At 41.1% G+C, this 143,307-nt stretch overlaps 7 protein-coding genes across 25 annotated transcripts; 5 read left to right on the top strand and 2 right to left on the bottom strand.

Annotated features, from left to right (window-relative positions):
• Positions 1-9,183: 9,183 nt before the first annotated feature.
• Positions 9,184-23,733, bottom strand: LOC128609170 (NACHT, LRR and PYD domains-containing protein 12-like). Of its 2 annotated transcripts, none has more exons than XM_053627609.1 (13): positions 23,504-23,733; positions 22,683-22,734; positions 22,234-22,350; positions 22,015-22,072; positions 21,336-21,540; positions 19,359-21,123; positions 18,710-18,883; positions 16,461-16,634; positions 14,473-14,646; positions 12,467-12,640; positions 10,498-10,671; positions 10,153-10,329; positions 9,184-9,274 (listed from the first exon to the last, which is right to left on the bottom strand). In XM_053627609.1, the coding sequence occupies exons 2-13, from the start codon at positions 22,724-22,726 to the stop codon at positions 9,253-9,255; spliced, it is 3,258 nt and encodes a 1,085-aa protein (XP_053483584.1). In that variant the 5' UTR covers positions 22,727-22,734; positions 23,504-23,733; the 3' UTR covers positions 9,184-9,252. The 2 variants fall into 2 exon arrangements, with proteins under 2 accessions (XP_053483584.1, XP_053483583.1); XM_053627608.1 differs by having other exon boundaries at positions 22,683-22,755.
• A 5,478-nt stretch (positions 23,734-29,211) lies between these two features.
• On the top strand, positions 29,212-30,814 carry mid1ip1a (MID1 interacting protein 1a). The gene has a single exon (XM_053627625.1). It carries the CDS (start codon positions 29,845-29,847, stop codon positions 30,274-30,276), a length of 432 nt encoding a protein of 143 aa, XP_053483600.1. The 5' UTR covers positions 29,212-29,844; the 3' UTR covers positions 30,277-30,814.
• A 1,072-nt stretch (positions 30,815-31,886) lies between these two features.
• Positions 31,887-43,572, top strand: si:dkey-100n23.5 (cyclic AMP receptor-like protein A). 6 transcript variants are annotated; one of them, XM_053627624.1, is made up of 16 exons: positions 31,887-31,924; positions 33,759-33,936; positions 34,577-34,629; positions 34,730-34,784; positions 35,951-36,007; positions 36,365-36,425; positions 36,583-36,670; positions 36,782-36,871; positions 37,117-37,155; positions 37,806-37,884; positions 38,297-38,344; positions 39,007-39,089; positions 39,175-39,316; positions 39,399-41,626; positions 42,064-42,156; positions 42,825-43,572. In XM_053627624.1, the coding sequence occupies exons 4-14, from the start codon at positions 34,737-34,739 to the stop codon at positions 39,555-39,557; spliced, it is 894 nt and encodes a 297-aa protein (XP_053483599.1). In that variant the 5' UTR covers positions 31,887-31,924; positions 33,759-33,936; positions 34,577-34,629; positions 34,730-34,736; the 3' UTR covers positions 39,558-41,626; positions 42,064-42,156; positions 42,825-43,572. The 6 variants fall into 6 exon arrangements, with proteins under 6 accessions (XP_053483599.1, XP_053483595.1, XP_053483593.1 ...); XM_053627619.1 differs by lacking the exon at positions 31,887-31,924 and adding an exon at positions 34,369-34,458 and having other exon boundaries at positions 32,714-33,936; XM_053627621.1 differs by lacking the exon at positions 31,887-31,924 and adding an exon at positions 32,719-32,805.
• Positions 43,573-46,637: 3,065 nt separating this feature from the next.
• Positions 46,638-57,386, top strand: senp7 (SUMO specific peptidase 7). Of its 8 annotated transcripts, XM_053627613.1 has the most exons (22): positions 46,725-46,739; positions 46,817-46,832; positions 47,293-47,444; positions 48,256-48,357; positions 48,837-48,952; positions 50,716-51,262; positions 51,432-51,732; positions 51,830-51,984; positions 52,454-52,561; positions 52,672-52,705; positions 52,827-53,033; positions 53,178-53,455; positions 54,183-54,316; positions 54,755-54,871; positions 55,087-55,206; positions 55,596-55,688; positions 55,828-55,985; positions 56,089-56,129; positions 56,233-56,276; positions 56,411-56,479; positions 56,804-56,954; positions 57,060-57,386. In XM_053627613.1, the coding sequence occupies exons 3-22, from the start codon at positions 47,328-47,330 to the stop codon at positions 57,234-57,236; spliced, it is 3,069 nt and encodes a 1,022-aa protein (XP_053483588.1). In that variant the 5' UTR covers positions 46,725-46,739; positions 46,817-46,832; positions 47,293-47,327; the 3' UTR covers positions 57,237-57,386. The 8 variants fall into 8 exon arrangements, with proteins under 8 accessions (XP_053483586.1, XP_053483587.1, XP_053483585.1 ...); XM_053627611.1 differs by having other exon boundaries at positions 46,638-47,095; XM_053627612.1 differs by having other exon boundaries at positions 46,638-46,900.
• Positions 57,387-58,909: 1,523 nt separating this feature from the next.
• impg2a (interphotoreceptor matrix proteoglycan 2a) lies at positions 58,910-75,742 on the top strand. The gene is made up of 13 exons (XM_053626063.1): positions 58,910-58,942; positions 59,943-60,222; positions 63,651-63,817; positions 65,812-66,003; positions 66,107-66,165; positions 67,154-67,174; positions 67,863-68,050; positions 69,454-70,415; positions 70,670-70,889; positions 71,437-71,647; positions 71,797-71,976; positions 74,715-74,916; positions 75,022-75,742. The coding sequence occupies exons 1-13, from the start codon at positions 58,910-58,912 to the stop codon at positions 75,103-75,105; spliced, it is 2,799 nt and encodes a 932-aa protein (XP_053482038.1). The 3' UTR covers positions 75,106-75,742.
• A 16,274-nt stretch (positions 75,743-92,016) lies between these two features.
• On the top strand, positions 92,017-127,768 carry LOC128609175 (target of Nesh-SH3). 4 transcript variants are annotated; one of them, XM_053627628.1, is made up of 29 exons: positions 92,018-92,725; positions 96,076-96,255; positions 96,357-96,425; positions 96,518-96,650; positions 97,252-97,433; positions 98,582-98,634; positions 98,742-98,787; positions 98,880-98,960; positions 102,253-102,308; positions 102,429-102,474; positions 102,570-102,650; positions 104,107-104,150; positions 104,273-104,318; positions 104,409-104,489; positions 106,684-106,733; positions 106,840-106,885; positions 106,977-107,057; positions 111,961-112,101; positions 112,820-112,888; positions 114,248-114,313; positions 114,443-114,565; positions 114,807-114,896; positions 115,155-115,364; positions 116,160-116,265; positions 116,358-116,437; positions 118,071-118,100; positions 124,424-124,582; positions 126,393-126,515; positions 126,693-127,767. In XM_053627628.1, exons 1-29 carry the CDS (start codon positions 92,656-92,658, stop codon positions 126,806-126,808), a joined length of 2,658 nt encoding a protein of 885 aa, XP_053483603.1. In that variant the 5' UTR covers positions 92,018-92,655; the 3' UTR covers positions 126,809-127,767. The 4 variants fall into 4 exon arrangements, with proteins under 4 accessions (XP_053483601.1, XP_053483602.1, XP_053483603.1 ...); XM_053627629.1 differs by having other exon boundaries at positions 102,256-102,308; XM_053627626.1 differs by having other exon boundaries at positions 92,017-92,725; positions 102,253-102,474; positions 126,693-127,768.
• Positions 127,769-127,776: 8 nt separating this feature from the next.
• On the bottom strand, positions 127,777-141,626 carry tfg (trafficking from ER to golgi regulator). Of its 3 annotated transcripts, none has more exons than XM_053627630.1 (8): positions 141,494-141,626; positions 138,716-138,903; positions 138,380-138,463; positions 132,599-132,745; positions 132,023-132,169; positions 130,239-130,382; positions 128,925-129,014; positions 127,777-128,669 (listed from the first exon to the last, which is right to left on the bottom strand). In XM_053627630.1, the coding sequence occupies exons 2-8, from the start codon at positions 138,897-138,899 to the stop codon at positions 128,278-128,280; spliced, it is 1,188 nt and encodes a 395-aa protein (XP_053483605.1). In that variant the 5' UTR covers positions 138,900-138,903; positions 141,494-141,626; the 3' UTR covers positions 127,777-128,277. The 3 variants fall into 3 exon arrangements, with proteins under 3 accessions (XP_053483605.1, XP_053483606.1, XP_053483608.1); XM_053627631.1 differs by having other exon boundaries at positions 138,716-138,900; positions 141,494-141,612; XM_053627633.1 differs by lacking the exon at positions 130,239-130,382.
• Positions 141,627-143,307: the final 1,681 nt, after the last annotated feature.

Raw genomic sequence — 143,307 nt, forward strand, 5'->3', positions numbered from 1 at the left:
ATAAGGAGCCTCCAAAAAAGGCCGGGACCTTCAAGAGAAAGGATGGGCAAAGGATCGCCGACCTGCCAACAGATACATCAGAGAATAATCCAACACTTTGAGAAGAACATTCCCCAAAGACAAATCGGTATGATTTTGGGCGTTTCACCTTCTACAATGCACAATATAATTAAAAGATTCAAGGAATCCGGTCAAATCTTGGTGCGTAAAAGGCGAGGCCGAAAACCACTTTTGAATGCGCGTGATCTCCGATCCCTCAGACATCACTTCTCTTAAAAACCGTTATGAGTCTGTAATGGATTTCCTGACATAGGCTCGGGAATACTTTAGTAAACCTTTGACAGTCGACACCATTCGCCGCTGCATCCACAGATACAAGTTAAGGCTTTACTATGCAAAGCAAAAGCCCTATATCAACACTGTCCAGAAGCTTTGCCCACTTCTCTGGCTCGGTCTCATCTGAGATGGACAGTAGCACAGTAGAATTTTGTTTTGTGGTCTGACGAGTCGACATTTCAAATAGTTTTTGGACAAAACAGCCGTTGTGTTCTCCGGGCCAAAGAGGAAAAGGACCGTCCAAGCTGTTATCAGCGTCAGGTCCAAAAGCCAGTGTCTGTCATGGTATGTGGGCGTATCAGTGCCCATGATATGGATAACTTACACATCTGTGAGGGCAGCATTAATGCGGAAAGATATGTACACATTTTGGAGAAACATATGCTGCCATCCAGAGCAGGACAACGCCAAACCACATTCTGCAAAGATTACAAGCGCATAGTTGAGTAAGCAGAGAGTTTGGGTGCTAGCATGGCCTGTTGCAGTCCTGACCCGTCTCCCATTGAGAACGTGTGGTGCATTATGAAGCGCAAAACAAGGCGACGAAGGAACCGTACAATCACTACATAAGAAATGCATAATGGAGGAATGGAGGAAAATTCTGCTCGCTAAACTTAACCAACTGGAGTCTTCATTCAGCGTCCAAACGCTGAATAAGTGTTATTAAAAGAAAAGCTGATGTTACACAGCGGTAAACAGTCGACTGTCCCAACTTTTTTGGAGTGTGTTGCAGTCATTAGATTTGAAATGAGTGTATATTTTCAAAAATAATTCAATCCACAAAGTTAAACTTCAAATAATGTGTTAATAATGTATTTTCAATATAGTACAGCGTGAACTGATTTTTCAAACGGCTCTTTTTTTTTGTATTTTCCATACTGTCCCAACTTTTTCGGAACTGGGGTTGTAAGACTAGACTGGACGTAAAATGCACCTTAAGTCCTATGTAGCATTAATACTTGCATGCACATGGACCCCCGCCCGATTCCCATGCTTCTACGTCCCCTCCCCCGGCCACCAGCATCAGGCGACGTCGAGGACTGGAGGCCTGGTCTCCGCATCAGGCCGAGATCACGTAGCTTCTCCAGCATATCATCATGCAGGTCGGTTGTTGCATGATTTCTGTATTTTAGCAGTGTCTGGTAAACATGAACACCGGTTTCTCTGATGTCCATGTGCTGTAAAAAGACGGGCTGCAAGACAAAAATAGAAAAAATAGCACCATTTGGATCTGGAGAGGCCGCTGCATGCTACTGCCACGCCGCCATCTTGATTCAGCACTGTTGAGATTGTATAGATTCAACATATGTAGAGATATTCATGCCCTACATCCAGAGTGTCCAGGACCACAACCCCCGGGCAGACCCAGAAAGAACTCTGCTCCCGGAGTGAGCCCTTTGGGAGAGGGGCTCGGTCATATCACAGCAATCCAGTGACTCCATTTCCCAGAATACACCACCAAATACAAACATGGCTAAAGAGGACTACAATTCTCACACACACACTTTCATCTTCTCCGGAGTTCTAACTAGACACCTGTTCCCATTTACACTCGCAATCACACCACGAATAAGAGACTGTTTGAACACATTGTCTTTGCGAAGTATATGCTCAGTTGCTGTTGTCTCTGTCGTTACCAAGCCTTTCTAACTGTGGATATTCTGGTTTTGGATTACGTCATTTACTTCGATTCTCTGCCTTGCCTGTTTTGACCTGTTTGCCTGATCGTATGACCCTTGACTGTTTAACGTTGTGTTTTTGGAGTTAGACTTCTTGTTTTTTGGATTAAACTACATAACCTGCACTTGCTTCTGTCCGTGCCTCCTTCATGTGACTGGTACTGTATAGCGCTATTTTTGCTTGTGACTGGAAATATTTTGTTTAAACTGATATATACTTTTTCAATCTTCTCTTTGGTGGTCAGGAAACTATGAAAGAAAGTTCAACATAGGTATTTGCCTTTACTAAATCTTTTGAGCAGTTGTTAGTAATTGTAATTAAATTTTAAGGAGGAATTTTGCAAAAGAAGCAACATAAAGTGATAATACAAATTAATTCCAGATCTGGAATCATTATGAGTTCAGGATGAGATAATAACTGATTCTTAGATCCAGTGTGATTGTTTGTAGAAAGTACTTAATCTGAATTAATGCTGCTAGATTACTCATGATACTCATGTCTATTAGGATAGCTACATGTTTGTAGGCTACAATGGAGAAGTTATAGTTTATAAGTGGTGGGGATACAAATTATCAGGATGGTATACAGTTGCAACTGTACAGTTTCATGGCGTCCCTGCACATTAATAGAGTTACAGGCTAGGTTCAGTCTCCATGACGAATTAATACTTAACTCCAAATAGAAGGCTAATTGTATTTTTAAGTACAGTCCAGACATAAGACCTCAGTTATCTGGTCAGTTCCATAGGTTCTGTGCTTTAGCACATTCCTTTTGACATTAAATAATGGAGATTATATTAAAGGTTCTATATGTAAGAATGTGAAGGAATTCAAATGTATTAAATGCTTTGAAAGATGTCACCAGGTGACAGAAGAAAGAAACCATGACTGGTTTGCCTGTCATGGCAAATCAGCAACTCCATTTCCCAGAATTCACCATGAACTACAAACATGGCCGACAACTACAACTCCCAATGGAGCACACAGACACGCACCTTCTCCTGAGGACTAATCACACACACCTGTTCCCGTTCACACCACACTTCTTAAGAGACTCTCACACATGCAGCCATGGTGAGGTATATGTTCAGTTGCCTTGTGTCTCTGTTTACACCAAGCCTTAGACCGTGTGTTTATTCTGGTTTTTGACTTTGTTCATGTTCTTGATCTTGTCTCTTTGCCCTGCCTTATTTGTACTGTTTGCCTGATCGCCTGACCTCTGCCTGTTAATGATTATTGACTTCTGTGTTATCCAGTGGACTTGTTGTTTTATTAAACTGCCATACCTGCACTTACTTTTGTCTGTGCCTTCATTACGTGATACCAGGAGCCAACTGCTCCATAACTGCAGTATGTTTTACACAGCCATAGTGTACTTGTTAAGCTAATAAGAACTGTTGCAAACAAGCTAAAATAAAAGCTGTCTGCATGTAGCCTAATTGATAGCTTAGTTCCCTTTCAAAGGGAACTCCACGGTGCGTTTAGCATAACACTATGGGAGCTGTGATCAAGTGACGTGGCAATTAAGCGCGTCGGTGATATATGGTACGTGTGAACCGCGCCATCAGCCTTTATTATCTTCAGCGAGACTGCATGTCGGTTGTTTGTGTAAAGAAGCAAAAAGATGCTTAATTTCCTCTCTATCTTTTCTCAAAATCTCTGGACTTTTCTATCCCTTTTAAAAAAGAGAAGGAAAAAAAAAGGAATGAGTGAGAGAATTCAGGAAGTGCGTTACAACTTGCTCCCATTTCATCACGGGGAGTAGTGCACATTTTCTGTGTGAAGTGTCTAGGGGTGAAACATGCGACGGCAACCCTCAAGAGGTCTGACTGCACATTATAATGCCTACATTAAGCAGCTCCGCTCGGGACTCACTCTCTTCTCGGAAGCCGAAGCGAATTGGGTTTCAGAGCCTCGCGGATCTGGGCTGGCTGCTACCTAGGCAGCTAGCCGTCTCAGGTCCGGAGGATCTCTTATGGATTTGGTAGAGGAGTCAGAGAAGAGCGCTGCTCTAGCTCTTGCTCTGTCTTCCGGGTTGGATTTTGGAGCTCTCATCGTGACGACTCCTTCCGCTACGGAAAGCCAAAAAAAAAACCACACAGAAATAATAGTAATAATTCCTCTCTGACACCGAGGAGCCAGAAGGGTGTACTAAAAACTGAGAGCAGCATATAAAGGGCTGCTTGAAGTGATTACTAAGGCTGGATGAGCTTTTTCTCCCCAGTGAAAGTAAATCCCTCACACTGCAGAAAACCCCTTTCTTCCAGAAGTGCATGACAGAATATCAGGCTTCTGGGGGAAAACCACGCATAAGCCGTATTTATAACCCCATGATGTTGGATTATTCGGCCATTGTGGGGAATGAACGACATGGCTATTTAGCTATGCTGAAGGTGGAGGAGGCGCTTGCGAGCTATCTCTCTCCATCAACAGCAGGTAATTTAGGGGGGCCAGCTTTGCCATCCAAGCCACCGTGTAAGGCCAATGTGGCATTGGTGGGCAAGGCCTATGCAGTAGTAGTCTTGACTGTGGGTCACTGCAGGCAATGACAGTGTTGAAGGCCTACCAAGCAGACCTGCTGAGTGAGCTCGACATATGGTGGCATTCAGCCAGTTCCTTCCCTGTTGTGTCGAGTTCACCCGGGCATCCACAAGTGGTGCCCGGGCCAACACTAGTGCGAGGGAGACACAGAAGGTGAGTATGGCAGCCCGCCAACCCCTGCAGACAGCCAGGGGAACCGGGCGGCCACAGTCGTGGCCTGCAACTAGGCCTGATCTGAAAATGGTCATAAAGGCCAAGGAGGCAAAGAATAGTGGTCCTGAGGGGCCATGGAGGGACGTATCAGGGGACATGAGGTTGTTAGGGTAGTTAGCCAAGGCTGTCCCAAGTTTTCAGTGTTCTCTGGTTAGCGAGCTGTCACAGGGCAACGAAAATCTGATGCTTTCCCTCCAATACAATGTGGAATAGTTAACGTCACTAAAAGACCATCTGGCAGCATGGAAACTACTGCCAAATGTGTCTCCATGGGTTCTGTCTACCATAGAAAAGGGTTACCGGGTCCAGTTTAGAGTTCGACCCTCCCCCGGTTAAGAGGTGTGCTCAACACAGTAGTCAGCACAGACCAGAGCCCGACGTTAGCGCAGGAAGTAAGATCTCTCTTGCACAAAGGGGCCATAGAACATGTACCCTGTTCCCTGAGGGAGGGAGGTTTTTACAGCCGTTATTTCCTGGTCCGCAAAAAATAAGAGTATGCGGCCAATTTTAGATCTGCGTCATCTGAACTGTACTCTTCGGACATACAGTTTCAAGATGCTGACGACCAAACTTATCGTTCCACAGATTCAGACTGAGGACTGGTTTGTGACGATAGATCTAAAAGGTGCATATTTCCACATAGGGTCTGCCTTTCGGGCTAGCTTTCTCGCTTCGCACCTTCACACAGTGCATGGATGTCATTCTGGCTCCATTGTGACTCCAGGGCATCTGTGGACTAAACTATCTGGACAACTGGTTAATTCCAACATGATCCAGGGAACTGGCGGTTCAACATGTTGTTAATACCCACATGAAGAGCTTGGGGCTCAGGTTGAACCTCAGAAAAGTATGCTTTCTCCAGTGCAGTGGACAACTTTTCTAGGGGTTATAAGGATTCTACTATGATGAGGGCGTTTCTATCCCCAACATGTGTGGGGTCAATCCTATCAACATTGAGCAAGATAAAGCTGGATCTTGGCAACCCCTCCAGCCTCTATGGGAGACTATTGGAACTTATGGCAGCAGCAGCCAATGTCGATTGAGAGGTCACCATGTGTTTACAGACAACACAGCGGTGGTCTCATATATTGACCACCAGGGAGGATTATCTCCGCACCCCCTGTTCAGGCAGGCGCAACTAATTCTTCTCTGGGCAGAGGGAAAGTTTTGGCAGTGAGTGCAATGTATGTTCTCGGCAACTGGAATGTGGGGGCAGACATCCTGTTGAGGCAGGGGCTGAGGCCCAGGGATTGGTGGCCCCATCCACAAGTGGTGGAGTCCATATGGCGCAGGTTTGGCTAAGCAGGACTGCATGTGTTCGCCTCCAAGGAGACAACACACTGCCCGCTGTGGTTTGCCCTCACTCCTCCCGCACAATTAGGGCTGGACACCATGGTGCACATGTGGCCGAAGTCACATCTGAATGCTTTTCCCCGATTGCTCTGCTCCCACAAGTTCTAGCAAGAGTTCGCCAAGACAGCCTATGTCTGCTGCTAGTAGTACCTTATTGGCCAGCTCGAATATAGTTCTCAGAGATAATATCCCTGCTAGATGGCACTCCTTGGGAGATTCTCATCCACAGGGATCTACTATCTCAAGCCGGAGGGTTGATTTATCACCCTCGGCAGGAACTATGGAAACTGTGGGTTTCCATAGCCGGTTAGACCCCGTGAAATGCGCAATAGCTACAGTCCTGGAGTTCTTACAAGGACGTTTCTCAGCGGGGTGAGCTCCTTTCTACAATCTGGGTTTACGTGGCTGCCATTTCCGCCAGCCACACCCCTTTTGATGGAGCATCTGTGGGGCAACATCCTCTAACTTCAAGGTTTGTGCATGGTGTCAGGTGGCTGAGGCCCATCTGCAGGCCATGCATACCTTCCTGGGACCTTTCTGTGGTCCTGGAAGGTCTGTCAGGGGCCCCATTTGAGCCCTTAGAGTCAGCCTCTGAGAAGCTTCTGACTCTAAATGTAGCTCTTCTGCTGGCCCTGATATCTCTCAAGTGAGTAGGAGATCTACAAGCTCTCTCTGTTGCCCCTTCCTGCCTTGACTTTACCCCTGGATTAGCCAAGACCTTCCTGTATCTTAGGCCGGAGTATATTCCTAAGGTGCCTACATCTGCTGCTCAGCCTGTGGTGTTGCAGGCTTTCTGCCCTCCACCTTTCCTCACACCGGAACAAGAGAGAATGCACCTGCTGTGTCCAGTAAGGGCTCTCTGTACTTATGTCCACCACTCCGGCCAGTGGCGTAAGTCGGAGCAGCTGCTGGTCTGCTTGGCGGTGACAGTAGAGGTGATGCTGGGTCAATTGGATAGTGGAAGCAATCTCTATCGCTTATAAGGTGCGCGGTCTTGCTATGCCTCTGGGCATAAGGGCTCATTCCACTAGGGGGGGTCGCCTCCTCAAAGGCTTTGTCCAACGGCATATCCTTACAGGATGTGTGTGCTGCTGCAGGGTGGTCTACGCCACACAAAATCATTTGATATTACAGCCTGCATATTCATTCTGCCCCGGGCTTGAGTGTCTTGCAGTGACCGTCGGGCTTGGGTCTTTTTGACCAGGCCATACCCTCGGTATGAAGGAATGGGTATTCTTGTTCCCATAGTGTTATGCTAAACGCAACGTGGAGTTCCCTTTGAAAGGGAACGTCTGGGTTACGCATGTAACCCTGTTTCCTGAGAAGGGAACGAGACGTAGCTTTGTCATAACAGGGTAGGCCTGTGAATTGTATCTTCGCTTCAGATAATAGAGGCTGACGGTGCGGTTCACGGGTGCCATATATATATATATATATATATATATATATATATATATATATATATATATATATGCGCTCTACATTTTTTTCCAATCTTCCCAAAGTAGAGTGAACTTTTTGCATTAGCGCAAGCAGCAGCCATGTTGAAAGCTCATACACGTTGTTCTACATACAGAGTATTTAAAATCAAGAGGGTGGGTGTGGTCTTCTTCTTCTTCTAAAAATTTATGGTGTATATACTGCCACCTACTGGATGGAGCATTTCAATTTCTTTGTTCTGATTGGTCAGGGAGTATCTTCTGTGTGTGTGTGTGTGTCATACCCATTATCATTATCCTTTTAAAATAGTAATAGTCACATCCACTCACCGTACACTTTAATAGGAACACCTGCACACCTGCTCATTTATGCAATTATCCAATGAGCCAAATACACACAACAGTCTCTATACAGAATGGTGCAAAAAAAAAAAAAAAACATCCCGTGAGTAGGTGTTCAGTGTAAAAATCCCAGGAGATCAGCAGTTTCTGAAATACTCAAACCAACCCATCTGGTACCAACAACCATGCCATGGTTAAAGTCACAGAGATCAGACCTTTCCTCCATTCTGATGTTTGATGTGAACATTAACTGAAGCTCTTGACCTGCATCTGCATGGGTTTATGCTTTGTGCTGCTGCCACATGATTGGCTGATTGGATAACTGCATGAATGTGCATTTATTTATTTATTTATATAATATTCATTTATTCATTTAGCAGACGCTTTTATTCAAAGCAACTTACATATGAGAAAATACAAGCAAAACGATATATCAAGAAGAGAACAATACAAGTAGTGTTACCATACAAGATCCATTAATTCAGTTCCAGAAGAAGCAAAGTGTGCAGAGTAGAGGTGTAAGTGCCAGAGTAAATGATTTGTTTTTTGTTTTTTTGTTTTTTAAACGGGTTGGTTAGGTGTTCATGGAAGAGGTGGGTCTTTAGCTGTTTTTTGAAGATGGTGAGAGATTCTGCGGTCCGGATTGAGGTTGGAAGTTCATTCCACCACTGAGGAACAGTTAGTTTGAAGGTTCTTGAAAGGGACCTTGAGCCACGCTGAGTAGGTACTACTAAGTGTCGGTCGTTGATTGATCGCAGATTGCGTGAGGGAACGTAAGCCTTCAGGAGAGAGTTGAGGTAGGAGGGTGCTGTTCCAGACAAGGTCTTGTAGGTGAGCATCAAGGCCTTGAATTTGATGCGGGCAGCTCCAGGAAGCCAGTGGAGGGAGATGAAGAGGGGTGTGACATGGGTTCTCTTGGGCTGGTTGAAGACGAGGCGTGCTGCTGCATTCTGAATCATCTGAAGGGGTTTGATGGAGCTGCCTGGGAGACCCGAGAGTAGTGAGTTGCAGTAGTCCAGCTTTGAGATAACAAGAGCCTGGACTAGTATCTGTGTAGCCTGTTCAGTGAGGTAGGGTCTGATTTTATTGATCTTGTACAGGAGGAACCTACAGGACCGTGCAGTTGTTGAGATGAGGTCTGTAAAGGTCAAACTGTCATTGAGAATCATCCCAAGGTTCCTGGCCATCCTGGTTGGCTTGAGTGTGGTTGAGCTGAACTGTACAGTGATGGTACAGCTGTACAGTGAGTAATAAAGTGGACGGTGAGTGTATGTTCTTCAAAACACTTTGTAATGTTTATTTGAACAGGTTCATGTAATCCATAATCATCTGAGGTTGAGAATTGGAGATCAGAGTAAAAATGGCCAGAACCTGTAAAGTAGTGGAAAAGAGTAAAATGATCAGACATTCATCTGATTTATCAGAATCAATTGTCAGACTCCTCACAAGAAAAATCAGTGTAAACACAGAGTGTGTGTGTGTGTGTGCGCGTGTGTGTAGAACCAAGGCAAGCTGATTTGAATGATTTGAACTATGCAAACAGTTCCAGTAAAAAGTTCCAGTAAAAGTAAATAACAATAAAAATCCTGATGGAAAATATTTTAGAAAGGATATTAAACTGATTCCTTCAGCTGAGAATCACTTGCTGCTGTTGAGGATGGCCCACATGACTAGCCCAAAGTTTGGCGTGAGATTGCTATGGGCGGTGCCACATGGACAACCTAAAGCTGACTGTGGATGTCTTCACTTGGACATCCAAATGATTAGACTTACTAAAGACAGTTTACACTCAGCTCTCATTCATCATACAGTGGAGAACTTCACTTTGATACTATAGACTTTAAGCTAAAACTCTACTGAAATCAGAACTGCTTGACTCTAGAACTACAGAAGAGGAATGATTTATAATCACACTATCTGGTGTCACCCAGAAGAGGAAAAGTTCCCTTCTGAGTCTGGTTCCTCTCAAGGTTTCTTTTCCTCATATGGTCTCAGGAAGTTTTTCCTCTCCACTGTCATCTCTGACTTGCTCGTTAGGGATTTAAATCTAAAGCTGTATCCGGATTCCTGTAAAGCTGCTTTGTGACAGTGTCCCTGTTAAAAGTTCTATACAAATAAAATGTAAAAAGTCTGTCTCTATCTGTCTAAACACACTACGTCACATTACATAACTAGTGTGTGTGCGTGTGTGTGTGTGTGTGTGTGTGTGTGTGTGTGTGTGTGTGTGTGTGTTTCTGTCAGTAACTCACTGTAGTTTCTCCAGTTTACAGTGTGGATCCTTCAGTAGATCAGAGAGCAGCTTCTTTCCTGATTCTCCTGGTTTATTGTGTTTCAGATTCAGTTCTCTCAGGTGTGATGAGGTGTTTGACCTCAGAGCTGAAGCCAGAGCAACACAACCTTCACCTGTAATACTGCAGAGTTCCAGCCTGTAGAGAGATCAACAATTATAGATCAACCTACACACACACACACACACACACACACACGATCATCTGACCTCTGAGCGTGATATTTTTGCTTAAGGTTATCATACCGTCAAAATCTCATGCCTAAGTGACAATACACTAAACAAAACATGAAAGTGATGATCTGACCTCAGTATCTCCAGTGTACAGTGTGGATTCTCCAGTCCAGCAGAGAGCAGCTTCACTCCTGAACCCTGCAGTTTATTGCTACTCAGGTCCAGTTCTCTCAGTCTGGAGGAGTTTGATCTGAGAACTGAGGACAGAAGTCTACAGCTTTCCTCTGTGAGATAACACTCACACAGCCTGGGAGAGAAATGATGATATATCAGAACACTGACATCTGAATATGTGTGTGTGTGTGTGTGTGTTCTCTCTCTCTCCTTATTTGTATGTGCATCAACACTGAAATAACAATAATTTATTGTATAGCATTATTTGATATTATTTCATAATCATTTTAGAATTATTTAACCTGACATACAGTTGCAATCAAAATTATTCAGCCCCCAGTGCAAATCAGGTTTTTTGTCAAAATTTACAGACTTTCAGCTGTTTGCAACAAACAAATGGAACAAAAGCAATTCAAATAATTCGACACAACGAATGCTTCAAGTGGTTTCCCCAAATTCAACTGAAAATGCAAATTATACTGATTTCTCCAGTTTCAATATTATTCAAGCCGCTGAATAGAATCTCTTACAACAGCACAAATATGCAGAACAGGTGTTGTGTCAAGCTGATCAAGGGCTTCATTAGCTGCACCAGGTGTGCTTGAGCTGGAACACATGAAATACCTGGACTGGCTAGGGGTGGAAAAAATACATGAAATACCTGGACGGGGCAGAAAAAGGAAGCTATCGACGGCTGCAAGCAGATTTCTGAGAAGGCAGGTTGTGAAAAACCCTCGAGTGACTGCAAAAGACCTGCAGCAAGACTTGGTGTAACAGGCACTGAGGTTTCAGTGAGCACAGTAAGGTGTGTACTAAACACTGAAGGTGAAGACGTTCACCACTACTGACCCAAAAGCACAAGAAAATTCCACTCAAAAACATATAAATAATCCACAGAAGTTTTGGGATTCTGTTCTGTGGAGCGAGGAAACAAAACTGGAACTTTTCAGCATGATGGATCAGCGGTATGTCTGGAGGAAGAAGAATGAAGAAAGAACGCTCTGTCCACAGTCGAGCATGGTGGAGGCTCGGTGATGCTCTGCGGCTGCTTTGCATCCTCTGGCACTGGAAACCTGCAGAGTGTGGAAGGTGAGATGGATTCACTGAAGTATCAGGAAATCCTAGGAGAAAACATCATGCCGTCTGTGAGGAAGCTGAAGCTTGGGCGTCATCGGACCTTCCAACAGGACAATGATCCCAAGCGTACCTCAAATTCCACCAAGGCTTGGTTGCAGAAGAAGTCCTGGAAGATTCTACAGGTCCATCACAGTCACCTGACTTGAACCCCATAGAAAATCTCTGGTGGGATTTGAAGGCGGTTGCAGCACGCAAACCCAAGAATATTACTGAACTGGAGGACATTGCTCATGAGGAACGGGAGAAGATTCCTCAGGAACGCTGACAGAAGCTCTGCATCTCATTTGCAGCAGGTCATAACAGTAAAAGGAGCTCTACTGTGTACTAAAGATGCTCGCCATGAAGGGGTTGAATAATTTCTGGAGATGTCATTATAAGTCGCATTTTCAGTTGAATTTGGGGAAACCACTTGAAGCGTTCATTGTGTTGAACTATTTCAATTGCTTTTGTTTGATTTGTTCATTGCACACAGCTGAAAGTCTGTACATTTTGACAATAAACCTGATTTGTAAAGGGGGTTGAATCATTTTCATTGCAACTGTACATGTTTACTACTGTTCCAAATATTCTGTATATTGCTTAAAAATAAAATATATTGTGTGTCAGTGGAAAAAGGTTGTTGTTTTATACCCAGTCATTTAAAAATAATACATTTAAGCGCTGTAATCGCAATACCACGATACCATGAAACTGTGATATTTTTGCTTAAGTTTATCTTACCGTCAAAATCTCATTGTGGCCCATGCACAAGTGACAATACATTAAACAAAACATGAAAGTGATGATCTGACCTCAGTATCTCCAGTGTACAGTGTGGATTCTCCAGTCCAGCAGAGAGCAGATTCACTCCTGAATCCTGCAGGTTATTGCTACTCAGGTCCAGTTCTCTCAGTCTGGAGGAGTTTGATCTGAGAACTGAGGACAGAAGTCTACAGCTTTCCTCTGTGAGGTCACACCGACACAACCTGGGAGAGAAATGATGATATATCAGAACACTGATATCTGAATATGTGTGTGTGTGTGTGTGTGTGTGTGTGTGTGTTCTCTCTCTCTCCTTATTTGTATGTGTATCAACACTGAAATAACAATAATTGATTTTATAGCATTATTTTATATTATTTTACAATCATTTTAGAATTATTTAACCTTACATACAGTTGCAATCAAAATGATTCAGCCCCCATTGCAAATCAGGTTTATTGTCAAAATTTACAGACTTTCAGCTGTTTGCAATGAACAAATCAAACAAAAGCAGTTGAAATAGTTCGACACAACAAACACTTCAAGTGGTTTCACCAAATTCAACTGAAAATGCAACTTATGATTTCTCCAGTTTCAAAATTATTCAACCCCCTGAATAGAATCCCTCACAACAGCACAAATATGCAAAACAGGTGTTGTGTCAAGCACATCTGATGAAAATAATCAAGGGCTTCGTTAGTTGCAGCAGGTGTGCTTGAGCTGGAACACATGAAACACCTGAACTGGCTAGGGGTAGAAAACATATGAAATACCAGGACAGGGCAGAAAAAGGAAGCTATCAACGGCTGCAAGCAGATTCTGAGAAGGCAGGTTGTGAAAAACCCTCGAGGGACTGCAAAAGACCTGCAGCAAGACTTGGTGTAACAGGCACTGAGGCTTCAGTGAATACAGTAAGGCACGTACTAAACACGCAGAAGGTTTCCGTGCCAGAACTCCAAGAGGTTCACCACTACTGACCCAAAAGCACAAGAAAAGTCGCTCAAAATCATATAAATAAGCCACAGAAGTTTTGGGATTCTGTTCTGTGGAGCGATGAAACAAAACTGGAACTTTTCAGCATGATGGATCAGCGGTATGTCTGGAGGAAGAAGAATGAAGAAAGAACACTCTGTCCACAGTCGAGCATGGTGGAGGCTCGGTGATGCTCTGCGGCTGCTTTGCATCCTCTGGCACTGGAAACCTGCAGCGTGTGGAAGGCGAGATGGATTCACTGAAGTTTCAGGAAATCCTAGGAGAAAACGTCATGCCGTCTGTGAGGAAGCTGAAGCTTGGGCGTCATCGGACCTTCCAACAGGACAATGATCCCAAGCGTACCTCAGATTCCACCAAGGCTTGGTTACAGAAGAAGTCCTGGAAGATTCTACAGGTCCATCACAGTCACCTGACTTGAACCCCATAGAAAATCTCTGGTGGGATTTGAAGGCGGTTGCAGCACACAAACCCAAGAATATTACTGAACTGGAGGACATTGCTCATGAGGAACGGGAGAAGATTCCTCAGGAACGCTGACAGAAGCTCTGCATCTCATTTGCAGCAGGTCATAACAGTAAAAGGAGCTCTACTGTGTACTAAAGATGCTAGCCATGAAGGGGTTGAATAATTTCTGGAGATGTCATTATAAGTCGCATTTTCAGTTGAATTTGGGGAAACCACTTGAAGCGTTCATTGTGTTGAACTATTTCAACTGCTTTTGTTTGATTTGTTCATTGCACACAGCTGAAAGTCTGTACATTTTGACAATAAACCTGATTTGTAAAGGGGGTTGAATCATTTTCATTGCAACTGTACATGTTTACTACTGTTCCAAATATTCTGTATATTGCTTAAAAATAAAATATATTGTGTGTCAGTGGAAAAAAGTTGTTGTTTTATACCCAGTCATTTAAAAATAATACATTTAAGCGCTGTAATCGCAATACCACGATACCATGAAACTGTGATATTTTTGCTTAAGTTTATCTTACTGTCAAAATCTCATTGTGGCCCATGCACAAGTGACAATACATTAAACAAAACATGAAAGTGATGATCTGACCTCAGTATCTCCAGTGTACAGTGTGGATTCTCCAGTCCAGCAGAGAGCAGATTCACTCCTGAATCCTGCAGTTTATTGTTACTCAGGTCCAGTTCTCTCAGTCTGGAGGAGTTTGATCTGAGAACTGAGGACAGAAGTCTACAGCTTTCCTCTGTGAGATCACACTCACACAGCCTGGGAGAGAAATGATGATATATCAGAACACTGATATCTGATGTGAGTGTCCGTGTCTGTGAGTGTGTGTGTGTGTGTGTGTGTACGCCTTACTCACACATACAGATACCTATCACATGTCTACATTTTCCTAAAAAAGATAACAGGAAGATGGTAATAATCCAGTCTGAACCAGCATGTATCTTTATTTATAGCACAGACTTTTATTCAGTGTGTTTTAGCAGCTTTTTAGGAGAAAGTGATTTTAGAGAACATTTACACTCGGGACCCAGAGTTCAATATCTATTTTTCCCCCTATTACAATGTTACATTTTTAAAATGTTAAATGGTAAACAAAATGTTATATAATATTGTGTCTACGGGGCACAAATGTAAAAAGTTGATTATTCTTTTCTGTCTGAAGTTTTTTTTTTAACAATAGTTTTTTTTTTAAACAATGTTCTGCTACATTTAAGTTAATGATAAACCTAAATATTAAATGAAATGGTTAAATATAAACTTAGTGATAATTAATTATGGATGTGAAAAGCAGATTTTAAAACAGTCCTCAGCAGCCAAGATCTTTAAAAGCATATAATCAGAATGAAATCAAACCAGTTTCTACAAACGTATGCTATGGGAAAGGAAAAATTTCAACACAGAGTGTGTAGTCCTATCTACAATGTATAGAACCATTTCTGTTTTCAATGGAAATCCAGAAAGGATATCAGTTATTTATTTCTTCTAATCTTAAGATAACAAATGTTATTTTCTTGATATAACGACAGCTGCTTTCTTGAGGTCACAACTGATTTTTCTCATGATGTTGAAATGCATGGTCAGGTATACATGCTGCATGTTTTTACTTTAATCAGCATCTGTCCCAGGAGGAAATAGCTGGCACAGTGGTAGAGTTGCTGCCTCACACCTCCAAGTTTCAGGTCTGAGCTTGGGTTAAATTTTATTTGTTCCAAATTTCCCCTTGTGGATCAATAAATTCCATCTATCTATCTATTTATCTAGCTGTGCTAGTGCTACACACTTTTCAAACGATGTAAATCCCCATCACTTGAGAAGGTGACTCAGAGATCGACAACTATACTGTGGTGGACACTACAGTGATCCTGAACAGCTGCTCATTTCTGTTTTACTGCAACTATTGATTCAGGATGCTTATTTGGGACCGTGATGTCCTGACAAAACAGGAAATCCTAAAATTAGTCTCTGCTATGAAATTACAGACATACAAAAATACAGAAGTAGGTAAATGTAAAAGTAGCAGCTGTAGCACTAGCTAGTCAAGTAGGCAGTGTAGCTACCGCTAATGTGCTGTGGGACCTACTTTTCTACATCTGTACATCTGTAATTTCATAGCAGAGAGGATTTTCAGGTCCCAAACAAGTATCCTGAACCCAAACAAAAAACCTTGCCACCTGTGGACTTGCTCTTTACACCGACTGCCTTGTTCCAAACCCAACCAGTATAGTGTAAACCTGGCACCCCTACTGCACCATGTTCTCCCAATGAAGCGCACTCTGAGACGCGGGGGCAATTAGCATATGAATGAGAGATTTATTTCATTAACATTTAACATTTATACTTGCTATTTAGTTTTAATAGATTTAACAATTAGCTTTATATTTAACATTTACACTGAACGTATTTGATACGAGTCACTATCTAAAAGTAACAGAACAGCCTCAAATGTTCTGAAAAGTCAGAGAGAAAAGAATATTTTTAGATTCGGCTCCCCATATCGAAACAATAAACAAATATTATGTTTATACTAGAATAGTGACAATAAAATAAACAAAACATGAAAGTGATGATCTGACCTCAGTATCTCCAGTGTACAGTGTGCATTCTCCAGTCCAGCAAAGAGCAGATTCACTCCTGAATCCTGCAGGTTATTGTTACTCAGGTCCAGTTCTCTCAGTCTGGAGGAGTTTGATCTGAGAACTGAGGACAGAAGTCTACAGCTTTCCTCTGTGAGATCACACTCACACAGCCTGGGAGAGAAATGATGATATATATCAGAACACTGATATCTGATGTGAGTGTCCGTGTCTGTGAGTGTGTGTGTGTGTGTGTGTGTGTGTGTGTACGCCTTACTCATACATACAAATACCTATCACATGTCTACATTTTCCTAAAAAAGATAACAGGAAGATGGTAATAATCCAGTCTGAACCAGCATGTATCTTTATTTATAGCACAGACTTTTATTCAGTGTGTTTTAGCAGCTTTTTAGGAGAAAGTGTTTTTAGAGAACATTTACACTCGGGACCCAGAGTTCAATATCTATTTTTCCCCCAATTACAATGTTACACTTTTTAGATTCAAGACTCAAGATTCAAGATCTTCACTGTCATATGTACTTGGTACAGTGAAATTCTAATTTTGTCCATTCCTCTCAAGACGGGGGGGTGGGGGGGCGGTGTCGATTGCTCTTATCCTGATGGCCCCGGTGGAAGTGGTAGTGGGTGACAACTGGTGATCAGTCTGATGGCCTGAGGATATAAACTGTCCCTGAGCCTGGATGTTCTGGCTGCAGTACACCAGTACTGCTTGCCAGACTTCATGAGGGTGAAGAAATTATGGGTGGGATGGGTAGGGTCGCTGATGATGTTGCAAGCCCATTTGTAGGTTCTCTTATTATAGATGTCCTGCAGTAAGGGGAACTCTGTTCCTGTGATATTCTGGGCCAGCCTTATCACCCTCTGTAGTACCTTCCCATCAAGTGCTGTGCTGTTTCCAACAACACAGCTATACAGCAGGTAAACACACTCTCTACAGCGCATCTGTAAAAGTTGTGTAGTATTTGTGGTGACATGCCAAACTTCCTCATTCTCCGAAGGAAGTACATTCTCTGATTGGCCTTTCTTACCAGCTGCACCATGTTCCCTGTCCACCCGAGATCCTCACAAATGTGAACACCAAGGAACTTATGGCTGTCCACTCTTTCTGCCTCAGAGTCTCCAATCAGTAGTGGCTGTTAGAAATGCTCACCCCTCCTCATGTCCACAACCATCTCCCTGGTCTTATTGATGTTCAGCATGAGATTGTTAGCCTTGCACCATGTGACCAGTTCTGACCTCTCTCTAGTAGTTTGTTTCATCATTTCCCCTGATGAGACCAATGACTGGTGTCATCTGCGAACTTTATGATGACATTGTTGGGCTGGGCAGCGACATGGTCATGTGTGAAGAGAGTGTACAGCATAGGGCTGAGTACACAGCCTTGAGAAGTGCCTGTGTTCATTATAAGGGTACTGGGGGAGTGTTTTCTGAGGTGAACATTTTGAAGCTCAGTATCCAGTTACACAGTGCAGGAGGCAGCCCCAGGTTATGCAGCTTGTTTTATAGTATTAAATGTAAACTGTAATTAATAAAAAGTAATCTGGTGTAACTGTCCTTATCTTTCAGGTGTGTTAGAATTTTGTGAATGGCAAATGAATGCGCATCCTCTGTGGATCTATTAGTCCTGTATGCAAACTGTAGTAGGTCCAGGGTTGCACGTATGGTGAGAAGGCAGGTTGTGAAAGGATGTATTCCTTGACAAGACTCTCATTAAGCGGTAATGTAGTCATTAAGACAAGAGACTGTGGCTTTCTTTGGAACAGGTAAAATAGTGGTGGACTTGAAGCAGGAGGAAACTGTAGTCAGGATGAGGGAAAGATTGATGATGTCTGTGGCTACACTGGTCAGTACTGGAGCACAAAGCCTGCAGCCTTTATGCTCTTACAAACATCCTATCTTTCCTTTATGTAAGCTTGAGGTTCGCCAGACTTAAAAACCATAGAGCGAGCACGCACATTTAGATTCAACGTTTACATTTAATATTTAGATTTAACAATTAGCTTTATATTTAACATTTACACTGAAATGTGTTTGATACGAGCGACTATCTAAATGTAAAAGAACTGACTCAAATGTTCAAAAAAGTCAGAGAGAAAACAATATTTTTTACATATCTGTCAGACCCTTGTTATACATCAGGCTTGCTGAGTTACATTTTAATATTATTAGGTTTATACTATAATAGCGACAATAAAATAAACAAAACATGAAAGTGATGATCTGACCTCAGTATCTCCAGTATACAGTGTGGATTCTCCAGTCCAGCAAAGAGCAGATTCACTCCTGAATCCTGCAGTTTATTGCTACTCAGGTCCAGTTCTCTCAGTCTGGAGGAGTTTGATCTGAGAACTGAGGACAGAACTTTACAGCTTTCCTCTGTGAGATCACACCAACACAACCTGGGAGAGAAATGATGATATATGAGAACACTGACATTGAGGATTGGAACGATGAATGCTGTCAATACTTTCAATGTTGATATTTCCTTTAAAAACTTAAAAATGTCCATATTCAATGTGTTTATTTATATTTTATTAAAAAGAGTGTGACCCTTCTGCCATCTGCACACATGCAGTCAAAGATAGATGCACAAATGAGAGAGAGAGGAAGAGTAATTATCTAATTAGAGTAATTACTGACAAGCATTATTCAGTCAGTTCACTCTTAATCTGTATGTAAATAAAATATATTAAATATAAAACAAAAATAAAAATCCTGTATGTAATGATGCTCTCTTCAATAAGCTCCCTTATTCTCTTTACATATAGATTAATAGTGAACTGACTGAATAATGCTTGTCAGTAATTATTCTAATCAGTACCATTAGTGTTATATTACAACTGCACTAATGAATTAAGAATAAAAGATACCTACTCAGCTTTTCTGGAGGCTTTGACCACTGGCAGCAGTTTCACAAGACCTTCCGCTGATCTGTAATATTTCCTCAAATTAAACACATCCAGATCCTCTTCTGAGTTCAGCAACACAAACACCAGAGCTGACCACTGAGCAGGAGAGAGTGTGACTCCTCTGAGACACCAGGAGTCTCCTCTGTTCAGGTAATTTTGGACTTCCTGCACTAGAGAATGATCATTCAGTTCATTGAGACAGTGGAACAGATTGATGGATTTCTCTGGAGATGGATTCTTCCTGATCTTCTCCTTGATGTACTCAACTGTTTCTTGTTTGCTGTGAGAGCTGCTTCCTGTCTGGGGCAGTAGGTCTCGTAAAAGAGTCTGATTGGACTCCAGTGAGAGACCTAGAAGGAAGCGGAGGAACAGGTCCAGGTGTCCATTCTCACTCTGTAAGGCCTTGTCCACTGCACCCCTGAGGAAATCAGACATGGTTGACTTGGTGAAAAAACCAGACGAGGTTTGTTGTTTTGCAATCTTTTTGTTGATGAAGAAGAGAAATGCGTATAAAGCAGCCAGAAACTCCTGAACACTCAGATGGATAAAGCTGAACACCTTCCCCAGGTGAAGCCCAAACTCCTCTCTGAAGATATGAATACACACTCCTGAGTACACTGCTACTTCTCCAACATCAATGCCACACTCTCTCAGGTCTTCCTCATAGAAGATTAGGTTTCCTTTCTCCAGCTGTTGGAAAGCCAGTTTCCCCAGTGCCAGGATACTCTCTCTGGTCTGCTGAGGATCAGGGTCATATTTCTGATGATACTTTTGGTCCTTGTGTTTGATCTGAAAGATCAGGAAGTGTGTGAACATTTGAGTCAGAGTCTTGGGGACCTCTCCACTCTCTGCTTGACCCAACATTCTCTCTAGAACAGTGGCTGAGATCCAGCAGAAGACTGGGATGTGGCACATGATGTAGAGGCTTCTTGAAGACTTCATGTGTGAGATGATTTTATTGGCCAGGCTCTGATCACTGATCCTCTTCCTGAAGTACTCCTCTTTCTGAGGATCATTGAAGCCTCGTACCTCTGTTACCTGGTCTACATAGTCAGGAGGGATCTGATTGGCTGCTCCTGGTCGAGAGGTTATCCAGAGGAGAGCGGAGGGAAGCAGATTCCCCTTGATGAGATTTGTCAGCAGCACATCCACTGAGGCTGACTCTGTCACATCACACAATCTCGCATTGTTCTGGAAATTTAGAGGAAGTCGACACTCATCCAGACCATCAAAGATGAACAGGACTTTGTTGATCTCACTGTCTATTAATCGTAATTCTTTCATTTCTGGGAAAAAGTGATGAAGAAGATTCATCAAACTGAGATGTTCCTGCTTCATCAGATTCAGCTCTCTAAAGGGAAGTGGAAACATGAAGGTGATGTGCTGATTTGCTTTTCCTTCAGCCCAGTCCAGAATGAACTTCTGCACAGAGACTGTTTTTCCAATTCCAGCAATTCCTTTAGTCAGCACTCTTCTGATGGACTCGCCTTTAAAGACATCATTACATTTGATAGGTGTCTCTTGTATTGCTGGTCCTCTGGAAGCTGTCTCAATCTGTCTCACCTCATGTTCATTATTGATGTCTCCACTCCAACCCTCTGTGATGTAGAGATCTGTATAGATCTCATTCAAAAGTGCTGAGCTTCCATGCTGGGAGATTCCTTCATTAATTCTTTTACATTTCTCTCTCAGTCTGGATTTGAGTTCTCGCTGGTACACAGAGAAGAGTTCTGGTAAAAAGAAGAATAAAATGTAAACTCTATGATCATCTCTGTTGAATATTGATATTTTCATAGCTGTATATCATATGTAATGTCAGTACTGATCTGTTATTATGTTGTGTTGATAAAAGCACATCATTATGATGAGATGTGTTTAATAAATTTAGAGCAGTTTCCTTCCTCTAACGTTAAAGTGATGTTATAACCCCATGAGCTCTTACTGTTCTGAAGTGTGTTAGCGAGATCTGCGTGGTTCAAGATCTTCAAGAAGTGCAGTGTGATCTTCAGCACTCCCTCTCTGACACTGCTCTGATCCTCCTCATCCTCCACCTCCCTCTCAGAGCATGCTGGGTAATCTGGACTCAGGAGCTTCTTAAATCTCTTCAGCTCATTCTTTAACAGAGTGATGATTTTGTGCTCCAGCTCCTGATTAGAAACAGGAAGAAAAAAAAAATACAAAAACTCTATAATGTCACATGAGTGTGTGTTCATTACCGAATATAAAACTACATTTTGTCTGATTAATCATAAAGAGTCTACAAACAGATGTGATAAATAAAATGTTTTAAGTGTTTAAAAATAAATACAGCTTTGGGATTAGAATAGTGTATTCCAGGCCGATTCAGTAGGTGGCATCCAGACGAAGGAAGTAGACGAGTAAATAAATGAAGGTGAGTGATTGAACATTTCTGTGTGTTTGACACCAATGAGGAAAACACAATACGCTCGTGTTCTCTCTTAGTGTTGCTCAGTATTTTGTTCTGTCACATTGCAGTGAGAGTGGAATAGGTGTGATGATTACTCACATCTCTGCAGCACGCAGATAGAGATATTCATTAAAATGCTGGGATTAGTAAAAGCTGAAGAAACACACACACACACACACACACACACACACACCTTGAATGTGTCCTCTAAATGACTTTTCACAGTGACTTCTGATTTATTCTTCTGCGGTCTATGAACAAACAAAACACATGTTAAAAGTTTAACAAGGGCTATAAATCATATTCATAACTACAAACACAAACCAGTGAATACACAGATATTTGAGAGATGGTTGATTATGTGAGAGTGTGAGAGATAAAACACTGCACTCATACATTAAACTGTACTCACCTCAGTTCAGTAGCACAGTCTGTGTCTCTAAAGTTTCTTGGAAGCTCCATTGACCAGTCACTCTTCATGGACACACAGCTGGGTTCAGGTGAGTCTGATCTCTTACCATGAATCAGACTAAACACACACAACCACTGCATCATTATTACTGTTCTGTAGCAATACTGAATAATTAACCTGTAGTTAAAATCTGATGATATTCCTTATTAACACTGATACGATTCTTTAACCTTCATACTTTATCCAGCTACAGGGACTTGGGGTTAGACGTGTTGCTCCGTAGCTTAATGTCACTAATCATCAACTGGTTTTGAACATCTCGAGACAAAGCTGCTGAATTAAACTGTTCACTATTCACTTTTCACAGATACACATCAGTGTCTGATCTGTTTAGTGCTGGTGAATGTGCGAGCATTCATGTTTTTCACCGAGTCACACCGTTCACTCACCTCTCGTCTTTCTCTCTCTCCTGTTCACTCATTTTGGAGGTCATGTCTCCTCCTACAGGTTACACATGCAAACCTACGCACACACACAGTAACAGTAACAGTGATTTGGTGGTTTAGTGTTATTTCATTCCAACATGTGTGTGTTTAATCTAACTCTATCATCACACGGTTCACTTACAGCAGAGGTTCTCAACCTTTTGTAACTAAAGCCCCCCATGATTCCCCCCCCCCACACACACACATTATTGGAGGAGATCAGGTATAATGATTATCTATTCTATATAAAATCTACCTATCTATCTATCTATCTATCTATCTATCTATCTGCAGCGAGAAAGTAAGACCTCGCGCTTGCAGGACAGTACTGGTGATATTTGGAAAGTTAATAAGGTTTGTCCAAAAAGTCGCTAGGCGGTTGTTGTTGGGATTTTATTTTGGCAAAAAAAACAAAAAAAAAACCAGTCGCTAAGTTGGTAACATTGGTCACTAGATAAAAGTCAGGCTAAACTCCACCTCTCCCAGCAAAAAGAACATACAGAAGGAGAAGGAACACAAAGTTTTTCATTTATACACATTCTATTTGAAAAGCAATAAAATACACCGAGTACCCAAATGATGCCCTGTCTGTCTTTTATTTCTTGAAAACAATTTGCGCCCCCCCTTCCAATCTCATCCTGGTTGAGAACCACTGATTTACAGGGAAATCAAGTCCTACAGTAAACTTTGTAAATTAGAACTTCAGTAAAAATCAACTGAACTGTTCTTCATCTAGTGTAGATTCATAACATTCGCATATTATAGCTTTAGATTTAGATACGTACTGTGTTTTTCTCCTGTGAACCTTTTACGTCCTTTCTTCACAAAATGGAGTTTCACTTTTACTACAGCTGGAACCGGTTTAGTCTACAGAGGAGGATCTGCAGAAGTCACGGAACACATCCACACACACATGCACACACATACACATATACACACCCACAAACAGATAAAATCTATTCACGCATACCAACTGTTCACCTGTACAAAACATGATAGATCTTCTAGAAGGTTCTAGAAGGTTCTTCAGATCTGGCCCTCGAGGTCCACTGTCCTTAGAGCTTAGTTCCAACCCTAGTCACTGCTTCACTGTTGCTGATAGCAAATGTATTAACATTTTAGACCTCGTTGACAAGCATAAGCTACTGTATGTCAATCACAAACATAATTACTGTAAACTTCTGTTCACTTTTATTATTTGTTATGCTTGTATTACATCAGTTCATTTTTCAAAATGCATGAATAAAGTAGGCTTTTCCCCAGATTTCTACTAGCCCTAGGTTTTTTTTTATTTTTATTTTTTTTTACAGAATGCTACTATAGAGGAGGTATTTGTGTGAAAATTTCAGGTTCGTATCTGGTCCCCTACCAGAGATATATAACCCTGAAATTGGGGGCCATTTTTAAAAAATTGCACTTTCTTTCCCCCATAAAAAAGACAAGTCCCAAACCTGAAATGTTCTGCATGCACACTATACTTACCCAGGTACCCCCTAAAAATTTTAACTGAGACTCAAACCCTTCCCGTTATAAATTGATATATGGCATGGCAGAAGGCTGCTTACGTGTTACTGTCTTTCCTTTATGTTATATATCAACATTTAAATGAATAATCTCTCAACATTAAACATGATCCTCTTTTTACTTTATCTGACTCCAATTATGAATGATTCTAAGAGATATTCAAATTCCAATCTCTATCATTAAATTAATCTCGTCATTTGATTATCCTATTTAACCCTTTATTTAGATTGTGCTCGTTCATTCAATATTCCATGTCGCTCAGAGTCTCACGCCGGCTGTGTATGTGGACTTCACGTTCACAAACTTGCCAGTCTTGGTCATTAGACACAGGTAATTGACTAATACTATTTAGATGGCTGCCCATGCTTGCCCTTTTTTCTAAAAAGTACTTTCTTAAGTCCCGATAACTCTGTACACACTTAATTAAAATAACGTTATCTCTAATGAGAGGTCATGATCACTACTATCTGAACAAGTCGACCAATTTTACTTCTCTATAATAGTAGCTTTGTATAATCATGCCATGTTTTACCATGTACACTTAACTAGAATAATATTACAGTAATCAGAGTTTAAGGCTCACCCTATTTAGATTGGTCAATGAACACTATGTTGTTCTAAATGGAAATTACTTGTAGCCTTTTCAGTCTAGGTACACTTAACCAAAGCCAACTTGTTAGCCTGGACTCTAAAATCTCAGTTGGCGTGCCCCAGTGCTCCACCTAAACCTGGATTTTAGCCAGTACTAACTTGGTCGCAGATTTGCGGTAACATGGACTTAACATGATCTAATAGAGACAATAATTTCAGGGTAGATCAGAATAAATTCAAACTTAATTTATTAACCAGGTAATTTCAATAATAATTCTTAATCCAATTCAAAAGTTAACAAGCAGTAATCAATAATATATAAACATCACATAAAATACAAACAAGAGAATTAGAGATGTTTATCTGGAAATGAAACTACACATAATTGTGTGGGAGATCTGTCTACAGATTCCTGAATCTTTGGCCAGCTCTCCCTAAATAAACAGATACTCTGTAGTTCCACCAAATGGTGTTGTTTATGATTATATTTTGAATTTGGGCCCATTATTCAGGAGTCAGTTGGCATGATGTCTGTGGAAGGATGCACCGTATTTACATGCAGGAAGTGATTTGTGTGTGGGACCCGGGGAGGGTATGCCTTCAGCGGCATACAATTTATTTATTTATTCAATTTTTTTTACATTTCTAGATCTTATTGGTGATTTGGTGAACTGCTGCTGAGGGAATGAGACCATATTTCCAGATGCACAACTTTAAAATCATCTGAGGTTGAGAACTGGAGATCAGGATAAAAATGGCCAGAACCTGTAAAGTAGTGGAAAAGAGTAAAAATGATCAGATATTCATCAGATTTATCAGTGTGTGTGTGTGTGTGTTTCCGTCAGTAACTCACTGTAGTTTCTCCAGTTTACAGTGTGGATCCTTCAGTAGATCAGAGAGCAGCTTCTCTCCTGATTCTCCTGGTTTATTGTGTTTCAGATTCAGTTCTCTCAGGTGTGATGAGGTGTTTGACCTCAGAGCTGAAACCAGAGCAACACAACCTTCACCTGTAATACTGCAGAGTTCCAGCCTGTAGAGAGATCAACAATTATAGATCAACCTACACACACACACCCACACACACACACACGCGTGCACGCATGTACACACACACACACACACACAGGTATGATCATCTGATTTCTGAGCGTGATATTTTTGCTTAAGGTTATCATACTGTCAAAATCTCATGCCTAAGTGACAATACACTAAACAAAACATGAAAGTGATGATCTGACCTCAGTATCTCCAGTGTACAGTGTGGATTCTCCAGTCCAGCAGAGAGCAGCTTCACTCCTGAACCCTGCAGGTTATTGCTACTCAGGTCCAGTTCTCTCAGTCTGGAGGAGTTTGATCTGAGAACTGAGGACAGAAGTCTACAGCTTTCCTCTGTGAGATCACACTCACACAGCCTGGGAGAGAAATGATGATATATCAGAACACTGATATCTGAATATGTGTGTGTGTGTGTGTGTGTGTGTGTGTGTGTGTGTGTGTGTGTGTGTGTTCACTCACTTTTTCATCATACCCTACAGTATGCTCCGGAACGGATCAGATATGAGAGCACAGGGCTCTGGATTGTAATGATGTTCATCTTGTCATCTTGTAATAATCTGTCTTTATCGGTTGTAATATTGAAAGAAAAGGACAGAAAGAAAGACTAATATGGATTTATGGGGTCTTTTGACTTAAAATTACCACATCAACATTTTCTGTGTATGTGTGGTATGTGTGTGTATATGTTCTTCTATCTATGTTTGCAGGTATGCATGTGTGTGTGTGTGTGTGTGTGTGTCCAGGGTTCGCTCTGTTGGGAGGACATCCATGTTTCCTCACCCCTCAGGATATTCACCTGGGTGTAAATGAGAGCACAAAAGACACAGCCAGGTTTGAACACAAGTTTATGCACGTGTATTAGTGACATGTAAGTACATGTACTTCTGCATAAGACTGTGTGTGTGTGTGTGTGTGTGTGTGTGTGTGTGTGTGTGTGTTGCAGAGTGCTCTCGAACTTGACTGATATTGTGTTAGCCCGGGTGTACAGTCACTCCACTTTGGAGCAGCTGGATAAGGAAGCTTCTATACCAATTATCAACGGCCTCTTTGACCTTTACCATCCTATACAGATACTAGCTGATCTGCTCACACTGCAGGTACACACACACACACACTTTCATCTGGCGTTGATGGGCTCCTTATCCTTTACGCTGTTTTCTCTTCTAGGAGCATTACGGTTCTTTGAAGGGCCTGACAGTGTCTTGGATAGGTGATGGTAACAATGTCCTCCACTCCTTCATGATGTCATCGGCCAAATTGGGAATAAATCTGAGAATAGCTAGGCCAAAGGTTAGCCATGAATCAACAAACTGAACTGTGAAAAAATTGAAGAACTAGCTTTCTGGAAAACCAATACTGACTCACGGACACATGGATCTCAATATCTGCACCTTTATTATAATGGAGTATTACAGTAAATGTCTAATAGATACACTATTTGTATTATAAAATTGCATACGCGCATAAGCATACACAGCATGAGCACATGCTTAGTGCATATATGTTTTAAGACATCACTTCGCTGGATTGGTCTCCATTTATTTATTCTGAATAAACAATAAACAAAACAACTTTTTTTTAAAGTAGTGCAATATATATATATATATATATATATATATATATATATATATATATATATATATATATATATATAGTTATAAAAACAGATTATTAAAGCATATTACATTGTTTTCAATACAATTATTTCTAATTATTTTGCTGACTGATGATTGACATATGATGGACTTATGAATGCACTGGAAATACTTTATATTAATATAGTCATGCCTTTGAATAAAGTGACTTTGTATATAGATAAATCTGAGTGCTCTGGCCGCTGGGTGTGCAGTGTGGAACTGATGAATGCACGGGTACAGTAGTATGTGTTAAAACCATAATGAACTTTCTTTTACTCTCACACTATTCGTTGTGACCCAGATGAGGACGGGTTCCCTTCTGAGTCCGGTTCCTCTCAAGGTTTCTTCCTCATATCATCTTAGGGAGTTTTTCCTCAACACCGTCACCACCGGCTCGCTCAATAGGGATAAATCCACACACTTAAAATCTCTATCCTGTGTTTAGATGCTTCTGTAAAACTTTTTTGAGACAACGTCCGTTGTTAAAAGCGCTACACAAATAAAATTGAATTGAATTAACTAATTGAAAGTGTGTGTTTGGGGGTTGGGACGGTCTCAGCATTTCTTCCCTTCATTAATTTGCATCCCTGCTTTGAATTTGAGAAAAGGTCTAGCTATCAGCTGCACCTCTGTGTGTGAATGAAAGAGAACAAGAGAAAATGATCGAAAGGGAGTGGTACACAAAGAGAGAGAAAAAAAGGGTAAAGTAGTGGAGCAGGTTTTTGCCCAGTACAACATTCTCATAATACCAGAAACTTCTCACTGAGACAGAGTCTTTCATTGTGTGTTTAATTTCTGTTTAGACTGAAACCCCTGAACTTATCTCCATATCTCCATTAATCAGTGTTTATGTCGTGTGTCGTGTGTGTCGTGTGTGTGTGTGTTCACATGTTCAGAACTAACATTACACTAATATAAAATAACCGAATGAGAGAATATAACTTAAAAATACATTTTTATCAGTGCAAAAATTCAACTTAATGTCATATGATACTATTGGGTACAAAATAAAAAGTCTTGTGCACCTATTCACTTATATCCAAACATACGTATTCAAGCACTTGTATTTATTCATTTATTTTTACCTTGAATAATGCTTTCTAGTTTTAATTTTGCAAAAATAATGATGGGAATTGTAATGCAGTGTAAAGTCATGTTTTTTTTTTTTTGTTTTTTTTGGCCTAACCTTCTGTTATGTATAAGCTGAAGGGGCGCAGTTCTCCTGAGTTTACCTCGGGTCACGCATGTGATTGGAGAGAAAGAATTAAGTCCCGCCCTTTACTCGAGACCAAGGGATACGATAGGTTAGACAGGTCACGCCACATGTAACTGTAGAAATAGTCATGAATTCTTCTTCCAATCGATTATGACAGTGATAATGTCACTCCATGTCATGTAATCGATTCATTTGTTTAAAAAATTTAATTCATTTTTTTTAAAAAAAAGGAAAAGAAACCCAGAAAATAATTTGCTCTAAATACTTTAGCTGAAATATATAAAGAACACCTTAGATCAGGGGTTCCCAAACTTTTCCAGGGCAAGGCCCTCCAAATGGCATTAACATTTGACCGAGGCCCCCCTTTTACAAGATGTCTTTAAAACACAAAAAATACAGACTTCTGAATATATCCCCCCCTTTTTTTTATTAATAGTTACATCTTACATCTTTACATGACATTACATTAGGAATTGATTGTGAGTGTGTGTGTGTGGTTGTCTGAGATTGAGAAATAGAAAACATATTAGAGGGAGGGATGGGCACACCAAATTGTTGAGGCCCCCCTGGCGCCCCCTGGCGGCCCCCACTTTGAAAACCACTGCCCTAGATAATGAGCAACAGCCTGTAGTAAATAATCTGTTGTTGTAGAGAAAAACGTGGAGTTATTTTTATTTTTATTTTATTTTATTTTTTTTTTAAATAATGCCAGGTTTAACAGTTAGGATACTAATATTAGGATGTAGACGTCAAAGTCAGTGTGATATGCCATGCATTAAAAGGGCTAATGGTGCATCTGAAAGTAATTACAAAACACACTCCACCATGACTTATAAACCAGTTTCAGTCAATCTTGTGTATACTGGTGTGGATGTGTAGATTAGATGGAGTTTCTCATGCAGCGGGAATCCGGTTCTCTGTACCCGGATTAACAGGTTTGTGAGGTCACACCCTGTCCTCCCAAAAGGGATAAAAAATCATGATCAGAGGTGGAGCAAACCAGTCCGAGAAAACCAAGCTCAAGGAAGAGAAACTTTAATTCAATGCGTTTGTTCATTTATTTATTTATTTAACTTTTGCATTATCCAAAAGAGAAAAGAAAATGATGCGCATGCCCGAGCTCCAGTGCCAGAAGAACTCTCTGTTCACGGCCATGAACCGCTTCATCGGCGCCGTCAATAACATGGACGAGACGGTGATGGTGCCGAGTTTGCTGCGTGACGTGCCGCCGGCGAGCGCCGGAGATGCTGGAGAATACCTGCGCGCCGCCGAGGCCGACATGTACACCTACTACACCCAGCTGAAATCCATCCGCAACGAGATCGAGTGGGGAGCCGTGCTGCGAGGCGAGGAGCCGCAGAGACCCGCCGAGAAAGCAGCCGAGCCCGGGATGAGCGAGCAAGCGGAGCTGGAGAACCTGCTGCGTTTCCATCTGAAGGGCCTGTACGGTGTCCTGACCAAACTCACCAGCCACGCCAACGAGCTCACCGACCGCTACAAGCAGGAGATCGGTATATCTGGATGGGGACAGTGAGACAGAAAGACGGACCAAGACTCGAACCGTCCTGAGGAGAGAACTCTTCTGGATTGAAAGTATTTCCTTTTGGGACTAACATTATTTTCGGTATTGACCAAAACTGACGCCAAGTGTCAAGCCACCTATTTGCACAAGTTTGTCCTATAAGATATACTATGTATTTGGGAACTAAATGTTGCATTATATGTGTTACTATAATGTAGAGAGTGGGCAGAGGACTAATATGGTCTTATGAATGCAATCCCTCTCTAACATCACCTCTTCAGCTGTACTGAACAGCTGAATGTATTTATTGTTGTTTGTTTGTTTGTTTGTTTGTTTGTTTTGTTTTTAGTTTCACTGAAAGGAAAATGATCTGAAACTATACCTGTCCATCAATGATGTGGAATGCTCTGAAATAGTACAAGTCATGAAGAGCTCCTTGAGATGTTTGTTGTCGCTGTGCTATTGTTGTCCGAAACATTTTGTTCATTGTTAAACTTTTATATATATTGGAGATTATTTATAGTAAAATAAACCCGATGTGTTCAGTGTATGATTCCTGCTTGTCTGTGTGATCTTAAATTTTCAGTGGCCAGAGATGGGTGGATGGATGGTGGTTTGGATAAAGTAAGAAATATTGACTCTGAATCCTAAAAGTACCAGATGGGGCAGAAAAAGTTACAGGAACTACAACATGCTCGGAAAACAACACACCTTACCTTGACTGTGTGCAATACCTTATAGGAATCCATTGCTTAGTTATATACGTTGTTTTTCAGTTCATTACACCGAAACTACCTGTTCGCCCGCAGTCCATGCATACAATGCATACCTGTAAACTGATGTGGGTATCTAAAAATAGGATTAAGAAAATATGCAAGTATGACAGGCCATCATGAGGCAGTACAATCAAAGCACTGAGAGAAATGAACACAAAGATCTGTTAGAAATACAGATCTGCTATATAATTAGGAATTACAGAATAATCCGGCACCATATTTTCTGAATACTGAAGTTTTAATGGTTGGATAGGTTATTCCCATTATATACATAAACAAACACATGCTGACTTTTTTATTTATTTAATTTTTTATAAATACTGGGATTATATTTTTGAACATTTTCTGATGCAAAATAGAGTTGCAAATTTAATTTATTATTTTTTTAATGATTAGATTTGTTAAGATCTGTTTTATATTAAATAAATGTATGTTCAGCTCATTTGCATGAGATAAACTGCTCAGCAATTATGCTACTAGAAAAAAACAACAAAAAAAAACTAGGCCTATAATATTACAAATAAACCACAACGTTGGCGAACATCTGCAGAGAGTTCCAAAATCTTATGAGTTTAAAAGAGTAATAAAAATATTAAACATAAATAAATATACACTGCACTGAATACCAGTTGATTTCTTAAATATATACCATTTGTTTTAAAATATACCATATCCGTAACTGCTGAATTAAATTTCACAAATTCTAAATGTCCTGTGAATATCAGAACTGAATATAGATTGGCGCAGTGATGACATCATTTCGTAGCGCCAAAACCCGGAAACGATTTAGCATTTTAGCACTTCCGGTTCCATCGTTCCCAGAAATCTATGGGGTTTTTTTTTTTTTTTTTGGAATGGGATTTTTGTTAAAAGCCTGAAATAAGGTCTGTGGTGAAACACAAGCTCGAAATATTTTCATGTTTTATTCTACGATATAAAATACAACAGTAATACCCCACTCGTGATTTTATGTTTATTTATTTTTTTTAAGCTTTTACGTGTGTTGAAAAAGGCGGTTGCTAACAAGTTGCTAAATATGACTACAGACATTGTCGGGGACTTTAAACGTAATCACGTCGAACAGGAAAAAACTTTGCAGATAAACTGGTTCAGGTTTGCTGTACACAATTCCCCCCAAAAAACGTGGATGAAGATTCATCCACAGAGTAAATCCGTAAAATAGAATTTTTTTGTAATGAAGTTTGGGAAAGTTGTCGGAAGCTCGGTGATGGTGACGTTAAACTCGAGCGACCGCGGTGTAGTACATTTATAGCGTAGGGTTAGCTTTTTATTTCTGCCGATTGTATTTACGCTTCAAACTTCATAAAAATTGTGTTCGTTTGTGAAACTTAACTTGTTGGATAAAACGTGGTAGTATCTTAATTTTTTTTTTTTTTTTTGCGATAATCCAAAAGCCTATGGGAAAATCTTACTAAGTTTTTGTCGTGTGATGCTAACTTCCGGGTTCTGGTACAAAATGGCGTCATCCTTGCACCACTCTATTAATGTTCCTGGGCGACTCCGCTATAGGGTTAAAGCGTTTCGTGTTTTGTCCCTCTCCGAACACCGTATAAACTCAGTGTGGCTGGTCGAGAGCTCATATGATGAGATGTGCCTGAAGGAAGACATGACTACAGAGCTAAACGGCAAGCTGATAGACTGAATAAGTATGGAAAATGTGGCAAATGGACATTCAGTCGAGACAGACAAGAACAGCAGTTCCCGTTGTACTTTCTTCAGTGCAGACCCGAGTGACTACCGATGTGTGAGTAGTTGAGACAGAGGCGAGGAGAGGGCCAGGTGGTCGGATGTGTTCTGTGATGTAGCTATAATGAAATGTAGTTCTGGTCTGTAAAATATATCGAGTAAAAGTTTATGAAGCAAGTTCAGCCATAGCTAGGCAAAGAATAACAATGACTGGTCACAATATCTCAAACCTAGTCCGGTTCAAAACAAAACAAAAGGCAGTTAGCCCAAAGAGTCGGCTCTTAATGGTGAGTTGAGCCAGATGAGCTGACTCACAGAGAAGAACCGGAAGTGACATAACGGTCTGTGCTAACCCTCGGCAGCTGTGGGCGTGGTCTATGTATGTATGTATGTATGTATGTATGTATATAGGAAAGCGCGCTCTCTCCACGGTTTTAATTTAACAATTGACTAAACGCTAAATTAAGTGAAATTTTACTCAATTTCACTTAAGTTTAATATTTTAAATTACTCGGGTGTGGGGTTTAATATTGTAAATTAGCTGGGGGTGGAGTTTAATATTTTTAATTATCTGGGTGGGAGGTGTGGGGGTTAATATTTTAAAATGACCTGGGTGTGGGGTTTAATATTGTAAATTACCTGGTGGTGGGGTTTAACATCGTAAATTACCCTTGGGGGAGCTGGATAGGGAGGAATTAAAATGTTGAAAATGAATTATTTCAAGAGCAACACTTCTTCCACTGCCAGATTCATCATGGCAGAGACACTGACACTCCGTGTGGTTGAATTCATTCCAGTTTATAGTTTTTAATCAGAGTTTAAGACCTTTTAGTCAAGTTGCAATCAAGTGTTTAAATGCTGCGGCACGACTTGTATTTAAATAAAAGATCAACAAATCCTAGCTCTATGGCATGTTTAATAAAATCCTTGACGGTGCCTCCAGCGTTTGACTATTTGATGTAACTATTCTTTGGGATGTATATAGAGTGTAATGCATTTTTTCATTGCCAGTGAGAATGGCATCCTGAACAACACCACCAGGTCTAACTCTGGACACGATCAGTCAACAGCTGAGGCATCAATATGTACTAAATGTGTACAGAATAATTGGCCTGTACAGCTCCCGGAAGCCACACCTCAGCACGAGCTGTCGATGAACCTGTCATTCAACATTTTTACTGCTTGAGTGGTGAGAGAGAAAGAGAAAGAAAACACGACATTTCATTACCTCTTCGGTGTTTACTCTTCTTCATAACATCATTTCATAATCCATTTTCAAAAATCGACTGAGTGTGGATATGGTAGAGAAGATAACAATGATCGCAAAAAATTCAGCGAAGTCCCGTACGGACTGAAAAGGCACAATAAAAGAATCTTATAAAAGATAACTCATGTATTACTACGTCTTGTAACTATGCTGTAAAAAAAAAATTTGTTATTATAGAAATAATGCATTTGGACCAGTATGATTCTGTAAATGTTTGATAGTTCTGTACTGTAGCCTGCCTGGTATTCAGGGGAAATATCTACAATACTGGCAGATCCTGAAAAGACCTTAGTGAAATACTGAAAGACCTTACTGTGCTTTTATTTTGGCGTGGTGCTTGGTTTGTTTGTCCAGAATGTGTTCTGGTCAGCTCTGAAAAATGAAACCGTGTGGTCAGTGAAGCGACTTTAAACCCAAAGCAAGCGCTGGGTCTCTGGACAGAGGGTAGGTTCGGCGTGGTCTACTCATCAGGTTGAAGAACACTTCAAGTGACGGTTCTATTGTAGTGTGAAATGGTGTTTTGTTTCTTATATATATATTTATATTTCCCCCTTTCTCACAGGATGTGATTCTTACGGTGAAGAGAGCCACCGGGGCATTTTCTCTGGTTGCATGGTAACTATCATGTTCAGCTCGTCTTGTTTAGTGTATTATTTTGAGAGAGATTTGTGGATTCAGTTGCTGTCAGTGGTCATGTCATTTCTTCTCTTCACAGCCTCATTATGTTATTTGTGGTATGGCTGCTTCGCCGATACAGCTCCTTGGCTCAGGTAGTGTGCATGGATCATTAACAGTACACTCCCAGACATCTAACATTATTATTATTATTATTATTATTATTAAATCAGAATTCACCATGGGGACTGTCTTTTAGGGTCCTACAGACATGGAGTAATTGAAATGAGGATGATCATTGGACTGGCCTGTTTCTGTAGTGTACAGAATAGTAATGATGTAATAATGAATATTATGCATTGTTGTTTAGTAATGCCTTATTTGATGTTGAGACAAGTCATTTGTTTAGCGTAGAAAATGAATAAAAACAGTCCCCTCTGAAAGTATTGGAACGGGCAAGGGTGATTCTTTCGTTTTTGCTGTACGCCGAAGACATTTGTTTTGAGATCAAAAGATATAATACGAGACGGTGGATTTCTTCGCCCTTTTTTAACAACAAAGGCAGGCGAATCCCAGGGACGTAAACCGTGAGCAGACAGTCAGAGCTATTCGTTGATCAAACTAATCAATCTGACAGGGCACACCTGGGCAACAAGAAATACCTGTCAGTGACACGTTCCAATATTTTCAATCGCTTGACAAAATAGGTGGGTTCCAATAAAAAGTGCCGTGTTTGGAGTTGTTTAACACGTCTCGATGGAAATTTCAGGAAGTGAAATCTCGCAAACCGAAATGTGTAGTGAAAAACGTATGGTGTTGGTCCACTGCTCAGAAGGTCGGGAGTTCAAACCCCAGCACTGCCAAGCTGCCACTGTTGGGCTCTTGAGCAAGGCCTTTAACCCTCACCTGCTCAGGTGTATGAATGAGAAGTGTAAGTCGCTCTGGATAAGGCCGCCTGCTAAATACCATAAATGTAAAAACAAAAGAATTGGCGTTTCTGTTCCAATACTTTCGGAGGAGACTATATATATATATATATATATATATATATATATATATATATATATATATATATATATATATATATATATATATTAAACCGTATATTTGAATATCCTGTTTGCACAGAGGGCATCGTTTATAACTCTTCCAGTAAAGATGTGTGGAATGTTTTCATAGGCCAGACTGAACAAAAAAAAAAACACAACTTCCTGGAAGATTTCCCCAACCTTCTGTAACACCGGGTTGTTTTTGAGTGATCAGACAGGAATGTTATCAGACACGATCAGCCTTCACTGTTCTGTTCTCTTTCCGTTTCCAGAAAATGGTCGTCAGTCTAACCGTAGCAGCGTTCTTCGACAGTGTCGCGTACGTCATGGTGAGTCGGTCCGATTTAACTGATGGATGAAAGTGTGTGTGTGAGTGAAAGGTAAAGAGAGCAGAAAAGGAGAAGCAAAGGAGCGATGAACTTCATGTTTAGGGATTTCTGGGGATTTATTTCTCCTCTCCTCCTTCTCTGCTGTTCAGTGCTTTAGTGCTGTAAGCGTACGAAATGACACGATTATTAATAAAGCAATGAGAAAAGCAACATGGGCATTATCAGAACGAAGGAGGTGCCTCACACAAGGAATTCCACATAATAATCCATGTACGTTAATTTGGTCTTTTCTGTGTTTTATTTAACGGAGTCGGACTGCTTGTTGTGTTAAATATCCCCTCCTTTCTGTCTGTACAGGGAGAGTCTCACCCCGAGGGCGCTCTGTGTGACTTCCAAGCCTGGTGGCTAACATATTTTGGTGAGTGTGTACACGTGTACATGGTCAGGAACGATCCGGGCGAATGCTCTGTATTTACAGTGTGGTCGTTTTGTGTGTATGTGTCTGAGACACGCCTGACTGCATTGCCGTGTGTGTGTACTATATGTTGTAAGTGTGTTACGGTTGTGTGTTGCAGACTGGAGTGCTCTGGCCTGGGTATGTCTCATCACTCTGAATCTTTACCTGAACCTGGTCAGGGAGATCAGGACTGAACATTATGAGATGTAAGGAACATCTGTACAGGATTACACCTCTGTTGTTGTTGTTGTTGTTGTTGTTGTTGTTTTTTTGTCACTTTTGGATCTACATTAGAACGTGTTAATGTTGTTTTTCAGACCGTACCATATTGTAGCATGGGGGATCCCTCTTCTTATGTCCATTCTTCCCTTGATGAAGGGGTATTACGGTCCAGCTGGAGCCTGGTGGTGAGTTGTTAATGATTGAGGTGGGAGTAGCTCAGATTTGGCACCACTATTGGGCTCTTGAACAAGACCCTTAAGCTTTAACTGCTCGGGTATATGCCTGAATGGATTCTGTATGTTGTAGATAAAAGCATCGACTAAACGAATACATGTAAATGTCTGAACCATCTAACTTCTCATTCTGTTCCCCTTGTTTTATCTTCTTTCTTTCTTCAACATTTCTTTTTATCTGTCCATCCCTGGTGTAGCTGGATCACGGACGATCACGTGGCGTGGAGATTTGGCATGTAAGTAACACCTACACCTAGGTTTGATTTGTGAGAAGCGTGCTCGTGTGTTAGTTTGTCGTCTGTGTCCGTCGAGGCGGTTCCGTTGTGTGCCGGTTCGCTTTATCTCTGCACGTGAGAGACGTTCTCGGGCACAGGGCAGGTTGACACGCTCGGACACTTTTACTCAGCATGACTCGACTAGCTCGAGCTAGTTTTTCAAACCAGACTGACCAGGCCGTCGGTATGTTCATCAACAGTGCGGCCTGTTTTCACAGGAAGAGGACATCTGACCGACGTGTGCGAACGCGTAAGCGCGGGTAATTGTGAAAATGGTGCTGTAATAAAAATGGACCCACTGCTAGAGCTTGACCGGAGCTTGTTATAGTTTATATAGCTTAGTCTCTCAAACCAGACTTCACGGGATGCCATGAATCTCACACAAGCGTGACATCAGATATGGTCTGATCTTCCTGATATTACGCACAAGTGTACAAATCTACAAGTTCTGTAGATGTATTGCTTCATCAACTGTTAGTCCTGGTAGACAATAATAATAATAATAATAATAATAATAATCATGCTGTGATGTCACGAAGATCATGTTTTACATGTTTAGGGTTAGGGTTAGTTATTTCAATAGCTTTCCATCCTCTGCCTTTTCTATGCAGATGGTACATCCCGCTCTTCACCCTCATCTTCCTCATGAGCTGCTGTTATGTACGAATCATCTATGTGGCCAATAAGAGGGTGAGTTACGTTCAGAATCAAACGCACGCCAAATGAAACTGACATGACGCAGCAGCTGAGATGAAGCCGGTTCGATCTGGGCGAAAGAATTCCAAGGTGTTGCAGCAATATGAAATACAGCCCCGCCACAGGTGTTAAACCTCCCTGGGTTATTCGTCTTCTGTTATTGCAACGATTGCCCCGAGGGCAGGGCTGATTATCCAGAGGGTGGCATACCAGATTCTAGAACGTTCTGCTTAATCACGATTTCCACATGAACCCCACACACACACGTGCATGACCGTATACACGTTGATATTTCCCGTGATCTTATTGTAGATGATGTAACTTGCTTCATTATCCACTAGAGACGATATATGAGATGTGGAAATGGCGTTATTTTATTTTATGTTTTATATTTTACTACTCCTAGATGCAGTCCTGGTTTGGCACCTTTAACCCGGAGAGGGAGAGGAGGAAGGTGAGTCCGTGTTGTACGTCTAAAATAACGGCACGGTTTTTCCCATGGGCTACTTCTGTAGTTCGACCGTGATCGCTCACGCTAGCAAGTGACAAAGCGACAGGCGTTTTCATCTTCCTTGTACGCAGAGCAACCATTTCAGCGACAGCGCCACGAGCAACATTTGATATAAGATTTTCAGTATTCTATCCAGGTTAGGTATGACGCGGTAAAAATCCAAACAGTTGGCTCGAATGATTCCTTGGAGCAATCCTATGGCTTGCGTGCTCGGATGTTTCGACCTGCAGTCACTTTGCGTTTACTGGAAGACGGACATAACCGTGGAGACATCTCATTCTGTCACATACTACCGTACGACCGCTCATTAAATGCGTCTCGGGGCATTGTGAAGAAAAATAAAGCTTGGAGGAAAGTAGCAGAGGTTCTGGATTCCTCGGGTAGAGTATGTGGTTAGTAAAGATAGCTTACTTTGCTAATCGGAATTGGATTTATCTACTGAGAATCTATGAAGCGTAACATGTGACATGTCGGTCAAACAACCAGTCTTCACACTGATTAGTGGATTATTTGTTTTGCATTTAATCCACAAGAGATCAACGTAGCACAAGAGTCAGTCTCCGCCCCTCTCTCTCTCTCTCTCTCTCGCTCTCTCTCTCGTTTAGATGTCTCTAGTTGAGGAAATCCGGCCTCTGAAATGGTATCCCTCAGTATATCTGCTGGTCTCCATCTTCCCGCTCTTAAATCGGTAAGCACACATAAACACGTACATCGATACCGGAGAAAACGCTCGACGTGGCATTATTAACGGACGTGTCGTGTGGGTCCCGTAGGCTTCATAACGCCGTGTATCCCGAGGACCCCGTGTTCTCCCTGACGCTCCTACACGTGCTTAGCGCTCCTCTGCATGGCCTGGCGAACGCGTTTGTTTTTAGCAAGGACACCTGGAGTCAGCTCAGCAATACTGGAATCAAAGTAAGAAACAAGAACCCTACACACACACACACAAGTACACGTACACTGATGCACTTTAATTCTCATTGTGTATATGTTCCAGCTGGCCCTTCAGTCTCGACTGTGTGACAGCACCAGGATCGGCGAGTATCACCCAGCTAACGTGAGATACACGGTAGCGCTCGAGTCGGAGTCGGACGACGACGATAACAACGTCCTCTTCTACAGCCCTGACATGAACCTGAAGGACCGAGGACCCTGATGTGCGTGTATTATAGCACATTTACAGTTCACACTCCTTGCCTTTAAAGGACGTACCGCTCTTCCATTTCTCCTATCGCGGTGTTGTGTTAAATGAAAATGATACAGAAAAAAAGAAGTGTTTTTTACAATCATAAAATCCCTCTTTTCCACTTAACTATTTCAGTATTTTCTTGATTTCGCTATATTTCTGTTCATATTGTAAATGCGATGCAAGGTGAGCACTTTAAGTTAATATCCTCAGTATTGATAGCTTTATTAGTTCGAGAGTTGCTTTTAAACATCTCTAAAGCTGTACAGTTTGTGTATTTGGATGTTCTTATGTTATCTTATGTTTTGACTGTTTATTATTTATGAAAATGTACAGAGTGTCTGCTATATTTTTGTACCATTTTCATATAATTTAAATAAATAAATAAAAAGGTTAATACACACTGATGTGTATATCGATGTCTTTTTGTGTCGTCACAATGGCTCGAGGTAATTGGAAGTCGTTTTGGACAGAAGTGGCTTCTGGATTCCAGGGTTGTGGCTTCGATGCTGAGCTTGGGTTAGTGTCTGTGTGGAGTTTAACATGTTCTTTGTGCGTTTTGTGGTGGCTTCCTCACGAAAACATCCCAGATATATGAAATATGATCATCTCAAATTTGCGATTTCTCAAAAAGTGTGTGAATCAATGTGTACAGGTGCATCTCAAAAAATTATTGTTGAAAAGTTCTTTTTTTTTTTTTTACTGTAATTTAATCCAAAAAGTGGAACTTTCATATTTTCTGGATTCATTATACATGAAGTGAAATATTTCAAGCCTTTTTATTTGTTTTAATCTCGACGCTTACAGCTCACGGAAATCAAAAATCCAAAATGTCGACCTTCTGAAAAGTATGTTTATGAAAATTTATGCGCTCGATACTCGGTCGGGGCTTTAATCCTTTTGCATGAATTACTGCATCCATGCGACGTGGCATGGAGGCGATCAGCCTGTGGCACTGCTGAGGTGTTCTGGAAGTCCAGGTTGCTTTGATAGCGGCCTTCAGCTCGTCTGTATTGTTGGGTCTGGTGTCTCTCATAGATTCTCTATGGGGTTCGGGTCGGGCGAGTCGGTTGGACAATCTAGCACAGTAATACCATGGTCAGTAAACCAGTTACTAGTAGTTTTGGCACTGTGGGCAGGTGCAGAGTCCTGCTGGAAAAGGAAATCAGCATCTCCATAAATCTCGTCAGCAGATGGAAGCATGAAGTGCTCCACAATCTCCTGGTAGATGCTGCATCGACTCTCGACTTGAGAAAACACAGTACACCAACACCAGCAGATGATACGGCACCTCAAATCATCACTGACTGTGGAAACGTCACACTGGACTTCAAGCAGCTTGGATTCTGTTCCTCTCCACTCTTCCTCCAGACTCTGGGACCTTGATTTCCAAATGAAATGCAACATTGACTTCCATCTTTCTCATGATTGTGGTTGTGTACTGAACCAGACAGAGAGATTAAAGCCTCAGGAAACCTTTGCAGGTGTTTTGAGTTAATTATCTGATTAGAGTCTTCTCAGGTCGATATTTCTTAAGACAACACAGATGGGAAGTTAATAGACTAGTCATGATGACCTAGTCATACTCAGAGACGTTACCGAACACTGCCATCTTGTGGACACGTTCTGTTTTGAACACTTTTATTACATAAGAATTGTATATAAACAAAAATGACATGCTTTGAAACTGATACTCGCTGCTATGCCTTAATTAGTTCATTCATTCATTAAAATACTTTAGACAGCTGCCTTGATGCGCATTCGGAGAAGCTAATGTGTTTGCAGTTTGAAAGAGAGCTCTCTTGATTGGCTGTGCTGCAGCTCGCGCCCTATCGCGATTGGCTGTAAGGGGAAATGATCGTGACGTAATTCAGTTCCATAACAAGGGCGTCGACAAACCCGGAAGTAACCGAGACTGGAACATTCAGTACAGTCAAAACAACACATACACTTCTCTCTTTACATTTATTCATTTTCTTTCCGTTTAAAGAAAGAGAGCGACCCGTGGGCCTCCATAATGGTATGACTTCTGATAAAAGGTAAGCCTGTTTAAATAAATAAATAAATAAATAAAAACAATAATTATTATTTTATAAATATATTAAATAATGACCGACCTTTAAGAAAGACGTAGTTACATACATTTAATAGTTGTGCAGATATAGTACATGAATTATAGTCTGAATATTTGTAGTGTATTAGTCATTTTAAAGTACAATAACATTACATTATATTAAAACTAATACATAAATTAATAAATAACTTCTTCTTCTTCTTCTTCTTCTTCTTCTTCTTCTTCTTATTATTATTATTATAACAATATTCCCTAAGTGGACTTAAGAAAACACTAATTATTAAGGCTGGGGGAACTAATACATTAACCTGTATTAACCAGAATGAATGTCCCTGCTACCTGTTACACAATATCAGTGTTTACATGTAATAATGTGTGTGTGTGTGTGATCTGTTCTGTCAGCTGGTGTCTACGTGGCACGGAAGATCTCCTCCGCTGTCCGAGGAGATGAGCAAAAAGACCAGCCTGTCCTCACGCCATGTAGCCTAACCCAAGGTGGGTTGTTGTGTCACTAATGTATACAGTATCACGTGATCACATCACGTGACCTGACAATGACTCATGACAACTGGATGTAGGATGGCCTACAGTGAGAACAACAAGCGTAAACAGGCTTCCAAGATGTCTTGAAACACCCAGAAATATATTGACTAGTTTTTCCAAAGCAAGCAAACAAAAAATAAATAAAATAGCTAAATAAAATTGATGAAATGTTATGGAAATACTAAAGTCATGGAGAAATAAGGTTCTTCTTCAGTGGTAAACCACTGAAATCTCTGAAATATTTTGGTGTATCGATTAGAGAGAAATTGATGATTAGTACCTTTATCTTATCGTCCATTACGTGTTTGTTTGTTTTTTACCAGGATAATCTTGGTCATTTTGCAGAGGGGTCAAGCCAGTAGGTATAGATTTGGGATCTAGTTGTGGCCATCTCTAGTTTTCATACAGTCTTTGAGATCTTTGTTCATATTTTACTTGGTTCTTGGTTGTCATTCTTCTATAAGCGTGAGACCATCCCACTTCTAATGTGTGTGTGTGTGTGTGTGTGTGTTTCAGCCAGTATTCTTTTGTGTTGACTTTCACATTGACACACGTTTAGGAACTCTGATGATGGGAATAGAATAACTGAGGTATTTACAGATTGTGTGTTTGTGTTTCAGCTAATAAGCGTCAGAGTCAGAAGCGGTTAACAGCGGAAAAGATGTCATCTCCAGACCTGGATGATGGCGCAGTGTGTGTGCCTCCAGCAGACACTGCAGTGCAGAAATATAGTTCCTGAGGTTAAAGGTCACGCCGGTGCATTACTGGGTGCTAGACAGTAAAGCTACATCCCCCTGATTAACAAAACAGCTTTATCCTTAACTATCAAATTTTAAGGCAGATATATACTGTATTCTACAAGTGCCTAATCAGAATGATCAAGATCTGGGAATTTCCCAGTTATATCTAGATTGTTTCCAATAAACTACAAACATTTGACATTTCACTTATTAATTATTCATTAATAAACTAAAAAGAAATGAGGCCAAACCTTTTAATATAGGGTGCTCAAAAACATTTAACCGGCATTATGCTGATACTGACATTATATTAAATTAGAACACATTCATGGGGAAAAAATTAATTAATGACCTTTATAAACCCAGTTTGCCCTGCGTGACTGATGGATACTAGTCATTGCCTTTCTCTCTCTCTCTCTCTCTCAGCTCAGCTGTAGAGTGTGAAGGTCTGTTCATCAACCTCTGCTTCAGGGACTGTTCAGATCTGAAATTTTCCTACAGCTGTAATATTTATATTAAGAAATGTTGGCTATTGTATGTAGCATTTTACATTAAAGAAGAGTAGATAACATGCATATAACGTCACGTTTTCATACGTGGGGTGAAAAATAAAATTGCTTTAAATCGGTGTGTTTTGTATTTTGAAGTGTTTGTTACTATAATGAGCTCAGTGGCAGGATCATTTGTACAGTATGTGATGGGTTTTCAACTTAATGTGGAAATATGTCTTTTTCAATTCAATTCAATTTTATTTGTATTGCGCTTTTTACAATAGACATTGTCTCAAAGCAGCTTTACAGAAACATCAACACGGTATACAGATATTAAAGGTACGAATTTATCCCAACTGAGCAAGCCACTGAGTGGCGACGGTGGCGAGGAAAAACTCCCTAAGATGTTTTAAGAGGAAGAAACTTTGAGAGGAACCCGACTCAGAAGGGAACCCGTCCTCATCTGGGTAACAACAGATAGTGTGAAAATGTTCATTTTGGATTTATATGAAGTTTGTTTGGCCTTAGAAGCAGCCGTAGTCCCAGCAGTCTGGAATTGGAGTAGATGAGAGCTCCATCCAGAGGCAGGACAGCCGAAACGGATCAGGCAGGTCCGGAGAGCAGAAAGGATCGGGATCTCTAGTATCTCCATAAAATCGTGTGTGGCTCAACAGAAGGAGAGAGGGAGAGAAAAGATTATTAGGACTGTGCTTAGCGTAACAGAAAGTCTAGTCAGAGTAGGCTTGAGTAAACAAATACGTTTTAAGCCTGGACTTAAACACTGAGACTGTCTGAGTCCCGAACACTAATTGGAAGACTGTTCCATAACTGTGGGGCTCTATAAGAGAAAGCTCTTCCCCCTGCTGTAGCCTTCGCTATCCGAGGTACCGTCAAATAGCCTGCATCTCTTGATCTAGGTAGGCGTGGGGGATCATAGAAAACCAAAAGTTCGCTTAGATACTGTGGCGTGAGACCGTTCAGTGCTTTATAGGTTAATAATAGTATTTTATAATCAATGCGAGATTTCACTGGGAGCCAATGCAGTGAGGATAAGATCGGGGTGATGTGGTCGTATCTCCTGGTTCTAGTTAGGACTCTAGCAGCTGCATTCTAGACTAACTGGAGCTTATTTATATTCCTACTGGAACATCCAGACAGTAAGGCATTACAGTAATCTAATCTAGAGGTGATGAAAGCATGAACTAGTATTTCCGCATCATGTAGTGACAATATATTTCTTATCTTAGAAATATTTCTGAGATGAGAGAAGGCTATCCTAGTAATATTATCTACATGAGCGTCAAATGATAGACTGGAGTCAATAATCACTCCAAGGTCTTTTACTGCTGCACATGACGAAACAGATAGACCATCCAGAGTAACCATGTGATCAGAAAGATTACTTCTAGCTACACGTGGTCCTAATAAAAGTATTTCTGTCTTATAAGAATTAAGTAAAAGGGAGTTAGTTAGCATCCAACGTCTAATGTCCTTTACACATTCTTCAACTTTACTAAGCTGCTGTCTGTCCTCTGGCTTCGCTGAAATATACAGCTGTGTATCATCAGCATAACAGTGGAAGCTAATTCCATGTTTACGAATAATTTGACCTAGAGGTAGCATATATAAAGTAAAAAGCCTTTTATATATGGGGTGTCCCAAAAGTCTTTATACACAGGGGAAATTAACACTTTTTTAGCAAAATGTCTTCCAAAATGTTTCATACTTAGTTTATGTACAGGGGTACATAAATGGTAAATATGAGCAAAGAAGGCTGTGAAAAATTGTCTTTATTGTTTAACCTTTTGATCTTTTGTTTAAAAAAAAATCACAAAAATACTCTGCTCTCATGGATATCAAACAATTGCAAACAACACAGGCTTATAAAAAAAAAAACAACTATCTTTCTTAAATATAGGTGTGCAACAATTATTGGCATCCCTATGAATTCATATGAGAAAAATATATTTGAAGTATATTCCCATTCATATTTTACGCTAGGAACAGGAAATTGTTCAACCATGACTTCCTGTTTCACAGGGGTATAAATATGAGGTAACATATAGGCCAAATTCCCTTAGTCATTCATAACAATGGGTAAGACCAAGGAAAATGGCTGTGATGTGTGGCAAAAGGTTGTTGAGCCTCACAAAATGGGAAGTGGCTATAAGGAATTAATAAATAAATAAATTAAATTTGTTACTGTAGTACATCTTATGTATATATGTGTCATAAATATGTTAAATATATTAGTGGTGACTGTTTTATATCATTATTTAAAAAATAGCCAAAGCATGTGTCATTTTCCCTACTTCAATATTTTTGGGGTCAACTTCCTGTTTGATGCTGTCCACACCCACTTATATGATGTCACAACAATTAAGTCATTATTTCTATCAAACTGTTACGTGCCCTACTGAATGAATCACTAGAAACCATCACAGAACTTCTAATGGTTTCCACTACATTAAAATACCATTACCAAATGGTTTCCATTACGTAGTAGGACGTATTAAGGATGTAGGTCCTTAATGGTATCCACTAGGCATGACATGGCCCCAATAGAAGGCCAACAAATTACAGACCAGACCCATAGGGACCAGTACAATTTCCATTATAACCATTAAAACCATTACAAATTCTATGAGGGTTTCTACAAATTTTTTTTTTTTTTAGCAGGGTGATGTCCCAATAAACCTGTAGTCACACTATAATTCAACACCCTATAATTTAACACCTCCCTTCCTGATGATAACATTTATAAAAAATAATTTATAAAATGTATAATATTTATAAAATCAATTAATTAAAAAAAATATTTAGATTGATCTTATATTTATATATCTTTATTAAATTTCATCGAACGCGTGCCATCATTCCACGGGCACAAGAATATAAACAAGCGTTACCACCTGCTCCACTTCCGGCTTCCGAGCGGAAGTGCACTCGGAAACCGAGAGGCTTTTTTTAACCGATCGTTAGATGGCGGTTTAACAGCTTTCCTCTAAACTCATTTTATCTCCCACCAGTCCTCCGGAGTTCAAAACCCTCCTTCTTCTCTACGATTTCTTGCTCCCTAATACTGACAGTATTCTTATCCAATCAAAAGACGGGTATGAGTTGGTTTCAACCAATCCACGCCCGGAAGGCGGTACTTCTCATAATACGGTTGTGTAAAAACAACGCTCGGACGAAGAGACAAAACGACTTCCGGTTTATGGCGGAAGTTTATATTCAGGAAAGACATATGTGTGTTCGGAGCTCCGTATTAACGGCTTTTTACTCAGTGGTCTAGTCTTAGTCTGTGCGTTTTATTTATTTATGCTATTTTTTAAAATAATAATAATAATAGTAATAATAATGTTCTTCTGTTTATTGCAGCTGTTTCGCTCGCAAAGTGAGTACGAGGCAGAATATAGAAGCTGGAGTGAATTTAATAGCCAGTTAGCCTTCAAGCTAAATAACGTGAGCTGATTGTGTGCTCAGTTAGACATCCCATGACATTATTATATGTAGACATTTATTTGTTTATTTGTTCATTTTCTTTATCAGCTTTGTACTGCGCGTTTGTTATATATATTTTAGGTTTGTTTTTAAAATCCTTGCAAAACAACAACAACAACAATAATAATAATATGAGTAGACCAGCCACAAGTGGAGGTTGTTGCAGATACATTCATATTTTAATATAAACAGACAAATACAAACCCTAGTATTGGTGTGTCATATGTATATGTGTACATCAGTGTGATGTAAACAGTCTGGATGGCACTTCTCGAAGTGTGTAAGTTCATATCTCTGTGCTGCTGAAATAAAGCATGTCTGCTGACCTGTTCTGATCTTCTCGGTTTCTACAGGTTAAGGAGTAATCGCTCGATTTCCGTCAGCCACGATGCCTCATGAAAAAGGTCGTCTGTCTCCGGTGACTGACGCTGGTGCTGTCACCGTCACCGTGGACCACAGAAAAGCTCTGACAATCACAACGGCGGGGAAACTCGACAACCTTCAAGTATGCGCTTTCAAAAGTGTAAAGGTTTCTAGGTTGATTTGGAAAGCCGCGCTTATCCGGAGCAATTAACAAGCCAGGTAGCTGAGGGGCAAAAAGCGAAGCGTCGACGTTGTGGGAAAAAATAAACATCCCAGAGAGGATAACGAGTAAAAAAACAACAAAAAAAAACCCCTCTATCCGTCATGCTACACGTGATATGTTGTATAGATCGCATGATAGTCAAACAATGAATGCACTAATCCAACCTTTACACTTTTTAAAGCGGACCCAAGATCAGAACTCTTGAACCCAAGAGTCGAGACTCTGCAAGCATTTGTTGTGAAACATCACAGCCCGCCCGTTTCCTGTCAGCGTTATACACACTGGTGTCACGAAATATGTCTGATCCGATACCGATCCAGACTAGTATCCGATCAGTACAGTACGTTCATGCTGACTGGCTTTAAACACAAGCAACACGAGTCACCTGTAATAGCGCCTTAATTATCATTCCCCTCATCACCCACAGATGTAATGTTAGGAACAAAACATCTCAGAGAAGCAATAAAATAAATTACGCAGTAAGTATTCTCGAGTCTAAAAGAATGTCTGGGATAGTAGTGTATGAAATGAAATGAAATGAGTTAAGAGTCTGATGGCCTGTGAGACAGACGTGTTCGTGAACCCGAGACCAGACACTCTGTAGTGTTCTTCCAGATAGGATTGTGAACAGTAACTTCCTGTAAGATGTTTTAAAAACCATTATTATCACAATACAGATGACTTATTATTATTATTATCATTACCAAGTGGAAATGTGTGTGTGTATCAGACTGGAAATCCATTGAAAATCCACAAGAGAAAAGGACTCTTCGATGAATGTGTGGATGCAGACGTGGCAAAAAGTGGAAGAAAGCACCCCAAGGTGAGGAAGGTAAACCGAGGAGCTACACAAGATGTATTTGTGGCTGTACTGGAAATCCGACACTGATTCTACACTCACTAGGCACTTTATTAGGAACACTACACTAATACAAGGTAGGGGGTTTGCTGATGGACAAATCCCAGCCACTGGAGGGTCGCATGAGTGGACGGTGTGCTCTCAGAGTCCAGAAAATCCTGGAAGAGGGTAAATTGTGGTGATGAAGGGATGCACATGTTCAGCAACAGTACTCAAATAGGCCGAGGCGTTCAAAGACACGGTTGATTGGTTTTAACGAGCCCAAAGTGCACCAAGAAAACATTCCCCACACCATCACACCACCTCCACCACCCTGGACTGTTGACACAAGGCAGGATGGGTCTATGGATTCATGCTGTTAGTAGGTGTACAGGTGTTCCTAATAAATTGCTCACTGAGTCTATCTTTACGATAAACAATAAAGTTATCAAAGATATTTATGCTTCCGTTAGATCCACTGGACACAGCTGGCAGCTAACGGAGCATCATCGGTGTCAGCTCATCGCCATAACGGGAGACAAACAGACGAACACGACCGGAACAATTCCACAATGTCTGAGATCAAGAGGTAACAGACACCACCTTAAAATCCGTGTAAAAACATCCTGTCACTTTGACAGCGCCGCAGAAAGATGTAGATGATCGTGGCGAGCACGGAAAAGAGCGTGAAGTCAGCAGCATGAGTCGAATTATTAATGAGTGTCGAATTCAAGGAGATTCAAGAGCTTTTGGATCGACATGATATGTGTGTATATAAATACAAAGTTAGTGTTAGACGCAGAAGCGTATTCTCTTGGTGGCTTATCTATAGTCCCAGACTTGTTTTGATAGCTCCTTGGTGATGCAGTTTGTTGAAGTGAGTGGGTTTATTATTATTATTATTATTATTATTATTTTTTTTTAAAGCAGTCTCTGGGACGTTGTACAGGTGAAAAACATTTTCCTTAATACGGATTTACCCTGTGGATAAATCTTCATCCACGTTTTTTTAATTATTTTTATTTTTTGGGAATTGTGCACAGTATACCTGAACCAGTTTAACTGCAAAGTTTTTTCCCCACCTTTTTCAACACACGTGAACGCTTTAAAAAAAAAAAAAAATCACGAGTGGGGTATTACTGGTGTATTTTATATTGTAGATTAAAACGTGAAAATATTTCGAGTTTATTTCAGGCTTTTAACCAAAATCCCATTTAAAAAAAATCCCATTGATTTGGGTTTTTTTTTTTTTTCCATCCCTACACCACTCTATAGACTAAAAAAAAACCAGGAGTATACCGATGCTTAACGTTGAGGCTAGTGGGAAGTGTTTGTAGTTATTCCTAGCTGGGAATATATGGTCACTGTACGTTATCGCTCTCAAACACATAGATGTCCATTCATCATCATTAGGCCGTTTCCTAACATACTGTTCGTGTTCACTTAAGGAGCTGTAGAGTATACACACACACACACACACACACACACACACACACACACACACACACACCAGTGCCTCCCCTTGCTCTGCTGCTTTGCTTATCATTATCTCACCTTCTGTCTCATATTGCCACGACAGCGAGATAAACAGGCCGCTATTTTTGGCTGAGTGATTTTGGTGCATGATGTGGTGAAGCTCTTCTGAATGTCTGAAATGATTATTGATTTAAACTCTAGTTTTAAAAAATAAATAAATATGAAACAGCATGGCTTCTGTAGCGGATCCTGTGTTGCAGCCGGTCATGTGCGTTTCTTTCAGTTATATAGCTGAAGGAAACGCACAGAGAAAGTGACGCGTTTTCACAGACCATTATTATTATTATTATTACTTTTAAATTACTCTCTGGTAATTTATTAGGGAAGCGATGAAACGGCTTGTTTAAAAAAATAAAATAAAGTTACAGACGAAACCAGAGTGTTTAAAGACGAGTGTACAGATGAGTCGAAAGAAAACATAACCACTTTGAATCGATGTGTCATTTGCGGCCAGAAACGATTCACTAATGGTTCTGCGTTAAAGTGTTTGTGCCAAAGCTTGAATTTGAACACACCTGCCGTAGGTAAATGTTTTATAATAAGCTATTACATAATTACGACTTGCGTCGCGTGTCAAGTCCGGATGTTGGTTCTCACCTGTCGTGGTTAATTTGTGCTCTTTGAGACTTTGTAGATCTAGAATCATGTAATAAATGGATTTTATATTACTGACGTTCTGAACCTTTGAGGGCGTAATGTTTCTCTGTTCTACGTCAGACAGGGACTGGGTTGCGCGCTTGCTGTTGTCGTTTGTGCCCCAGTCGGGTACGTCAGTATTTTGTATATCTAAACGTAAACGTACGATCGCTGTTTTAGCCGACAGGTGAAAGTGACCTTGATGGACGTTTTCCAGACGGAAGAGGGGCAGAGATACCTGAGTAGCTGTGGGAGCGATACCGATGCAGAGAGACAGTCCTCGCGTAAACGAGGACCCAGGCAGAGGCGGAGTGAGAGAGGACCCTCGACGGTCAGGAGGAGAGCTAGAGCACTTCGCAAGGACCAAACCGAAACGACCGACACCGAGGGGAGCGAGAGGGACCTTTCCGAAAGAGTCCGGTGTACCGAACGATTCGGCGGTTCACCGAAACAATCCGACGAGGAAGAATCCCGTTCCCCGGGCGAAGGACGTCATAACCTGTCGCCTAAACACACCGACGCTGCAGATAACGAGCTGTGTCCGGTCGAGGAAAGTGACTCTTCGAGGCCTACGAGCGTCAGTCCTGTTCAGTCTGAAGAAGCTGATTCAGAACAGATCTCCGAAAGCTTAATCGCAGCCACACGCACTCCGTCACAAGCTAAGCAACCGAGTGGCTTCGACAGAACAGAATACCGGGATTCGGAGAGCGACGCAGTTCCCACTCAGGTGAGGTTTCATAATAACGTTCAATAAATCACCTGCTCTAAAGCAGGGGTTCGCAAACTTTATTTTCTGATTTCAAATCCCACGGTCTTCCCCAGCGTAGATTTATTTCATGAACGTACACTTGTCAGGCACTTTATTAGGAACACCTGTACAAATGTTGTTTCTGTAGCAAAAAACCAGCGCGAACGAAGCACGAGAATGTGCAGGAATTACGGGAGAAGAAGAGGGAGAGATTGAACAGGAGAGAGAAGAGGAGGAGGCTCTACAACAGAACGGAGAAGTGCTAGACGAAGGGGGCGGAGCCAGAGGCAGCGTCTTACGTCTGTCCACAGGGGCAGCTGAGGGCCAGTTGGCTGATGAAGAAGTCACACCCAGTTCCAGTCAAATGCCAGGCTCTGCACATAAACACGTCGGTGATTTGCAGCCCGTGGAAGTCAGACAGGCCGCTAAACCACAAACAATTGAACCCAGTGAGTGAGATCCTGAACAGCAGGCATGGGTCTCTATAAAAGACGTATAGTTATCAGACTGAGCGAAATACATGTTTCACCCTCTCTTCTCTCTCAGTTGTTCTTTCCAGCGAGGAGGAGGAAGTGCAGGAGGAGGAAGAGGAGGAGGAGGAGGACGGTGGGACATTGCACGTTCAAGCACTAGAGGGAGCCGTAGATCCACGCAGGCCTCAGAAGCCGGTACAGGCCACGGAGAGGGAAAAGATTCCAGACGTACACATTCTTCCCCGATCTGATATTACAGGCGCATACCCACACAGAAATACCCGCACTCTTCTCTCCTGCTTTTCGGAATATTTCCCTCAGAGTCGTCCGTTTAAATTAAAGATTATTTTGTAAATAAAACGTTAGTTTTCTAATGAAAGAAACGAATATGTCGGCACGATTTCACACGTCTAATCACACACCTTCAGATCAGAAGCGTTTTAAGATCATGAGAAGCATCTCAGCCGCGTGTCCACAAACTTTTGACCCGCAGTGTGTATCTTACTTGTACGCTATATTTCTCTCGCAGGTATTTCCTTTCCCATTTTCACGTTCAGGCTCCTCTCCAGATTTCGTTTTCAGTCCATCCTTAGTCCTTATAGTCATTGTTGAAATAAAAAAACAAAACAAATCGCACCGAGTCGTGCCGGGTTTGCTAACGGTTCTTCGTTCTTTTGCCGTGTCGGGTTCCGTGTAGGTTTCCAGCTTCGGGGACTCTGTTTTAAGCGGTTGTTCGGTGATGGAGCTTCAGTTCTCCGCCCTCTACATGGGAAGCCTCAGCGCCTTGACTAACGGGCTTGTAAAGGTAAACTAATAGCTGTACGACATTTTTCCTACGCATATACGGATCCAGCCGATGATGTGCGTGTCGTGTGTTCGTGACTATATTTGTTTATGTTGTTCTGTCTCTTGTAGATCACGGACGATACGATCACCATCTCGTGCAAAGGTACTCGGGGCGTTCGAGGCAAATCGTTTCAGCTGTGATCTCTTTATATCCCGTAACAGTTTGCTGAAATGAAGAGTTTGTGTATTTGTGTTCTTCCTTTATGTTTCATTTCCTTCTGTAGAGCCGTCAGGTGCCGGGGTAAAAACTTCCTTGGCGACAGAACATGTGCGCAAGTACAGCGTGTGGGACGGGCTTTTAGTGCAGGACAGCCGTATAGCTAAAGAACATGAAGTGCCGCCTCCATCTGTGCTTTTGATATGGCTGGATGAAGCTCAAGCACGACGCCTCTCCAGCGACTTGTCTGTCTTACTGCCAGGGACACGCCCAGGTGAGTCAGCTACACCGCTTTCTGATTCCTGAAATAGTTTCATCTCAGCCCCAGTACCCCACCCCAATCCCATAAAGAGGACATTGATTTGTTCATACGTTGTGCGTGTGTTTTTTCTTTTTTCTTTTCCTCTCTCTGCTGCAGCTGAGGGCAGCACATGCGTTGTACTGTGTGTGTCTGAACCCTTGAATGGAGTACAGGGTGCACTGCTCGCATCTATCATGGACATTGTAGGACTCCGACACGGAAACACCGAGCTTCTGACGCCACACACACACCCCGACAGTCTGAAGATTCTGCAGAACAGCCCAGACTCACACATGCTCCAACTGCTGCTTCCCGCCGCCTCGTGCGAGTCCGAGTCCAAGACCGCCCCGGCGCCGGCGCCAGCGCCAGCGAGCGCTACTGCAGCCTCGGCTAAGGTGTGTGACGCACCTGTGCCTCTTGTGGTCTTGTCTATACAGTCGACGGCATAATTATTAACACTTTTCAAAAATGTACAGCTTTTACTAAGAGGTGTAGGAGAAGCTTAATCGAATGTTAATTCGGGGCGCGCAGATTAAATGGAAAATGTCTTCCGCTGCACATGGTGGTGTTTATTTTATGTGGCCAAAAATATGTGGACACCTGACGGTCACACCAGACGGTTTGAAGCGATGTCTTCGTACGCTCGTATGCGTTCCTTCACCGGAACTGAGAGGCCCGAGCGTGTTCCAGCACGATGCCCACGCGCACAGATCGAGCTCCGTGAAAACGGTTTTGCCAAGGACGGAGTGGAAGAACTTTTAAGTGGTCTGGACAGAGCCCTACTGAACCCCTCTGAACACCTTTTGTGATGATGTGGAACGCCAACTGCGCCCCAGACCCAGACACTAACGCTCTTGTAGCCGAATGAGCACAAATCCCCACAGCCACGCTCCAAAATCTAGTGGAAAGCCTTCCCGGAAGACCGGAGGCTCTAGTAACGGTAAAGAGGACACCGACTCCATGGGTTTAGAATGTGCACACACGGGTGTGACGGTCAGGTCTCCAGTTTTGTCCTACTGTATATTAGGTTGTTTGTTTCTTTTTTATTTTCAGTAACAGTTCTATGGAACACTACGTGGATCACCATCATCTGAAATAATGTGTGTGTGTGTGTGTTCCCAGGACGCAGATGCCCAGCCAGACTCCAGTGTCTACACGTTATGTCAAAGCCGAGGTCAGAGTGCTTACAGAGTGTCCTTGGCACATAAACCAGGAGCAGACTGGACTCAGTACCGTCACTGTGGTCCTGCACGCAGGTACGCAGTCCAACTGTAACAACCTGCTCACTATAGCGAGTGTAGTGTTGTGGGACAACACAGAAAAATACATTTTGTTAGGTCCTAAAGCATGGTACTGAGCATCTGGTGCACTTATGAAATCTTGCAATGTCCAACTAAATAGCCTCCTATTTATTTATTTATTTATTTATTTATTTGTTTGTTTGTTTGTTTGTTTGCACATTTTACTAGTGAAGTGTGACGGCAGTCGGGGTGTGAGTTAAGACCGGAAGATAAACGTATCACATAGTCAGTCAGAGTCCCCTATTTTATCACCCGGAGACCAAAGCACAGTTGTTTTCTCTCGGCTCATTTCACACTTCACTTTAAACCGCCGCCTAAAACAGATTATTTTTATTTATTATGATCCCTCGTCTATTTTTTAATCATTTTCTTTTTTTTTTTTTTTTTTTTTAGGTTGATCCAGTTTCCTCCACCACCGTCTAAAGGAGCCATAACCGTGACCACCGAGGACCTGGAGTGTTTAGATAGCGGGGAGTTTCTCAATGACGTCATCATCGACTTCTACCTCAAGTAAGGTGTCGCGTTCACCTCATGGTTCGCACCCAAATACACATTCATACTAACACACGTTTAGAAAATCTGTGAAAATTGTATGTGGTGTTATTGTTTGTTGAAAAGCATAGTGAGAGACACCGTGTGTGTGTGTGTGCTACTTTACAGTATAACCGAACTGTTTGAAGCAGCCCGTGTTAATATAAATCTGTACGTGGAATTGTGTGTTGAAGGTATCTGTTGGTAAAGAAGGCTCCTCATGCTTCAGTGAGAAGATCTCACGTTTTTAGCAGCTTCTTTTACAAACAGCTCACACGGCGTGACAACGCTAATGAAGACAGCATCAGCACACCGTAAGTGGGCAGAGGAGAGGGCGGAAAGGGCAGAACAACACACAAACCTTTTCAACCTTAAAAACAACCGCTTCACAGCTTTGAGAAAAGTACGGAGCGACGTTTTTTATTTCCCGACCAATCAGGTCGCGGCGTATAGGGGCAAGGATATAGTCATAGACATTTCACCCCAATGTTTTAAGATGTAGCCGTCAATAACAGCTTTGTTAGTTCATATATATATATATATATATATATATATATATATATATATATATATATATATATATATAATATGTATATATGTGTGTGTGTGTGTGTGTTATTAGATTTTCTCTATGGTAGTAAGTCAAAGGATGGTGCATTTGTGTGTATCTGCATGTAAAATTGTGCATGTGTGTGTGTGTTAGAGCCCAGCTCAGGAGGCACCAGCGGGTCAGGACATGGACACGTCACGTGGACATATTTGAAAAGGATTTCCTGTTTGTGCCCGTCAATCAAGAGTGAGTACTACTCATGCGTCGATATGGATGAATACACGCACCTTCCCTTGTCGGAAAATTTTCTGTCTAACATTTGTGTTCTGTCAGCTGGAATACGTGTCCAATTCAGTTGCTGATGTTGTTCTGTTTGATATTGTAGAGCTCACTGGTACCTAGTAGTGGTGTGTTTCCCTGGGCTGGATGAGCCTCATTATGTGGAGAGAGGAGACCATGCCTCGGCGCACGTCGAGACCGAAAACGCCGACGATACCACAGCTCAGAGCGAGTCTCAGCATGGAGACGGGGACACAAATTCAGGTACGTTCCACCCGAATGACAGTATTGAGCATTGTCAGTATTTTTTTTTCTTTTCTGTTTATTGTTGCACATTTAAAGACAAACGTTGCTTTTCTCACCATAGGTGAAAATTCTTCCAGGTCTGTTTCTGCTCTGGCTCCACCAGTAAGTCACCTGAGAATTTAAAACTAAAGCGTGCATAATATTCTCATACTGTGTAGTATATCCTTATATTGATATGTTGAACACTTGCCGTCTGCATCTTCAGACCTGCACAGAAAATACCTGTAAACGACGGACGGTCTGTAAGAGGTATGTCTGAGAGTTCGTGTTCTTGATATATAGAACAAGCGCGTTAGTAGAAACCTGACCAATCAGATTGAAGAATTTCTATGGTATAGCAGGTATTAATACAGGTATTAAACGTGTGACTGCATTTCCTTCAGACCCTGCATTCTCATCATGGACTCTCTGAAGGTGTCTATTCACGAGCGTGTCTTCAAGCTCCTGCGCGAGTGAGTGTTTGCCGTCCTGTCGTTACTTTATTCACGTTGTATCATGAAGCGACAAGACGTGCATCTGTATTTATTGTAAATAATGAACACTGCATAACTATTTGAGAATTTTCTGAATTATTAATATAGTGTTCCTAATAAAGTGCCCAGTGAGTTTAAGGGTTTTGAGTGCCTCTATTCTCAAAATATGAAAAAAACAGAACCGACGATGCAGTTATTTGTGACTAGTTAGAACAGTAAGGAACCTAGAACCGAACCTTGTGGTACTGCAGTCGTGAATCGAGAAGATTAAAGAGCACGATATGTGTTTCCGTGTGTGTTTAGGTATCTGCAGGCAGAGTGGGAGGTAAAAAGAGGTGGACATCGAGACTTTAGTGCCGAGCGGATGGTGGGCTCACACTGCAGAGTCCCCCTGCAGGACAACAGTAGTGACTGCGGTCTTTATTTACTGCAGTATGCAGAAAGCTTTTTACAGGTAAACACAAACCATACATATACAGACATTTGTTTATCTGCTTTATTATCCCAAGCCCCCCCTCGCTTAACAAGTGTGACGTACATGGATTTTACATCTTTGCAGGATCCTGTAGTGCACTTTGACCTTCCACTGAAGCTAGAGTGTTGGTTTCCACGACAGAAAGTACGTGAGAAGCGAGAGGAGATTCGAGATCTTGTGTTACACCTGTACCGATTTCAGCAAGGCTCTCTGGGAAACGACAGCTCAGACGACGGGAAAGAAATAGGAAATATAGTTTAGTAGCATAAAGCAGTAAGGAGAATAGACTTATTTTTTTCCTTATTTTTATTTATCATGTTTTATTTCCATTGTTCTTAGGTCTTTTATGTCTTTTTATGCTTTTGTACATCTTAATGCAAAAACTGTAATAAATTTTTCATCATGATGTGACATACATCGTCTCGTTTTACTAATGTAAACACCTTGTAAACTGTGTAGGACCTTAAATAACTCTGCCCGGGCATGTCTTAAAATAGACTGTCTTAGCTAGATCGCCTTAGTGTGGTAGGTTTTACATGTGATTGTGGTGAGGAAGGGACAAGGAGTGGGTTTGGTTGAAATCTGGCTTTCGGATAGGTCGTCAATAAGGTGAAAATGTACGGTTTATACTAATCAGACAGGCTGAGATTAGACAGACCCAGGAAACTCGGTCTGCTTGTTGAGCGGAAGTGTAATTTGTAGGCAAATTATTGCAGTCAAAATGAATTGACCGCCAATACAAATCAGGTTTACTGTCAAAATGTACAGCCTTTCAGCTGTTTGTGATGACCAAATCAAACAAAAGCAAGTTGAAATAGTACAACACAACGAATGCTTCAAGTGGCTTCCTCAAATTCAACTGGATTACATAACTATTACATACTATGTAGGGGGGTGTAAACTTTTGAACGGGATGATCGGTGTAAATTGTTTTGTGTAAAGATTTTATTTCATTTAGTACCTCCCTTCAGACGCTAAATAAGATAGTTACATGTCTCCCAGAAGACAAAATACGAACAATCTACACCGATCATCCTGTTCAAAAGTTTACACCCCCCCATCCCGCCCGGGTCTTAATGTATCGTGTTGCCTTCTTGAGCATCAGTGAACGTTCGCACCTTTTGTAATGGTCATGTACGAGTCCCTCAGTCGTCCTCAGTGTGAAAAGATGGATCTCGACATCATATAGCCGCTTTTGGAAAGGGGTCAAATATGCAGAAGATGCTGGAAAAGCAAAGAATGTGTAGGACCTGGAGGATTTTTCTGAAGAACAGTGGGTAGTTTAACTGCTCAGGACAAACAAGGGACTTGTGTACAACTCTCACAAAACATAAACACATCATGTTGTGGATCATCCAGGTAACGACACACACTATTAATAATCAAGGGTGTGTAAACTTTTGAACGAGGTGATTTTTATAAATTCAGCTATTGTCTGTTATCTGTTAAACATCTCTTATGTGAAATAGTTTATTCAGGGCAGGACTAAATAAACAACAACATGGGATTTTTATGATCTGTCTTATTTTGTTAACAGTGCTAAGATTTAGCAAGGGGTATGCAAACTTATGGGCACAACTGTCTGTACGTGTATATATATATATATATATATATATATATATATATATATATATATATATATATAATACCTCATGTTGAGAGTGAAGATAATCATTGTGGTAACACTACAGAATTTCCACCAACAATCCAGGCCTTCTTTCTCTCCCTTTCTTTGCCAACTGCTCCTTAACTCCAGTCGCTCAGGTAGTTCCTGAATAGCTGCTCTAGAGGATTACCAAACAAGATTAGAGAGCAAACAAAGTGCATAGTACCATCTGTCTTCTTGCGAAAGGAGTTTTGGCCACACAGACGTCACAGACCAAACGTCGTCAAAACAGTATTATAGAAAGGCCCTCAATTACCTAATGAGAGTGATGTATAGTGAGCTGTGGCAGATCCATGGAACTGTGGGATTGCTCCTTGCTGTGTCGTAAAAACACAGATTTGTGCTGCTGTCTTTAAAACAACCTTATTTTCTAAGCCTTGGCAGCTGACCAGAGAGGAGTCAACATGTGTCACCGTGTATGGACGTCCAACTTGTGCTTTATAGCCAGCGTTTTCGCTATGGGTCAGTTGGATATTAGTACTGGTATGTATCTTTGGTAGTTCTTGGGCTGTTGCTGTTTCCTTCTCTCTCTCTCTCTCTCTCTCTCTCTCTCTCTCTCTCTGTAGTCCATTCTGGAGAGATGGTAACCATCTAGGAACGATTATACACAGTTCTCTAAACCAAAGGTTAGTCAGTATTCCTACAAAGTGTGCGAGTGTCCGTATGTGGTCCATTCAGCCAAGGGATGTAAAACTTCTCTCCATATTCATTTTGAATTGAAAGTACGTACTGGTAGATGATCACAGAAGACTGAATTTGGCCAGATGTTCTCAACTATAATACCGGAGACCCCCTGCCCACACAGTGTGCAGATATCTGTAATCTGGTATTCTGTACGTGAAGTCTGAATTAGAAAGGGCAATGTGATTGGGATTCATCTAACTTTATAGGAATAGATTTGTGGGAAAATTATCGCGCGTTTGCTAGCATTTCTGAAGGTTTTTAGGATAGTGGACCCCTGGACCCCAGGACTGAGGATTGAGACTCCTGCTTTAGTCCTGGTTGGGAACGTTTATATGGAGTTGTTTAATCTAGAACATCTAGAACAGGAGTAAAATCTTTGCAGATGGACAAATAAACCTTGTGAGTCTGAGACAGGATATTTCGCAGAACTGATATATATATATATATATTTATATATATATATATATATATATATATATATATATATATATATAGTAGATAGTAGATATATAATTATTAGTGCAATCTTGATATGATTCTCCAGCTTCAGAACTATACACAGCTGTTCTAACTCTCCATCAAGCCAGTTTAGAACCCATCCCTATAAAACCGCTCAGAGCTGTGTGCCATTTCAATTTTTTTTATTTTTTTTATTTTTTATAAATCTTTATATTTTTATAGATGAAGCTAACTGCATCACCAAACTAAGAGAGCTGGATAAATTGTCCCAGAGCTCTCATATTTCATGGGCAGAAACTCAATCTCAAGCACCCGAGGAACGAGGACTCCTGGCACGACAGAAACGAAACCTCCTTCTGTCCAGCGGAGTGCAACTCTGTTCCCAGGAGACTCTGCAGCAAGCCATAGCCAGCCATCTCATATATTACCAGCTGAGAGGTGAGAACGCTGTTGGCTGCTTAGACCGATATCCTTTCATTGTCTGTCTGGACTACTGTAGTGAACAATAATTCCATTTGCTATTAATAATAATAATAATAATAATAAGGAACACGAGAGTAATTCAGACAACTGATTTGTTGTAGCGTTGCATTTTGACTGTGTATTATCATAAGCATGAGAAACTGAAGGACAGGAATCAGTCACACACTTGTCTATTTCAAAATAGGCTCTTATTTGTGTCAGCTGCCAGATATGAGAATCTTCTGAATGCTGTAAATGTAAATGTAAAAGTCCACAGCTGAGATTGGAGTGGACAGGAAAATCCAGGCGAATCACACAGAACCTGACCACTGAGCTAAAATCAGTTCATTCTCCAGCAGAGACTTTATACTGTATATTATAAAAGTTGGCTTAACCCTTAGTATTATGAGTCTTTATTGATCACATTACAGCACAGTGAAATTCTTTTATTCGTATACCCCAGCATGTTAGAGTCAGAGTGCAGGGTCAGCCATGATACAGCGCCCCCTGGAGCAGAGAAGGTTAAGGGCCTTGCTCAAGGGCCCTACAGTGGCAGCTTGGCAGTGCTGGGGCTTGAAACCCCGACCTTCTGATCAGTAACCCAGAGCCTTAACTGTCACGCCTCCACTGCCCCCCACAGCCGCCTCCTGAAAGAAGTAGCTGGAAAATTGGTATTTTTAGATTAACGACAGGACAATAAACTCAAAGTTCAAGCAGTTAAACCTCTGCAGTAGTTTTCCGAAGCGAGCGCTTTGAGTTTGAGCCAACATCAGAGTTCCTGTACCAAGTTCTTTACTTCATTGTTACTCCAAACAAATAATCATGATGATAAACAGTATACTCAAGACATGTTTACAACACTAGAAATTTCTGTTTATTTCCTCACAAAGGTTTTGCATGATACAATACAGATCCTTGTGTTGGATTAAATGTATTCTGATGTTCATAAACCTAAGCCAACAGGAACGTTGTTCTGCTTTGTGAATAAACAAACGGAAAGCTCTTCTTATGAAGGAAAGATTGCCCTGTTTACATTGTTTATTAGTCTGATATTATTTACACACGATTAGATGGCTTTAATCTCTTCCATCGGGTTGTAGTGCGCTGGTTTCTTCCCAGACGTAGCTTTCGGTCTCAGTAATGATCATGTAAGGACACGGGCTGTTGATGCCGGTGCTGGTGGAACATTTGTACTGTTTTGCAATAGTGCCAACTTTGTGAGCTCATATGAGCGATTTCTTCACCGACGTACCAGACACCAGGGGCGTTAGCTGGACTGTTAATCATCCGAGCCCAGATTCATGTCCGTGGAAAAAACTTCTAAAAACATGCTTGTAAATAGAAAGTTTGCATGCATGTTTTTTCTCGCATGTGAGGGATACTTGCTTTGAAAATTGGACAAAAAGTTGTAGCCTGTTTGTCATAAAACTGTTATCACTATTTGCAGGACTACCAGACCGATAAAATACGAAACCTTTTGGCTAGGCTAGTTTCAGACGATGTTAGTGTTTCAATTTTAACACCTTTACTAGTAAAATAATAATAATAATAATAATAATAATTTTTTAATCACTGTATATCAATTTTTCCCCTCACACAAACTGACTGTGCCTCACACCTCCAGGGTCGGGGGTTCGATTCCCACCGGGGCCCCGTGTGTGCATGTTCTCCCCGTGCTGCGGGGGTTTCCTCCGGGTACTCCGGTTTCCTCCCCCAGTCCAAAGACATGCATGGTAGGCTGATTGGTGTGTCTAAAGTGTCCGTAGTGTATGAATGGGTGTGTGAATGTGTATGTGATTGTGTCCTGTGATGGATTGGCACCCTGTCCAGGGTGTACCCCGCCTTGTGCCCGATGCTCCCCGGGATAGTCTCCAGGTTCCCCGTGACTCTGAACAGGATAAAGCGTGTAGAAGATGAATAGATAGATGGATGGATGGACAAACATTGTGAGAGCCAGCGTTTGGCAGGATTGAGACCCGTCAGCCAATAAGACACGAATATTTCCATGTATTTTCCTGTAAACCCTGCCTGATTGGTCTTGCCTCTGCTCACTGAAGATAAAATACAACACTCCGTTCAATTCAATTCAATTCAATTTTATTCGTATAGCGTTTTTAACAACGGACATTGTCTCAAAGCGGCTTTACAGAAACATCTAAACACAGGATAGAGATTTTAAGTGTGTGAATATATCCCTATTGAGCGAGCCGGTGGTGACGGTGGTGAGGAAAAACTCCCTAAGATGATATGAGGAAGAAACCTTGAGAGGAACCGGACTCAGAAGGGAACCCGTCCTCATCTGGGTAACACCGGATAGTGTGAAAGTCAAAGAAAGGTCATTATGGTGTTTATATGAAGTCTGGTTTGTTGAACTAGTCCATTGTTCACTGATGATATAAAATTACTGCACTGACGTTCAGAGGTGTAGTGACAAACTGCTCCAAGTGGAGAATTATTCGGGGCTAAAGAAGCTCTGAATGCCCAGGCCGGGTCACGCCCCTGCCAGACACTGCAGTTTCACACTCACCCACACACATGCAACACCGCCAGTCAAACATACACAGCTCACTGCGTTATATTTGAAATGGACATCTGGATTCCTGCCTGGTTGGACTACGTGGGTCAGTGTTTATACGCTTTATACACTAGTGTGTTTTTCGCTTAGCAAAACAATAGACGGCTACTTTGCCCTTACAAACACAAACCAGAGTAACACTAACATTGAAAATAAGAGACGTACTGTATGTCCAGCCAGGTATATGAGGTAAACAAGTACAACACGTTGTAGGGTATTGTATATAAGACGCCCAAAAGTCTCAAAAGTCTATTTTCTCTCACCATCTTTGTTTGAAATGAGAGTTACTGCGTTTTTACCTTGGTAAAGATAATCAAATGAAATGATGGATAACGGTCTTTTGATGTGCAAGACTTAATCGTAGTGCCTTAACCGTGTGACACCTTTTGAACACCTACTGTATAATCGGGCCTTTATGACACATTCATAACCACGGTATTGCTATAAAATTTCCTAAATGAATGCTGGATAACATATTGACATGAATTGACATGATTATGTCAATAGTAGACCATGTATTAGTTAAGTATTTAACTATAGTCATGTGAACTCTAGATAACTGGCAGTGTTCCCCTTGTTCAGAATGCAAATGGACCACCAACACTTTTGTTAATAAACAATCAATTCCAAGCTCTCATATGAAGTGCCGTTAGTAAAGGTAAGCTAATAACGTGGAACATTAGCATAAAAAAAAGAAAAGAAAAAAGACTTGTTTGTCACTGAAGGAATCTTCTGGCCCTCTAGCAGTATCCTGTTTTCGCGTACATGTCTGCAGTCTTTTCTTTATCGTTCGTTGTTAACGATCAGAATTGGTATATTTTTGTATCAGTGTGCCAGGAGGTAATATGGGAAGCGTTCAAGATTTTCTTGGACCGCATACCTGTAGACGAGGAATATCAGCACTGGATGAGCCAATGTCAGACCGGGACAATCAGTACAAGGGAGATTGGCGTTACAATGAGCCAATCAGAGGAACATCTGGCTCTGATTCACAGCGTGAGTAGGAGTGTTGTAGTTATAAGACAACCTGTGTGACTATGAAAATGCTGTAGCAAGAAGCATGTAAATATACGTGGCGTATTCATACTAGGACGTATAGAGGTAGTTTTGTAGGAGATGTCTCTGTGACTTCCTTTTTTCATCTATCTCTGTAGAGGCTGGTTCAATTTGGACTGAAAAAGTAAGATACGTCACAAGCTGTCTATCGTTCCATATCCTTATTCCAACCAAATACCCATAATAAACACATTACCTTTTCCCTTTCATTTCTGTGGCATCCCACTCATACTTCGTCTCTGTCTCTCTTTTGTCTTCCGTGACACAACTAAGACCCATGTGTACATGCACGTGCTCTTAACCCACCGGCTTTACCTACTTATCACACCAAATATGAGCGCTAGCTGCAGAATAATATATACGCCATATTCACACAGAGGGCACTTTATTAGGAACACTATACTAATACTATGTAGGATCTCCATTTGCTTGCAATTCTTCATAGCATGGATTCCACAAGATGTTGGAAACATTCTTTTGAGATTCTGACGTCAGAATTCATGCTGTTGGTACCAAATTCTCATCCTAACATCTGTGTTCCTCAGCAAAACTGGACATTCATCAGACCAGGCTACGTTTCTCCAGTCTTCACCTGTCCAGTTTTGGTGAACCTGTGCTCACTGCAGCCTCAGCTTTCTGTTCTTGTCTGACAGAAGAGGAACCCGACGTGGTCTTCTACTGTTGTAGCCCATCCTCCCCGAGGTCCGACATGTTGTGCATTCTGAGATGCTTTTCTGCTCACCGCAGTTATACAGAGTGGTTATCTGAGTTACTGTAGCCTTTCTGTCAGCTCGAACCCAGCTATCCATTCTCCACTGATCTCCCTCATCAACAAGGCGTCTCCGTCCTCAGAACTGCCCTCACCGGATGTTCTTCTTTATCGCACCATTCTGAGTAAACTCTACACACTGCTGTGTGTGAAAATCCCAGGAGATCATCACTTATAGAAATACTCAATCCAGCTCGACTGGTACCGACAATCATACCACCGTTAAAATCACCGAGATCTGTCACGTATCTGCACGATTTTATGTATCGTACTGCTGCTACACGATTGGCTGTTTAGATTGGCCAATTGCACGAATGAGTAAGTGTACAGGTGTTCCTAATAAAGTGCTCAGTAGTGAGTGTATGTAAAACAGCAACAGTATTCCCCTCGTTATTTAGTTTTACTCTTTGTGTGTGTTTTTAAATCACTTTAAACAGCAAAGTATATGTTTTATCCTGTTTTACATATTCAAAACGTACATATTATTGGCACCCAATCAAATTCTGCTGTAGATGCTAATCTTCATAGAGTGATTCCAGTGGATTTCCATGCAGCCCAGGAAGGCAATTTAGTGAATACAATGATTCAGGCATTTATTTACAACAATTCTTGCATCAAATGACTGGAAATTGAGTTGGAGTAGTGCAAATGGTATGTGCTTGATAAAAGTTACTACAGTACAGGACTTGTGTATGTACATAAATCACATAAACGACCTGATGCTGTATTTCATTTCACAGGCGTCAGTGTGAGTCATCCAAAGAACAGGACCTCAGCCCTTCAGGTCTGTCCTGCACATTTGGTCTTGTTTGTGCAATGGGTAAAATCACTTTACGAATGTTCACAGTATGTATGAATGTGTACGGATAAACTCATGGTTCGTGTTAGATTCATATCATATCATTAAAACACGTCTCCTTCATGTTCAATGTAGACGGGTCAGTGGGTACGCTATCCACAGAGGTCATTTCAGGCATGACCCTAGCAACCCTGGATGAAATGGGCTTAGAATCCTGGCAAGTTCTGACAGCATCATCTGGCACCACAATTTCGGAAGAGCACAGTGAGGTCAGTCGTGGCTAAGAGTGTATTTGGATTTTATTCGTGGGGATCGGGTGCACCATCTACAGTCAGTCTGCTGTTTGCAAGTATGAAGTAGGCCTAGAGGAAACGAATTAGCCGACTGTTTTGGTTGCAGGTCAGTAACGCTATAGAGCGCATTCCTGTGACGATACATCCGACAGTGGAGTATAGAATGAATCTCACCGGGATACTGAAAGGAGAGCGATGGAGAGTGCAGCTCTCAAACCCAACCAGCAGCCAATATTACACACTCTCTCAGCATTTTAGTGAGAAGGTATCATCTACACTCACTCACAAACGCATTCACTCTTACTCCTACACTTTAAATACTGTTAATGTTACATATGCATTTATCAGTTTATACGTGGTGTCTCCAGGTTGCAGCTGCATTGGAGAAGCTGGATGAATTCAAGAGCGTATCTGTACTGGACTTCAGGTGTGTAAGTGTAGGTTCTGATATTTATTTATTTATTTTAAAAATTATATATATATATATATATATATATATATATATATATATATATATATATATATATATATATATATATAAAACAAGGAAAGGTATTGTAGGAAAAAAACTGCACAAACTTTTATTTGTGTAGTAGATAGATAGATAGAGAGATAGAGAGAGATAGATAGATAGAGAGAGAGATAGATAGAGAGATAGATAGAAAGATAGAGAGAGATAGATAGATAGAGAGAGATAGATAGAGAGATAGAGAGAGATAGATAGATAGATAGAGAGAGATAGATAGAGAGATAGATAGAAAGATAGAGAGAGATAGATAGATAGAGAGAGATAGAGAGAGATAGATAGAGAGATAGATAGAAAGATAGAGAGAGATAGAGAGAGATAGATAGATAGAGAGAGATAGATAGATAGAGAGAGATAGATAGAGAGATAGATAGAAAGATAGAGAGAGATAGATAGATAGAGAGAGATAGAGAGATAGAAAGATAGATAGAGAGAGATAGATAGAGAAAGAGATATATAGATAGAGAGAGATAGAGAGAGAGATAGATAGAGAGAGATATATAGATAGAGAGATAGAGAGATAGATAGATAGAGAGCTAGAGAGAGAGAGATAGAGAGATATATAGATATATAGATAGAGAGATAGAGAGATAGATAGATAGAGAGAGAGATAGAGAGATATATAGATAGAGAGATAGATAGAGAGATAGATAGAGAGAGTGAGTCCTTGGGCACTTCACTGAACCCCAAGTTGCTCCTGATGGCAGCTCTGCTACCATTGCAGATTCAGCAACACATTACTAATAACTAATTAAGGTTAAAAAAGTGCTATGTAAGTGCAGAACATTAAGGGTAATTAGATCAGTTCCATTTGCTTTAAAAAGTTTTTGGCCTTGTGAATATAAAGTGTCCTGTACACAGTATGCATCGTGCCTGTGTTTGTCTTCAGGCCTCAGTTGGATACTTCTGGGTGAGTCCAGTCTTTATTATTGATTCGTTTAATTCTTTCTGTAATATTTCACTTCAGAACTGAATGTCATGGCTCTGCAGGTCTAATTCTAGTCCAGGGGTGTCCAATCTTATCCGGAAAGGGCCGGTGTGGGTGCAGATTTTCATTCCAACTGAGCAGACACCACACCTGATTCCACCTGTTTAATCAGTTGATCCTGGCCTTCAATAGACTCAGGTGTAGCTTGTGCTTGGATGGAATGAAAACCTGGACCCACACCGGAACTTTCCGGATAAGATCGGACACCCCTGATCTAGACCGATGTGATCTGCAGAATAGACCCATGCTTGTGTGTACTGTGTGTTTGCGCTAATTGCAGTTGGTGTGATTACGTTTTAGATACAGGTTGCCAGATTCAAGCTTTAATAACATGATGTCTTACATGAGCCTTACAGTATCACTATAGAGTTCCTGATACTCGCCTCTTACTTTATGGCCTCGTTTTGGAGCAGCTGGGATGGTTGAATAACTGCTGAGTAGTTTTTTCTTTTCTGGGAATTTAACAAGTGTTCTTGTCCTTCCAATAAAGCATCCAGCTGAATTATTGTTTAGACAGCAGGGCGGATGGTTAGTAGTGTGGATGTAATGTTAGTGCAGTATATTATGGACTGAAGGATAGATATACAGTACACTTGTGTTCTCTTTACAGTGGAGAGGCAGTATTGGTGAACTATGTAGTGTCCCTTCAGACACTGGGACAGGAGATCAGCAGTGAAACTCTGGACTTCATCAACATGCAGTTGAACATGATGGAGGGAAACTTCAGTGATGCAGAAAAACCCACCGTTCTCCACACCATCGCTGACCTGCATGTCTACATCACAGACGCCCTGCTTGGTACACAGCGCTGTTAATAACTGTAAATGAATTGAATGATTGCAGTCTAGACTTGTCTAAAGTGGATTTATTATTTGCAGAGGAAACATCTCCAGAGGAAGCCCAACCTACAAAGGGAGCTGAGATAACGGTAGGTCAAAGATTACAGTACTGATGTGTACTGATTAAGAAAGGAATCAAACACTTTGAGACATGCTGTTATAGAGAAGTGATCGACAAAAAAATGACCTATTCCATTTATAATTACGTTTCATGTTGTGCAGTGTCCATGAAACAAGCTAGTGCTGGTTATCGCTTACATTATGGCAGCTCATATTGGAACAGTTGTTCCCTCACCAGTCTTTCTTTTTTCACTCTCTTGCCTAAGACTAAAACAAACAAACAAACAAAAAAGAAAGAAAGAAAGAAAGCAGCTCGTGACATTATTGAGACACTGCAAAGCTCAAAGTCCTCTGTCCCGAAGACTTTCCCAGAGGAGAAAACTTACTGACCGATATGGAGCCCTGACACTCTAGACTCCTCCTATAAATGTTAAAGTGCACCTATTATGGTTTTTCAAATATTCCCTTTCATGTAGTGTGTTCTATACGTAGCTGTTTGTGAATGTAAAAACGTCTGCAAAGTTTCAAAAATCGAAGCGCACGACAAACGGAGTTATCGACTCCCAAAAGAAGGAATCGATTCTGAACAGCTGAAACGAGTCGTTAGTGATTCCAGACTTTACTTCCTGTACTAACCTACGTAGGTTTGTAACAAAAAGCCTCGCCTCTGGTCTTCATCGGCTGCTCGCTGACAGACGGAGATGAAACTTGTTACAGCAGTGGGCGTTTCCTTTTCGAAACACGCTGACAGCGGTAGACCAATGCTCTCTGAAAGGAGGAGTTTAGAACGAATCATTTAATGAGTCGTTTGTGACACTGGTGGGGGGGAAGGTAATGCTGCAGTTTAAATTATGAGCACGTTGAAGTGTTTTTGACCTCGGATGCGTGTAAATCTATTGTATGAGAGCTTTAAAACAAAATTAGGCACGTTTCAAATCCATAATAAGTGCTCTTTAAATGAACATGCTTTTCTTTGTTAAATAATAACATATTAAAAGTCACGGTGAATGAGTTTTTACTGATTTGAGAATTCAGTAGAGCTGAGGTCTGTTGTTTTGTCGACTGTGTTGTTTTTAGTATGAGAGACAAACTACAACAATGACACAAGGATTCCCTGGAGAGGAAGCAGAGGAAGATTCCAGTTTATTTGAGGAAGTGACTGATGTCACTATACAGCCACACCTCACTGATCAGGCCAGCACCTCAGAGGGTATGCACATACACCCAGCCATACACCCAGGTCAAGTTCCTTATCGATTTTGCAGGACACTTGTGTAAATATTCTCTGCTCCGTGTGTGTAGATACTAAGCTGAAGGAAGACGTGCATCTATACAGTGCTGTGGAAACTCAATCTCTGCCCAGTGTGACTCCTACCGTGGCCTCCAACCAAGCTGCTGGTTCCACAGATGCTGTTTCTGGTGATGAGACTTATCAACGAGACGACATTCTTGAAAATGACCCGTCCGAAGATAGTGGAGAACACGCTGGAAAAATGGATGAAGACGCATCTCTTTTAACCGACACACCTCTAGCGAGGGATTACGAGTTCTCCATCTTTACCACTATAACTGAGTATCTAGAAGAATTTCTGGCACCACCTAGTCCCACACCAGCCACAGCAACAACAGAATCAGCAGCAGCAAAAGACCATACACTTACAGGGACAGACAAACGGCAAGAAAACTCTCTAGAGGAAGAAGAGCTTGTGACTCCTCCCCAAACAGCAAAAGATGTAGAAGATGCTGAAGTTCCTACACAAACAGAAGTGGAAATGGCTATGGAAGTGACCGAAGCCTCTAGAGAAATACACAAGGCTGTTACTCTAGCAGGAATAAAAGACGTTAACAGTTTCACAGTTAAAACGAAAGAAACGCCGAACGTTGAAAGAGAAGATTTTGATGTTTCCATAGTAATAAACGGAGACGAGTATGGGCTTGCTATGGAAACAATTACTCCAGCTATTGAGATTCATGAAGAGGAGATCCCCACAGAAGCTCATTCTGTTCACCCCATACATCTCTCTCCAGATAAAGAGTTTGTTCCCACCATGCCCTCTGAAGTCACTGTTCCTGAGAGAGAGTCTGTTCATCTACCAACTGGAACAGCAGAAGGGAGTGAAATCAGTATCGCCATGCCGACTAGCGCTTGGCGTGCTCTGATAGTGTTCTTCAGTCTTCGGGTGAACAATATGATATTTTCAGAAGATTTGTTTAATAAAAGTTCCCCAGAGTACAAAGCCCTGGAGCAGAGGTTCCTTGAGTTGGTAAAAAAAAAAATCAATTTATATAAATGTAGTATATATTATAATTTTGTGGTAAAATTGTAGTGTACATAAATATTTGTTTTGAATAGTACTTTTCTGCTGGAATAGACTTTGTCTAGGTGCGTGTGTATTTGTATACATGTGTCTATTTGCCAAATTCGCATATTTTAACTGTCTGTATATATATATATATATAAACTAGGATATATTATATATAATTTGTATTTATCATTTTTTATTTGTGCTTTCCTCAGCTGGTTCCATACTTGCAGTCGAACCTCAGTGACTTTCAGAATCTGGAGATACTAAACTTCAGGAACGGCAGCATTGTGGTGAACAGCCGCATGAAGTTTTGGAAGCCAGTCTCTCGAGGAGTCACCACAGCTGTCTACCTGATCCTCGAGGACTTCTGTAACACAGCATACCAGACCATGAATCTGGCCATAGACAAATACTCAATCAATGTGGAATCAGGTAGGATCAGTACTCAAGCATGGCCGTAGAGTCAGAAAGGCTGTTTACGAGTGTAGACCTGACCGATTGTGGAAGTGTAGTAGTGTAACTCTAGTAGTAGTGAATAAAGGAGATGGGGCGGTGTTGGGTGTGGACATGGAAATGTATAGGACGTTAGCTAGGAGGAAGGTCAAACATGCAAACTCCGCACACACAGGGCCGCGGTGGGAATCGAACCCCGAACCCTGGAGGTGTGAGGCGAAAATACACATCACTGTCTCAAGCACATTCTCTGTGTATTCGTAATGAGTGTTTTTGAGTCACAGGAGTACGAGTAATTGTGTACCTCATACAGACTATACCTAAAAACATATAGACGTATTTGACTTTCTATAGAGAGAGACAGGATGCTCAGAAATCTCCAGCAAAACCGTTCTTACATATACGTACACATGGAGGAGATCTGAGGTACGAGAATTGTATGTTTCAATCATGTGTTCCATCGCCACATAAAAATGTATTTTTACAAATCATTCCATAATGAAACTGTGTGTGTGTTGCATTTTAGGCGATCAGGCAGACCCGTGTAAATTCCAGGCATGTAATGAGTTTGCAGCGTGTACAGTGAGCCGCTGGTCCAGTGAAGCAGAGTGTGTGTGTAACCCGGGGTACTTCAGTGTTGATGGCTTGCCCTGCCAGAACATCTGTGAAATCCAGCCAGGTTTTTGCCTTAATGATGGCAAGTGTGACATCGTTCCGGGTCGAGGAGCCATCTGCAGGTATTTATCAGTGTGCCAACACATTGTGTATTTGTATATTGGAGATATTTGGATCACCGAGATATGCGATTTCTTGACTAAGGTTTTGTATGTGAAAAATGTACGAGCGTATTTCTGTTGGGAGTATCAACATTGCGTATGTGTTGTAGGTGTCGAGTAGGGCATAACTGGTGGTACAGAGGAGAGCACTGTGAAGAGTATGTGTCAGAGCCGTTGGTGGTGGGGATCGCCATAGCGTCGGTGGCTGGCTTCCTGCTGGTGGCTTCAGGAGTCATCTTTTTCCTAGCTCGGGCTCTGAGAAACCAGTATGAAGAGGAGGACATTGTGAGGTATTCGAATGACAACCCACTTCCCAACAGAATCCCTTTGGTAGTACTGTCTGTATGGCTTTTCACGTGTTCTCCCCTCATGTCTGTGTGGTTTCCTCTGCGTTCAGGGGTTTCTTCCCACCTCCCAAAAACATGTGGGGGATTGGCAACTCTAAATCACCCCTAGTCTGTGCAAATGTGTTTGTGCATGGTGCTCTGAGATGAACTGGTGTCCCAGTGTTTTCTCACCTCACGTCCAGTGTTCCCAGGATAGGCTCTGGATCCACCGTGACCCTGACCAGAATAAAACAGTTACTCAAGATGAATGAATGAATGAGCAGGTGCTTTCACCCTTGGAGTCTTGGAGTACAGATGTGATAACCTGCCACCGACACTAACAAAACATGCCATCAGTGCTATTTATTTGCTTAACCCTTCGTCTATAAACACCCAAACCTTCCAACCCGTTCACCGCACAACCCACATGCACATACAAACAACACTACCTCCGTTGTTCTTGCATTCCTGTATATTTAAGATTAGAAAAATTCAATTCAATTCAATTCAATTTTATTCGTATAGCGCGTTTAACAATAGACATTATCTCAAAGCAGCTTTACAGAAACATATAAACACAGGATAGAGATTTTAAGTGTGTGGATTTATCCCTATTGAGCGAGACGGTGGTGACGGTGGTGAGGAAAAACTCCCTAAGATGATATGAGGAAGAAACCTTGAGAGGAACCTGACTCAGAAGGGAACCCGTCCTCATCTGGGTAACAACAGATAGTGTGAAAGTCAAAGAAAGGTCATTATGGTGTTTATATGAAGTCTGTTTGTTGAACTAGTCCATTGTTCACTAAAGGAGACCCGAGTGTAAAACTGCATGTGGTAATCGCAGTCCCAAGGACATCGCAGCAACCGTAGTCCCAGCAACCACAGCGAGAACGTCCATGTGGAATTGACGTCCAAAACCATTTCCATGGTACTTCAAGTGGTACCGTCCTCAGCGATCTCCAGGCCGTAGCCTCCAGTTGATGAGAGCTCCATCTAGAGGTAGGGCATCAGGATGGATCAGGCAGGTCTGGTCTGGAGAAATATTACAGGGGAACTGTTAATAAACATGGCTGAAGTGACTTTTGGATTGGTGTTAATGCTCATAGGTGCAAAACGCCAAGTATTAGATGTATTCTCAAATGAGAGACGTTTCCAGATTCATAATGTTGTGAACTCACTATTTTCTGAATCCACATAAAACATGAAAAACATTCATTGCAATGGAATAATCCTCACTGGTAGTCGCAAATATTTGCCTACAGACATAAAGGTTGCACAGTTCATGCTTTCGTTTCTCCAGGTTTAACGCAACACCATGTCTAACTCATCAGTGTTCACGCCGTCTGAGAACTGAATAAAGTGTGGAGTAAAGCAAAACAACAAATAATGAAGTAATATGAACATTTATTTAGGACATTAGAGCAGAATTTTACTGTGTTCGTGGCCTGTGCTGCAGTAACTGGTGACGACTCTGAGGCTGTACTCAGAGCTTTCTCTCCTCAGACTTGGTAATGAGCCGTTTCCATGGAAACGCACCACTTCAATTCTTCAATACCACTTCTAACAGGTTTATAGATAGAAAACCTAAGCTACACTATACATTATAATAATACGCCACAGAGAAAGATTCGCTGATAGCTTTTTATAAGTCAAAAGCTCGTAAATGGCATGGTTGTCTCCTGACATTAACACGCTAGCCTTCACTATCGTTAGTTAACGTGTAATCTATTTTTAGGCCCGCAAATTGCATCAGCAATGCAAACATACCTTCTAGCCTTCCCGTGTTTGGCCTTACCTCTTCGGCTGAAACTGAGGACTTAGATTATTCGTATTGTTTTAGAATGACATCATTATTATTGGTCTAGAAAAAAACCCTCTGTTTTAAATAACAAACTGTTCCTTCTTCTGCACCTATATATAGGGCTTTTTTAACCTTAGCGGTTTCAAAGCGCTTTACACTGGTTCTCATTCACCCAAATGGTAGCAGAGCTGCCATGCAAGGCGTTAACTTGCCATCGGGAGCAACTTGGGGTTCAGTGTCCAAGGACACTTCTGCATGTGGAGCCAGGTGGAGTCATGTGGAGTCATGTGGAATCATGTCGAGTCACATGGAGTCACGTGGAATCATGTGGAATCATTTGGAGTCATGTGGAGTCACATGGAATCATGTGGAATCATGTGGAGTCATGTGGAGTCATGTGGAGTCACGTGGAATCATGTGGAATCATGTGGAGTCATGTGTAGTCACGTGGAATAATGTGGAGTCATGTGGAGTCATGTGGAGTCATGTGGAGTCACGTGGAATCATGTGGAATCATGTGGAGTCATGTGGAGTCACGTGGAATAATGTGGAGTCATGTGGAGTCATGTGGGCTGGGAATCAAACCACCAACCCGCTCTACCTGAGCCATAGCTGGTCAAAAATAATAATGACACTGCATTTACTTGTCAACTCAGTGTGTGAGCTGTGTGCATGTGGGTCTTTGTGGACTCTTTACTTGTTTCAAGGGAGCAGATGCCTGCATCATGATAAAAGAATGTCATGAGGACATTTCCTTTTTTTCTTCTTCTTTTTTTTTTTTTGTTACTGATATTACAGCTAGGATAAGGAGTGGCATTTTGTACCTACCGTAAACCCACAAATCAATGCAAATACAGGACAGAAATGTTCAGTGTGTATGTGTTTGTATCTGTACACACAGGAGACGAGACAGTATTGCTTCCCTGGAATGGGCTACAAAGTACAATCCCATGTATGAGAGTGATGTGACGACGGGCTACAATCATTACTACCAGCGGTATCCCGAACCTCCGATCCATAGCAGCGCCAGTGCCGAGGTCTCCACAGACTTCAGCACTGAGGAGATCCAGCACATCTACGAGAACATTGAACTCACCAAAGAGGTACGTTCCCTACGGTGCACATATGGAGGAAGGCTGATGAGGTCTGTTGGTGTGCTTAAAAGTTTTTTGGTGTTTTATCTATAATCTTTTATCGTTGGTCTGCAGGAGATTCAGGACCGGATTCGCATTATTGATCTTTATGCTAAAGATCGTCAGTGTGTGAACATTGTGAGACAGGATCAAGCGTGAGTGTGGCTGTGTAACTGTGTTATTCATTTCCTTTCTGTACAAGGTATGTTCACTTTTCTACGTGTGTGTGTGTGTGTGTGTGTGTGTGTCATACTGTACAGAAAGTGTGGTAGATACTCAGAGTGAGATTTCATCAACATGAAAAGGACACACCTTGTAGCCTGCTACACACAAGAAGCTATTCCTGTTAACCAATCAGTAAAATGTCTTCACATTAGTTTAACACCTTTTCATTTGCAATTTAAGACATTAACCTGTTTACGGTATTTTGTTAACTCGTCTGTTTATTGCCATTACAGGAACATGTGAAGAATGCTTGATGAGCATTTAGGCGTATAGTCTTTTCTCTTACCTATATCACACGGATCTGAATGTGTATCATATGAGATGCTTGTTTCCCAGTTAGTGCCTTATTGAATGTGCTTTAATGGGGGTTGATTACTCAGCCAATCATAAGCTAGAGTTCAGAAATATGGCCCTGTCCCAATCAGAATCCATTCACTTTCTTTTTCACCTTATTTTGATGTGTTTAGTCTTAAACTATGGTTAAAATACATTTGTCATATGTCGATTTGATTAGATTAGATTAGTCTCATCGAATCGTCATAGATCGATTCGATTAGATATCGTCATATGTCCTACAAACAACAGGAAATATCAGGTGTAATATGTACTTAATGTAAATATTCCTTTATAATGGCAGTGGTGGCCAGTGGTGGCCAGTGGTGGCTGGGTTGGGGGTCGGGGGCGGGGGGGAGTTTAGTGGTGGCTCGTTGGGGGGGATCAGTGCAAAGAAAAGAATTTCACTGTGCTGTAATGTATATGTGATAAATAAAGACTCATCATCATTATCATAATCATCTTTGTAAATGCGAATGATGTTGGTCTTTCTGGACCACTGAATCTCTGAACAGATGTTTTATTCTCCTTTAATACCACCGCTAAATCTGAGGTGTGGCATGTTTTCAATTTCCCCACATCCTCTCTGACAAGGCCAAAAGAGATAAACCTAGAAGAATGATTACTTTCCAGGGCTATTCCTCATAATCTCGGCCCGCTTTTTCTAAAGTTATTACAACCAAATTTTTGATCCACAGGATTAAAGGAGATAAGTGAAAGCAAAGGAGGAATGTAAGAGAGCGTTATCAATTCTTTCATGCTGCTCTAAATTGATTCCCATTACCTCAAACCAGACTGATCTCCAGGACAACCCACAGAAACACACTCAAACACGATGTAGCAGCTGACGCTGTAGAACTGAACAGATGTAGCTTCTGTATTCGGTTAGCTTTTATTTTTTATCTTTTACTCCATTGCTGACTGAGCATGTTACATAACTACCAATAATAGTGTCTAATAAAAATGATAAGGATGATATAGTATGCCAATGCAAAATGTTCAGTGAATGTATTTTAATATATTAGTTTATCAGTATTATCAACACATTCTTTTGAGGTGTAATTAGATTATTTGTCCAACAAATGAACCAAAAGCATTGACCATGTAAACGTGTTTCTGTTAAAAGAATTAAAACCACATTTTAATTTCTGTGCTTTTGTTTCAGTATGAAACACATTTTGACATGTTACAGTGCTGTAAAAAAAAGTATTTGCCCCATCCTGATTTCTTCTGTTTTTGTGTACATCTCGTATTAAGTAGTTTTTGATTTTCAAACGAAGTACAACATAAAACAAAGGCAAATTGAGTAAACACGCAGTACAGTTTTGTTTGTTTTTTTTTAAATTTTTTTTTATTGACGCAAAAAAAAAAAAGTTATCCAACACCTATCACCAATGTGAAAAACTAATTGCCCCCTTAAACATAAAATCTGGTTGTGCCACCTTTAGCAGCAATAACTGTGACCAAATGCTTCCGAAAACTGGACGTCAGTCTTTCACTTACTTCTAGGACTTATTCCAACGCTTTGGATTGTTGTCTTGCTGCATAATCCAGTCGCGCTTGAGTTACAACTTATGGACTGAGGACCGGACATTCTCCTTTAGGATTTTCTGGTAGAGAGCAGAATTCATGTTTTCCTCAATTATTGCAAGTTGCCCAGTCCCTGAAGCAGTAAAGCATCCCCACACCATCACACTGCCACCACCATGCTTGACCGTAGGTATGATGTTCTTTTTGTGGAATTCTGTGTTTGGTTTACGCCAGATGTAACGGGACTCCTGTCTTCCAAATAATTCCACTTTCAACTCATCAGTCCCCAGAACATTCTCCCAAAAGGTTTGAGGATCATCAAGGTGTGTTTTGGCAAAATTCAGACGAGCGTTAATGTTCTTCTGGGTTAGCAGTGGTTTTCACCTCACCACTCTTCCATGGAAGAGTGCCATTTCTGCCCAGTGTCTATCTGATAGTGGAGTCAGAAACAGTGACCTTTATTGATGTAAGAGAGGCCTGTAGGTCCTTTGATGTTGTCGTTGGATCTTTTGTGACTTGCTGGATGAGTCGTCGCTGTGCTCTTGGAGAAATTTTGGAAGGTTGGCCACTTCTGGGAAGGTTCACTACAGTGCCGAGTTTTTCCATTTGGAGATAACAGCTCTCACTGTAGTTCTTTGAAGTACCAGAGCCTTTGAAATAGCTTTGTAACCCTTCCCAGACTGATGTATTTCAATCACCTTCTTCCTCATCATTTCTAGACTTTCTTTCAGCTTTAGCATAATGTGTTACTGTGTAAGACCTTTTAACCAACTTCATGCTGCTGAAAAAGTTCTATTTAAGTGTTGATTTGATTGAACAGGATTTACAGTAATCAGGCCTGGTTGTGTCTAGTCCAGATGAACCCCATTATCAATGCAGTATATCATAGACTTTGTTTTACTTTCTGAAACAATTTAGTATGAGATATACACAAAAACAGAAGAAATACTTTTTCACAGCACTGTAAGTAGTCTGCTGCTCAAACTGCTGGTGTGTCAGTCACAGAAATAACAACGTCAAGGGAAAGCATGACAGCATAGTTCCAACAATGCACAGCTGCCCTAGAAAGTGGGTACAAAAATGGGAGAATGTTAGAGCTTAAGCACAGAGATAGCCAAATGTAAATGTCATAGTTGCCAAATGGAAATAGGAATAAAACCAAACAACAGGAAGGTAGAAAACAGTGATCCCCAAAATCACCCTGGTCTAATGAAAACAACCTGCTTTAACGACTCAGAAACTTGGACCTTTGAGCAGTGGAACAAAGTAATAGGTTCTAATGAGTCATCTGTTGCTGTTCTTTTTGCATCTGAGTGTATTTTTCTTTTGAGCTTTAGCTCTCACTGATTACAATGTTTCTTATTGACAAATGATGTAATGTCCCTCTAGAAATCCATGTTTAACAACAAGCCAAGAAGGACTGAGGTAATTAATAAGACAAAATACAGCTCAGGATATTCCACAAAGTAACGCTGCAGATTCAGATCTACTTTTCCTACCACCTTTGTACATATAGATAATGTACTGACCTGATAATATAGAAAATCAACATTAAAATCATGAAATCAACATCTAAGACAACTTTTCTATTTAAAAAAAAAAAAAAATTAGGATGCCTAAGACTCTTGCACAGTACTTCACACGAATTAGCATTTGACAGTTTTTTATTATATAAAACCTTTCCTTCCGAATAAATGCAGAGCTACAGTTTATCTTATAATCTGAAAGTTTCAGCGTCAATATTAAAGTCACAATCAGGGTATTACTGTTTTTGGTAATGGAGCAAGGTCAGATTCTTTTAAGACAAATGCATACTCCAATTATTCAACACACATTCCATCCGTCCATCTTCTATACCGCTGATCCTTTTCAGGGTCACGGGGAAACCTGGAGCCTATCCCAGGGAGCATCGGGTACAAGGCGGGGTACACCCTGGACAGGGTGCCAATCCATCGCAGGGCACAATCACATACACACTCACACACCCATTCATACACTACGGACACTTTAGACACGCCAATCAGCCTACCATGCATGTCTTTGGACTGGGGGAGGAAACCAGAGTACCCGGAGGAAACCCCCGCAGCACGGGGAGAACACGCAAACTCCGCACACACAGGGCCACGGTGGGAATCGAACCCCCGACCCTGGAGGTGTGAGGAGAACGTGCTAACCACTAAGCCCTCATCACACATTATTTAAATATATTGTAGAATATTATTCTGGCTATTCCTCAACTTTCCACTCACGGAACAGATTAGGCCCGACTCGACTTTATAGGCCTACATGTTATTGAGGTTTGGATTAAACAGATTAAATTCAGGTGACCGGTCAAATCATCTAATAACTATAAGAACTCAATAATAAATGGAATAGCATTGTTAATAGTGTGTTGTGATTTCTATCACTGCAACAAAAATGAAATAAATAAATAAATCACAGACCACCTGGCTATGTTTAACAGACCCACAAACCCCTATTGTTATTTACAGTTCTATGGCAATTTAAATGACCAGAACACAAAGAGACTGAAAGATTGTCCTAGTCAGCTTTGCTCTGCTCTATCTCAGCTTACTTACCTTACTAATTGGCACAGTTAGTGACAGTGTAGCGCCAACCAGTACTTCCAGTTCGAGTATGAGCGTGTCAGATATAACAGGTAGTGCAAAAGAATAACAATATAATAAAAATGCTGTGAATGTAAACGTAACATACAATGACATACTGGAGTATTCAGCAGATTAGCTTATATACCATACAGTGTTTCCTGATATCCTCTGTCCCTGTGCAGATCCCACACCAAACCGTCTCAGAAATTAAAATAAAGTCTAAGATAAAACAAAGGCAACCCGAGTAAACACTAAATACAGTTTTTAAATGATAATGTTATTTATTGCAGCAGGAAAGTTATCCAATACTAACTGGGCCTGTGTGAAAATGTATTTGCTCCCGTAGTTACTAATTCCCCAAATCTATGAAACTGCATTGATGATGGGGTTCAGCTGGACTAGACGCAACCAGACCTGATTACTGCAAACCCTGCTCAATCACATCAACACTTACATAGAACTTTTTCAACAGCATGAAGTTGGTTAAAAGGTCTTACTCAGTAACACACTATGCTAAAGTTGAAAGAAATTCCAGAAATGATGAGGAAGAAGGTGATTGAAATACATCAGTCTGGGAAGGGTTACAAAGCTATTTCAAAGGCTCTGTAATCACCTTCTTCCTCATGATTTCTGGAATTTCTTTCAACTTTGGCACATAGTGTGTTACTGGCTAAGACCAGGTGACTGGACTGATGGAGATTAACAGCTGCTCTCTGGTACAACGAAGTTTCCTGTGATAGGATGTACGGTAGCTACTCTTTTCAGGATTAAGAGCTAGAGCGAATCCTTTAATACTGAAAGGGATTATTGTATAAAACATCATTTAAATACACAACCTGTTTGCTTGGTCAGTACATCGCGTCAACATGCTGAACTAGCTGAATAGGTGACAATGGGGTTCATTTATTAATATGTGTACAGGATATGATATTAATAACCGGTTATCAGTATTAATACTGATTCACTTCTTCCTATGACCAGATTTTGGTAGGACATTTTCAGGAAAAGGGTTCTCTGTCTGCAGAATTTAAACATTTTTCAACATTACTCAGTCTCAATTTTTGGGATGAACAGATTCATAGTGGTGTGAAAAATTGCTGCTACACTCATTTGTTTTATTTTGTTTGCCTTTTTCCCCAATCTGTATTATGGTGTCACTCAAGGCTCTGTCTTAGGCCCTCTAACATTTTCCATTTAAATACAGCCCCCATTATTACAAGCATAATGATGGTTTCACTGTATGATACTGTATGCTACTGTATGCTCAGCATAAACAGATATGCATATCAGATTGGACAGGTTCAGCAGCAGAGGTAGGCAAAGTGGAAGACTACTTTTAAAACTAAATTTAGATTAAAACACAAATACGGATCTGTGAAATCAAAAGCTTGGTAGCCTGGTGTAAGCCTTGTTGAATGGTATCGATATATGCTAATCCTCCCTGACACCGAAAAACTACCCTAACAGGAGGCGTGGGATAGTCCTGGTAGTCACATCCATGATGTGGACTTGCACCAGGTCTGGGCCAATCAGCTGTTAATAACACTGAACAATATCAGTCTTCAGATTCAGAACTTACATTAGCTGTATGCCAAACTGTATTATTGTTTGGATAAATATATCATTATCACTAATGTTTATTGGTTCAGCCTGCTTGTTCATATTTACCACCGCTTAAAATAATCTGGGCCCGATAATAAAAATGACATTTGGATCTTAGGGCCAGATGTAACAATATTATTTGTTAATCTTGGCCTGGTCTAAATCTGTTTCGGTGCCGACCCACAAAAGGAGTCACTTCCAATAGTGAGTTACTCTGAAAAGGACACAGAGCTAGCTCTGTTCTGCAGATCTAAAGTGTATGTCATGCTACATTTGGCCCAAATCCAGTTGTCTGGGTAGCAGAAAAATCCTGCTTATGTTGTTTGAAGCTCTCAATGGTTTTGCTCCAGCATATCTTCCTGATTTCCTGAAGCAGTGCAACCCATCCTGAGCACTTCACTCAGATGTTTTTGTTACACTGTCTCTAACTGCTAGCAAGAAAACATAGAACCACCATAGAACAGAAGAACCACAACAACAATCATATGATCTTTTTAAAGTCAGATTAAGGTATACGTGTTTAAACTGGAATATTCATAGTTCTTGTGTTATTTATCTTATTAAATATGTTTTTAAGTGAAGTATAGTGCTTTTCAGTCGATTGCGTTCCAGGCTGGAGAAATACATTATCTTAACAAACTAAGGTTATAGTTGTGTCTAGGAGACTGTGATGAGGATATCCGAGGTCAACAGCGGCTCGTGAAATTATCCATTCCATAATTCTCCTTTCCCTCTCCCGACTTTGCAATATTCAAGTAGTTTTCTGCAAAAAGCGCAAAAATCTCTGCAAATTGCATCACAGATTGCAAAAAAAACACCAACAATCAAGCATGTGGTGGCGTGACGGTTAAGACTCTGGGTTACTGATCAGAAAGTTGGGGGTTCAAGCCCCAGCACTGCCAAGCTGCCACTGTTGCACTGACACTTCCTGCTCCAGTGGGTGCTGTATCATGGCTGACCCTGTGCTCTGACCCCAACTTCCTGACAGGCTGGGGTATATGAAGAAAAGAATTTCACTTTGATGTAATGTATACGTGATTAATAAAGACTCATTATTATTTTTGTCTGCAACAATTACAAAGAAACTCTGCAAAATCGTGTATGGACTGATTTATTATTTCAATGAAATTTAAAATGTATGGAGTTGTGAATTAGAACTTTATACAGGTTAACATTTGTTTGATGGTTGATATATATATATATATATATATATTGGGGCTCTGCCCCACCTGCCCTTATGGATGAGTCGCCAGTGTCTAAGGTACGAGACATTACATCAGTATTTGAAACAACAGCGGTTGCATGAAAGCAGATCTGTTTCAAGAGGAAAGAGCCAGTTGTTCTCTGATGCCCGTTTCCCTTAGCGAGAACATTCAAGGACACAGGCAGAGGCCAAAACAAACAACACAATAAACTCTTTTCCAATTTTCCCACTCAGACCTCTAGGGGTCAGTATGTGTTTGTTCAAATCATAACCATCAGGAAACTGAAAAGTAATTTTCGACATGCTTTAGAGAGGTTCGATATCATGTTCGCACGTTTAAGTTTATTATGTATGTTTGTTACACAAAATAATGTCTAATGTAAAATGTCAATATTCTTGGTTAGTACACTGTAAAACATTTCAGGTGGTTCAACATGGAAATGAAGGTTCACCTCCTGCCTTAGAAATGTGAATGAACTCAACTTTGACACGTCGAGATAATGGATTCGTTTCATTTTTTGAAAACTTGAGTTCAATATCCAAAACTTGTCCTGACAACTGGAGTTGAAGAGAAGAAATAAGTTCACATGACTTCACGGGGCTATGGTGAGTTACAGTGTGCTTTTGCTTTCATTCTGCGCTGTATCTGTTGGAGAGAGAGCCAATCTGCTCCTGAGCTGTACCATGAACTTGGTGAGATTGCACAAGATTACTCAATCTCTAGTAAGCCCTAAACAAAAAGCCGGCTTCAGAGGGCTGATGAAGCCAAAGACTTCATGAGAAATAACCATAACGGCAGAGTAATAGCACAGGAGTCTGATTATTTCTAATCAAAGTGAGGGGTTTCCTGGAGTTTCTCTGTGAGTAAGTGATAAATCTGCTTGTGATTGACTCCAAGGTCAGTTTGTGTGATGTTACTCTAACAATCCTTCTTTCTCAGCCAAAGCCTTCTCGTTTACATTTTTGGCATAGTTAGTGATTTACTGCAGACTATGGCAGCATCCCATCCCTCTTGGCACAAAATGCTGACAGCTGCATCTATTCCATCATATTCTATCCTTCTTGGATAGTCACACACATTTTTATTCAAACTGATGATTTCTAATGAAAAGCCATTCATAGCAGGGGTCACATTTTTGTAGCTGATCTGACCCACTGCTGGAGCACTGCATACACACTATACATACTGACTGTACAGCGTCGGGTCAGTTTACACCTTGATGAGCCAATTCAGGTGTTTTATACTCACTGAAACTGAATTTTTTTATTGGACTCTGGATTGTTGGAACCTCAATTACAGCAAGCGTCACAATTTGCACATGTGTATGTGTGTATCCTGTGGACTGAACATGTGCGTTGAGTCCACACAGTGTGTTCATCTGAGCCAACGACAGCTGCAGAATGAATCTTCAGTTCCAACTCACAGACACACACACGTTATTCTGTGGAAATTTTACTGAGTTTGTTTGGGTCCACTTGTCCCCTTAAATCACATGTCCCAAGCCTGGTCCTGGAGAACTATCTGTCCTGCCCAGCTAAGTTTTTCTTTTCCATACAAGGGAAAGGGGTTCTTCAAGGGACAATGCAAGTTCTTCTGACTGATTACCTTTACCCTGTGATAAAACATGTCTGTCCTGATGGGAGATGACTCTACTCCATCCACAGGACATGTGAGCTCACTGATGAGGATGAAAATAATGTCAATCATATGATATGCCTTTCACAGTCACCAAAAGTCAACCCAAGTGGACACCGATGGGAGATTTTGAGACGATGTGCTAGACAGCGCTCTACACCATCATCATCATCATTATCAAAACAACAACGGAGGGAATATATTTTGCAAGAATGGTGTCCTGTAGCGATCCAGAAACATTCAGAGTCTGTGCCAAGCCTGAGTGAAACTCCTAAGGTGCCTCATGGTGGCCCAGAATCTTACTAACACACTTTTTAGATATCTCTACGTCTGGTAGAGATAAGGAAAATTAGTTTCCCTATGTGTAATCAGATTGTTTTCTTTGATAAAGTAGGAGAGGCTGTTATACTCTGGACAGCTTCCAGTGATCAGTTGTTCTACGCTGGAGAGGAGCTCAGTCTGCAATCCGTTTGATGCCGTGCTTGGAGCTGCACAGCATTGCCTCAGTAAGCTCTCAAACATCTGCCTTAGAGACCAGCGTGACAAACAAACAACGAGGGATGATGGATGGCCCACTGACAAAAGAAGGGAGAAAACATCCATGTTTCCCACACAGTCACAAACGACGAATATCATCATGCCTGGAACCGTATCAGAGCTGGAAACGGCATGGAATTGTTGGCGCAATATTACAAACAAACACTGATCTACTGCCAATCAAATGGAGGTGTTGCGAGGAGCTTCTATACCAGGCAGGGAATTCTATTGGATTCACATGGTGAAAGTTTTCAGCCATATTAACCCTCTTTCATTCTTTAACCTCTCTCATAAACATACATGTGAAGCTTTTGTTTATGACTCAGACAGGGTGTGGAATATGATGTGCAAAGGCCTTTTTGTGTTGTTATTTCATGAGTAAGGGTTTTACAGTTGCAGTTGTCGCTTTACTGCAGCATCTGTTATGTGTTTATGTCGTAAACATTACCGAGAGTGGAGGAATGTGCCGTCCATAGATGGAAGTGTGACGATTAGCCTTTCTATTTCCGGTTCAAATGCTAGCTGTGCCATGTGGTTCTTAACATTTTACATTCATGTCATTAGGCAGATGCCCTTCTGCAGAGTGACTAACAGGAGAGCTTTGTTGTCTCTATCAAAAACACATCCTTGTGCTGGGGACGATCAACAAAATGCTTGGTGAAAATGAAGGTCTTTAGTCTTCGTTTGAAGAACAGTCAACACGCTGTTTGGAGCGCCAGGGGATATTTATTCCACCACCTGGGTACCAGGACGGAGAAGATTCTCGATTTATGTCTTCCTTGTGCGGTGGGAGATGAGAGATGGTGGGTCCATTCGAGCAGTGCTATAGGCTCAGAGGAAGTGTGGTAAGTGCTTTACGTTAGGTTGGTGCCGGGAGGTTTTTGGATATATATGCAAGCATCAAAACAACTGTTTTATTTCGGATGTGGGTAGCTACATGAATCCACTTCAGGGAGTTTGTGAATTGCTGGAGTGGGAGAACTTGGGGTTGAAAACAATGCAGTCTTGCGGCTGCATTCTGGATATGTTGCAGGGATCAAATTGTGCACAGACTTGCAGGAGCTGGTTGCTGTACAAATGACCAGTGTCTGAACAAGCACCTGAGTGACTGTGGTTGATAGAAATGCTCAAATCCTTTTGATTTTGTGAAGGAGAAACCTTCATGACCAAGCCAGGTTATTTGTTCAGGACTACCTCCAGACTGCGGGACGTGACAGATGGTGAGATCTGAGACTTGGAGATCATGAGCTCAGTTTTGTTGAAATGTAGTTTCCGCTGATGAGCTGCCATCCATGACGAGATGTCTGTTAAGCGTGCTGAGATGTGTGCAGAAATATGAGTCCGAGGGAAGAAAGGAGAAGGGGACTTGATGGTCATCTTGGTGTTGCAATGGGCCACATTCTATGTGAAGAGATAAGTATAATGGTAGCTGTTTTGTCTTGTCATGGTTTTAAAAAAAATGCAGAAACCACCTGTGTGATAGTGTGGTAGTCACGTGATCATCATTCTCTTAAAGTGGTTACTCCCTGACTTCACACTCCTGAAAGAAAGTCCACATGTACACATTTTGCTGGCCAAGCACTCATCTGCTACGTCCTCAAGATAAGCCGTGTCGCCAAGTAAGATGCTGTCTCCACTCATGTCCTCTATGTGGAAAAACACTTTTTTGTGTATTTAATATTGCCCTTGAATGGCATTCCATATTTTATCTGAGTGTATTTACAACACAAAACATAAACATAAGTGCAGGGCCGCCGGAGCAACGGGGGCGAGGAGGCATTTGACTGGGCACTTTTCAAATTTCTTGGGCGGTGACCCTGCACTTCAGGCAATAACAGGCAGGTCTCCGTTGAAAAACCAATCAAAACGTCTAGTTCAGTGGGACATCCGTCCTAAAGGGGATCTCCTATGAGCGATAAACCGCGAGTTAAACGTGCTTTGGTGCTCACTGGCGCTTAATAATTGTGTGTTGAATCAGTATCGCTAACGTTTCAAGATTTTAACTGACACATGCGCATATCAATTCTGACTCAATTTATAGGAAGATTCTAAAAATAAAGTATACTAGCTGGAAAAGGTCAGAATTGCATTTATTTATTTATTTATTTATTTATTTATTTATTCAGAATTTGTTTTAAGCAAACTCCATCCTGTGCACAACTGTCTGAGTAGCTATGTATTTACATCAATAGCAATGGGTGCTATAAAAGTGCACCTATTATGGATTTGAAACGTGCCTAATTTTGTTTTAAAGGTCTCATGCGATAGATTTACGCGCACTCTTTAACGTGCTCATAATTTAAACTGCAGCATTACCTTTTATCCCCCCAGTGTCGACTCGTTAAATGATTCGTTCGAAACGATTCATTCTACACGCCTCCTTTCAGAGAGCATACTCTGTTCTGATTGGTCAGACGTCCCAGTCTGTCGTGATTGGTCTACCGCTGTCAGCGAGCGGCCGATGAAGACCAGAGGCGAGGGTTATTGTTACAAACCTACGTAGGTTAGTACAGGAAGTAAAGTCTGGAATCACTGAAGACTCGTTTCAGCTGTTCAGAATCGGTTCCTTCTTTTGGGAGTCGACAACTCCGTTTGTCGTGCGCTTCGATTTTTGAAACCTCGCAGACGTTTTACATTCACAAACAGCTACGTATAGAACACACTACATTAAAAGATAATATTTGAAAAGCCATAATAGGTGCACTTTAACGGCCCCATATGACTGGGCTCCTCCAACCCAAACTGATGAAGCTGATGTAGAAAGATCATTTAATCCATCTAGCAGACTTTGTTTTTTTTTTTTAAATAAACACTGAAATCTGGCATCCTGCATAAGTATTGCTTTAGCATGAGGTAATGCATGAACCCTACCTCCTGAAGGCCACATGCAAAATATTCCGCTACCTTGCAGCTTCTCTCATATAAGTGAGTCCAGGACCCTGGATTCCTCATATATTTTAGCGTGACCGGGCTTTTAATGAAACTTTTTGTTTTTTAGATTGTGCAGGAATTCAAATTACTTAAACACAATGTGTTAGTTCATCACTCAGAGAGAGAGAGAGAGAGAGAGAGAGAGAGAGAGAGAGACAAAGCTCCCAGGGGCAGTATTATTAAAGCATCTGTAAGTGCAGCTGGTCCACAGGTGTCTCTGGTGGGATTTTCAAACATCCGTGGATATCGTATGTGTAGGTGAGGTCTGTTTCGGTTAAATTAATAGTGACTGCTCTGATGAGTGGCTTTGTTTTTGTAGATCCTTTCATTGGTCCATCTGCCACGTCGCCTGCCTCTCTCTCGCTCTCTCTCTCTCTCTCTCTCTCTTGCATACTCACACTCACACTCAAACACACACATGCACACACATACATGCACACCCTGCCTGATGAGTGGAAGTTATTAAAAAATTGGGACCAAGATGAAATGCTTGAACAGATGATAAAATATGATCTGGAAAGATGGAAGGAGAAAGAACAGTGGAAAATCTTCACTTCATGCTGAACATAAGAGTGCTTTAATTAGTCAAAATGATGGCAAAAAAATCATGGCACAACAGATTAAAATCAAACTGTGTGTAGAATTCAGTTTGAAGACATCCTTAATTTAGTCAGTCTTGGTGTTAGCTTTTACGTATATAAGCGTTGGGTAGTGATAAACGGTGCTTGACGGAGCTGGCTGCGAGGCCCGTAGCCTGTAGTGCGTTGCAGTAGTTCAGTTTTGAGTCCTTATAGAGAGTCCGTATTTGTGTTCTGATAGAGTGCTGTGAAAAAGTATTTGCCCCCAATCCTGATTTCTTCTGTTTTTGTGTACATCTCGTACTAAATCGTTTCAGAAATTAAAACAAAATCTAAGATAAAAACAAAGGCACCTGAGTAAACACAATACAGTTTTTAAATGATAATGTTATTTACTGAAGCAAAAAAGTTATCCAAAACCAACTGGGCCTGTGTGAAAATGTATTTGCCCCCATAGTTACTAATACCCCAAATCTACATAACTGCATTCATTCATAATTGCGTTCAGCTGGACTAGACACAACCAGGCCTGATTACTGTAAACCCTGTTCAATCACATCAACACTTACATAGAACTTTTTCAACAGCATGAAGTTGGTTAAAAGGTCTTACTCAGTAACACACTATGCTCCGAAGTTGAAAGAAATTCCAGAAATGATGATGAAGAAGGTGATTGAAATACATCAGTCTGGGAAGTCTTACAAAGCTATATCAAAGACTCTGGGACTCCAAAGGACCACAGCAAGAGCCATTATCTCCAAATGGAAAAACTTGGCACATTAGTGAACCTTCCCAGAAGTGGCCGACCTTCCAAAATTCCTCCAAGAGCACAGCGACGACTCATCCAGCAAGTCACAAAAGAGCCAAGGACAACATCAAAGGAACTACAGGCCTCTCTTGCATCAATAAATGTCACTGTTCATGACTCCACTATCAGAAAGACACTGGGCAGTAATGGCTTCCATGGAAGAGTGGTGAGGTGAAAACCACTGCTAACCCAGAAGAACAATAATGCTCGTCTGAATTTTACCAAAACATACCTTGATGATCCTCAAACCTTTTGGGAGAATATTCTGGGGACTTATGAGTGGAAAGTGGAACTGTTTGGAAGACAGGAGTCCCGTTACATCTGGCGTAAACCAAACACCGAATTTCACAAAAAGATCATCATACCTACGGTCAAGCATGGTGGTGGCAGTGTGATGGTGTGGGGATGCTTTACTGCTTCAGGGTCTGGGCAACTTGCAATAATTGAGGGAAACATGAATTCTGTTCTCTACCAGAAAATCCTAAAGGAGAATATCCGGTCTTCAGGCAGGTGCCTTTGATTTATGTTGTATTTTGTTTAAAGAGAGACAAAATGTGGGTGAGTAAAGTATGTTAAACTGCCATTTTCCATGTTGTAAAAAGCAGCTGTCATTAGACACCCCACTGAAACATTCACCCAAATATGAATCTGAATATAATCTCACATTTAAACATATTTTTGTGATTTCTGTAATCATGACACTGGAGTGATCAAAGGTGGGCTTGATTAACCAAAAGCAAAAGTAGTAACATGCATTTGAATAGAGTTGAAGAAGACTTCGTTCACCAGTCAAGATTCCACCAGATCAAATGGCAGAACTGCTTTTCTTTTGAATAAAACTGCAGTGCTTCATTTGTTTCTTTGTCTAATTTGGTCTTGTTGTTTTCCTTCTAGTTAACAATACAGTCCTTCTGTGTGCATCCATCACCCACATGGAAAAATGATTACATTTCTTGGAAATAAATGCCTCAAGAGAAAGGTGCGACTTCGTACCCAATCACAAGCTTGTAAACAAGTGTTTGAAAATAATGAGTGGATATGAGGTTTGAATAATAATGATCTGTAAAACAAATTAATTTGCGCTAATACACACTTCATATTCCTGGCTACTAGTTGTTCTCTATAAAAATCCTCTTTGCACATTTATTCATTTGCCAACATTTTTATTCAAATAAAAAAAAAAAAACCCTGAATAATTGGGTGTAAGTGTGTGTCATGGATTTCATAAACATGGACTCACCAATTCAGTCACACGATGCCTTCCAAACAGCGCTTGGGCAGATGAAGTACAAAGCTCCAAAGATAGTTCCACCACTGAGATTGTTCAACCACTGAGCTCAAAAGTAAATTAATAAACAAATAGTTCACTAAAGTGGTTTCATCACTAAGTTAACCAAACAATCTGTTCAACTGGTAGGTAATTATTCAACTAATGTATGAGGTAACTGATGAGATAAACATTGGGTTAATTGGCACCACTACTAACTAACTAACTAGCTAATTTGCTAACATATGCAATGACTAATCAGTGTCTTAATTGTGAGATTTTATGCGAGGTAATCAGTTGGTGAGCCAATCAGTGAACCAACATTGGGGTGATGAATGATCTAAACCAGGGGTGTCCAATCTTATCCGGAAAGGGCCTGTGTGGGTGCAGGTTTTCATTCCAACCAAGCAGGAGCCACACCTGATTCCACTTGTTTAATCAGTTGATCTTGGCTTTCAATAGACTCAGGTGTGGCTTCTGCTTGGTTGGAATGAAAACCTGCACCCACACCAGCACTCTCTGGATAAACTTGGACACACCTGATTTAAGTTATGTGTTAACTAATGTTGATTTGGCTAATTGAAAAGCTAATCAATGAGCTAATATTACAGAGTTAACCAATTAGAAAAGTGACACACTTGCCATCCCTGCCTGTTCTTCCTTGGAAGTGATTTTAATTATTCTACTCATATTTCTCTAGATTTAAAGCAGATATTTCAATGTGTTTTCCTTTCATTATGAAAATCATGACATGTAGGTCGCTTCATGAACACGTCACTTGATAATTTAAATATATAAGTTGTCAGATGTTCCCCGCCTTGTGCCCCGAGGCTCCATGCTCCCTGTGACCCTGTGTAGGATAAGTGATACACAAAATGGATGGATGGATGGATGGATGGAAGGAAGGAAGGATGGATAGATGGATGGATGGAAAGAAGGATGGAAGGAAGGAAGGATAGATGGATGGATGGTAGGAAGGAAGGATGGAAGGAAGGATGGATGGATGGATGGAAGGAAGGATGGATGGATGGAAGGAAGGAAGGAAGGAAGGATGGATGGATGGATGGAAGGAAGGAAGGATGGATGGATGGAAAGAAGGATGGAAGGAAGGAAGGAAAGAAGGATAGATGGATGGAAGGAAGGAAGGATTGATGTATGCAAGGAAGGAAGGAAGGATGGATGGAAGCAAGGAAGGAAGCATGGGGGGAAGGATGGATGGATGGAGGATGGATGGAGGGAAGGATGGAGGGATGGATGGATGGATGGTAGGAAGGAAGGATGGATGGATGGATGGATGGTAGGAAGGAAGGATGGAAGGAAGGATGGATGGATGGAAGGAAGGAAAGAAGTTGTCAGTTATCAGGGTGACTTGGTGGAACAGCGAGTATTGTTGCTGCTTCACAGGTCCTGGGTCCCTGGTTTGATCCTGACCTCAGGTTACTCTCTGTGCAGACTATGACATGTTCTTGCTGTGTTCGCATGCTCTTCCTCATGTATGTTCTCTGGGATCTCTAGTTTCCGTCAACATCCAAAATACATGGCCAGTAGGTGAATTAGTTACTATAAATTGCCCCAAAGTGTTAATGAGTTTATGAATGTGTGTGTTCCCTGACATGGACTGGCATCTCATCCGGGGTATATTCCCTATTACTCCCAGTGTTCCCAGTGTGTGCGTCGTATGCACTGCTACCCTGACTAGGATAAAATGGTTACCGACGATGAGTAAGTGTGTTGTAAGTAGTCAGCCTACTGTCTGGGACAGAGCCTAAACAGCAATGTCCATTTAAATCAAATGCTTAGAATAAGTGTTGCTAGACGTGAGAGACTGAGAGACAGTCAATAATTCTAGTGTTTATTTTCCAGTATCTGAAAAATCTATTGAACCCTTACTGTATGTTTAAAATATAATGTTCTTCATAGTAAATAAATCCTCAAGGCTTGAAGAATGGTTCCATATGGGATGGAAAAGAAATAATAGCTGTCTGTGGGGAGAAAACAGAATGTTGATAGAGAGAGAAATGATAGAGAGAGAGGGGATGTGTGTGTGTGTGTTTGTGTGTGTGTGTGTGTGTGAGAGAGAGAGGAAGAGAGAGAGAGAGAGAGAGAAAGAGAGAGAGAGAGAAGTCATGTCAAACTTTGACAACATGCATGACATCAGAGGTTACCTCCCCCAAGCTTGTCCACTATGAGATGGTCTGGTCACAAGCAAAACCTCTCAAAATCCTGCCATAATATGCACAGCCTTTTCCAACACACACACACACACACACACACACACACACTTGTATACGCACACTCTCAGGCACATGTGTGAACACTGAATTATAGTAAAGTGAAAGAGGGTGTGAGACACGCCTCAGAGCTGGGCAGACCTTTCCTGGAGAGGAATCCGAGCAGACGACGGTGGACAGCACTGAGCTTTACTGACCCACTGAATGAAAGGAACAGCATGTCAGTCTTCCTGCTCCTCCTCATCCTCAGTGAGGTCCTGCTCCCTAACCTCACCTGCGCATCCAGAGGTATGGAACACTCTGCTATTTACTGTTGCTCACAACTGTACTCGACTTCACAAAACAGACTAGGATTTGCAATAGCTTGAAAGAACTACAGCTGAGATCAGTTTAGGATTTCTTGATCATACCCCACAGGTTAGCGGCGTAAGACTACATTCTTAGTATGCTTATGAGTAATTATAATTCATCTGCCAAAATGGATTTCAAGGTAAATCTAATCTTGCGTGCATCAGTGTGACTGCATTCAAGAATACGACTCACCGACATCGTAGCAATGTTATTTATGACTTTGTATAGATTTGAATCCAATACCTCAGATTTTGGCCATGAACTCATGCACTCTGTTCTTTTATTTGCTTTGTTTGGCCCAGTTTTATTCTCTGGTGCTCGAGTGGACTCGGCATGCTACAGAAATATGCATGCCATTGAATAAAATGAATTTGGCTTATCAGATTGTTAATGAGCCGCTTGTTCTAAATAAAAGAGTTATGGACATTACACGTGGTTATTGTTAGCCTCCATGTGGTTATTAGTTTCTGCAAAATGGAAGTGATGTCATTGACTTTTGGATGTCACTTCAGTTCTTACCAGTGATCAATAATTGAAATAGCTATGTATTTGGAGGGAAAGTCTGTGTGTTTCTTGGGAAGAGAGGTGGAGGTGTTGAAGTGTGGGGAGACTCTGGTCATCAGCTGAAAGCAAATCGGTCTGGTCTAAAACTTACACAGACAGTTTATTGTTTTGTTGGCGTTTCTGGTCGTGTAGACAAACATCTTTCTTCTGCCCTTGGAAGAACCTTGTAGACAGTGCAATTTTATATCATCCTGGTGCAATTTTGTCTGGAGTACTCCATTACCTAATCATTGTTGGATCCCGACTTAGTCGATGATACTGGCCCGAGCTTGATGGGCGAATTTCCAACCACAGATTAAGACTAGGCCTTGGCTAAATGGCACAGTTTTAGGAAATCTGAGAGACTTTTGATTTATGGTCTCCTAAATAAGAAATTGTGTGTGTGTCTTAACACATAAGAAGATAGGTTTCAAAATGAGTGTGATTCTTAATGAAAATCATGTGCTGATGGGAGGAGTCTTTTCCAGGATGGGAACCACAGAAGTGAAATTAATTCTGCATGATTTCTTAAGATTTGAAATAATTGAAAACATGTGCTATTCCCCCCTCACATACACCAAATCTTAATCCAAATGATGACAACATGGATAATTCATGGAGAACTTCCATTATTTATGTCATTGAATCTACAAGCACTGAAAATGCTGGAGGACATACACTACAGAGCTCACCTTTCTAACCTAAGATCTTGTTTAAAGATAGCATGGGCGTGGCAGAGCAAATGTTTTCCTACTAAACGTCCCAAAATGTCACTATAGCAAACGGAAGGCGATTGTGAACATGTAGCATGTCTTAGGCATGATGGGAGGTCACTGCCTGTCGTGATGTAGTGCTGAGTACGACACTGGGCCAGAAGAGCAGCTAATTTACTGTTTGTGACTCACACTCATGCCTATACACACTAAAAATGCATCCCCGCATCCCTTTGCCTGTTCGTCTATTTGAGACCACTGAGCCTTAAAGAATTTGGTCCAGTTTGCCCACCTGATTGTAAGCGTAGTCCAGTGATCCTGAGCTCTAGCTGTCATGGAGATTTATATTCTATATGTGTGTGATGTGTGATGTGATCCTCACACACTTCATCTAGCTACAATTACTATAAATGTTTTATAAATTGACCTCAATTTTTGTTTTGTTTTATTGTGATAAAGCCAGTGGTCATAATTTTACAGCTGAACAGTTTATTGGTTTTCATATAATGATTTAGAAAAATTATATCCACATGTAGAGCGCAGTCACACTTCCAGGGTCGGGGGTTCGATTCTCGTCGCTGCACTGTGTGTGTGTGTGTGTGTGTGTGTGTGTGCGGAGTGTGCGTGTTCTCCCCGTGCCGCGGGGGTTTCCTCCGGGTACTCCGGTTTCCTCCCCCAGTCCAAAGACATGAAACGTAGACTGATTGGCATGTCCAAAGTGTCCGTAGTGTATGAATGGGTGTGTGATTGTGCCCTGTGATGGATTGGCACCCCGTCCAGGGTGTACCCCGCCTCGTACCCCATGCTCCCTGGGATAGGCTCCAGGTTCCCCGCGACCCTGTTGGATAAACGATATAGAAGATGGATAGATATCCCTATGTCAAGGTCTTTAGGAAGTATGTACCAGTGTGTGAAATTACATAAAGGAACCTTCTTCAAAAGGGTTAGACTGAGAAAACACATGATTCAAATAATATCCGTAATGATCAGAACCACTTAATATTTCATGCTCAAATTATTATACAATTTAAGGAAATGACTATACAGGCATTCCATAGCATTATCTTTTAGGAAATAATATGTGTAGTTAAAGGTATAAATGTGTGCAGATATCTAAAATACCAAAAAAATTGACAATTAAAAGTAAGATTGTTATTTTGGCCTGTGGTGCTTGGCCTTACAAATTTCCATGGCACGTAATAAAATCCTGATCACCGTGTGTTTCACTTCACACACACAGACCCAGTCTGACTTTTCCGATTCGGCATCTCTCCAATGCACCTGCTGACAGGCTAATCCAGCCCTGACTAATACCTTATAGGAGATGCCCGGAGATGGGCAGAGCCAGCTCTGAAGTAACGAAAAGCCAATTTGCTTGTTTTGGAGCTGCCAGGAGTTTCCTTCTCTCCAACACACACAGCAACCTTTTATCCTGCAGTAACACCCACAGTTTCATCAACCGAGTAATAAAAGTTGACCACAAGGCTATGCTTCAAATCCATTTCTAAGATGTTTGACCTTTATTTATTATTTTTGTCTTTACTGGTGTCTGTTTTATGTTTAAGAGTTGTGTTTTATAATTGTAAGTGTCTGTGGCCCAGATTCACGTGTCTGACTTATTAATGGTTGTTTTGGTGGTATCGACCATGTAGTTGTTGGATAGAACTAAATCTGGCATTAAACTGTGGAACCGTTGATCCACAGCCGTGCTGAAAACTCTAGCAAGCGGTAAAGCATTAAAATATCCAATTAAAATGACCAAATGTACTCTTGTGGGGACAATCAACTTGCTGGAATATTAGAATATTTCACTCTGTGGCAATAGCATAAAAACACATTGTTCTGTGATACTGTAAATGCCCTGCCAGAACCAAAATCAGTTAATGCTCTGTAGGTTTTTGGCTATTAAAAATCTTGATGTCATATTGAGGCGTATTCTTCCACTGAGACGGCCAATAGCTCAGTCAACAGCATAGATCCCTTCTTTATAACTGTTATTTGTGTCCTTTTTGGTTTATATTCCATCCCCAGTGCGCAGGCAGACTACAAAGGTTCGGATCAGTGCTATAGGAGACACCATCATGCTGAAGTTCCTTCAGCCACACATGGACACTAAGCTGGAGGGCTACATCCTGGGCTACGGCAGCAACTTGTTCTCCAAGCAGTTCATCCAACTCCCTGAGGATGGGGAACCTTATGAAACTGAAATCGGTAAACCCGCCAAATTCTCTGTTTGGTAATCTCTCTCCGTCTCTCTCTCTCTCTCTCTCTCGCGCGTGCATGCTGTCTGAGTTTCTGTTTCACTTTTTCAGACGCTGAGCCAAAATATCTAGTTGCAGTACAACCAGTCAAAGAAGAAGAGGTGAAAAAACAGTGCGCAGGTAAACTATACTACTGTGGATGCATGGAAAGGACTGGTTTCATTACGTCCATATAAATACAATGCATGTCCTGATAAATCTTTAATCTGTAGGGAAGGAGACTCTGGAGAGGCCTCTGCATCTGGTGATTGGCTCTGTGACCCCGACCTCAGTTATGCTGTCCTGGGGCACACTGCTAAATACCCTTTCCAGTGAAACCAACCTGGACGACTGCATCGAGGACGGGTAAGACCGTGTGTTTGTATTCATGCACGTCTGCTCTCTTGATGTTAGACGAGAACATTGACACTCTGCCAGATGTTTGGTCATTCTTTTGACAGAAGACATGGAGCAATACCAGTAATAAGAAGAGCCAAAACGATCACAATAGTCTCACAGAGTCCCAGACTCTCATACTGAACAGACAGGAATACAGACATCAAAAACTTTGGAATGTGATATGTCTCTATTTTAGATATTGCAGGTGCAGAGCTTTAAAGACACATATAACACACACACACATATTCTTGTGTGCTCTTTGGTCAAGCTGGTGGAAAGGTTGACGTCAGTCTGCTCTGTTTAACCAATCTAATCCTTTTGCTGCCCAGTATAACCCAGAGAGAAAGACTGTGAGTCAGTAAAAGCCGAACTTCTTCCAGCTGCTTAAGCAATTTTGAATCATTGTGAATGTCAGATTTTGCACTACATCTTTATCTTTTTCGACATTTTTGCTCTACATCACAAACACAATATAAAGTACAATAAGCCCTTCACATCCAGGCTAATCATTGCCATATCAGTAGCGTGACTGAACAACAGACTAACTTTGTCTTCTCTGAATCTCTAGTCACTTCACCGTGCGCTACAGGGAGAAGGAGCCCAAAAAGAAGTGGAACTATCAGACATGCCCCACCACAGAAACAATCATTGACCGACTCAAACCAGACACGCCATATGAGTTTGGGGTCCGAGCAGAGTCTGGAAATATCAATGGAGCCTGGAGCCCTCCAGTAATCCACAACACAGCTGGTACCTCACAATAACAAAGCACTAAAGTTTTAACATGCAAATCGCTTCATGAGCCTCACGTACAAATCTAACTGAGGGCAAAAGCATGGTTTTTGAACTTAACAAGAAAAATGTGTCTCTATTTTTCATCTATTCTTATCTACAAAGTAGGGATCTGATGCAATGGCTGTATCTATATCTGCATCTGTATTTGTTTAGTGCTCCAAAGATTTATTCATATATATATATATATATATCAGTATTCAGATTTTAAACCCAAAGCCGGCATGGCCGAAGGTAGGAACGCGAGTACTGTCAGCATGCTGGGTGAATTCTGACTCTGACAGTTCCTCAACCTCAGCTACATCGTTCTAGTTCATAATTGGTCTGTGTTATTGGTGCGCTTATCATTTTTGCTTGTACCTGCCCACAATCTTTTTGACCAAATTTCCTCCAATATAAATAAAGTAGCTTAATTGAAACCACCGGCTTTCTTTGTCCTGTTAACGTCATACCTGTCCAATCTTTCATGCTCACTTTAACGTAAAAAACCTCCCACAGTGTTTATGTTGTGCTCCATGGGATCCCAGCTGGGTCTCTAATGAGATGCCTTGTGAACCTTTCTGGGGAAAAACAATAACAGCAACAACATATATTCTGCCTCCTATTTGTATTTCTATGCATTTAGATTAGATTCATGTATTTTTATTTGGTTACTGCGGGTATACCTTGCACCAAAAGCCCAATCCAAAACAAAAATCATCAGAAAAACATTTTGAAATTGAATTTAGCCAGGACCAAATCAATCGCCAGACCTGATTCAGGAAAAAGTCAGTGCATGACATCTGGCAGGGTTATAACAGATATGTCCAGAAATATGGGCACATACTGTATCAGAAAGAATGTATAGAGTGGTGGTTATTAAAAAATATAAACTTTTTTATATTTATTTTTACTAGTAAAATATTTCAGTATTTTCGTTACATGTGGTAATGAATGAACAGCTATGGAACCCGAAGAACTAAAATGCCTTTAAACTCAACTTTCGCTGACTGCATTGATTCATAAAGTCAGATGAGAAAGAATACGATTGAAATAAGATTCAGCTAATATTGTCTCATTAAAAAATTGAAACTGCCTAATGACACATTGTTCTCTTCTCTCGGTAGACGATATAGACATTCATGAACCAGTGAAGCCTGAGAACTTTCCCAGACCTAAAGTAAGACTATAATATATAATAAGTTATTTTCCATCTGTCTATGTGTCTTTCCTTTGTTTTTTTCTTTTCTGCTTGTCTTTATAAGTCTAGACGTCTCTCTCTTACAGAAACCCGTCACCGAAAGCTCTCAAACTTTCTCCCCCTCGGTGCCTCGTAAGATGTTTTCTCCATTCATAAAAAAGTATTAAGAGAAGCGTTCGTACCTATGAAATATCTGATTCAGTGTGATCCGCTCCACTCTGCAGTTCTGTACAGCGTGACTCAGAGCAGACCAGCGTCCCTCCTCAGACCCCCACCATCCTCTCCTACACAGAGGGTAACTCAAGGTAATAAAACTTACAATGGCTGTTTTTACATCTGTGAATTTCTCATTCCTGATTTAAAAATATTTTTTTATTGGTTTTTCAACAAGAACGTACAGTCCATACAGTTCACAGAACATATGGGATGTTCCCGCTCATGACCCGTGAGGTGCAAATATACAATACATACCGTGGATATAGAAAGGTCTACACACAGGTTTTGGGTATGTAAAAAATAAAATCATGTCAGATCTTTTCCACCTTGAATGTGATATAGCAAACAACAAAATCCAAGTGAAAAACAAATAGGGAAGTTTTAATCAATCACATTCAAACTTATAACCGAAGTGATTCTGATTAACCCCCAAATAAAGATCAGCTGTTTCTGTAGGATTTCCTTCTTGACATCTTCTTGGTTTCTTCTAACTGCTGAAGCCATGGTCCTCAAAAAGAACTTACACAGCATGTACGGGAGCTCACTGTCGAAAGGTATCGATAAGGACAGGGTTGGAACATTGTGAAGGCCATCATCAACAAGTGGAGAAAATGGTGCATCGCAGTGACATTACCAAGAACAGGATGTCCCTCCAAAACTGATGAAAGGACAAGAAGAAATCTTATCATGGAGGCTGCCTGAGTCCTACGGCAACATTAAAGGAGCTGCAGGAATACTTGGCAAGTACTGTTTACTCCCTGCCTGTGACAACAATGTCTCATTTTCTTCACATGTCTGGGCTGTTAGGTTGCGTGACCCAATTTTGCCAAAACCATGTGGCAAAATGTGTCATGGTCTGATGAGATCAAGGCCGAACGTTTTGGGGATAATTCTAAAATATAGTTTGCACAAAAACGAGACAGTTCTTCACCCAAGGAACACCATACCCATGGTGAAGCATGGTGGTGGCAGCATGATGCTATGGGGCTGCTGCTCTTCAGCTGGAACTGGGACCCTATTCAAGATAGAGCGAACCATGGATCGCTCCAAATTCCAATCTATTTTGGCATAAAAACCTACAGGCTCCACTTTAAAAAGCTGAAAATTTCATCTTCCAGCATGATAATGACCTGCATTTTATTGGTTGCAATATCACAAGATCTGACATCACACAAAAAAAAATGTTTTCACATGGGTGTGCAGATATTTTATATCCGCTGTACGTCTTCCTAAGTAGACGTAACAAATATCAAAGTCATATTACCATTCCGACAACTAGGTATGCCAACGTGAAGCCGATGTTGAGATCATCCAGCCTCTTTCTGGACGCAGTGAACAATTTTAATTTCTGCAACAGCCTTCATCATGTTGACAAACAGGAAGAGTTTGGAGCCCTGGTTCCTCGTCTCTCCCATACCTTCACTCTCACTGCAGCCATGATGCGATCTTTCTCTATAATGCTGTGTAAGCATATGATGACCGGTCATGGTGGGCAAATCCTGTATAGCAGAAAGAATGTTGACTGTAGGATGGCTATTTGTTTCCAGTATTAATATCTTAACATAAACCTGTTGTAAAACCATTAGTCCTCTATCTTGTTCAGTAGTCCTAAGTTCTTCTCTTCTGTTCTTTCACACTTTTGTTCTCCACCAGTCTTACTTTGACATAACAGTGACACTGATGTAGTAATAGGAAGGCATTGTGTATGTAGTGCTTGGGTGGTGTGATGCAGCTTCCTCTTTTCCACTATTGATCCAACAGGGATAATACTGGGATGTTCAACCTCTTAGGTATCATTTCCCCCCCTATTCCTAAATTCTGAAATTCTATTACCTTATTTTTCCTTAGAATGCTCCCTAGTCTTCATTTTCACTCCTTTACTTCTGACTGACAGTCTCTTCGATGATGGTTCAATTGAGGTGGTTTTGGTTCGGAAAATGGAAAATCCTCTTTCACCTGGACCTTCTGGCAAACCTGGGGGTTGAATACTTTATTCAAGAAGCATTGTTCAGAACTTCTGGATCTTTCCCTTCTTTATACGGATCCAAGATATCCCCCCACCCCCACCCCCCCCCCCCACACACATATCCATACTCCTTTTGATTTCTGATGGTAAACAGATGGAACAGGGAGACAAATTTCCCTTTTACTGGTTTCTAATTTCATAGTTTTCGACATTAATTACTAGAAAGACAACATACCGTATGTATGTATACTGTGCAAATGTTTTAGGCACGTGCAAAGAAATGCTGTAGAGCAATGATGCCTTCAAAAATAACGAAATTAAACGTTATACATTTTCTAAAATACCATAAATGAGCAGTAAACTGTAGTAAATGAAACAAAGCCAGTATTTGGTGTGATAAATTTTTTAAAATTATAATAGTAGTCTCAATTTGTGCAGGTTTATAAGGAAATGAGCTGTAAGTGTTATCGAGCATCTTACAGAACCAGACACGGTTCATCTTGAGATGTTGCCTGTCGCACTCGCGTCTTATTTTTGCAGCGAAACCCATCGACCTTCATTGTGTTTTTTGTCCGAAAAGTCTCTCTTACCACTTAATACACTGCTTTCTTTACTGACATACAAACATTTTTCTGTAACATTTCATTTTGTGCTGGAAAACTAATGTTTGGGAATCTAAAATGTCTTTTGTACTGACTTGATAATGTAGACGTCATAAAATAAAAATCTATAACAAAGATTGTACTAGAAAAAAATGATGCCTAAGACTTTTGTACAGTATTGTATGTGTATATATAGCTTGGACAGCTTGCATTCATTGACTCAACTATCAAAAATATATCAAAGAGCGCTTGAAGATAATGTGAAGCCATCTGTCCGAAAGCTGCACTCAAACCGAAAGTGGACCTTTCAACAAGATAATGATCTAAAAAAAGCAGACTAGCAAATCCAGTAAGGAACGGCGGGTTATGGAACGGCCAAGTCAAAGCCAGGATTTGATTCCCACTGAAATGTTGTGGGGGATTTGAAACAGGCGGTACATGCAAGAAAACCCTCAAACATCTTGCAACTGAAAGAATATTGCCTGGACGAGTAGTCAAAAAATCCTGCAGGCCTGGTGGACGATTATGCAAACCGCCTACAAGAAGTTAAGGGGGCAATACTAGCTTCTGATGCCAAGGGTGTACTTACTTTTGATCTATTGATATTTCTGTTGAATTACTGATTGAACAAGCTATTTTTCCATGTGGTTTTGTTCTTTACTTATTTTTTCACATGACTGTATATGTGTGTGTGTGTGTGTGTGTGTGTGTGTGTGTGTGTGTGTGTGTGTTGATTCATGAATTCAAATGAGAATGAATAAGATTGAAATGAGAATCAGCTAATAATAATGCCATCGTTTTCTCTTTTCTCAGTAGAAGATATAAGCAATCATAAAACATTAAAGCCTGAGAACTTTCTGGGTTCTAAGGTAAGTCTGTCATACGCAGTAAGTTACTTTCCACCTCTCTCTATGTTTCTTTCTCTTGTCTTTTCTCTTTCCCTCTCGTTCCTGTTTTTCTTTATAAGTCTAGACGTCTCTCTCCTACAGAAGCCCATCACCGAAAGCCCTCAAGCTTTCTCCCCCTCGGTGCCTCGTAAGATGTTTTCTCCATTCGTAAAAAAAACATTACGAGAAACAATCATGTTAATAATAAATATCCGATTCACTGCGATATGCTTCACTCTGCAGTTCTGCCCAGGGTGACTCAGAGCAGACCAGCTTCCCTCCTCAAACCGCCAGCACCCTCTCCTATACCGAGGGTAACTCTGGGTAATGAAAATTACAATGCCTATTTTCATTATTGATTTCTGCATTTCTCATCGAGCACCTCATTTTAAAAAGAACATGCTTTCTTGTTTATTTTAACACACCTAATCTTTTTTTTTCTCCGCCTGTCTTACTTTCACATAAAAGTATGTGAGTATGTGAAATTTTTTTCTATAGTCGAGAGTCAGTCTGCCAACCACGCCCACAGTGGAAGGGAGTTACACCTACAGTTAAAAGCACACAGCGTGTAATACAGTGCTTTGAATATCCCAACAAAGCCTCTGTGCCTGATACACTAATGACCAGGGTTAGGAGGGTTAATTAAAAAAATTATTCCGTTACAGTTATAAATGACTTCATAAAAAATGTCATCAGTAACGTAATCCAAGTATCACAATGTGAAAGTTATGTGATCTGATTACTTTGGGATTGCTTCAACGTCACGTGTGTAAATAAAGTCGAGAGAAACACAATAAGATCTAAAATACTTTAAGCTTTAAAACATGTTCAATGTTTGGATTTGTTTTAAGAAAATAAATGAATAAATAAATAAATAAATAAATAAATAAATGAAAAGATCACTGTCCCTGATGCAGGTAACATTACATCACAAAAGTTAGGGTGACCGTATTCTGGTGTTCCAAAAAGAGGACCACTTTTTTTTTTCTCCTTCTGGGGTCTTAATAGCGTTTAAAACAGTGTTACTATGAATGCAGACTTCGATACACTGAAAAAGACGCACTATTAATTAGCGTCACATAAATATATATAAATAAAATTGGTTTCACTCTGCCCACGTTTTTTTGCATGTCCATGGAATAAAATAAAATATCAGATGAGACTGGAGAAGTCATTAGACGTTGCATTTTCAGTTGAATTTGGGGAAACCACTTGAAGCGTTCGTCGTGTTGAACTATTTCAATCGCTTTTGTTTGATTTGTTCAGTACAACCAACTGAAAGTCTGTACATTTTGACAACAAACCTGATTTGCGACGGGGGTCGAATCATTTTGATTGCACCCGTAGATTCACGAACAAGGATGCTCTGGTTGTTGAAAATAAAATCCACACATTATCTATCGTTCTAACTGCGTTACTCTTCTAATCTTCTAAATTATACCAACTTTAAAAGCCACTGTATGGGAATAACTGCACATGAAGTAGTGGCTTTGTGAAAGTTTTCCAATGCGTTCCTAAGTTCTGCATCCGAACTGTCAATATCAAACGCCGAGCCGACTTTATCGAGGTCAGCCGACGTCCTGCATCTGCACCAAAATGCTAGTTTGATGCTAATCTAACCTCACGATTATTTCACATAGTCCTAGATTCAAATTTTTAACATGAACTGTTTCCTTACAGCACTGCTTTATTGCACCAGGACTGCATCGTGACTCAAACACACATATAGAAACTCCCTAATGACACAACTTATCTGCTTATTCTCTTTTCTCACCTATAGACATTCATAAACCACTGAAGCCTGAGATCTTTCTAAAGCCTGAGGTAAGTCTATCCTATACAGAAAACAATTTTCCATCTCTGTCTCTTTGTTTCTTTCTCTTGTCTTTTCTCTTTCTCTCGCCTTGCTGTTTTGCTTTGTAAGTCTAGACTTCTTTCTCCCACAGAAGCCCATCACCGAAAGCCCTCCTGCTTTCTCCGCCTCGGTGCCTTGTAAGATGTTTTCTCCATTCGTATATATATATAAGGAAACCTTAATATTTAGCAAATATCTGATTCACTGTGATACATTCCACTCTCCAGTTCTGCCCAGTGAGACTCAGAGCAGTCTGACCTCTGACATCAGAAACCCAGCAGCCCCTCCTACACAGAGGGTAATTCAAGGTAATGAGATTTAAAAGACTGTTTGTATTACTGATTTCTTGAACGTTTGTGAATTTCTCATAGACCACCTGGTTTTAAGGGAAACATGGGTCTTTTAAACCTGGAGCCTATCCCAGGAAGCATCAGGCACGAGGCGGGGTACACCCTGGACAGGGTGGCAGTCTATCGCAGGGCACAATCACATACACATTCACACACCCATTCATACACTACGGACTACGGACACTTTGGACATGCCAATCAGCCTACCATGCATGTCTTTGGACTGGGGGAGGCGGGGTACACCCTGGACAGGGTGGCAGTCTATCGCAGGGCACAATCACATACACATTCACACACCCATTCATACACTACGCACTACGGACACTTTGGACATGCCAATCAGCCTACCATGCATGTCTTTGGACTGGGGGAGGAAACCGGAGAACCCGGAGGAAACCCCCACAGCATGGGGAGAACATGCAAACTCCACACACTCAGGGCCACAGTGGGAATCAAACCCCCGACCCTGGAGGTGTGAGGCAAACGTGCTAACCACTAAGCCACCGTGTGCCCCAGTAAGGATACCGTGCTTTAAAAATCACAACAACACTGGTGTACCTGATATACTAATGGTCCACTATTTCCTGCTCTGCTGTAGCCCTATGGTAGTTCCTTTCCATTTTGATGGATGGGGTGGATGAGAGCCGACAGATGCATATTGTGCTCTTACTTTATTACTGCGTCAGTGTTTTTGTAGTGACCTGGGTGAACCTTTCACATGGCGAAACTTTGATATTTTCTGCTATATATAGTTCTGAAAACTACTCAATATTCTACTCAAAATTTCTGCTATATATAGTTCTGAAAACTACAAGTTTTCAGAAATCCTAGGCAAGAATATAAATTGAATAAAAATATTTCCATGTCGTTTTGGTGAAATGTACAGGTGTATAATTTTTTTTTATTTTTTAAAGTAGGTGTCAAAGTATGTTCTAATTTTTTTTAAAAACCCAACAATTAAGGTCAAACCCCGATTTTTCATCTTCCCACCCAACATCCAATGGGTTTTCTCAGACTACGTCACGATTGTATGCTTACAAAGTACTGTTACAGTGTACGGTAGGTGTTCCTGAGAAAATACCCAATAAGGGTGGCTAATATACTAATCAATCCCTCCATGGAGTTTGCAATTTTGCGATGGCAGAAATGAACGCCAAATCACACAACCTCCACAATATTCGGAGGAGCTTGCAATTTTTTAAAAAAAAAAATTACTGAAGATTTTCTACAGATTTGGGTAAAGATACGTCATGTGACATCATCACAACGCGCATGCAGCAAAAGCCCTCTTCAGTTCACGTGTGTCGAACGTGAGTACGGCTAAAAAGGTCTCGTTTACCAAACAAGCATCACTGCGAAATACCGTGCCAAACAATTAAAAAAAAAAGCATAAAAAAACTCCACAAATTGCATGATAGTTTTTGAAAAACGATGCAGAAAAATCAAGCATTTTTGGCCGTAACAATGAGAAAAAACTCCTGTAGGGACTGTCTAATAAATTATCCATGGAGTATATCCAGTACTCCTTACTATACAGGAGAAATACCCCAGACTTGCCGGATCTTTCTCTTCTTTGTCCAAATGTTTTCTCAGATCCATACTCCATTCACTGTAAACACATGGAACAAGGAGACAAATTTCCCTTTTACTAGTTTACAATGCACAGTTTTCCGGTTGTTTAGTACTAAATTGCATAATGTTAAGGACAAATGTATATATTCATGACACAACAAAAACAGAAAATACAAATGCAGTAGTATTTTGACACTGACTCCACACCAGAAGACATATTGAACGCATCATATGATTGCCCTGTCACAGCAGGGGCGTAGGAATTCATTTTGAGGATGGGGTCATGTACTTTGAGTACATGCCAGACAGTTGTAGGAACAATAATGGCATGAGCTTGGTATGCAGTAATTTATCTTGTCATATTTATAACTTTGTCATGAAATACTGTTTGAACGGTTTATGAAAATGTCCTTATGCATGAAAAAAAACATCCAGAACCCAACACACTAAATGTCTTGTTATAAATTACATTTTGTTTGTCTTATTAGGTCTGTGCGAAGAGAACAAAAAAAAACAACGTTTGCACTTGATTGTAGCTGGCTGCATTGCTTCTTTAAATGAGAATGTTCTCCTTTTTCAGTTACAGACATTCATAAACCACTGAAGCCTGAGAGCGTTCTGAGACCAAAGGTAAGTCTATCATATCCAGTGTTATTTTCCACTTCTCTCAATATTTCTTTCCCTTTCTTTCTCGTTCCTGTTTTTCTTTATAAGTCTAGACGTCTCTCTCCTACAGAAACCCGTCACCGAAAGCCCTCAAACTTTCTCCCCTTCGGTGCCTCGTAAGATGTTTTCTCCATTCATAAAAAACCTTAAGAGAAGCGTTTATATTTATGAAATATCTGATTCAGTGTGATACGCTCCACTCTGCAGTTCTGCCCAGGGTGACTCAGAGCAGACCAGCTTCCCTCCTCAGACCCCCAGCACCCTCTCCTATACCAAGGGTAACTCTGGGTAATGAAAATTACAATGCCTGTTTCTATTTTTGATTTCTTGAATTTCTCACAGCCCAAATGATTAAAAATACTCTACTGTATTCTTACACTTGTCTTAATTTTTCTCCACCTATCTTACTTTCACACAAAAAGAAATCTAGGAATGCTTTTTTCTATGGTGATTTTTTTTTTTTTTTTTTATAATGATTTGCAATGGAACACTTTCTAAAACACTCCTTTGCATGCTATTATGTTTATCAATGTATTGTAGAAGTATGTACTCTTGGTTTTGCTTGTCAAAAGAGCTCGGCGTTCTATTGACCAGTTAAATGATCAGTCTACAGTTGTTGATCATGTAACTGCAAAGGAAAATCTCTGTTACTTTTTATAACCAAGACAATACTAATGAAATACTGCACATTTTATGAGTATGTGGGAGTATGTATAATAGTATACACTCAGTGGCCATGTTATTAGGTATACATGCCTTGTGCCTACAGTCACTGATCATTTTGCCAGGTGTGACTACCAAATAGTTTACTCACTGGATCTCATGTGCTGATAGGAACATTTATCAGAACCTCTCCATAACTGGAAAGAGACCACCAATGGTGGCCAGATATTATTTAGGTAATGGACCATTCTCAGCATAGCAGTGACACTGATGTTGTAGTGTGTGTTGTACAAGTGTAAGAAGCAAGCAGTAATGAAGGGCTTTTTAAATACCTTAATATGACACCTGGGTTGAGAGTCGGTCTGCCAACCAAGCTCACAATGGAAGAGCAATCTATTGTGAATTATTGTCTTTAACTTTACACCTACAGTTAAGATCAGAGTGTGTATTCCTAACTGTACCAGTATAGATTCAGTGCTTAAAATCCCAGCAATGCCACTGTGTCTGATATACTAATTATCTACAGTTCTCAGAGGTAAAATTCTTGAGAAAATAGCCAATAAAGGTAGCTAAAAGGTATGTGCACCTAATAAAGTGTCCACTGTGTATATTTAATACTCCTTACTATACATCTAAAATTCACAAGCCATGCTGGATCTTTTTCTGCTTGATCTTGATCCAAGAATTTTTTTCCTCAGGTCCACGTTCCTTCTCAGCTCTCACTCCTGTGGAACCGGGAGACAAAGTTCCACTTTACTAGTGGAGTTTTAGTGCATAGTTTTCTAGTCAGTTTAGCTCTGAATTGCATAATGCAAATTTAAAGATTAATGATAGAACAGAAACCAAAAACACCAGACCAATATATATATATATATATATATATATATATATATATATATATATATATATATATAGTGGGCTCTGCACCCAGTTCCATATCAGAAGATATTGACTGTGTTAAATGCATTGTCAAAGAAAGTCGTCTACGTGTTGCAGTAAGAGTGCTTTGAAGTATAAAAGGCAACTTCAGCTCCCTTAAGAAGTGGGAATTTGTCTCCCAACTACAGACTCAAAGCGGAACATTCGCAAAGCCATTACAAGCATACTGTCTATCAAGTTCTGCAAACAAACACACACACACACACACACACACACACACACACACACACACACACTCTCTCTATAAGGCACTGTCATATCTTTTCTTTGAACAGGAACAGCAAGCGATGGCATAAGAACTCCACGTCCTTCTGAAGATTCATTGTCCTTGCCCCAGACCCTCAACTCAACTCACACAACAAAGAGCAATTTAAAAACCAATAATATTCTTCAAACTCACAATTCTACTATATCATCTCCTTCGATTACCTCCCAACAACCACTTCACACAACCCATTCCCAACTGACCACAAGTAAACCTCTATTCAACACACCCAAAACACAGACCAACACAACCACAACGGTATCTAGCACAGTCAAAGCTCAACTCAATTTAACCCAAAAGAAAAGGACCCAACTCCACAACACAATTCATCCCCACCTCGAATCCAGCACATCCACATTCCAACTTAGAATGACCCAGTTCCAACAACATACAATCAAATACCCTCTTAAAACACCCCAACTCTATACAGTTCACCCTCAAACTAGTATAAACCAGTCCCAACACAGCACAGCCAAAGGCCAATACAAAACAACCCAAAACATGTTTACAACACTTGAACCCATCACAACTCAATCCCAACCCCACGCAACCCAACCCCAGTCTGTTACAAGCCAATCCCAGCCGCACACAGTTTATACCCAATCCAACAAAAAACTGTCTCATACTCATACAACTCAACCCAAACCCAGTGCAACCCAATCTTCACCCCACACAACCCAACCCCAATCCATTGCAACCCAATCTCAACCCCACACAACTCAATTCCAAACTAGCACAGTAAAATACTACCCAAGAACAGCCCAACCCCAACCCTCCACAACCCAATCTCAACCCCACACATCCCAATCCATTACAAGACAATCTCAACCTCACACAGCTCAATTCCAAACTAGCACAGTAATACATCACCCAAGAACAGCCCAACCCCAACCCTCCACAACCCAGTCTCATCCCCACACAGCCCAACCCCAACCCATGACAATACAATCTCAACCCCACACATCCCAACCCCAACCCATTACAATACAATCTCAACCCCACACAACTCAATTCCAAACTAGCACAATAAAATACCACCCAAGAACAGACCAACCCCAACCCTCCACAACCCAGTCTCAACCCCACACATCCCAACCCCAACCCATTACAATACAATCTCAACCCCACACAACTCAATTCCAAACTAGCACAATAAAATACCACCCAAGAACAGACCAACCCCAACCCTCCACAACCCAGTCTCAACCCCACACATCCCAACCCCAACACATTACAATACAATCTCAACCCCACACAACTCAATTCCAAGCTAGCACAGTAAAATACCACCCAAGAACAGACCAACCCCAACCCTCCACAACAAGATCGCATCCCCACACATCCCAAACCATTACAATACAATCTCAACCCCACACATCCCAACCCCAACCCATTACAATACAATCTCAATACCACCCAAGAACAGCCCAACCCCAACCCTCCACAACCCAGTCTCAACCCCACACATCCCAACCCCAACACATTACAATACAATCTCAACCCCACACAACTCAATTCCAAGCTAGCACAGTAAAATACCACCCAAGAACAGACCAACCCCAACCCTCCACAACCCAGTCTCAACCCCACACATCCCAACCCATTACAATACAATCTCAACCCCACAGAACTCAATTCCAAAATAGCACAGTAATACATCACCCAGGAACAACCAAAACTCAACCCACCACAACACAATCTCAATCCCAACCCATTAAAACCCAATCCAATCCAAACAAACACACAGAAAAATCCCAACCAAAAACAGTGCAACCCAAATTGACCACAACCAAATCCAAACCCAGAAAAAACAAACAGAAGACCAGAGTACCCCAATCCAGCACAGTACAACCCCAACCAACCACAAACCAATCCAGTACAGCAAAATACCATCCTACCGTCAGGTCTCATAAACAGCCTGTCACAAATCAACATCACAAAAATATAATCAAGCCAAAATTTACACATGAACCCAATACTTACTACCAATTCAGCACAACATTTGAGGGGTTAAGCACTACTGAATTCCAACAAAAACCTGACCATCACCCATCACGTGCTACAATAAAACATTCTAACACCAACACACGGCAAAATGGTAAAACTGAACATACCGTCATGAGTAAGCCAAAGCAACCTGTACAAACACCTTTAGAACAATCGAACACACAAAACTCACCTTGGCGTGAAAAGAAGCTGGTCAACAAGACGCTCCCAGTCAGCAAAATGGGTAAATTCTCCTGTTGCTTACTTATCACTTATGTTAATGTATTAAAAAAGTACAAGCACAGTGCTTAACATCCATGATATATTACTTCTGAGGTTATAGTGCCTGGAATACATTGTGCAGAAACTTGCCTGGGCCATGTAGAAAGCAAATGTTTCTAGATGACTAAATATTACCAAAACATCTTATCAAGAATTCCCCTGAAAGTCCCACTAAATTCAGGCCAAACACTTTTATAGACCCATAATCCAAAGGCAGGGATATAACCCAGACTGTAGTAAGACTCATAAGAACAACATATTAGAGTTTTTCAAATTGCAGTATAAGCCTTATCCTTATGAGACAGCTTCTTCATGTCACGCAGCTCCGAGCCAATCACTGGATGGACATCTAACAAAGCCTGCTCTTGTCAGTGGGGCAACGAATAGGAACCAGGGTAATGATATCAATATGTGTTGAGGCTCCAGCATTATTGGTCCTAACCACTGTCTTTCACATGCCATGCAATTGTGACTTCACATCGCATAACAGCACAGAAATTGAGCTAAAATGACACTGCTACCAAGCATCACCTATGCCATCAACTGCATTATTTTATTATTTTTCCACAAATGCCTACAATGCCATCACTTCACTTGTGCTATAACTACTGTATTACACCCACTCAGTGTTCTTTAAACCTCATTGTCACCCAGCCACCAAACTCTGCACTATGCTGCCACATCATGCTCATCCCTCATGTAAAGGAATACTTAGAAATCAGTCTAAGACAGGGACCAGTTAAATGGTACCTGCAGCTTTAATTCATTATTAGCAATGTTTAAAAAAACTTTTTTAACAGCACCACCTCTCAAGGAATTCTCACATCTAATCTGTCATCACCACTGTACTCATTCAGGACTGCACTGTCTGTCTGCGTCAATGCTTTCACTGTCTGTCTCCACAGGACTGTCAGACACTTAATCACATCCTTACTTACAGAGTAAAAGCAGCTTGTTGTCTGTCTTCACTTCGCCAGCACCGTCCTCTTCCTAATCCAACAAGAACTACCATTTCTCACTACCATGAAATTGCTAATTATGTTTATGTCTATCTAGGCCAAGACATGCCTTCACCATCTGCTTCTGTGGCAAGAACTTCAGCACCTACAGTAACCAAGCGTGTCTCTCCAGTCTCAGTTCTTAATCCAATAAGGTTGCCTCCTACCTACTCAAACACCTCTGTCAGGACTGCACCGGGTAACAAAGCATTCCAGTTTTCTAGCGATAAACCATCTGTTCACTGTATGTTTTGATGTTTACTCGTCTGTAATCGGCGGTGTCAGAATAGGCTCCTCGTCTGCTCCATGAAACAGATTTTCAAATATCACACGAGCAAGAGCACAGGTAAACAGAATATATCAACACGACTGTGATTCAGCCATAGGCACAAAGCGGTCGTGGTTCTATAAACAGGAAATTATTATTGAGTAAGTGACATTTTGGACACAATATGGACAAATGTTCTGTTTGTTTATACTCCACTAGTGGAAATAGATCCCGATGAAGCCACGTTCCCTTCATAGCATGTCGCCTAGATTGCTAGCTAGCTCACATTGATTTGAATTACATTCGTGTTAAAGGTGCTTCTGGTAAAATTGTCATCCCGTCTACCTTTTCATCTTCATCTGACGAGCTTTCATATTTTCAAGTAAAACGTTTAAGTAAGAAAGTCCAGGCATGTTTAGGAATGACAAAGAAAAACAAAAAATGAAACAAAAGCCTAAAATAGCAACATCAGATTGAAATGTTGAAATAATCTTGAGAACAGACGTTCCTACATTCAAGTTTAATATGTTTTTGTTTAAAAAATTTTTTTTTTTCAATGTTTCTGTCTGTTTTTGTTGTTGTTGTTGTTGTCATGAAGTGTGTTTTGACTTGACTTGTATGGTAGTAACAAGCTTTCTTCTTCCCACAGCATCCCATAATGAGAAGCATAAGGGGCAGTTATGGGACAAACCTATCAAGAGACCTAGAAAAGAGCCTGGTAACTTAAAAACCAATTTAACTGAGTCTTACTAATACTCATAAACTGATAAGGAGATGTTTATCATTATAGATGTCACTGAATGTTAAATGAACGTAGCGTTATACTTTGTGTATAAGAGATGTACTTGTAAAAGTATGAGAGTTTATTGGCTTTATATGAAAGAACAAGTGAGAAAGCTTTCTGCTTTGATTTGAGTTATTTAAAAGTTTAATATGTGAAGTTTTTTCTCTATAACAGCCTCAGACATAATGTTGGAATTCTCTCCCCGGGTGTAATATACATGGTGAAATGTTATATTGACAAGGCTTTGCTCTGTGCTGCTCCAATTCAGTTAACAGTTAGCATACCACACTAACAAGCATGCCTCCAGTGAGAGACTGCATCTTGCACAACTGACTTTCACGCCAAAGAAAATGTTTATGCGCCATTCCAGAAAGGATTTCCAGTGTCATAAAACTATGACAGATAGTTCACAGATGAAACATGTCCAATTCCTCATGCAACACTAAACTCTCCCTTTATCTGACTCTTTCTTTATGCTCTTCTCATTAGAGGAAATACTATAATTGACTAATGAAAACAGATTTTTAATTCTTACTTATCCTCTGTTAGTGGCATTGATAAAATCATGGCAAAAACCCTGAACTAGCCTATATACAGTAGACAGAAAAATCATGAAGAACTGTAACATAGCTGTCCACTCCTCCACAGACCTTTCCATTCCGTAACAAACAAAACAGAAACCAACAAGCCCACCATGGCCAATGCTTATCAATCACAACCAATCTGATGACAGGATTGTTTTGAGTAACCGTTTACTTTGGAAACCGTACTTTCCCATGCTCATGGACTGGTCACTGACCACAAAACCTTGACTTTTGAAGACACTACCCTGATAGCATGGAGCTAGAAACCTACAGCTACAGACCATCCACTAATTATTTCCCAGAACACCTCATTTTTGGCAAAAACACACCTTCTGAAATTTTTTCACACATGCTTCTGCAGATACTCTTGGCTATTTCTGTTTCACTGTAAAGGTAATGTGAGGAATTGTAGCCTAATTAACTTATAATGGTGCAGTTTGTCATTTTTAGACTTGCAATTGCTATGTCTATGTTGAAGTGAACAGAAATAATATTACGATTATTATAGGTCTAGAACCAGTTCTAAACTTTACAAAATTTGCCTGTAGGTTGTGTTTGTTTTGGTTGTGCACTCCTTCCTGCTTTGTTTGGTTCTTTTTTTGATTCTTCTGATGTTTTGGACCTGCTGCTGTTCACCTTTATTGCTGTCCAGAGTTTCCACTCTGTAGTTTCTGTAATAAATGCTTAACCACAGATCTTGTTTTTCCAGATTTAAATGAAATCAAGAAGCAGAAAAACAAGGTGCCCAAAAATGGGGGTAAAGGTAAAACTCACGGTGTGTTTAGTTATAAATCTAAACTTTTAAAGGTGACCATATCTCTTAAGTTTGCAGGTGCAAATAATAGCTTTGTGACGTTTGACTGATAACAAATGTTTTTTTTTTTCCTTCTTTATGATGCATCAGATAAAGTAGTTGATCTGAAGGTGGTGGATGCACTACCATTTCAGAAACCTTCAGATGCTCCTCCTACCACAGAACTCTATCAAAAGCCAACACCTGCAACCACACCATTTTTTGCCTTTAACGGTATGAAGCAAAATAGCTCAGTAGTCTTTTCATTCATTTTTAAACTGTCATGGTGATGACGACAGAGTGGAGAGTGCTGGTGTTTGAAAAACACGAGTGTTTTTTATTTTTTCCAAAAAAGAAAAAAGCTGAAAAATATACTCTACGATATACTTAAGAACAGAATCCTGTCACAATGAGACGTTTCGAGTTCTGAGATTTTCTTCTCGTTATCTTTCTTCTTGTGGCTGATAATTCACAGGTAGCAGGTATTACATGGGGGACAACTCATCTGTATTCAGTTCTGTTCCTGTCTCAGAGGTGGACCCAATGGGAAAGAAACGCTTTGTAGGTGAGACAATGTAGCACGTTTATTACACGTACTTAAATAGTCAAGAAAATAAAATAAACATTTTCAAACATAGTCCTTGCCTCTTGATTACGTGTTTTATTTATGTTTATCCTGGAATGGAACTAAGTATACGTTTGCAATGCATAAAAACTATTACCTGTGTCCTAATCTGAGTGGAGTATATATCTTCAGCCTAACCATACTCTTCAAAGATGTCTGTAGTAGGCGGATCTGATCTCTGACTCTCTGTGTCTACAGCACCTCATGTGATCTATCAGATAGACAAGCCTCCAGAGCAGCCATGTTCCGTCACGCACTCTCTCAGCTTCTTCCCTGATGAGGAGAATGGTGTAGCAAACATCTCAGGCCCACCCAAGACCCCGCCCACCAACGTCACTGTCGTTACTGTGGAGGGATGTCCCTCATTCGTCATAGTCGATTGGGAGAAAACAGACAACGAGACGACCGGTAACCTGGGCATTTATTTAAAACGTGTTTCATTTGTCCTGGATAAACAATTAGCTATTAATAGCAAGTTAACAATTTGAACACATAAGAGCAGCACTGAGGTTGTTTTTTTTTTTTTCATTTTACATTTTATGTTAAGGTATATGAAACTAATATTAATTAATGCACTACACTGGTTAACGCTAACAAACATAAACAAAGAATAACTTATAATTCATGTTAATAAAGTAACAAAGTAAATTGACTTCTATATTAACTGATGTTTGTTTAAATGGTAAATAAGTGCACAATATGTTTATTTCAATTCGGACTAAAAAGAAGTCACATAAAGTACTGTAGCATCAAATAAATTACGGTTTTATGTTACTAAATGTTGACGAGGTCAGTAGCTGTAAATATAGAAAGACGTATTAATTTGGCCAACCACCCACCAGAAACAGATAAATCATTCAACAAGTCATACAACAATCGTGTGGTGTTGTAGACTTGATATTAGTTTGTTGAGGGAAAGAGTTTGTTAAAAGAATCAAGGAGTTAAGGAATGACTGAAGAGTCAGAAGAGGCAGAAATTAGCCGGGGGGGCTTGGGTAAGTTAACGAGTTTATTAACAGTAGTATATTTTTTATTTCACTTTATGCTAAATAGACCTAGTTACAGGTGTATAAAAAGCTTCATCCGTACATAGCAAACTGTTTGTTCGTTTTTTTCACAAATACAGTAACTGCACCATTACATTACTACAAGGGAAAGTCTGGACACAATACTAATTCTTGACATACATGATTTGATTCACAGAATATGAAGTCACTTCCTCTGTTATAAATCCAAATGGACAAGTCGTATCTGTTGTAAAAACCAATCAGACACACGCAGCTGTGGAGAACCTGAAACCCGAGAGCAGGTACACACACTGAACACTCTGAAACTCATAGAGTCTTGCACTATACAACAGAGATTCTTCATCTTCTTCGTGATTTTCATGTTTTTTTTTAGTTACGAGTTCACCGTGACGCCTAAGAATGAGCTCGGTTCAGGACCTTCCAGTGAGCCGGTATCCTTCAGCACCGAGTCGGGTACGAAGAGGAGCCTGGAGCCCTCACAACGTCATCTATTATCTAGTTTAGTACAGGTCCCGAGGCCAAATCCTCACTCTCCAAGTTGAACCACAAAACCGCACTGAGGTTTATGAAATCGCTACAAATCCTTCAAGGCAAAATATTTGATTGCAAGGTTGATTGCACCAGATGTGTTTCTATTCAACATGCCATACTCCACTGCAATCCAGGTTCAAGTTATGTGTTTATTTTAACACCATCCGGCGCTGGATGTTCTGATTTAGCGGCGACCAATCAACTGTCAGCCAAGACTTCTGTTTAAATCTTATGACAAAACAAAAACCAAGCGGATAGAAAACAAGATGGAAACTCAGAGAAAGACTGTACTTTTCTGAGCTTGTGCCACATCAAAGTATTTATTATTGCGATGAGTTTTTATACACTTATTCAGTAGGTGAATGATTTCATCCAAAACGATTTGCAAGTGATGCAGAATCTAATCCAGGCACAGACCCAAGCATCTGAGGGTTCCTAAGAATAGCTCTTTGTCTCACAACTTTCTGAACACTACAAGAGAACCTTTGTAGAACAGCTTTCAAGAGCTATGGGACTCTGTAAAGAGGTCTTCCTACACAGTAAATAGACCAGCAATACTCATTTCAAATTAATTTAGCACAGTGGGGAAAAAAACAACAATAATAAGATGTGTAACAACCAACAGGGTGACGTAGCATGTATTTGATATTAGCATGTAATTATGTTAATATTTTTAGTTTGGTCAAACTGTGTCCAGTTTCCTTAGAAAACAATAATAATAAAAAAAAAAACAACTAAAGAAAATCTATAAACAGTTGCTGTATTACAGGCATGCTCATTAGGGATTAAAATCTATATACGGATTTCTGTAAAGCTTTTGTGACACTGTCTATTGTTAAAAGTTCTAGATAAACAAAACTAAATTGAAAAGAGTTAAACTGAGTTGTTAGTGATACTCACTTGACACTCTGTTGACACTCCCCTGTAATTAACTTTAATTAGCTTTTTATACAAAAGTAGTGTGCTTGTTTTTGTTAAATTAACCAATTATCTTTGCCCAAGCTGAAACGCATGTAATTAGCCCGGTGTTTTTGGCTCTTTTTATTTACCCTGCTGCTTAGATCCAGAGGATCTGTCCAAGCGCCAGCAGCTAACAGAAAACACATGACTCCACTGATAAATTACGAGGCTATGGCCTTTATTGAAAAACAGAACATGGCTCACAGTACAGAGGAAGTCCAGTCTTAGCATACGTGAAGCATTTATGTAGTGAAATGTCATGATAACAAGGCTGTGAGATTTCAAGTGGAAGTGTGAGCAAATGCAGGCAGATTGGACTGCAAACATGATGTAGTTTACTGTAGCTCTATTTATTTAATGAAGGAGAGTGATGATTCTTTGAAGATATGTATCTGTACCTGAAAAAAAAAAAACCCAACATATTTTGATGAGAAAGGAAAAAAGAAAAGAAGGGGGAAAAGACCATGTGTCATGCACAAGTCGTTCAAGTGTGGCAGGTTATTTTATCCAGATGGTGATGTAATACCTACGGTATGGAAATAATATTTTATTATGTAACACTTCTGGCATTAATGTTCTTTTTATTCTCTTGCAGCGGACCCTCGGGTGAGAGAAGTCCAAACTGGTATATACCATAATCATTCTAAACATTTAATCATTGGCCCAAAGAAAGAGGAAGAAATGTATTTATTTATTTATTTTTCTTTTTTTGTGGGACAGGATTAATGCATAGTCTTCACAAAGATTAAATAGATTTTTTATTTTTTACAATTGCATTTTACAAACTATATAAACCTATTGCATGACAGTGTTGGACTTTTGGCATATACAGTATCAAACTTAAATTTATAGCTATTTGCTAATAAATTATATACAGTAAATAAATATGTGCCATACTATTTATGTTTATTTACAAATGTAGATATTGCTTGCAAAAGAAAAACAACCTAATTACATTGCAACCTGGATTACCTGAATTGTGGATCTATTGTAATTCCACCGCTACAATGTTGGGTTCCGACTGACATTTTCTCTGGAAATAACAAGCACTGGTGTTTTAATTGTTCCGATTAAAATTAGTTTTTAGTGCTTTTAGAGCATGAAATGAATAGTTGTACTGAGCTGTATATACCCTCACTGAGCACTTTATTAGGAACAGTATATTAATACTGGGTAGTCCCAGTCCCTTTGCTCTATAAACAGACTCGATTCTTCATGGCATGGATTCCACAAGATGTTGGAAACCTTCCTTTGAGGTTCTGGTCCATGTTGACATGATTGCATCACGCAATTCCTGAAGATTTTTCAGATGCATTTTTCAGATCTCCCGTTCTACCACATCCCAAAGGTGATCTACTGGATTCAGATCCGGTGACTGGGAAGATGACTGAAGAACACTGAACTCATTGTCATGTTCATGAAACCAGTTTGAGACGAGTTTTGCTTTGTGACATGGTGCATTATCATGCTGGAATGATCATAGCCATTAGAAGATGGTAAATTGTGGTGATGAAGGGATGCACATGTTCAGGAACAATACTCAACTAGGCCGTGGCATTCAAGCCATGATTAATGGGTATTAATGGGCTCAAAGTGTTTGAAGAAAACATTCCCCACACCATTACACCACCTCCACCAGCCTGGGCTGTTAACACAAGGCAGGTTGGGTCCATGGATTCATGCTGTTGGTGCCAAATTCTGACCCTAACATCTGTGTTCCTCAGCAGAAATCGAGATCCATCAGACCAGGCTACGTTTCTCCAGTCTTCACCTCTCCAGTTTTGGTGAACCTGTGCTCACTGCAGCCTCAGCTTTCTGTTCTTGGCTGACAAAAGAGGAACCCGACGTGGTCTTCTACTGTTGTAGGCCATCCAGTTGTATCTGAGTTACTGTAACCTTTCTGTGAGCTCGAACCAGTCTGGCTATTCTCCACTGATCTCTCTCATCAACAAGGAGTTTCTGTCTGCAGAACTGCTACTCACTGGATGTTTTTTCTTTTTTGCACCATTTTAAGTAAACTCTAGAGAAGGTTGTGTGAAAATCCCAGGAGATCATCAGCTATAGAAATACTCAAACCAGCACGTCTGGCACCAACAATCATGCCACGGTTAAAATCACTGAGATTTATTCCCCATTCTGATGGCTGATGTGAATATTACCCAAAGCTGCTGTCTTGTATCTGTTTCATATCTGCATGATTTTATGCATTGCACTGCTGCCACATGATTGGCTGATTAGATAAGTGCATGAATGAATAGGTGTACAGGTGTTCCTAATAATTTGCTCAGTGAGTGTATATTCAGAGTGATGTATGAAGAGTTATCTTTCAAACATTCATTCGGTATCTCACTGTGGGATCCTCGCATGGAGCTGCTGCTGAACTGTTCACTCGGTAAGCCGTTTTCAGGCTCATCTGTCCATGGGAGTATTCACTGGCAAGTGAATTCTTTCTAGTTTCTTCTTTCCTTTTTAATTTTGGAACCAGTTCTTCAAGGTGGGTTCTCACTTCATATCTTGAGATATCACAGCTCTTTATTTTAATCTCCTGGTGTTTACATCTATGTCATGGTGACTGTGAGCCCTTCCAGTAACACAGCGAAGGGAAAAGATCCCTCTTGTCTATGTGTGTGCTGGTCTATGATTTCTTCCAAGTACTCTCACCCCCTGTGTATTGCCTGTCTAGGAGTTAGATATGCACAGGCTATTCTAACTAATCCAGAGTGCTGCAACAATGTTCTCCATTCTTGTTAAGGGTATTAGAGTGCCGAGTGTGAGTCACAGCCGTGACTAAAGGGGCCCTGAGTTTTTCTGGGCCACCCATGGAGAAAGACAAGGCTGTTCAATGGTTCAGCTAGGGTCAATGTTTAGGAGTTAATGGATGAAATCTCTCCTAAAAACACCCCCAACCCCAACCCCCAACTCTTTGAATCAGACCCCTTGGCAGGGGGAAAATTATATGATATGAGGATGAAGATTATGAGACGATTGCTCGTCTTTTGGAAGAGGATGTGGAAGAAGATGAAGAGAACGCAATCCTCTCTTCTAATCTTTCTTCCAGACCCAACTGTGTGATGAGTGATTCCCCTTCCCCCATGGGACTTGGATCTTATAAAGATGTGTATTAGAGCAACTGCTAAACTCTACATTGACTGGCCAGCACAATAGGTAGGCCAGGGCACGGAGAGAGATTTATATGATGGGAAGAGGCAGCCGTTGCGCACTTCCCCAGTCAAACAGCAGATTCCAGCCCTCCTAGCATGTGTTGCAGAGATGCTGCACTTCTGGGACAAACCTTCCTCCCATAGAATGCCTACTAAAGGATTCTCTAGGCTGGATGTCCATAATATGGAGGAGTTGGGGATGACCGACCCCCATCCCCCAGATTGAATTGTCAATGGCAAATCACCTCCACCCCAATTGCCATGCAGTGTTATCCTCCACCTCTCTTTCTCTGCTAGGATGGACAGAGTGGCTTTCCGCGTCTCTGTTCCAGAAAATTTATCACTCCTCTGCCTTGGCTGTCAGAGCCTTGAATGCCACTTCAAAGTGTATCAAGCTGAGCTCATGGAGGAGATGGTGGCAGATTGGTGCTGGGTTGCCTGATTTGGCATTGTGGGACGAGATCTGTGTCATTGCAGACCTCAGATTTGTTCATACAGCGGAGCAGTGCAGAGCTGTGGCCACAGCATGGGCTTGGCTGTGGTGGGGGAAAGAGCCCTGTGGTTGGGATTGTCAGGCCTGTCTGAAAAGAAGGCTGAGTTCCTGGATGCCCCAGCAGTGTGATCTGTGCAGAGAGAGGCTTTTGAAACTCGACTCCCCAGGAAGTCTACTGCTCAACCATCACAACCCACATTACCTGGGTTTTCCTCTGCTTCCAGAAGGGGACAGGCAGGGTATAGAATCCCTAGGGCCCCTGCCTCAGCAGTTAATTGCAGGTCTAGGTTCACCCAGAACAGCCCCAGCCAAGAGGTAAGGCCTTGTTTGCAGCAGCAGTAGCTAAGCATTGCCCAGCCAACCCTCAAGGGGGCAGGAAGAGGTGGGCAACCTAAACAGTGGTCTGGTTTGGAACCTAACAAGGGTCTATAGCGCTCACAGAGTCTCTGTAGCACCCCTCTCCACAACACAGGAGTCTTGTCCCCCTCCCCCCTCGCAAAGAAGTGTTGGGGTTTGATTCAGGCGAGATGTTCAAAGAGTTCTCATGTTGGAGTGTTGGCACCAGTTCAACCAGTGCCCCTCTTGTTGTATCTTCCCTCTCCACCAACGGGGTTATGCAAGAGAGATGAGAGGAGTTTGCACAAAAATTTGTGTGCAAAAGAAAAAAAATGATAACGGATGTGTCGCTCACAGGGTGGGGTGCCATGTGCGAGGGCAAAATAGCGAAAGGTAAATGGCCCGTCTTGCTACAGAACACACACATAAACTTGCTAGGACTGTTAACAGTGTTTCTGGCATTGAAACATTTTGTGCAGTTTCTGCAGAACCACCCCATTTTGATCAGATCAGACAACACAACGGCATATATAGATTGCCAGGGAGGCACATGCTCTAGTCAGCTTCACAGTCTGGCACTGAAACTGATCGTGTGGAGCCTGCAGCACTTTCATTCATTATGGGCAATTCATGGGAATAATGAATGTGGGGGCGGATCTCGTGTCCAGATGGAATCCTCTGTATGGAGAATGGACTCTACACTCCCAGGTAGTGAGCCAGTTGTGGAAGAGGTTCAGCCAAGCTGCCATAGATCTCTTCGCATCACACGGAAATTGAGTTATAATAGCATGGGACTTAGTCTTACCGAAGGGCCGAGGGCTCATTCTACCAGATGGCGTTTGAATTCAGGACGTATGTGCAGTGGTGAGTTTTGCTTCGCCTCACTCTTTTGTCCGATTATATAGGTTGGATGTTACAGAGACATCATTGACCTCTTCCATCCTGAGAGTGTAAAAAACTAAATAAAACAAACAAACAAACAAAAAAACAGCTCACAAACTAGGTGTTTTTTGTTTTTTTCCCACAAATGCTCCTGTTTTATTCATGGAATAATTTGAGTTTTTGTGTTTAAGTTACATACATCACTAAGTTGGTTATCATGCATGCTTCGGACAGCATGCAATACAGGAGTTGTCTTTATCCTATAGTGAGATACTGAACAAATATTTGAAAGAGAACTTTAGGTTACTTGTATAACCCTGGTTCTCTGATAACAGGAGTGAGGTATCTCACCAATCTTCCTTCCTTTCAATTGCACGAAGATATATGCGGGGAATGAGGTAGGGACCGTCAGCAGTGATACAGTTGCAATCAAAATTATTCAACCCCCACTGCAAATCAAGTTTATTGTCAAAATTTACAGACTTACAGCCGTTTGCAACGAACAAATGCGACTGAAATAGTTTAACAAAATGAATGCTTCAAGTCGTTTCCCCAAATTCAACTGAAAATGCAACTTATGATGATTTCTCCAGTCTCAAAATTATTAAACCCCTTCATGGCAAGCATCTTTAGTACTTACTAGAGTACCCTTTGGTGTTATGACCTGCTGCAAACAAGATGCATACCTTCTGGCAGCATTCCTGAGGAATCTTATTCCATTCCTCATGAACAAAAGCCTCCAGTTCAGTAATAGTCTTGGGTTTGCATGCAGCTGCCTTCTTCAAATCCCACCAGAGATTTTCGATGGGGTTCACGTCAGGTGACTGTGACGGCCCTGTAGAATCTTCCAGGACTTCTGTAACCAAGCCTTGGTGGAATTTGAGGTATGCTTGGGATCATTGTCCTGTTGGAAGATCCAATGACGTCCAAGCTTCAGCTTCCTCACAGACAGAATGAGGTTTTCTCCTAGGATTTCCTGATACTTCAGTGAATCCATCTCGTCTTCCACACACTGCAGGTTTCCAGTGCCAGAGGATGCAAAGCAGCCGCAGAGCATCACCAAGCCACCACCATGCTCGACTGTGGACAGAGTGTTCTTTCTTCATTCTTCTTCCTCCAGACATACCGCTGATCCATCGTGCCAAAAAGCAGTTTTGTTTCATCGCTCCACAGAACAGAATCCCAAAACTTCTGTGGCTTATTTATATGATTTTTAGTGACTTTTCTTGTGCTTTTGGGTCAGTAGTGGTGCACGTCTTGGAGTTCTGGCATGGAAACCTTCTGTGTTTAATATGTGCCTTACTGTGCTTACTGAAACCTCAGTGCCTGTTACACCAAGTCTTGCTGCAAGTCTTTTGCAGTCACTCGAGGGTTTTTCACAACCTGCCTTCTCAGAAATCTGCTTACAGCCATCGATAGCTTCCTTTTTCTGCCCCGTCCAGGTATTTCATATATTTTGTTTGCCCCTAACCAGTTCAGGTATTTCATATGTTCCAGCTCAAGCACACCTGGTGCAACTAACAAAGCCCTTGATGCTTGTACATCACCTGTTTTGCATATTTCTGCTGTTGTAAGATATTCTATTCAGGGGGTTAAATAATTTTGAAACTGGAGAAATCATTATAGTTGCATTTTCAGTTGAATTTGGTGAAACCACTTGAAGCATTCGTTGTGTTGAACTATTTCAATTGCTTTTGTTTGATTTGTTCATTACAAACAGCTGACAGTCTGTAAATTTTGATAATAAACCTGATTTGTAATGGCGGTTGAATAATTTTGATTGCAACTGTTTATATTAGGAAGGCGGGACTCCCTGACGTGTTTGGTCTGTCAACCGACAGACGTGGTGTTATTGGTGCCTCCAGGATCAGTCACGCCTGAGGCGTTTCCCATAGTGAGATACTTCACTCCTGTTATCAGAGACCCGGGGTTACCCAAGTACCCTAAAGTTTTGTAAAAGTTAACTTGTTTTTTTTTAAAAGTTGCAATAGAAAAAAAATGTGACAAAATGTTTCCAGTTGCTAAGAAGCTAAATTTCTTAGCAATGCAATTGTCTGTATTATCTCTCTCCTACAGGTAAAAATGCCATCTGGTCTTCATTCTCATTCGACGCAGACTCCTTTTCTGAGTGCACTGGAACCCAATATGTGAAACGTACATGGTATCGCAAGTTTGTGGGAATTCAGCTGTGCAACTCACTCAGATACAAGATCTACCTAAGTGATTCACTAAAAGGTCAGAACCTTGTTTGTCTCCCTGGGCATTAGGGCAGAATTTTTTCTAGCCATGAACAAAACCTTGCACTGATGCTGTTACCATTCTGAGTCATTAAACATAGAGCAGTACTTCAAATGAATAGACCAATGTATAGTTTTGAAGACTTTAATCGCGCTTATGATGGAGTTCATTAGTTGTTCATGACTGCCATCAAAGTTATCTTTTCTGTTTCTTTCTGCACTTCAAGTACAACCAACTATCATTTTAACCTTCAAGTGCAACCAACTATAATTCTCTTCTCACACTGTTAACCTGACTCTATCATGCAGGTTTTTCCTTTACACTATCAGGGTGATCCAGTCATTTCTCTCAACAGAGGCCATCCAGGTGCTGGTTCAGTCTCTTGTCATCTAGGAAATTAACTACTGCAACTCTCTTCTGTCAGGTCTGCCCCTTCATACCAACTTCACCACTGATGTGTTTCCTCTACTGGCCTCCTGTAACTTCCTGCGTCAAATTTAAATTCTGACACTCACCTACAAAGCCAAAAATGGACCCCACCCTACCTGAAGGAACATATCAAACTCCACTCTGCACAACCTTCCCTTTATGACTCAACTCGACTCCCTGCCCTTCAAGATAGAAGAAAAACACACATTAAGACTCTTCTTAATGTGTGTGGAATGAACTTCCCCTGGCTGTGCAAACAGCTTAGTCACTGGCTATCTTCAAAATAGACTGAAAGTCTAAGACAAATGTCATCTTTTCTATTTTATATTATAACAGTTTTACGGACTCCTCTCTCACAGTCTTTTAGCTTGATAGTAAGTACAAGGAAGTTTTGACCACTAATAGAGATTCTAAGGAAGGAGCACTTTGTGGAACTCCTTTACCCAGTGGACATGCCATCCTTTGGCAGAGTCGGAAATCCCTGGCATTTTGGAGTTCCGTCTCTGTGGCTGAGGTTACAATAATGGTTGTAAACTTTCATAGTGGCAAGGCTGCATGGGGTGATTGAAATACAACTATAAATGTTGAAGTCTTTGGACAGGGTTGGGGTGGTGTGGTTAACACACCTCTTCAATGTTGCATGGAGATCTGGGGCAGGGCCTTTGGCCTAGGGGGTGGGGGGGTTGCTAGAGGTATCCTCCCCCTTTCCAGGTGATGTTCTCTTGGCACTATCTGAGCTAGGCCTCTGAACTAGTAATACATTTTGTTGCTGTGTGACACAGCTGGGATGAAAATTAGTACCCCCAAGTCCAAGGCCATGGTTCTCTACTAGAAAAGAGTGGGATGCTCACTTCACATGAGCGGAGAGACCTTGCCTGTGGTGTAGAATTTCAGTATCTTGGGATCTTATTCATGAGTAACACAAGATGAGAGCATAAATTTATGTTAAGTGTAGCTGCTGCTCCTCCAAAATTTAGAGGAGCCAGTTGTGGTTGTTTGATTACCTTATGAAGGAATGCCACTCAATGTTGGCTCCTAGAGCTCTATCTAGCATGTCCCACTGGACAGGGAACCAAGGTCAGACCTAGAACCAACTGGAGTGTTTATATCTCAGTTGGTTTAGGAGGATCTGGGGATCCCCCAGGAGGAACTAGAATATAAGTCTGGGATGACCTTCTCTGCCTTCCATCACAAAAGGAAAAGTGAAAGAAATATGTATGAATGGATGTATGTATAAATAAAAGTATTTTTAAGACCCTGACCTGTTTGTACTAGCAAAAGAATATGTTCTTGATGGAGACTATTAAGCACTTGGAGACTATCTTGCAATGGATGAGGACATCTAACAAATGATGTAAATGTCCATGTGTATCTGTAGGGAAGTTTTATAACATTGGGGATGAGACTGGATACGGAGAGGATCATTGTCAGTTTGTTGATTCCTTCCTGGATGGACGGACTGGAAGCCTGCTGCCACCACACCAACTACCACTCAAACAAGGTGCAGCACTTTGTGCAGTCATTCTCTCACATACTTGACCCAGGCCCATCTGGCAACTATTAGTTTTACAATGCTAGGTAGTAATGTGAGTAATTTCTGTTATAATTTCCAGCACTGGTATTTTTTTTTTCTTCTTTTAACCCTGCACAAATGTCTCGACGCTATCTTTTTTTTCAGGTTATTTCCGGTCCATACGCCAGGAACCTGTGAAGTTTGGCAAGATTGGTGGTAGAACCCAGATCAACTATGTATCCTGGTACGAGTGTGGAGTCCCCATTCCCGGGTCATGGTAGGACCCCTGAAGCTCTCCGAGGACGTGCCCGATTAGAATATATACTGTGCGAGAGATGACCAAGCAGACAGTGTATAAAGATGTACAGAAAGGGGGGGAAAAAAGTTAAAGAAAAAGGTTCTATCGAGTGCTATCTGCAGTATCTAATGGCACATATAATGCTTCATACTATTTATATGCAAAAAAAATTTATCAGACATTTAGTGAAATCGCAGAGTTTATGAAAGTACGGGGTAGCAGGCTCCCTGAATGTTTAAAACGTGTATATTATTTATCATGAGGCTGGGGATAACATACAGTAATTTCCTGGTGATTGGCAAAACAGATGGCATAAGCATCGAGAGGAAATGGGTCATACTGTGCAGCTGTTTAATATACAAACTAAAGCATGGGCACCTGAGATGGAATTTTACGCATTAGGTCTAATACATGTAATTTTCCAGAATCAAGCGAGTTAGAAAATAGTTTCAATAAAGTTTTGCACAATGCAAGTGTAGCTCATTTGGCAAATACAGGTATATATGTGTATATATGGCAACGGTGACTTAAGCACTCATTAGTATTGTGTTTTGTAGCTTTTGAGATGAATTATTACAAGGTGTTAACACAAAGATAATGTATGTTGATTTATACCTGATCAGTTGGAGATTTACAATCCAAGTTTATTGCAACGTTAACGCTATTTTTTTTTAAGCGAATGCTACGAAATGTATTACTTTTATTGCAGAATATTTTGCAGTTTCTATGTGAAGATGCACAAGGAAATAAATATTTTTCTCTGGATCTTTACACCAGTTGCATTAATCACACAGAGTACACCCTCGCGAATGCAACCCATTTAAGAGAGGGTTTGAATTGCGTCGCTTCACCTTTTAAGCATGCGGAATCTAACAGACGTTGCAGGAAACGTGTGGAACATCCCCGTTGCTATTTCACCCAAACAGAAAAAAAAAATCTAAACGTTTGATCTTTAGTTTTAAAGTCTTTATTCACCTCCAGAAAACAAATGTTACAGTTTATACAGAATGACTTGGGCCACCGTACAGGGCCAGTCAGGTATTAGTAAAAACTAGGAGAGGGGGAATGATGAAAAGGAGAGAATGAAGGGGGGGGGGTGGAAAGAGAATTAAACTATGTAATTTCCTTCAGCTGTGATTATATCTAGTGTTTCAACAGAAAGCAGACGTATGATTTAACACACAATAACACCAACGAGTAGACAAGTGTTAAAATAAAACTCGTACGCACTCCAAAACAAACCAAAACACACATGCACAGGTTGTTCTCACTCCAAAAACACACACAGCTCTCAACTCCTACGCCGTTTGGTCTCATCTGTGCAACCACACACAAATTCAATTTATCACATTCACTCACACACACACTCTCACACACACACACACACACACACACACACACACACAACACGTTGGGGTTTGATCTGTTGTACTCTAGTGCTGCAGCTGGTTTTTACCGGTAGCCGGGGCCGGGCTGAGTGTAGCCCTGGCCGTAAGGGGGCCGGTTGCGGGCATAGGGATTGGAGCCCCCGGGGGGCGGGGTCACACCTGGGGGCGGGGTGTATGCAGGACGAGTCTGATACCCCGGGGCCGGCTGGGAGGTGGGCGGCAGGCTGTAGTTGGCTGGCTGCTGAGAGGCCTGGGAAGTGTAGGTCTGAGAAGGAAACTGAGGTGGTGGATACTGGCTTGTACCCTGAGCCTGGGGAGGGGGCTGAGCCTGTGACTGGGCACTAAATCCAGGAGCGGAGCCAGGAGCAGCAGCCTGAGATGTAGGGGTAGGGTAATTCTGGAACTGTTGCTGAGACGGAGGGGCTTGAGGGCCACCAGGCTGAGTAGTATAACCCGCTGAAGACGAGAAACACAGACATAAAACTCATATCTTACACTCTAGCTAACCGTCATTTATTTATAATAAATAAATAAATAAATAACCCTAACATCATTAAAATAAATAAAAGACTGCGGGAGGTATGTTACGACTAGCTAGTTGTCCAAAGAGCCACTCGGAGGTCTTACAGCACAGAACTCAACACGCTGCATCTGAACATTAGCACCCGAGTTATAACAGGTCAATGCAGTGCTGAGGAAGAGGAACTTTACCAGGGTACTGCATGCCATACTGCTGCTGAGGAGCGGCCGCCTGCTGAGGAGGATAGCCACCTGGAGCTTGATACTGCTGATACATCTGACCTGAGAAACAGACAGACCAAACAGTCTCACACTGATCAGGGCAATATGAGCTTTCGAACAAAACCTGGGCTTGGAATAACACTAAATATACACATTTTACTCAGAAGATAAACCGGTCCACAAAAAGAAATCAAAACACACACACACACATATTGTGCAGCTGTGACTGTGTCCCCTGTTGTGTTGACCAGATGCTCAACACACAGGAAAGAAAACATCAACCCCCGTCCAAAAAACATGTCCTGTATGTCCTGTATGTCCTGTTAGCAGGACATCAAAAAAATAATACAAAATAAATAAATAAAAAGGCACAAAAACGTGTCCACACACGAGAAACTGACCGTATGGAATATAACAATTTTTAAAGATAAGTCATGGAGGGTTCATGGTGTGTTTGTGTGCACAGCACTAAGTAACAAATGAGAAACGTGTGTGTTTCAAAATATGGCACATTACTGGACTGATATCAATAAAGCAAAAGCAGAAAGACCAAGAGTTATAACTCTGTGAAACCATGAGTAACACCACGGTTTCCTTACTTGGACAGAGCTGACACGAGAGCTCTGTGGGAACGAAGTGGAACCGAATCCAACATGACCGAGGAAAACATTACGCTCCTCACTCAGTTGACAGGGTTTTTTTTCTTCTTCTATCTACATGCCTGTGTCCTCTCTCTTTACTGAGAAATGAAGTAACTATAGGAGAATGTGAGTTACAGTCTGAATCTATACACACTGGGGATTTCCCTGAACAGGAGACACAGACCTGCTTACGGGTGCATACACTTGTGCAGGGGTGACATTATGACTAAAATATACACAGTACTCCTCTCTCGGACTTTCAGCTCGAGATTCCCTTCAAGAGCGTTCTCCACACTTGTCTGAACGCTCGAGTCCGTACCCAGGATTGAATTGGGACTCGTTATTGTTGCAGGTTTGTATCTAAACACACACGTTCCTTCCTAAACATGGATGAATTAGGTCATTGTATACAACACTTCAGCTTGCGTGGAAACAAGGCACATTGTTTATTGTCCTTTTAATGCTTATTTATACGCATTACTTGCTTAATTGTTGTTTGTCTATTTTTCCTTGACACTGATAAGTGGTCCAGATGAAGCCTTTAAGCTGAAGATGCTCGCTTATTTAGAAACCTTTTTTGGGTCTGGAAAAAGAGTGAAAACACCATCAGAGTCTTTATTCCAGTGTGTGTGTGTGTATTTACCATCGATTGTGGTGGTAGAAGACTGCTGAACCCCTGAGTAAGGTGGGGCACCCTGAGCCCCTGCAGGAGGATGAGCTGCAGAGGAGGATGAGTTAATACTGTCAGGAGTGCCAGAGCGCTCTTCCACTGCAGCCACTGCTGGGGCTGAGAGAGAGAGAGAGAGAGGGGGGGGGGGGGGGGGGAGAAGGATAGAAATAGAGAAAGACAGAGAGAAGTGGAGAAATAAAGAGAGGGAGAGAGAGAGGGGAGAGAAGGGGAGAGAAAAGGGGAGAGAGAGAGAAGGGGATAGAGAGAGAGAGAGAAGGAGATAGAGAAAGAGAAGGGGAGAAGGAGAGAGAGAAGTGGGGAGAGAGAGAGAGAAGGGGAGAAGGAGAGAGAGAAGTGGAGAAGGAGAGAGAGAAGTGGGGAGAGAGAGAGAGAAGGGGAGAAGGAGAGAGAGAAGTGGGGAGAGAGAAGGGGAGAAGGGGAGAGAGAAGTGGGGAGAAGGGGAGAGAGAAGTGGGGAGAGAGAGAGAGAGAGAAGGGGAGAAGGAGAGAGAGAAGGGGAGAAGGAGAGAGAGAAGTGGGGAGAGAGAGAGAGAAGGGGAGAAGGAGAGAGAGAAGTGGGGAGAGAGAAGGGGAGAAGGGGAGAGAGAAGTGGGGAGAAGGGGAGAGAGAAGTGGGGAGAAGGGGAGAGAGAAGTGGGGAGAGAGAGTGAGAGAGAAGGGGAGAATTAGAGAGAGAAGTGGGGAGAGAGAAGGGGAGAAGGAGAGAGAGAAGTGGGGAGAGAGAGAGAAGGGGAGAAGGAGAGAGAGAAGTGGGGAGAGAGAGAGAGAAGGGGAGAAGGAGAGAGAGAAGTGGGGAGAGAGAGAGAGAAGGGGAGAAGGAGAGAGAGAAAGAGAAGGGGAGAAGGAGAGAGGGTGGAGGAGAGAGAGAAGGAGAGAGGGTGGAGAGAGAGGGGTCAGGAGTGGTGGGACATGGTCCAGATGCAGCCCCAACAAGGTATTTTATTTAACCAAAGCGAACACTTTAAAGAGAGTCAGTAGCAGAGTCAGTACCTGTTTGTTGGCCGCGACTCTAGTTTTCAAAATGTAAACAATTGCAGCTTCTGCAGATTCTCTGGTGTGTCTTGTTCTCGCCAATCTCAGGCATTCATGTAAATTATTTCGCTGATATCAGCTCATCGGACCAGATTCCTCGAAGCGAGAGACCTTACCTCAGAAACGAGCGTTTTCAGACTGTACTTTAGACCTACCCTCTCGTATGATTAGCGAACTCACGATAGGACTCGTTAAAAACCGAAACCAGAAAGGACAGAGAAGTATGCTTTCATTCTCCCCGCATCGGACTGGAAAACATCTGTCGCACGTGTCAAATGCGGTCACGTGAAGCGCCGCTACCAAGTTAAACAGAACGACTCCCAAATGCCTGATTGTTACTGGTTAAAAACATGACAATAAATAACTGTCGCGCGGTCACGAGAGCTGCTTTCTGTGGCTGAATCTTGCATGGCGTCTACAACGAGCATGCAGGGGCCTAGAGATCCAGAGTTATACCCCACGTAGACCTCAAAATTAACTGAGAATTGACTTCGCTTCACTAAAACTATGCACGTAAAATTCTGCTAAGAAGATATTACAAACGAACAAACAAATAAATAAATAAATGTTAATAATGCCTCAAAGTAGCCTAAGCGACTTTTACTTAATAAACGATGGGAAATCTAATTTAATCTTAATTAAGCACTGTTTTTAATATCTACTCCTGAGGCATACTACTCCAGTAAACCTCTATAAGTGCGTGTACCTGGAGCAGGCTCTTCAGACAGGCCAAACGCTGAGATAACGTTCTTGCTGACCTCTTCTTGGTTCTTCAAGGGGTCAAAGGCAGACATGCTAGCAGCGCTGACTGGAGGAGCCTGCTTCACTGCTGTGTATACAGCATCCACACATTCTGTAAGACACACACACACACACAGCAACAAGGCTTCAGGCTTTCATTCAACAGTCCACCGTTTACTCAAAGCAGCTTAACGCATTCATTTCAAAACATCATGACGGACTATTGGACGAAACCTCTCACTCCATCGGCTTCTCGAGAAAGGTCTGGTTATCTTCACCGTGTGAGCTGTTTGTTATACAGTGCTTGTAATGAACTGGGAAGATAAACTAGTTTAGACTAAACTTAGCTAGGATGCAATGCTGTACTATATATTGTTGTAGTTTCATGACGGTTTACATTAAGGATACTGGCCTTGATAAGGGATCTGTTCAATATGATGGCTTCTAGCATAACTGTATTCTCTTGAAGTGTGTCTAGACACTGGTTTCTGACTTATTCTGACAAGGGCAGGTAAGGAAGACAGGTTTTATGGTGGTATACCCGTTTCAGGGTGGTTGCTCTCCAGTGCAGGCTCTGAGGGCGGCTCCAGGCTGTCCAGCAGGCTGTTGATTCGGTTCCTCAGCTGGATCAGCTCCTTGCGCAGGTGTTTAACCTGAGACGACTCCAGCGGCCGCGGCTGCCCGTTCACTGCGGAAACACGATCAATCATTTCTCTCGACTGGAGACGTGCAAGTATGCGGAGCACACTGAAAAGAGCAGACTACCCCGGCGGCCGGCTGAACGAATTGTTTCAGGCTCCACGACACACCCGCTCATTAACTCACTGACTCACTGTAGAATCGACCCGTCTTTTACTCGAGTCACACGTTTGGGACACACACATGCACGTGAGGTCGAGAAGCCACAGACCAGCAATCGACCTCTACAAGCTTGGCCTGGAAAAATACACCTCCCTCCATATCTTTCCTCCCCTCCCATTGTTCTCCATTGCTTCGCTTTACGACCCTTTTGGCAGAAAGAGGCAGGGCTGCAACCAAAAACATCGGACAGGAAATCACATTATCTATTTCACACTCATATACTGAACCACTCGATGATGCGCGGATATTTTTTTCAAGTCAGGAGTTCATGAAATTACCACACAAACGAAGTGTAAACACTCAATTCCCAATTTGTATCTCTGTACAATGTGTGCTATGGCTCCCCCTGGTGGACGTCTATATGTCATGGTAAAATGAAGCACTTCTAGGATTACGTCGATGCAGATCAGATGTAAAGTCAAGGTTATGAACTCTCTACACTCACTAGACTGCAAACACGCACGATTTTACATAATAGGTGCCAACTGTAGTCTGCATCACACCGGCCCACTGCTGATTATTTTCCTATGACACCATGTCCTAAATTGTTCGATTACTTACATAGTTTAGGGGTACATCATTTTATTTAGGATTCAGCCTTGCAATACAAAAAGAAGTATTACTGGAACCGCTCGCTGGCCGTAAGAGAGTAAATACTTCAGCATCGTCATGTGGTAAATGTTCTTTTCCCTAATTTTCTTTCTGAACACGTCTGTCTTCTCATTTTACATAATTAGATCTCTCCTTAACAACCCGACAGCTGGTCAGTGTTATACAGATGTGTCTCAGGCGTGCAATAGTGGCGTTAAGTTGTGTATTAATGACTGTCTCCTTCCCCTTAAAATCTGACAAACGATTCACTACATCTGCCAAGTTTGACTGCCTTTTTTAACTTTTTGGGAAGAAAAAACATTTCGTTCGAACTTATAATTATTTCAGGAAGCGATAACATAGACGAGGAGGTGGGCCAAGTGCTAAATTAACGTTTTACGCTCAATTTATTACACTTGACCTCAAGATGGCTGTGTAACACGGATTGAAATCAAGAGAATATCTCGGCCTTTTTTGACTGAATAAAATTGTTACGGTTGACCGTACTATATAACAAAAACACTCACTGAGAACTTTATTAGGAACACCTTATTCATGCAATTCTCTAAGCCAACCGTGTGGCAACTGTGCAATCATAAAATCATGCAGATATGGGCCAACAGCTTCTGGTAATGCTCACATCAACCATCAGAATGAGGGGAAAATGTGATCTCAGTGATTTTAACGGTGGTATGATTGTCGGTACCAGTCGAGCTGGATTGAGTATTTCTATAACTGATGATCTCCTGGGATTTTCACACACAGCAGTGTGTAGAGTTTACTCAGAATGGTGCAATAAAGAAGAACATCCAGTGAGGGCAGTTCTGAGGAGACGCCTTGTTGATGAGGGAGATCAGTGGAGAATGGACAGACTGGTTCGTGCTGACAGAAAGGCTACAGTAACTCAGATAATCACTCTGTATAACTGCGGTGAGCAGAAAAGCATCTCAGAATGCACAACATGTCGGACCTCGAGGAGGATGGGCTACAACAGTAGAAGACCACGTCGGGTTCCTCTTCTCTCAGACAAGAACAGAAAGCTGAAGCTGCAGTGAGCACAGATTCACCAAAACTGCACAGGTGAAGACTGATGATTGCACCATTCATTCACCAAAACTGCACAGGTGAAGACTGGAGAAACATAGCCTGGTCTGATGGATCTCGATTTCTGCTGAGGAACACAGATGTTAGGGTCAGAATTTGGTACCAACAGCATGAATCCATGGACCCAACCTGCCTTACACCAACAGCATGAATCCATGGACTCAACCTGCCTTGTGTTAACAGTCCAGGCTGGTGGAGGTGGTGTAATGGTGTGGGGAATGCTTTCTTCAAACACTTTAATACCAAATCAATCATGGCTTGAATGCCACGGCCTGTTTGAGTATTGTTCCTGAACATGTGCATCTCATCACCACCACAATTTACCATCTTCTAATGGCTATGATCATTCCAGTGTTCTTCAGTGATCTTCCCAGTCACCGGATCTGAATCCAGTAGATCACCTTTGGGATGCGGTAGAACGGGAGATTCACAACATGAAAGTGCATCTGAAAAATCTGCAGGAATTGCGTGATGCAATCATGTCGACATGGACCAGAACCTCAAAGGAAGGTTTCCAACATCTTGTGGAATCCATGCCATGAAGAATTGAAGCCGTTTTGGGAGCAAAAAGGAGGTCCTACCCGGCATTAACATAGTGTTCCTAATAAAGTGAGTATGTTTTATGGTTATAGTTAAGAGAGGAAAAGATTTCTCTTAGGATGGAGGTTTGGCTGGAGAGTTACAGAAGATGGCAGTGTTTTGCAGTCTGCGAGTCTGCAATCAGACACCACCTCCATGCCTGCAATAATTTTTTCATCCAACAACAAATGTAAGTGCCTGGAGTTGTCTAGTGGAACACTGACAGGAATTGGGTGCTGTGGTCAAACACAAAAATGTAGCATTTTAGTAACGAACACTGAAGGTGGGTTTGGAGTTCAAAGAAAGATGGTTACTCGGACAAGAAATTAAACCTCACTGTTAAGTATAGTGGAAGATCTGTTGAATGTTTTTCCTCCAAAGGTCCAATGAACCTTGTTAGGATACAAGGTTAATCATGGATGCCATGGATACCAGGATATCCTGAGGTACTGGGTCAAGGTTGGATCTTTCAGCAGGACAATGATCCAGAATGCGTGTCCGAATCCACAGAAGCATAGTTCAATGACCACAGAATCATGGTCATCACAGACACAACCTAAATCTCACTGAAAACCCGTGGTGAACTGAAGAAGAGTCCAAAAGAGAGGACCCTGGAGGATCTGCAGTGATTCTGTATTGAGGAGTGGCCACAGATTCTTAGCTCTCCAATATTATAAAGCATTAGAGGTTGCACAAAATACTAAAAGCAGAGTGACAATTACGTCATATGGTTTTGTAGTGAAAAAACAAAACAATTAAAAGTTGCTCATATTTTCAGTGTGATTAACCTTATAAACCAGAAAAAAAAGATGTTTTAAAATTAAACAATGTGGTTATTCACATGCATTCACAAATATCACGTTGTCTGAGCTGACGGTCGTTCATTGATGGATTTATTTTAAATATATTTACAAATGAAATTATAATTTGCAAAAACCTGCGAGTGGTAGACAAATTCAAGTGTCACATTGATAGATAAAATAAAAAAAAGATAATTCAGAGAGTCAAATTAAATGTCACACCAACAATAAAATGTAACTGAACCTGGTATTTGAACCAATCCCTGGGGAATGACCGGTTCTACCAATCAACCAGGGATTGTTAGGACTGTAGATTTCTGTGCTTTTTGTGCATCCATAAGCAGTAATATATTTTATATATATATATATATATATAGCATTTATGTATTACTTTTTATAGATGCAAAAAAAAAAAAAAAGCACGGAACTAAACTACAGTCCTAAATGAATAATATATATTCTGGTGTGTGTGTATTGGGGTGTTTAAGTTTTATATAATTGGACAAACATTTGTGTAAAGTTTTAGTCTTAAATTTATATTTGTAACATTCAGTTTGAGGATTTTATTTTAAATTCCAACTAATCTATCATGAAAATAATCATTAGTTGCAGCCCTGCTGATGAGGTTGGAGAATACATGGTGAGGGATCTGAGACCGTTCCTCCATACAGAATCTCTCCAGATCCTTCACATTTCGAGGTCCATGCTGGTGGACTCTCCTCTTCAGTTCACCCCACAGGTTTACTATGGGGTTCAGGTCAGGGGACTGGGATGGTCATGGCAGGATCTTGATTTTGTGGTCAGTAAACCATTTTTGTGTTGGTTTTGATGTATGTTTTGGATCATTGTCCTGCTGGAAGATCCAACCACGGCCCATTTGAAGCTTTCTGTCAGAGGCAGTCAGGTTTTCATTTAATATCTGTTGATATTTGATCGAGTCCATGATGCCATGTATCCTAACAAAATGTCCAGGTCCTCTGGCAGAAAAACAGCCCAAAACATTAAAGATCCACCACCATATTTAACTGTGGGCATGAGGTACTTTTCCATATGGCTACCTCTCTGTGTGCGCCAAAACATCCTCTGGTCTTTATTACCAAAAAGCTCTATTTTGGTTTCATCTGACCATAGAACCCGATCCCATTTGAAGTTCCAGTAGAGTCTGGCAAACTGAAGACGCTCGAGATTGTTTTTGGATGAGAGTAGAGGCTTTTTTCTCGAAACCCTTCCAAACAGCTTGTGGTGATGTAGGTGACTTCAGATTGTAGTTTTGGAGACTTTCTGACCCCAAGACACAACTACCTTCTGCAATTCTCCAGCTGTGATCTTTGGGGATTTTTTTATCCACTCGAACCGTCCTCTTCACAGTGTGTTGAGACGATACAGACACACGTCCAATTCCAGGTTGATTCATAACATTTCCAGTTGACTGGAACTTCCTAATTATTGCCCTGATGGTGAAATGGACATTTTCAATGCTTGTGCTATTTTCTTATAGCCACGTCCCATTTTGTGAAGCTCAACAACCTTTTGCCACACATCACAACTATATTCCTCGCTCTTACCCATTGTTATGAATGACTAAGGGAATTTGGTCTGTGTGTTACCTCATATTTATACCCCTGTGAAACAGGAAGTCATGGTTGAACAATTTCCTGTTCTTAGTCACCCAGGTGTACTAACCAAAAAAAAAAAAGGTAAAGTATCAATGGGAATATACTTCAAATATATTTCTCTCATATGAATTCATACTGTAGGGGTTCCAATAATTGTTGCATACCTATATTTAACAAAGATATTTTTTTTGGATAAACCTGTGTTTTGTTTGCAATTGTTTGATATCCATGAGAGCCGATAATTTGTGTGAATTCTTTTAAACAAAAGATCAAAAGATTAAACAAAGAAATTCTCACAGCCTCCTTTGCTCATATTTATCAAGGGTGCCAATATTAGTGGAGGGCGCTGTATGTGCTTACATCAAAATATTAACTGTACAGTGGGATTATCATGAATCATATAGTACCCAGCACTTTTGCTGTTCTCTTCACATTTTGTTGTTTGTCACAATTAATATTAGTGACATATTCATTCATAAACATGCCTCGAATGGTTTTTATCTTTAAAAATAAATAAATAAAAAGCCAGAGTTTTCCAGAAGGGATTACTGTGGGGTCATTTATTCGTCACAGCTGGACAGGGATTATCTGATGTATTCAAGCCCTTAAATCTCAACACAACATGTGGTGGTGTGGTCTGTTTAAAGAAAGTCAGGACTGTATTCAAGTCTGTGCTGTTATAAAATAAAAACATAAAATAAAACTGTGCTGTTTGGGAAAAGTGAGCAGTCTGGGAAAGGTACATATATCACCAAACAGGAAATCACTCACCGAATAGAGTGAGCTTTAATATTCTGCTGCACTGGATGGCGAAGGACAGATCAGAGCTGTCAAAGATGGTGATAAGGTCATCATCTGCAAACAGAAGAAAAGGGAATGATCCAGAGAGGATAAAAACAATAATCTTCTGATCTAGATCTGCTTGTGGATAACAATCAGCTTCACTCGTCAGTAATGTTAGATAGCTCTTACAAAGTTCTTATGAAATGACTGATTGCAGGAGCGAGCACAGAAGTTCATGACATGGTGGAAATAAAGCTCAACACCTAATGAGAAACTTTACTGGCATAGGTTTAGTCTGAATCTGCAAGATGAATGGAAAAGCACCTTCGTCCTTGTATTTGATGGCGACTTCGTCGCTGCTCTGGAGCTGGCCGCGAAAAACGCGCTGCATCATGAGCAAGAGCTCGTCGTAGGTGATGTCTTCATTGTGGATGGGGATACGGCGGATGTCATCGCCTAGCTGAGCCTTGATGATCAGCTTCCCACTCAGGTCCAGCTGGCCATTCATACTGCTGAAACACACACACACACGATTACTGAAACACAGCATGCACAATGACTGCATGGTTGAACAACCCGTACAGGATTTCGCCCAAATCCGTGAAAAATCCGCTGTAATTTTGAAACACTGTAAGCTCCTAGGAATACCGAATTTCGTGTTCATTTCTGCCATCGCAAATTCCTAGAAAGACTGGTTTAACTGCTTGTGAAATCCTAACACTTTCAACAACCTGTTATCAACCAACAGCCAGGAAACTGGTGCCACCTTTGAGCTCGGTCACCTGATCTAATCCGGTTCTTTAAAACACGGTACAAACCTTATCTACTTCTGAATTAGAGTGGACATTTACCCATGACTAAACTTTGCAGAAAAGATTAACCTATGTTACTGCTGGAGATGATAGGAGACGTGTTGTCATTTTACAGCAATAAAAAAATCATTTGCCAAAACAAAAAGGTGGAAAATCTGCCAAAAACGCTGATTCTAAACCTTTCTTCAATCCCACTTTTACACGTGTAAGAGCACGACACCACTTTGTACCGGAACCCAGACGTTAGCATCACACTGGTTCCCTCGAGAAAAACCCAGATGGCTTTTCACATAGGCTTTTGGATTTTCGCAAAAAAAACAAAACAAAAAAAACAAAAAAAAAGGCACTGTGATAATACTAACCTGTCGAGATAATTTCCACCAACGAATACAAACAGGAACTCCAACGAACACGAACCGGAACGTTTCTGGGTTTTGGCGCTACAAAACGGAGTTTTTTTTTTACTGGCTGTTGAACCTGCTGGCCTGCTCGACAACTATGACACTTCACGTCCGGGCATGAAATCTGCTTGCCCCAGCGCAAGCACTAAATATATGAACACATCTCTATATATGTATATACTAGAGATACTCCGATCAGGATTTTTGAGCCGATACTGATTACCGATTTCTTGTCATCATGATCGACAGATCCAGATCCCGATCGTTCAAGCTTTATACAAGTCATACGTAAGCTTTCTGTTGACGGTAACTGTTAACCTTCCTCGTCATCGAAATGCGATCTGTCCCTGAGATCGGGCCAAATTTCGAGAGAACAGATCGAGTCGTAGGACGTGATTATCGTCCGATACCGACTGGCGGACGATCGATCCATAGTTTTAACACCGTACAAGCCTTAAGAGTCAAAAACAGACTATTTTAGTTTTCGACTTGTGGCGGCTACACCAAATTTTACGCTTCGCAAAACAACCTCTCTCTTCCAAGGGTTAATCCTGCACGTACTCAACCTGTTCGTCTCTGATGACCGTGGCAAGCCGCCCGGTGACCCTAATTGAAAGGAATATGATATGCAGAAGAGTCCGGTGAAATAGCAGAAAGGAAAACAAGACCTTTAATAATTACGACCCTGGTAATCTGAGCCGAGTCGGGCCTGGCTTCAGGAGCACTACAGACTGACTGTAATGCCACAGAAGAGTCTAAGGGTCAGAACGGGAACAATGATTTGGCTTTCTCAGTACAGACTTTGGCCAGAGAAAGGAAGCCTGAGGACGGGAAGACAGAAGTACTGGTGAAAAGGGGGTGCATTTGAGAAGAATAAAATACAGCTCAAACAGCAACCAATAGAAGCTTTAGCTCATACTGATATTCAGTACTCAGTACTATTCGACTGACTCAGGTATTATCGACTTAACAACAGGTCTGCATACAGGAAAAACTACCCAGCCCTGTTTACTAACCTATAACCAAGTCACACGTAAACTAAAACGTCATATATAAATTTCGTAGACTTTCTGACAGACATGGGCGAGGCTCGAGCTCTCTACTTTATTAGCTAAACAGCTAACGGAGCTATATTGCTAGCTAAGTAGTACAGCAGTTTAACATTTCTTTCGACAATAAAAAATACTCAATTAAAAATAACGGAAAGCTTTGAGGGTAGGGGAACCCCTTTATAAAAGGTTCTCGAAAATATTTCCAGTTGTATAAGTAGTCACTCTGGCTAAATGAATAAAGTATGTGCTAGGAAAGCTATCGCAATCCGTCAGGCCATTTTAGCTGCGTTGCTGGCAGGACATTTTAACCCTGCCAAATAGTGCTCCGCGTTTAGAACGGCGTTATGCTTCTCTCAACACCCGTATTCTGGTCATTTCTACCCGGCTGCCCAATCAGCGTTGTAGTTTAAAATCGAAGGGCAGTGGTTAGCCAATCACAATGCAGGAGCATTCGTAGAAAACGGGTGTAAAAAAATAACGCCGCAGGAGCTGTCGGATCAACTTCCTGCAAAATAAAACAACCGCACTCTTTAACTTGAAGCATCTCTGCCGGCGTTAACGTAAAGACCAGAGAATTTTAAAACACTGCTTTCTAAAAATATTAACATAAAGAATAGGAGAACTTATACACTGGTTAGACGTTTTTGAAACGATAATGTAATACTCGTACTTCGTACCAAACGTTGTTTTTTTTTTTTGTTTGCCCCACTTTCCAGAGGCTAAACTGACGCTAACGCTAGCGGTGCCGGAGCCTGAAACACGTAGGCTACATACTAATATTTAATGTGTGACACGGGACACAAACATATGTTTTGCTATCAAATAGTATTGTTGTACCTGGTGTTTAGGCTGTTGATCCCGCAGCGGCACACAGTCTTTTAACAGGACCAGTATCCACTGGACTAGATTCGAGAAGCGCTACACATCCGGAAGTGACTCGACCTGTACGTGGCAAACACAGAGTCGCGCATGCGCAGTAGATTCAGTCACACTGCTATTGAGTTTGATGGTTGGGTTACAGAACAAAATAGTGGGCCATATCAGCCAACATGTCACGATCCAAAAGAATCAGGATAACCTTTTAAAAAATAAATAAATAAATAAATAACAACGAGAACCCAGATAAGAAAACACTCAGTGTTTCTAAGGTGAATAAGAAAGGTGATAGTGTCATTTGGTTATATTATATATCTCAAATATGGCTGTTCCCAGTAGTGTTCATTTTGACAGCATTTTTTAAAATTTAGTCTTCGTCCTGTGTAAAATGTCCTTGAAGAAAAATCACATTTAGTCAACCTTATCCTGGATTTTTTTAGTCACGTTTTAGTTGACTAAAAATCTGGCCATTTTTAGTCTTATTTTAGTCAAAGAAAACCCTAAGTATTTTAGTCTAGTTTTAGTCAATGAAAACTGTAGACATTTTTAGCTACAAGATTCCATCCATCCATCCATCTTACATACCGCTTATCCATCAGGGTCGTGGGGAACCTGGAGCCTATCCCAGGGAGCATGGGGCACAAGCCGGGGTACACCCTGGACAGGTGCCAATCCATCACAGGGCACAATCACATACACATTCACACACCCATTCATACACTATGGACACTTTGGACACGCCAATCAGCCTACCATGCATGTCTTTGGACTGGGGGAGGAAAGCGGAGTACCGGGGAGAACATGCAAACTCCGAACACACAGGGCCACGGTGGGAATCGAACCACCGACCCTGGAGGTGTGAGGCCACTGTGCGCCCTAGCCATAAGATTATTACTGATTAACATTTCAGTCAATCTGATCTAGCCAGTGGTGGGAAGGTGTGTGGGGGGTGTAAATATGTGTCAATATAATATAAACATATAAATATAAATACCTCTTTAATATATAAAATTACACTTATTTCATGTCTCCTGCAAACAATATGTTTTCTTGAGTATCAAGACAGGAACATTCATGAATTACTGTATGTGTGGCACAAAACACACCTTCCATATCACGACCCTCTCACTTCTATCTTTTCACCAGGTGGTCCACAGTAATTTAATATAGTCTTTTTTTAATTCTGCCCAACTGACTGTCTCTCTCCCCTTCAAACTCTTCTCTCTCTCTTTCTTGCCTTTTTTTGGACTATCAACAGAAATAAGAGTGGCAGCCTGTGTCAGTGCGATTATTTTTTTTTAAAAAGTGGTACAGTAAAAGCCCATAGTGTCTTGAGAATCTATATAAATGGCAGCTAAAACACTTTAGAAACATTGCACGTCTCTATGTGTAAGTACTGACCATATTGCGCAACTACACGCAGAATAGCCCTACTATGCTTTCGGGAAGGAAAAAAAAAACAGTCTAATATTTTGTCTCCTTTTTTCAGTCGACGGAAATGAAAAGAGTTTTTGGTAAAGTTTTTATTTTTTAAACTACATTTTAGTCTCGAGTTTTTCCGTCAACAATATTGCATGTTGATATAATCACAGTTAGTGTTTAATGACGTCGGTGCCGTCTCGTCATCGTCCTGTCTTCGTCATGGAAAGGAAGGTCGTGGACGAAAACTTCTCGTCGTAGTTTTCATTAACGAAATTAACATTAGTTCTCAGGATGATCACGGTTTGGGAGAATTCCTTTCTGGGAACGTTCATTTTGACCACGTCTGAATTTTT

This window comes from Ictalurus furcatus, chromosome 6 (assembly GCF_023375685.1).
Source record: "Ictalurus furcatus strain D&B chromosome 6, Billie_1.0, whole genome shotgun sequence".
NCBI classification, from domain to species: domain Eukaryota; kingdom Metazoa; phylum Chordata; class Actinopteri; order Siluriformes; family Ictaluridae; genus Ictalurus; species Ictalurus furcatus.

What these genes read in the sequence shown, in the direction of transcription:
- LOC128609170 (XM_053627609.1), bottom strand. Translation starts at nt 22,726, where the DNA reads ATGACCTCCAAAATGAGTGAACAGGAGAGAGAGAAAGACGAGAG. An exon ending in TGTACACTGGAGATACTGAG is followed by an intron (nt 10,672 to 12,466) that starts GTCAGATCATCA and finishes TTTCTCTCCCAG; the next exon opens with GCTGTGTGAGTGTTATCTCA. An exon ending in TGTACACTGGAGATACTGAG is followed by an intron (nt 10,330 to 10,497) that starts GTCAGATCATCA and finishes ATCTCTCTACAG; the next exon opens with GCTGGAACTCTGCAGTATTA.
- mid1ip1a (XM_053627625.1), top strand. Translation starts at nt 29,845, where the DNA reads ATGATGCGCATGCCCGAGCTCCAGTGCCAGAAGAACTCTCTGTTCACG.
- si:dkey-100n23.5 (XM_053627618.1), top strand. Translation starts at nt 32,710, where the DNA reads ATGGAAAATGTGGCAAATGGACATTCAGTCGAGACAGACAAGAACAGC. An exon ending in ACAGTGTCGCGTACGTCATG is followed by an intron (nt 36,008 to 36,364) that starts GTGAGTCGGTCC and finishes CTGTCTGTACAG; the next exon opens with GGAGAGTCTCACCCCGAGGG. An exon ending in GTGGCGTGGAGATTTGGCAT is followed by an intron (nt 37,156 to 37,805) that starts GTAAGTAACACC and finishes TTTTCTATGCAG; the next exon opens with ATGGTACATCCCGCTCTTCA.
- senp7 (XM_053627611.1), top strand. Translation starts at nt 47,328, where the DNA reads ATGCCTCATGAAAAAGGTCGTCTGTCTCCGGTGACTGACGCTGGTGCT. An exon ending in AGACGGGGACACAAATTCAG is followed by an intron (nt 55,986 to 56,088) that starts GTACGTTCCACC and finishes TTCTCACCATAG; the next exon opens with GTGAAAATTCTTCCAGGTCT. An exon ending in ATGCAGAAAGCTTTTTACAG is followed by an intron (nt 56,955 to 57,059) that starts GTAAACACAAAC and finishes ACATCTTTGCAG; the next exon opens with GATCCTGTAGTGCACTTTGA.
- impg2a (XM_053626063.1), top strand. Translation starts at nt 58,910, where the DNA reads ATGTATAGTGAGCTGTGGCAGATCCATGGAACT. An exon ending in CTCAGCATTTTAGTGAGAAG is followed by an intron (nt 66,004 to 66,106) that starts GTATCATCTACA and finishes TGGTGTCTCCAG; the next exon opens with GTTGCAGCTGCATTGGAGAA. An exon ending in CATCACAGACGCCCTGCTTG is followed by an intron (nt 68,051 to 69,453) that starts GTACACAGCGCT and finishes CCGTGTGTGTAG; the next exon opens with ATACTAAGCTGAAGGAAGAC.
- LOC128609175 (XM_053627626.1), top strand. Translation starts at nt 92,656, where the DNA reads ATGTCAGTCTTCCTGCTCCTCCTCATCCTCAGTGAGGTCCTGCTCCCT. An exon ending in GGTGAAAAAACAGTGCGCAG is followed by an intron (nt 96,426 to 96,517) that starts GTAAACTATACT and finishes TTTAATCTGTAG; the next exon opens with GGAAGGAGACTCTGGAGAGG. An exon ending in GACGACTGCATCGAGGACGG is followed by an intron (nt 96,651 to 97,251) that starts GTAAGACCGTGT and finishes CTGAATCTCTAG; the next exon opens with TCACTTCACCGTGCGCTACA.
- tfg (XM_053627630.1), bottom strand. Translation starts at nt 138,899, where the DNA reads ATGAATGGCCAGCTGGACCTGAGTGGGAAGCTGATCATCAAGGCTCAG. An exon ending in GAGCAACCACCCTGAAACGG is followed by an intron (nt 132,170 to 132,598) that starts GTATACCACCAT and finishes TGTGTCTTACAG; the next exon opens with AATGTGTGGATGCTGTATAC. An exon ending in TTCTACCACCACAATCGATG is followed by an intron (nt 129,015 to 130,238) that starts GTAAATACACAC and finishes TCTGTTTCTCAG; the next exon opens with GTCAGATGTATCAGCAGTAT.